This window comes from Anastrepha obliqua, chromosome 2, assembly GCF_027943255.1.
Source record: "Anastrepha obliqua isolate idAnaObli1 chromosome 2, idAnaObli1_1.0, whole genome shotgun sequence".
Taxonomy (NCBI): Eukaryota; Metazoa; Arthropoda; class Insecta; order Diptera; family Tephritidae; genus Anastrepha; species Anastrepha obliqua.
In genome coordinates this window covers 29,393,795-29,537,973 of record NC_072893.1, presented here as the reverse complement: position 1 = coordinate 29,537,973, position 144,179 = coordinate 29,393,795, and the positions used below count along the sequence as shown (strand labels likewise).

Below are 144,179 nucleotides of genomic sequence, written 5' to 3'. Positions count from 1 at the left end.
TAGGTCGTCTTTGGCCGCAAACCAATCATCGAGCCATTTTTTGGCTTTTTCGTGAGAGATGAAGCGCTGCTCGGAAAGTGCGTGGCCCATCGATGCAAACAATTGATAATCAGAAGGCGCCAAGTCTGGTGAGTAAGCCGCATGCACCAGCGGTTCCCAATCGTACGTCTCCACCAATTCCCGGGTCGCTCTTGTTCGATGTGGCGGTGCATTGTCACATTGTCAGTTCATGCGCCAACCATCTTTCGACCTTTAAAATCATGCCCATGTCTTTCAAACGTTTGGAAATGGTTTTTTGGGTTACTCCCAACTGCACTGCCATCATTTCTTGAATTTGACCATCATCTTCATCCAACAATGCTTGCAATTCGGCATCCTCAAACTTTTTCGGCGGCCGGCCACGGTCCTCGTTCTCCACGCTAAAATCACCACTTCAGAATTTTTCAAACCACCTGAAGCACTATGCTCTACTTTGAGCATATCCACCATAAGCTTCTATAAGCGTTTGAAGAGTTTGAGAAGCGATTTTCTTCAATTGATAACAGAAAATCAACGATGTCCGCAAATCGTAGTTTCAAGGCACAAAATTCGACATTTTTAAGAGCGCCAAAAATCATTGTTGTATGAAACGTAACAAACAATGAATATTGTTGACAGATAACAGACGAAAAAAACAAGACATTTGGGAAGGTTTAAAAATACTTCTAGCGACATCTATGGACTGAAAGCTGAAAGTCTCATTTCATAGGTATATACCTGGTATTCTTTCGCTTCGTTTACCTATAACATCCAAGTTTCAAGCTTTGTCGAAAATAAACAAAAATTCAGCAAATTTTTAATAAAATTTCACACTTTTTAATCAGAATTTTAACGATTATGCAGACCGCCATCAAAACGAAAATTTGGCAAAAACCAAAGCGAATTTTGAGCCGCTTGGAACTTGCACCACAGAATTATACGCATATTTGATTCTTTTATTCCTTTATGGAACATAGGCCCTCAACAAATTTTTTCCATTGATCCCGATTTTGCGCCATTAATTTAATTTTGTTCCATGTTTTATTCGTCTTCTCCATTTTCATCTCTATCATCCGTCTTCATGTGTTTGACGGTCTTCCTCTACGGTGGCTGCCGTGCGGGTTCCTCTCAACTGCATTTCCGGTGATGTCGTTGTTTGATTCAGCACTCAGACTCGGGTGCGGTAGGCCAATAACCTGGCCACTTTAAACTCAACATTATTGCAACCTCAACAAATAAAAACCACAGAATTCGATGGGCTATGAAAACTGCATACTCGAAAGTTTTCTAAAAATTATGATTAAAACGTGTGAAAATTTAGTGTTTTTTTTTTTTGTAATTTGTACAGATATTTCACACGCTCATAGCAGAAAAATTTGGTCACGACGTCACTTCCCTCAAAGGTGGCTCACAAGTGGACTTTATACGGAAAATGCGCAATGCCTCAACTTGCCTTGTTCCGCGATGATGGCAGTGGCATCGTTAATCTAAGCCCATAAATATACCTGGCCATTTAAAAGGCTGCATATTTGTACTCAGTACTCATGAATAATCATTTTACCGAGTCTTCTTATTGCATGCATTGCGAATGGTTTGTAGTCGCATATTCAGTACACTTTTCATAGTGAACCGTTGGCCTCAAGGTTGTGCAAATATTAAAATAGCACCAGGAACGCAGCTATGCACATACACCATTCTTCCATCTAATACTGTTTGTTTGCTTAAGCATTGAAAGAGGTCAGCTCAATGGGTATTAAGTTACGTGAAAAATAAATAAAACTTTGGCATCAAATTTTTGTGGTTACGCTCACAATTGACTTTTACAGTGAAGCAGCAAAAAATAAAAAAATAAAATAATAAAAATTACCAAGATTGCACACAAAGTTATTCAGTGGCACATTCTTTTGCAAGCTACCAACATTTGGTGCGTTGTCACTGGCCGCATTTGCGGTGCACCGTCATCATCAGCATAGTTGTGAACTGTGCGCTTCAATCGTATCGAAATGAACTAACCAGTTCACTGACTACAAACAACTTGCCACTCAAGCTGACACTCCTCTTCCATTGCACGCCGAACACTACCACAAGCGATCTATATGGGCGGAGTGATGAAAAGTACGAAGATTTGCACTTTTGAAATTATAACTTTTCAAGTACTAAAAGTGAAATAAATTCGGATAAGTTTTTGAAATCGTTTTAGCTCAGTTGATCACTCAAGTATCCTAAGAAACTTTGGGTTCATCCACCTGTCGACGGATCAATGTACGCCCTCGCTTAGTCCAAGCGGAAAATTCTCCACTCACATTCCATCAAGGGAGTAGTGGACTGGCGTTTACACTTGAAGACAGGGTCTGGTGAACCTGTTCACGGATGCATCGAAGTTGAAAGGAAAACTTTCGCGGTGGAGTATTCTGTGATGCTACCCGTGAAACTCTACTTCAGGTTACCGAACGACTGCAGTGTGTTCCAGGCAGAGGTAGGCGCAATTAAAGTTACAAGCGCGTATTCACTGTCAAGAAAGTGTTTTTTTTTCTTTTGTTGGGACAGCCTAGCAAGTGCAGCACTCAGACATAATTAAATCCCTTTTTAATTTTCTTTAAATCTACTCGACCTCCGAAGAAATCTGAGTAGATCTTTTGGTGCCAAGGAGCCAAGGTGATCGCTTCTTAACACATCAGTGCCAAAGATCTCAAGCCTGATTCGAGCCAAGGCTGGGCAGACGCACAGAAAGTGGTCCACCGTCTCATCCTCCTCTCCACATGCCAGGCAAAGTGCACTGTCTGAGATGCCCACCTTTTCCATGTGCTTTGCCCATGGAAAGTGGCCCGTCATCAGTCCAACAAGCCTCCTACAGTCCCCTTGTGCTTTGCCCATGGAAAGTGGCCCGTCATCAGTCCAACAAGCCTCCTACAGTCCTCTTGGCTTAGTGACAGGAGGAACTGCGACAGTCGGTTGGACATGACAGGTAATATCAGCTTTGTCCATTTGCAGCCTCTTAAGAAAGTAAATATTATATATACTCCGATAGCCAAGCGACAATTAGGACCCTCGGGTCAATGATGTTGCATCCGAAAGGGGTCAGGGCATGCTTGGCTTCAAATTTTCTCTTGAAACCAAAAAAGTTATTTACACAAACTCAGAGGTGAGGCGGAAATGGATTGCCTTTTTATAAAATTCATTTAAGTATTATAGGGCATAGTGCCGCCATAGCCATAGCCGAGTGGATTGATGCGTGGCTACCATTTGGAAGTGCACCGGTTCGTAATAGCGCGCACGGAACACCAAATGATAGAAACAGTTTTTTCTTTTAGCGTTCGCTACTCGACAAACAATGGGAAATCTCCGAGTGTATTTATGCCATGAAAAAAGTTCCTCGTAAAAAAAACCATCCGCCACTCGGGGTCGGTGTGAAACTGCTGGTCCCTCCTTTTTTGGGGACACATGAACTCTCACACCACAAATCGGAGAAGGAGCTCGGCCAAACACCCAAAAAGGGTGTGAGCGGCAATTATTTATATATTTTAATGCAATTACACAGCAATGAAAGATTTTAGAATTCATTAAGATTTCATATATACTTTCATAATTTAAAAATCTTGGATTTCCACCAGACTTCAGCAAAATCTTCACTTAAAATTTAAAATTTTCAACACATCACTCACCCTCGATTTGAAGTTTCATACCTTTAATTTTGGTAATTTAGGTATCTCTACTGGGGACATCATAGATGTAGTTTTAGCTTTGAAGCTTTTAGCTTAGACTGATGTGGACGGTCTTTCGGTATTTCTCTTTAAGTACCAATTCCACTAAAAATTATCTTTAATAAATCTTTTATTTTCTTTTTATTTTGTCGGGGCAGACTAGCAAGTACAGCACTCAGACACAATTAAGTCCATTGTACTGCACTCGGATTCCCTTTTTAATTTTCTTGAAATCTACTCGACCTCTGAAAAAATCTGAGTAGATCTTGTGGTGCCAATGAGCCAAGGTCGTCGTTTCTTAACACATCAGTGCCAAAGACCTCAAGTCTGATTCATGCGAAGGCGGGGTGGATGCACAGAAAGTGGTCCGCCGTCTCATTCTCCTTTCTACATGCTGGGAAGAGTACACAGTCTCAGATGCCCACTTTTTCCCATTTGCTTTGCTCATAGAAAGTGGCCCATCAACAGTCCAACCAGCCGCCTACTGTCCTTTCTGCTTAGTGACAGGAGTAACTATGAGAGTCGGTCGGAAATGAAAGCTAACATGAGTTTTGTCCATCTGCATCCTCTCTCAGCCTGCCAAGCTCGCTTGCGGGTTAGAGTAACTCGTTTACTAATCGTGGCTTTGATGGCTGCAGAAGGGAGTGGCAGAATGGGCTCCGGGCCCAAAAAATTTATACGCTTCGAGGACAAATACAAAATTTTATTTTTTTTAAGTTGATACTTAAATTCAAATACGTTGTATATACGGCAAATATTGTAATTTAGTGTTCACATGAAATATAACCGAATTTAGAAAAGTAAAAAGACACATAAATTTCATTTACGTTTCGAGTCAAGAAACAGTGGAAACAGCAAAATGGGTTTTCGAGGCTTCGATGTTGAAATTCGGAATTTCATTGCAGGCGAAATGCATTATTAATGGCAGGATAAAAATTTCGCATATTGTCTGCCTGGATATTAGAGCAACTTTGACAGTAGGATGCCTTCTCGATCTTAAAGGAGGAGGAACTCAATTGCAAATACTTAAACTGAATATAATTGCGTACAACACATCTTTGGCCAGAGCAACTGCAGAACGACGAGAGAGACGATAGATCTAAACACCAAAAAAACGTTATTTCCAGTGTTGAAGAAAATTATTTATATTTTGGTTTTGTCGTCATTTCGTCTCAAGCAACAGTTTGGTTTCCTTACTGCAGGATTTTGGTTTCTCTGGTCAACATTTATGCACCCCCCACTACCTAAGTTTTGTGCTGCCTGTGAAAATAATTCTTGGTTCAACATTTTGGTATATTTTTTATGATATATTCTCATATCCAGTACTTAGGACAATATCAAGAAAAAAGATGCATACTTTTTGAACTCCCCACCTCTGTTAACTCAACTGAGCGCTGCTGCTATTGCGGTTTATTCATACAATGACGCTACTCGTAGCTGCTGAGGGGCTTATTCGTCAAATGCTTATTGTACCAAGTTTTCTGTTGCTTCTGTTCGATGCGGTTCAATGCAATTCATTGTAGTTGGTTGCCGAAATGATTGTTGCCGAAATGGGATATGAAAATGCAAATCTTTAGAGAGATTCAAATGTGGAATGCAAAGTAGTGTGGTAATAATTTACAACAAATTGTTTGAAAATGGTGTTGGCGGTTCACAAATTGCAGTTGTAAATGTAGCAGTGCATATGTGTGTAATACCGTTGCTTAGGTAAGATTGCCGAGGAAAGTTTTAGGTTATTTAGAATGGCAAACAAATTGCAATAAACTCTCGAAACTAAGTGCGCGGATGCATTCCGAATGTTGACTGTGCCATACGGAGAAGCTACTTTGGACCAAAGCAACGTTTATTGGTGGTACAAAATGTTCTCAGAAGGCCGAGAAGATGTGAACGACGACCGACGGGCGTGACGGGCGCCCGAGCACTTCAACAACAGACAAAAAAATTGATGAAGTGAAGAAAATGGTATTGGCCAATTGTCAAATCACCGTTAGAGAAGGAGGAGGACTTAGACATATCGATTGGCTCATCCCATTCGATTTTCGATTTTTTTCAATGATTTGGGCATGAGACGGGTCGCCGCAAAATTCGAACCAAAACTGCTCAATTTCGACCATAAGCAGCATCGCATGAACATTGCTAATGAGATGTTGGACTCTGTCCGCGGCTATGCGTTACATGATTCATTCTATCAGTCCAATTTTTAACTCCTTTTTCTAATAAATTTGGCCGTATGGCGTCCTGCTAAAACCAAAGATCTCTCAGGTCATATTCATGCACATTTGGGACATAAAATCATTGAGCATCGATGTTTTGCTTTCGAAGAAGTATGGCCTCTGACTCATATTGAATTTTTCAAGGTGCAACAGTGGTTGATGACTCACCTGTGGATAAATAGTGCACCAAATGCAGTAATTTTGTCCTATTTAAAAAGTCATTTCGCTAGAAAGGAAGATAGATTATCAAAAACTGAACACTGAAGACGCTTTCTGCACACATTTTTCGCTTCTGAATACAAACTTATGGTGCTCACACTCACCAACGTAAACGTACGCTCGTACGCCCGTATCAGCTCACACGATGAAAGAACGATCTAAGATACTATGGAACGGAACGGTGGTAAGAATTGATTTACATGGGGTTCTCAATAGTTTCATCCTGTCAGCTGATACGGGTGCTCGTTTACGTTGATGAGTGTGAGCACCATTAGCAATTTAAGGCTATAGGGAGATAGGCACATGGAAAAAATTCGTTTAAAATTTATGCTAATTTATTTATTTGTACCCTAAGTGCGATAACTTACAAATCTCCCTCTGTTTTAGCATAACATTGTATTGAGCGGGAAAGCAGGAAGCAGCGTGAAAAACGGGAGCAGAAGCAACAATCATACAACAGTTTGAACCAAATATTGCAAAACAATCTAAAAAACACGCCTTCTTATGCATGTATGTATGTGTGTGTATGTAGTCGCCGACTAAAATTATGGCATTACGATCCTAATTTCGCAATTTGTGGAACAACAGGTTTCTTGTGCGCCCCAACAAATTTCTGGTTTCTTATGCCAAGGGAGTTACATACTTACATATCTACACACACGCACCTCATGCCACATGCCAGTGCCATAAATATACTGCACAGTAGATACGAATTTACTTGCATACACATACACATGCATAATACAGGTGGATATGTGTGTGTGTACCTTTATTTATGGCGAGTAATATATCATTTCATCAAATTACTTTTCCCCCATTGTTCTCATTTCCACGACGTCATTTGTGAAATCGGGTCGCAACTATTACAAAAGGTGCTTGCGTATGTGTGTATGTACATATGTGTTTCTGTCTATTATACAAATACATGTTACTGCGTTGTGAGAAGTTAATTTTTTTGTTTGTTTGTATGTAGTCCTCCTATTCCTGTTTTTCGCTGCGTTATGTAAGGATATTTGTTGACGTCGTTTATATCGCAAAACAAACTAAAAACAAAATTTTCCGCATTTTCGTTCAGTCACTTAGCATTTCATTACACATACATACGTATGTATATACACCTAGATGCACAGTTGTGGGCACAATAATAGGAGACCTCAACATAAAACAAAAAGTTGTATTTATGAAAAAAAAATACCTTATTTAGAAATGTTTCTTTATTTTATTTAGAAATTTTTTTTAAATTTTATTTTGAATTTTTTTTTATTTTATTTGGAATTTTGTTTTTATTTTATTTAGAATTTTTTTTTATGTTTTATTTAGAATTTTTTTTTATTTTATTCAGAAATTTTTTTATTTTGTTTAGAATTTTTTTTTATTTTATTTAGAATTTTTTTTTATTTTATTTAAAAATTTTTTTATTTTATTTAGACATTTTTTTTATTTTATTTAGACATTTTTTTTATTTTATTTAGATTTTTTTTATTTTATTTAGATTTTTTTTATTTTATTCAGAATTTTTTTTTTAATTTTATTTAGAGGTTTTTTTTATTTTATTAAAATTTTTTTTATTTTATTTAGAATTTTTCTTTTATTTCATTTAGAAATTTTGTTTTATTTTATTTCGATTTTTTTTATTTAATTTAGAATTTTTTTTATTTTATTTAGAATTTTTTTTTTTATTTTATTCAGAAATTTTTTTCATTTAATTTAGAAATTCAGCCGAAAGCCTCCGATGCTAGTGCTGCATTACTTTTTGTTTAGTATAATAATTTTATTGTTATGTAAACCTTTATAAAAAAAAAAATTAGAAATTTTTTGTTTATTTTATTTAGAATTTTTTTTTATTTTATTTAGAAATTTCTTTTATTTTATTTAGAAATTTTTTTTAATTTCATTTAGAATTCTTTTTTTAACACAAATCGTTCATGTCATACAGTCTCTCCATACATTTAATTTTTTTTTATTAATATTAAGCAATATAAGGAAAACAAATATTTGAATAAAATCTACTCTTCAAAATAATACGAATGTACAAGACTCGATAAATCAAATAATAAAACAAATATTTATTTTTATATTCTTCTTTACTCCATTCGAGAGCATAGGACCTCGACAAGACTCTTCCATCGTACACGGTTCTGTGCTGTTGTTTCCCATGTGATGTCGGCATCTGCTAGCTCGTGTAACGTCGACCTTCGCGAAGTTATCATTGGCCGACCTCTGCTCGCTTGCGGTTTCCAGTACTGGAATATCCATTTTTGTGCTGCTATATGGTAGTTTTCTAAGCGTGTGACTCATCTATCGCCACATTCTGCATTTAATTAGCCAAAGGATGGGCTCCTGGTTTGTTGATCTCCATAGCGGGTCGTTGCTGATGGCGTTCGGCCAGAATATGCTATAGACGATGCGGAGGCATTTGTTGACGAAAGATTGTAGCCTCCTTGTGATAGTGTTGAATATCAGTCATGACTTCACACATGAACTGAATATTTGCAGTTTAGTGCTCTTGGAGATTTGCGAACTCCCCCATACTGTAAGCATTCACTTGAACGCCGCTCTTGGTTTGTTTAGCCTGCAGTTGAAATCTTCATCTGCTCCGCCGTGTGTCGTGATAGTGCTGAGATAGCAGAAGCTTTCGACACCCGTTAGCCATTATATGTCTTCGTTTGTTGTGGTTGACTCTCATAGGCTTTGTCTTGGCGAGCTTGACTTCCAGTCCGACAGTGCGTGCCAGCATGACCAGTCTGTCCGCCTTCGTTTTCATGTCAGTGAGTTTGTGAGAGAGGAGGCAGATGTCATCGGCGAAGTGCAGGTCCTCGACATGCCAGGTGACACTCCATACGATGCCTCTTTTGTGCAGAGTCAATTGGCTCAAAACGTCGTCTCGGGCGATGGGCAAGAGAATGGGCGACAGGGGACAACCTTGGCTTACACCTGCGTTGGTTGTGAATGAAAAATAATATTTAACTAATTATTATTACTTATTTGCGTCTGTTTTCCTAATATTTAGTTGAATAAACACAATTTTTTTATTATTGCGGCGCATTTGCGATGACGGCATCGATGAGATCACGGCAGCTTTTGAGTCGGATTTGCTTCCATGCCTTTGGACTCTGTTGCATAGGTCTGTGGAGTTTGATGGTCTACGATTGCCCATACTCGTTTTATATCTATGGCGTGACCTACTCAGTCGTCTGACCTCAACTCCCTTGATCCGAAACCACTCCTTGGCAATATTTACTTGTGTGTTTTGGGTCGTTCTTGTTGGAACAACCATATCAATGGCACATTTCATTCAGCATTCGATTTTCTAAAACTCCCACATGCACCTGCTGATCCATTGTTTCTTTTATCAAGTGGATTGGTCCCACTACACTCTAAGAAATATTTCCCCGTATCATCACTTTTGCACCATCATGTTTGACTGCCTTAGCCGTGTATTCAACATTTCGTGAACGACTGACGTACTGCCTTGACCCAGTTCCTCCACCTTAGTTTCATTCGTCCATGTCCATTTGCGCTCCAACAATCGTCTAGGAACTGCTACGTCACTTACATTAAGATCTAATTGTTTTTATTTCTGCAGATGATGTATTTTCTTTTTTAGAGAGTTGAAGTGGATGTCGATCGTCTTCTCTGGTTGCTTTGCGTTTGCGACCACGTTTTTCGGGTGTATCTTTACACGACAAGGCGTTCGATATCATTTGATCAGAACACACAAGTATTTCTTTTACTTCTCTAATGTTTTACCTTTTTTCGCAGATTTTTAATGATTTTACGTTTTTTTCGCTGCAAGATTCGTTTGCTTCATTTATTACTTGGGGAATCTCATTAGAAACACCGCTAGAAGAGTGCATTGTGTACGTGTTTAAAAACTGTGATTGAATATAGTTGGCATGGGCACTCCTATTATATTGCACACAGCTGTATGTATGCATGCCCATTTTTACATCGCTGGTAAATTTTATGTTTATTTACCTGCTACTTTTGCCTGCTTTTAACCTCGTTAGCAATGGTTGTTGAACCGTTGCCGCTATAATTTCTTGCGTTTTCGCACTAATTCATTTTTGTGCACTTACACTTTCCGTTCGGCGGCACTGTCAGAACTTATTTAACATGATTAGCGTACAGATTATTAAATGCTATTGTAAAGCGGTAAACAGTTCAAATTGAACGGTGGCTGTTAATTTGTATTATTTTTTTTGTTGGTGCAATTTTACTTATGCCACAGGTGTTTCTAAGCCGGTCGCCGTTGCTGTGTGAATTCGTATGCGTGGTAAATCAATTAATGCTTGGAATGGGACCAGAGATCAGTCAGATATAAGGTGGCGCAAAATTAATGACACTCTTGAAAGATTTATAAATTTTGTAAATGAATTGACGTTCCAATCATATTTCACACTTGTGAACTAGACAGCTGCAGTATAGAAATAGACCACCAATAGAGCGCGTAAAGATCTAAATAAGGGGTTATTAAAAAAAAATGAGATGATTAATTTTGCGCCTCCTTGTATGTATGTATGTATATCGCGTATAGGGTTGCTAGACGTATTGATTTTCCAACTGTTGTATTGGTTTTTTTTCATTCTGTAAATCTTTTATTGTAAAAGAAATGGCCTTATTTATATTGAATTAAAAAAAATTTCGCAAAAGCAGGAATACTGTGCGTACAATCCATTCGGCCACGGCGGCCGCCGAATCTTCTTATAGGGTGACTAATTTTGCGCCACCTTGTATATGAAAGTGCAGAATCCTCAAGAATCGATGACGTTTCTTCAAACAATTTAGCAAGGAAATTAATTACAGCGCATTGCTCCAAATTGTGAGATTTCCAATTTCCGTTGACATTGACTACGCTTTTGTCTCTACCGGACAAGCAAATAAAAAATGACTTTTACTAACAGTGATTCACACAATTAATATTATCAGTAACGAGACGATGAGTCACCGCTAAATATGATACAATACCTTAGGCCGGCAGTAGTATCAGCCGTCTGTCATAGCTGCAGTCCTCTAATCCGAGTGCCATTCATATTTCTAATAACTGGAGCCATTGAATTCCACTTCGCACACTTAAATGCACTCAGCTTCAGGCGCCTCCCATCTTAGGTAGAGCAAAAAAAAGATATTTTTCTTTTCACTAAGAAGCCCTTACAATAATTTTCAACCCCCTTCAAAATGCTTGCAATTATTCACTCAACCATATCAGTGCAAAGGTAAAAGGTGACAGGTTGTTAGACTCCTCAATGCCAATCAATGAAGACAACCGTCGTGTTTACAATGTGGATGAATGTGTGTGTGTGCAGTAGTGTGTACAAATGTGTTTGCAATTTTAGAATGTCTCAGACATGTATTAAGATAGCCCGTCATACTTAGGCGTTTGCCGATGTTATTTGGCAAAAATATGCAGTGAATAATGAGAACTGAAAGGCCACTTGAAGGGTTTCAGTGCAAGAAAAAAAAAAAAACGAGAGAGGGTTTGTTTGAGAAAAATAAAAGAATTGCAAAGACATGCCTTTTAAGATATTACCTAAGTTGGTTATGAATAATGTAAATTGAAACTTAGAGGAATATTAATTCGACACGGGGAACATTTTTGAGACTCTGGCTGACATAAGGCGCCTAAGAGTAATGCATGCAAATTTGTACTTCCTTCAATATGCTAAGCAAATTCGTTTGTAAAATTCATGCAAGGGTTGCTATTTATATTTCTGCTTTAACAATGGGAAAATTAGCATTGCTGGTTTTATTGCTTTCAAAATATTCCCCATGATCATTACGCTTTTACATTCATTTGAACCCAATTTCGAAGCACTCAGTCCAGTCGCGTATTCAGTGCATTTTGTACATTTTATGGAATAAACCTTTTAAGGTGTGTGTGTCACATCTTCATCTATGTTTTTATTTTCGCTCAGGCTCGATCCTAGGTACTTGAAACTTGTTGTTACTGTTAATGGCTGCCGTTTAATTAAGACTATATCGTCCGCGCAAAGGATATTCCATGGCGGTTTGTCTTGACCTATGGCTGTCAGGTGATTCATAACAATGTTCAAAATTAACGGGCCGAGTGCTGAACCTTGATGTGAATCAGTAATCACGGAAATCTTCATCGAAATTGTTTGTAAATTTATCAAAAATTAACCGAAAACATCGATGAAATTCATGGAATCGAAGTTGAATATCTCCGAAAGATCGATTTATCGCATATTAGCTGATCATTTAGGCTTACGAAAGGTCTGTGCACGTTTCATTCTGCACAAGTTAACTGAGGACCAAACATTGCTCAGAATTTAACATTCGATAGACCTCATTAAAGAGGCGAGAAAAGGCGAGAGCTTCTTTTACAACATTGTAACTGGTGATGATACGAGTACGTGAGCCTGAAACTAAGCGTCAAAGTGCCGAATGGAAGGCCTCAGACGAGGCACCCACCAAAAACATCGCGTTTGGAGAAGTCAAAAATCAAGTCGATGCTCATTTGTGTTTCTGATTCCAGGGAAATTGTCCACAAGGAATTCGCCTTCAATACCGCGAAGCAGGAAGCTGGCGCTTATTGCATTTCATCGATCCACTCTTCTGACTGATTTTTTGACTAGAAACCACAGTTTAACCATCACTCACTCACCGTATTTGCCTAATATGGCTCTCTGTGATTTCTACCTATTCGGAAATTTGCATTTGGCTATGAAAGGAAAAGGTTTTGCAACCGTAAAGGCCAACCAAAAGGTTTGTTTGGACATTTCGAAGGGCAGTCCGGTCAATGACCTGAAACACTCTTTCGAAAAGCTTTCAGATCGCGCAAAACAGTGTACCGAGGCCACAGGGGACTATTTTGAATAAATAAACTCAAAGTTATCAGACAAAGCTCCTCTCGTTTACATTTTAACTCAGTCTTGTTTATTTTGGACTTCACCTTGTATTGTTCTGCTATTCCTTTGGCTCTTAAGGACAGCCCAGGTACCCTACCGAAGACCTTCACGAGGTCTACAAAAATTATATGCAGCCTTTCCTTCCTAATACTTTTTGGTATTTCTCCGATAGTACTCCTACTGCCTGTATCACATCTGTTGTTAAGTTTCCGGCTAGGATTCCACATTGGTTTGGTCTTATTTTTTCCATGTTTTCAATGCGATATTTTTCAACCCCTTCCCACATCTTAAGGGCAGATGATGTAAGTTTGACCCATCTATAGTTTTCACATTTTTGTACATCTGATTTGCCTTTATATTGGGTATGGGAATAAGTTTCCGCCCTCGTAAAAGAGGTGTCACTGTGATACTACCTATTTTGTGTTCGCTCTAGTAATATACTAGTGATTTGAAGGTGAGGTTTCGATCGCAGTGGTTGACATTCGTTTGAAGAGTAAATATCCTTTTTTATCTGACATCAAAAATGTCTATGTTCGTCCCGAAAAAACAACATTTGCGGGAAGTCATGCTTCATTATTACCTTTTAAAGAAAAGTGCAGCTGAAACGTGTCGTATATTGATCGATATTTACGGCAATCACGCTCCATCAAATACAACTTGTAAAGAGTGGTTTCGACGCCTCCAAAGTGGCAATTTCGGCGTGAGTGATAAAGATCGCGAAGGGGCGCCGAAAAAATTCGAAGATACTCAACTTCAACAATTATTGCACGAAGACGCATGTCGAACCCTTGATGATATGTCTAAAGAGTTGGATGTTGACGGAGCAGCCGTCGGTAAACGTTTGTACGAGATGGGAATGGTCCAGAAAGCAGGCAACTGGAGGAGAAGGATATCGAGAGACGTCTGGTGACGTGTGAGATGCTTCTTGAACGGCAGAAAAGAAAAGGTTTTCTGCAACACATCGTCACTGGCGATGAAAAATGGATCTATTATGATAACCCTAGGCGTCGAAAATGTTGGAGCCTGCCGGGTGAACCAGGTGCGAAAAAATTATCATGCTTTAAAGGCTATGTTGTGCATTTGGTGGGATCAAAAGGGTGTCATCAATTAAGGAGTTCAAACCATCTGAAACCATCACTGGCGATCGTTACCGACTGCAGCTAATGCGTTTGAATGAGCTCTTAAGGGGGTAGTATGGTATTTTTTTTTTTCATTTTTTTTTTTTTTTTTTAAATTATTCTATAACATCTTAAGATTATTGTGTGAAAGTTTGAAGTGCATTAGAGTAAAATTGACAAAGACACAAAGGATTAAGTATCTACCTCTCCAACCGGATTTCACGCTGCCGAAAATCTTTAAACGCGTTTTTCTCACACTTGCCTTTTTTACGGTCGGTGTCCACTGTAGATTCATATCTACTGCACCGATTCTTTTCAAATTTGGTTTTTTTGTTTCTTTACTTTATTCACGAGGTAATGACGTCGAGTTTTTTTTTTTAATTTTGTCATATTTTAAAACAACAAAGATTTCAAGTTTTTTTTATGAAAAATCGGTGTTTTGACTTCAAAGCGCTTTAAAAAATTAAAAAAAAAAAAAAAAAAAAATCGACGTTGTTACCTGCGAAACTTTATTAGCTGATGAAATCAATTTGGTTTTTTGATTTTAGTTGATCCAGTAATGAGTTCTGAGGGACACCGCAATAAAACTTTTTTATGAGACGTCCGCGAAGATTCGCTGCCACCAACTCATTTCTTCATAAAAATCAATGAAAATTTCACACAATATTCTTTAAATATGACTTTATAATGAAGTAATTTTAAAATTTTGAATAAATCAACTGTGTCGACAAAAAAAAATTCGAAAAATATGCTTGTTTTACACCGAATTAACCATACTACCCCCTTAAAGAAAAGCGGCCGAAATGAGACGGTAGACATGACAAACTGATTTTGATGCATGACAACGATAAATCGGTTCAGAAATATTTAGAAGGACTGAATTGGGAAATCTTGTCCCACTCGCCGTATTCCCCTGACATTGCACCTATGGATTACCATCTGTTCCGATTAATGCAGTCAGGCCTTATTGGAGAGCGGTTCACTTCTTACGAGGGCATCGCAAACAGGCTCAACGAATGGATTAAGTCAAAAGAACTCGAATTGTTCGTCAAAGGATTCCGTATGCTGCCTAAAAGATGGAGTAAAGTTGTAGCTGCCAATGTCACACAATATCATGTATTATTTAATTGTTTAAATGTTAACTGTTAAATGTTTGGCTAAGAAAGGACGGAGACTTATTCCTATACCCATTATCATCATTCATAGCATCACAGCTCGTTGTGAGCCTTAGCTTCCTCCACAAATCTTCTCCATGCTTTTCGGTCCATAGCCAGACTACGTTAGTTGGTCACTCCTATGCTTCTGAGGTCGTCCTCAACGTCGTCTAACCACCGTTTCCGCGGCCGTCCTCTTCCCTTTTCGCCAAGCATGCGCGCCTCTAGAATTTTGCGAGGTATTCTTTCATCTTCAATTCCGCCAACGTACCCTAGCCATCGGATGTGCACAACCGCACAACGTTTTCGCCTTGTTGGAATTTCAAATCTCGCTGTTATATCTGATGCTATATACCCCATGCTCTTCTCGTACTGGACCCAGTATTCTCCTCAGAATTCTTCTGTACTGTTTATTTAATTGCTTAACTGTATTAGCTTTCAATGCCCACGTTTCCCATCCATACTTGCCACTGGTAGAATCAGGGGTATTCCCATACCCAATTCTTATATAATTGGATCATATTGTGACTATTTCTTCATGTATTCGGAGTATGCCCATTTTCGTATACTTTGGTAAACAGATCCTTTGTCCATTTACTCCTTTCATATTACATTGCTACCGCATTTGTACGGTAACTGGAGGGGTCCCCAGCTTCCACTTCTACTTTTTCAAATTCCTCGATTGACCCTAAGAAAATAAATTAATAAAATAACTGACTGTGGTAAATTTTGAGATCGCTTGCCACGCAAATTTAACCATTAAAAAGTGTTAACATTAAATTAGCAGAAATTGAACAATTTTTTATAAAATTTATAAATTTATGTTATTAGACTTTTGTTGATTAAATTTTTACTGCGTCTTTCTGCCCATAAATCCGTTCACTCTATATACACAGCGACAGTTTTTTTTTGCTTTTTACAACTCAAGTGAACTCAATTTTTAATACATTCCAAATCTTTTATTTTATACAGTTGCCGCCAGTCTTCTAATAAACGCGATGAATATTTATTTTTCGCTATTTGTTTTTTAATTTGTGAGTAAAAAAATATTTATTCCAGTACTTTGAGCTCAATGCCTATTAATTTTTATGAGTACCCCGGAAATATTTAAATCAAAATACTTCAACTAGATAGTATCGTAAAAAAAGTAATTATAATTACGATATGTTTTTGTATTTAGTCATATAATTATTTCATCATTATGCAATTATTTTATTATTACAATCAATGGAGTTTAATGTCTGGCGATTAAGAAATATCTATGAAAATTATGAAGACAAAAAGATTTAAAATACTCATGCAAATGTAGAATATAGCTACTGTGTGTATTAATTGTATATACAGACACAGCCAATTGTATGTTGACGCAAGCGTTTATGAAAATATTAGATAAGCGTAATTAAACATTAATAGTATCAAGCGGAAATTTTCAAATAACATTTTCTTCTAACTAAGAAAAAAATTAGTAGTTTCGTTATGTGTGAGCTTTTGTGATAGTTGTAGCTAATTGGAAATTAATGTCTGGTTTGCCATGCTCACTCAATGCTGTCTTAAATAATTCTGCGCTAAATAGTCGAGTCTAATACGTGGTTCTGAAGTACCTTCCTTTTCTCTAAAAAAGTGCTGAAAACTCTGTATATTATTGACACTTGGTGCTGTGCGAATGAGCTTTCGGCAAATCCCACCAAGACTGACATACTCCTCTTCACCAGAAGGAGGAAGCTTGATGAACTTATTCTGCCTAAGCTAAAATGAGTCCCTATCCAGCTATCTAAAGAAATTAAATATCTTGTAGTAATCCTTGATAGTAAACTCCTCTCGAAATCACACGTTGAAACAAAGACATCCAAAGCACTGACAGCCTTCTGGCGGTGAAAGAGTGTTTTTGGGAAAACATGGGGTCTCCTAGCAAGGTTCTATGGATCTACATGGCTATGATAAGACCTATTATCACCTATGCATCAGTGGTCTGGATGAGTAGACTTCCTCTCGTGGGAGTCCGGAGGACCTTATTGAGACTATAATGCACTATGGCCATCTGTTGCGTCGGAGCTTTTCTGATTGCTTCAGGTCCAGCATTATATACTCTGATTAGTCCACCACCACTTGATGTGTTCATCTAAGGAGAGACCTTGAAGGCCATCTGCAGGATGAATCACAATGGGAATTGGTACGGCCCTTGTCCGGTATTGGACAATAGAGTAGGCCTGGACTTCGATCCAATAATCCTCGCCATTCACCTTGACTCCATGCCATCCAGAGTCGTGCTTGACAAGAGATACAATGTGGTGCTGTCGTTCTGCCACTCCCTTCTGCACCATCAAAGCCACGGTTAGCAAACGGGTTATTCACATGCGAGCTTGGCAGGCTGAGAGAGGCTGCAGGTATTCAAAACTGATGTTACCTGTCACGTCCGACCGACTGTCGCAGTTCCTCCTGTCACTAAGTAGAAGGGACTGTAGGCGGCTGGTTGGACTGATGACGGACCACTTTCTATGGGCGAAGCACATGGAAAAGGTGGGCATCTCAGACAGTGCACTCTGCCCAGCCTGTAGAGAGGAGGATGAGACGGCGGACCACTTTCTGTGCGTCTGCCCGGCTTTCGTTCGAATCGGGCTTCAGGTCTTCGGCACTGATGTGTTAAGAAACGAGCATCTTTGCTTCTTGGCACCGCAGGATCTACTCAGATTTCTTTGGAGGCCGAGTAGATTTAAAGAAAATTAAAAAGGGAACGAAAGTGAACTTAATTTTGTCTGAGTGCCGTACTTGGTAGTCTGTCCCGACCAAAAAAAAAGGAAAAAAAACCTTTCTCACACACCGCTTCAGAGCTCAGAGTTAATTGCATGGCGCTATGGAAGACGCGGCGGTTCGACCAGGCTTCTATACTACATCCTAAAAGTATCTATAATCAAGAAATCGACTATTGTTTCCTAAACCCACCTTCAACAGGCGCTTCGAGACTAACTCAACATAAAATAAGTAAAATTCATCAAAATTGAAAAAAATTATAATTTTTTTGAAGTGATATTTAGGGTTAAATTTCATTTGTTTAGGGTTGTAGCTTCCGAGTTAACAACTAAAATTATACTCCGACTGCAGTAGGCTTTCTCACACTTTACTCTAATTGGCGTTATTTCCATTTTCTCCCTAATCTCGGTGTAACTAGTAATTACGCGCGATGACGTCTGAAATTATTTACTCAATCGCATTAGGAATAAATTCAGCTCTTTTACTGATTGATTTTATTACTTGGCTAATTTCGTTGATAGACAACACTTATTAAAATAATTATGATATCTAACGTTATTATCTATTTACTACTTTTACCATTCCATTACCTAACTAATTCACAACAACAATTTTTGTTTCCTTTCAGGTAAGCGTTGTGTTTGATTGACGTCATATTTTTGGTGTTTTTGCAAAAAAAAAAAATATTTTACCGTAAGTAAAAAATATTTATCCTAAATACAAAAAATATTCAGATTTCACATGACTCAGATATTGAATTTGATTTCAGTTTGCCCATATTAATGGAAGAAAGTGGTGTGGTACGGAGAGAGAATAGGTGGGTTGGTATTTCTACGCCCACTTTTAGTTACGCATTAAAATTGCGACCTGAAAGAGCTTTTGTGCCCCCTTCATTGATTCAGAATATTTCTCTGAGTTGATGTGAGCATTGGCTGGGGTTTTATATCTCAAAACCAGAGCCATTGAATCTCTTCAGAGTGAATCTCTTTTCTGCGTTTGCTTGAGAAATAATTTGTGCAGTTCCCCTTTAACAACTGCCAGGGGGATGCCGATGACCGGGTAGGTCTCTGAGGTCAATTCAGTCCCCTTCTTGGCAAGCTCATGAGCAATTTCATTTCCCTCTATGTTCCTATGTCCTGGAACCCAGATTAGAGAGATTTTACCTGCACACTCAAGAGATTTGATCTTCTCCTTACAGGAGTTTACTAATTTCGTTCTGCATCATGGCGTCGTTAGAGCCTTGATCGCGGTTTGACTATCGGGGGAAATGTTGATATCTCCGTCGCTCCCGCATTCCTTAAGCATTTTGCATGCCTGAAGGATCGCAAAGACTTCTGCTTGAAAAACACTAGTAGTGCTGATTTAGAGAAAACGCCTGCTCCAACTTCGGATTCGATCTTGAAACCGTCAGTGAAGACAGAGGCGCAAGCTTCGATGCAGAATTTCCCCTCGATCCAATCCTGCCTATTTGGAATGATTGCCCTAGCACAGGAAACCAATAAAATTATTCACGCATGGGCGGAAGTTGTACGAGTGTTTTAGAAGGGCTGCATTCTCTTATAAATATGAATATGAGTCGAAAATTTAGTCCTATACACAAATTTTTTCTGCCAGCCAGCCAATCTAGACTTTGGGTTCCTGTACAGACATATCCTTAATAAGTTGGAAGACCTCAAGATTGTAGAATCCAGGGATCTTCTCAAGTTTTTCATCAATTCAAATGGGCTTTAAAAGAAATGAAGGAATGTTCGTATGCGGCATCGCAACCGGCAATGAACCCGAGTGTGTCCCATAATAGACAACCTCTACCACCTAATCTAACGTAGAATCGTTAAGGGTCCCTCAATCCTTTGCCAGTTGCTCTTAGATACGTAAACTTCGAGTCAACTCAGTGATCAATGAGCATTTAGCAATAAATGCCCGTACCGTTCCTTGTACCTTACTTTTAGTTTTTAAGTTCTTGGGAAAATGAGTAAGCGAAATCATCAATCTCTCTGGCTTTGTGAGATTGAGAGTTCTAAGTATCGTTTCCTATTTCATTGACGCCCCTTAAAAGCAGACAAATTAAACGTAACCAATAAATAACACTCTCGATGGGTAAGACTACTTTATGGAATACTAACTGTAATCCAACCTGATACCTGTTTACAATGCCTGGCACATCTTGTTCAGATGAATTCTAAGTTTTGTCAGGTCATCCAAACTAAGTTAAAGAATAGCTTTTAATTTTATTTTAATCTGCAAAAGGATTTAGTAGTTTTTTTTTTAAGTGGTTGGCACGAATTCGGCTCTAGATAAAATTTCCGATGTTGGATTCGAAGAATTGTAAGCATTTTGAATGGGGTTAGTATGTGGGGAAATGCCAAGAAACAAAGCTTTTTGGCTCCAAGACTTAAAATCGTACTAGAACTGAATGACATTTGTACGGTGACTTCAGGAGTTTGCTGACAATGGTCTTTCAATCGGAAGCCTTTGTAAAACTTAAAGCAACAAACTGGATAGTTGGCAAAAGGTGTGGAGAGCTTCAAATCAGGGTATGCAGTGATAGTCAAACTGCTCTAAAGGCCTTAAAGACCGCGCGCACCTTTTCAAAAATAGTACAGGAATGTAAGTTGAGGTTAAAATCCGGTGTAAGTTGATATGAGCTTGAACTAAACTCAAGTGGGTATCACTCTGCGGAGACTCTGGTGTTCAAGGCAAGGGACTGACTGATGAATTAACGAACTACGGTTCTTTGCAGCGGGGGTCAAGTGTAGTAAGAAGAGTCTGTCACATCAGAGTCTGCATTAATAAAGTCCATGAAAATAGTCGGTGCACTACTGAAGCCTGTAAAACAAGGGAGTGTGTCTTGAAAAGGCCTGACAGAGTGACCTTTGTACAGTGGCCTCATGAGTACAATGCATGATCAGCAAAGGTGTCATCGCCGATCCACTGTGTACCTCTTGTTTAGAGCATAATGATAGTACTGAGAAATTTCTCTGTCGCCTTCCGGGTTTCGCCAGACATAGATACTACATTTTAGGGTCGAATGTATTGGGAAATGATGAGCTAGATTTACTTTGCCTCAATAAACTGTTAAGATTCAAAATTTTGTTTGGGAAGTTTGCTGAGTTGCAATGAATTCCTACCCCAACTATCTCTGCCTTACAGTTAAATCCTCTCTCTATGCCTTAAGTATAATGGGTTTAGGTCCTTTCTAAAACTTCCGACCATCCACAACTCCATTACACTACATTCTTGCTATTTGATCTGAAAACATACACATATACAAGCACATAGTCGTGTGCTGCTTGTCATTTTTGGTGCTATAAAGGCGGAAGATGCTGTTCAAATTATTTAACTCCTATTGCCTATCCACAGCAATTAATTAATTCAACCCATTAAAGTCTAGTCAAACTTTCTACATATGAATTTGGACATAAATTCGGACAAAAGAAGATAAATAAAACAGAGCAAAGCTTGAAGCTGTTTAAGTAATCGGAGCTCAGATTTTGAGACGAATTTTGAAATTGTGTTAATTTTATGGCCTTCAAATTGCTGACCAAAATCATTATAAATACGATTTTTAAACACACGCATATATTTGAATATTAATAACTGTGTGCTGTATGCTGAAACTTGAAATAGGAAGAGGAACAACAATAAAAACATTGCCACAAAGCGTGTGATAACAAAACAACTTTGGTGACCGCAATAAAATTGAAGCGCGTATTTCGTTCGCGCCACCAACAATGCCACCAAATATTGTATACAAATACTCAAAAGCAATAATAAAAATACCTTGGCAACTAAAAATGTTTGTTTGTATGCATTTATGTCTAGTCTCGGCACAAACCGGTAAACGTTTGTAGATCCATCACAGAAACAGAAGATATGAGGTTGTCTATACGTAGACTCGACATGCGAGCGAAATTGGGTACATCTTTGGGAAAAGTTCATGCCCTGCAGCTTTGTTAAGCTGCTACTAAAACATACCAGTCTAAGGCAAGCCGCATTAAATATTTAATCAAGGAGATTATTAATACACAGGCCCTCAAATATGATGTGTGTTTGTGCTGTGTGTTTTCACAAGCCGCAGCGAAATAGATTAAGTTGGTAAATTTCGCAGTCTTGGCGGACTTTTCGTTTTGTGATTTCGTTTGATTGATCACTTCTACTAAGTAAAATAAAACGTAATTAATTCTGAATGATTTAATGAAATGTGTGAACGATTCGCTTTGCTTTCATGTGAATTTCTTCTTTCTCTACGGGCTCCGATCATAATTTCTATAAATGAAAATAAATTTTGTTCATTTTGATGGCAGCTCGCATAATGGGTTGGGCTATTTCGCCTTATTTTTGACATTCAAAGTTATTAGTTTTCATTCTTATTCAAAGGTGATTTTAGATAAGTATTGGATTTTATGTGACTCTAAGCACAGTTTTGTAGAATTACACAAAAGCATATTTATGAGCGGACGTTGGCCTCCAGCTTACAAGGCTTGTGATAGAAGGGAGGTAAGGCGCTGTAAACGAGATTGATTCAAATAATGCTGAAAAAGTATTGAAATTAGTGTTCTTAGTTGGCTTAATGAGGTAGAATTTGTTCCAGTTGGATACTTGGGTATGTAAAAAAAAAAAATATATATATAAAGGGTGGTTAAATTTCAAGGGCCGATGTTAAATGTGAACGACACCTAAACGTGAACGACCCCGTTGGACTTCTTTCTTTGAGGTTATTTGAAAGAAAAGGGGTACGTCGATAAGCCAGCAACAATTCAATTCAATTATGCCTCAGCGTCATCGAAAATTTGGACCATCGGATGGAGATGGCCGATATTTTGTTCCATACGTAATTGAGCCATACCAATATTATCTTAATAAAGAGAAATGGCAATAATTTCCTAAAAAAATTGAATTCTATTCAAAGTCAACACCGGCCCTTGAAACTTAACCACCTTTTATATACACTAGTGTACAAAATAATGGGAGCGCGAATTACCAAGTTTTAACAATTTCTTTTATATTATACCTAATTTAATGTTTTTATGAAAGTGTAGTACATTCTACAAAAACAAAAAACAAAAATTATACAACTCAAAGCTCCGAACTTTGCACAAAACTCACAAAAAATTAACGATTTCCAAAAAAACAAAACAAAAATTAAAAAATTACCAGAATTTAAAAAAACTGGCAATACATTTTTATGGCGCATTAAATTTTAGTGAGGATTTTCTTTAACTCAAACCTCTAATCTTTGTAAAAAATACACAAAAAAAAACAAAAAATTCAGAACTTTCTAAAGATAAGTCTGGGCTGACAGGTTTATTGTCCAATAAATTTTAGTCAGGATTTTTTTTAACTCAAAGCTCCAAACTTTGTACAGAATTCACAAAAATTTTAAAAGTAAAAAATTCTCGAATTTTCTAAAGAAACATCGGAATTTGCCGTTTTACAGTCCATTCAGTGTTAGTGAAGATTTTTTGTAACTCAAAGCTTCAAATTTTGTACGAAATTCACAAAAATTGAACGAATTAAAAAAAAACAGTCCAAACAGTTTTCAAAAAAGCAAATGGGGATATACTGTTTTATGGCCCACTAAGTTTTAGGGAGGATTTTGTTAACTTAAAGCTCCAAACCTTGTATAAAATTCACAAAAACTTATTACATTTCAAAAAACAAAAAAAAAATACATACAAATTTCCAAAATTTTCAAAAAAGAAAAATCTGGCTATACACTTTTATGGCCCATTAAAGTTTAAAGACGATTTTGTTTAACTCAAAGCTTCAAACTTTGCACGAAATTCACAAAAATTTAAGAAATTGAAAATAAAAAAAATACCTAAAAATTTCCAGATTTTTCTAAAGATAAATCGGAGTTTGCAGTTTTATAGTTCAATAAATTTTATTCAGGATTTTGTTTAACTCAAAGCTCCAAACTTTGTACGAAATTCACTAAAATTTAACAAATTTATCAAACAAAAAAAAAAAAAAAAACAAACACAATTCAGAATTTTCTAAAGAAAAATCTGGACTGACAGTTTTATAGCCCATTAAATTATTGTAAGGCTTTTGTGCACTTTCTTCTTTACAGCGTGGGATGCGTTAGAGGTTCCTTCACAATGCTCCTCCAAAGCAATTGGTCTTGCGATTTGCTTCGTAGTTACGTATTCCCAAATCTTTGAGATCCTCTTCCCCCGCTTCTATCCATTTGTTCCTCGGTCTGACTTTGGCCTTTACGCCCATTCGCTTCCCTGTCAAGGCCTTCTTCACGGCACAGTCAGCAGGCATACGAGTAATATGACCTAGCCATCTTATGCGCTGCGCTTTAACAAAAAGCACAGTTGTCTCGTTCGGAATAAGATCGTTTAGTTCGGAGTTGTACCGGATTCTATAGGTACCACCATCTATTCTTATTGGGCCAAATATCTTTCTTAAAATATGTCTTTCCATGCTGGCCAGCAGAGCGCAGTCAGCACCTTTAAGAGTCCATACCTCACAACCATACGTCAAGATTGGGCGGATGAGGTTCTTGTACATAATTGGCTTTGTAGTTTTAGACAAGAGCCCGGACTTGAACAGTTTAAGGTGGGCATAATACGTTTTATTGCTGGCGTTGATGCGATCCCTGAATGCAGAAGTTGAATCACCACTACATGTGAATATATAACTCCCAAATACTTAAAATGCTGCACTGCTTCAAAAGCATATGCCTTCGGACTTATCTTTTATTTATTATATTAAAATTTGATGGGCTATAAACTGGAGTTCTGAGTTATTTGGTTTCTGTTGAAGAAAGAAAGCAATATGTATATTTTCATATATAATAAAAAAATATAAAAACAAAAAATTAAGTAGAACAAATTGTTAAAACTGGCTTCTTCGTGGCGTTCCTGTTATTTGAAACCCGGGTGCACATATTGTAGGGGTATACAAGGGAGTGTTGGTAATCTAGTTTTCATTTAGACTGCCCCATCGCAGCTGTTTACTCAATCAGAACTCTTGACGAAGGATTGCTTTTGGTTTCATTCTCAGAGGAGTACTCGGAGTTACGTAAGAAATAGGAGAGTTTTTTCACTTTTTCCCTCTTCACAGCAAAAAGAAATCCTCGTATTCCAAATATCACTTTTGCGTTGCCAGTTTTATTACTTCAATGCCAAAAATTAATGCTGCTTTAGGGACTTTAAAAAGCACTCACTTCCTAGCCTTCTAAGAGTACCTTCTGCTTTGCCTAAGAAGCCACTGATAACCACAGTACGCCCAGAGACCAATATTTTTTGCATTGAAAAAAAAAAAAAAAAAAAAAATGAATGTCGTTCCCATACAGTCGGTTCAACCGTTACAGGAACGGCCCTGGTTCGAATATCGGTGAAATACCAAATTGAAGAACAAAGTTTTTCTAATAGCGGTCGCCCCTCGACAGTCAATGACAAACCTGCGGGTGTATTTCTGCCATGAAAAAGCTGTAGGTCCCTCCGTTTGTGGAACAACATCAAAACGCACGCCACAAACAGAAGGAAAAGGTCAGCCAAACACCCAAAAAAAAGGGTGTACGCGCCAATTGTATGTAAGGAGATATTTCTTTTTGCTTTCTTACTTCTTAATCTTCTTGATTGACGCGATAACCGCTCAGTCCCATATTAACCGACGCCAGGTGGACGGGCTAAGTAAAGCCAAGTCCTTCTCCATCTGTTCTTTCTAACGCAAAGAAAGCCTCCATCTTCCTCTGTTACCACCAGCTGCTTTTGCATCGAATACTTTTAGAGCTGCAGTATTTGTATGCATTCGGACGACATGACCCAGCCAACGAAGCCGATGGATCTTTATTCGCTGCACTATGTGACGTGGGGGCTGATATGCGAGTGCGTCGACTGTTTGTTTGACGACAGGAGGTACTTCGTCTCGTTAGAGCAAAGGCTGACATCACCACCATTCGGGCTTTTACTGTGAACTGACAAATAACAATTTCTTAAACTCGAGACCACAATTGAACTCTACGGCTAAATAGGTAGTCCAAGAAGCGCGTAGTCTTAATAGCGTGATTAGTGTTCTCATCAGAGTTCATAAGAAAGTTGCTTGGATGGAATTTTGTCTATGGTTGAACTCATGATCCGGTCTTGGATAGGTTAGCCTCGACTTAGCTCATCGCTGGACAAGAACACTGACACTCAAAGGCGTGAGGTTCGCTTGTGTCCACTCTGTGTTGAGACTTATAGTAGTTGGCCTGCTTAAGCGAAGTTAAGTTTCCGCCACTTGAACTCTCACTTTTAACAAAGTCTTAATAGCTGTAAGGCCTAGATAATAATAGGACTATGAATAAGTTGCGGTTTTACAACAGATGGCGTAACTTGATTATTATTCCATCGATCCACATTTCCAAACATTCATTGGAGAGCTACTGTCGTAAGGCACAAACGTCAGTATAAGTTTTTTATTTGAAGCGTAAACAACAATATTTTTACCACACTTGAAAATGTCGAATTTCGTGCCAAATAATGTGTTTTTGCGGGGAATTCTTCTTCATTATTTTAATATGAAGAAAAAAGCAGCCGAAAGTCATCGTATCTTGGTGGAAGTTTATGGTGAGCATGCTCTAGCTGAGCGAACGTGCCAGAAGTGGTTTGCACGCTTTAAAAGTGGTGATTTTGGCTTGGAAGACGAAGAACGCGAGGGTGCGCCGCCAAAGTTCATGGATACCGAATTGGAGGAATTGCTCGATCAAGATCCGGCTCAAACGCAAGAAGAGGTTGCAAAAACTTTGGGAGTTGATCAATCAACCATTTCCAAACGTTTAAAAGCCATGGGAATGATCCGAAAGGTAGGCCATTGGGTGCCGTATGAATTGAAGCCAAGAGACGTTGAACGCCGTTTTATGGCATGCGAACAACTGCTTCAACGGCACAAAAGAAAGGGTTTTTTGCATCGAATTGTGACTGGCGATGAAAAGTGGGTCCATTACGACAATCCAAAACGTCGGGCAACGTATGGATACCCTGGCCATGCTTCAACATCGACGTCGGCGCAGAATATTCATGGCCTGAAGGTTATGCTGTGTATCTGGTGGGACCAGCTGGGTGTTGTGTATTATGAGCTACTGAAACCGAATGAAACGATTACGGGGGATGTCTACCGACGACAATTGATGCGTTTGAGCCGAGCACTGCGAGAAAAACGGCCGCAATACGCCGATAGACACGACAAAGTTATTTTGCAACATGACAATGCTCGGCCACATGTTGCACAAGTGGTCAAAACATACTTAGAAACGCTCAAATGGGATGTCCTACCCCACCCGCCGTATAGTCCAGACCTTGCGCCATCCGATTACTATCTCTTCCGATCGATGCAACATGGCCTGGCTGACCAGCACTTCCGTAATTACGATGAAGTCAAAAAATGGATCGATTCGTGGATTGCGGCAAAGCCGACCGAATTTTTCACAAAGGGAATCCGTGAATTGCCAGAAAGATGGGAAAAAGTAGTAGCAAGCGATGGACAATACTTTGAATATTAAATTTGTAACCATTTTACGTCAATAAAGTTTCAAATTTCGAAAAAGAACCGCACGAACTTATTCATAGTCCATTAAGTGATTGCGAAATTTTCTCAATAGCACGCAGTGCTTTTTCATCTGTAAATTAAGGACCCACGTCTTTAAAATATAGCTTTTGCTCACTTTCTTTCACTCCCTGCCAACTATCTAATCCACCCTAAGAAGAAAGGAAGCGCGGGGAATTATACTCTTATTTTTTCTTATTAAACTACCACTTCTTTTCACCTGCCTGCCCGGTTCGTGGTCCACACAACTTCCTTACAGCAAATTAATTAATTTTTAGATTGCAGCCCAGAGTTTAAACGACACTTGGGTAAGCCACATTTGCACTTATTTTTTTAATATTTTGAATATTTTCGATATTTTTATATTTTTTTTTTTTAGATTTTTGGAATGCGAGCATAAAACTAAGTAAATTTTCTAAAAGTATTTGTAAGTAGAGCTAAATCTAATTTGGTTAAAAAATTGTGTCTATTTTCCCATAACGGTTCATATCTCGGTCAAATTGTCACTAGCGCAAATGGTCAAGCCTATGCCTTAGTATCCGCTTCCTTAGGTTTCTCCTCACCATTGCCGTTGGCCCTCTCCGCTAAGTAGGCTAAGCGGTAGCTGCCTTGCGGATCGTAAATCTGCTCCAAGCGCGCCCAATCCTCTGGACGTTTGTCGATCAAGAAGTGCGTCACCTTCGCTGAGCCAGACCTCTGCTTCTCCGAGCACTTGGCGCAATCGGTTGATATAGCGTCGGGGAGTATCTCTGAAATTGGTGAAACCTCAAGGTATATGCACATTTATTAAACCACAAAAAACTCAATGCGAAGCTCAGTGCACAGCGCACAGCAATGCTCGTACACATACTTGTACATACCCTTCAACATTTTGGAATCCGGTGTACAAGGACCTGTATTCTCCAAGCATTTGATGTAGTTGCGCAAAAGACGCTCCTGACTCAATACCTCATCCAGATCGATGTTATCGAATTTGGTGTCGTAGGATGGCTGATTAGCGACCAGCGGCGCAGCGGTTGTGGTCGGTGGATGTGGTGCAGCGCAAATGGTAGCCACATGGTAAATAATGTAGAGAAGCGCCGATGTGGCGATGAAGCGCAACATTTTAATTCTAAATGTACTTTTTCTGGGCAACAGGGAATCGTTTGATTTGTCACTGGTTTACTTATTTGGTTGGTACTGTATGGCAGGCGAATTGGGGCTGAAGTTTTTATATCCAAAATGTTGTAAGCTGAATGCTTTTACATCCAATTGCGTGTTGGGCTGGTAATTTTCGCAAATTGAACATAATTGAGGGCGGATATTGTAAAGCGTTTAATTTAAGCTGCTTGGCAAATTCATGCAATTGTTTCTAACGCAAGCTTCATTAGTTGTACAATTTGGGTGACTACTGCCTAATAGAGATGGTGGCATAGTTGATTTCAGCACGAAATGCTAGCGGAACTTTAATGATGATTACGTTCAAATTGCCAATTTTTGCCAATCATTAAATTGGATGCCTAGTAAATGATGCGAAATCGACATTGGGAAAGTTTTTCCGCGCTTAGATTGGATCAGTGATCCTTCAGAAATGATGAGCTTTCTTACACTTAGTAAAATTCATAGTTTATGCCAAATTAGCCAATACTCTACATAATTCCATGATTCTATGTATAGAACTTCATATGTCCATGGGAAAAGTTTTGACGACCTTGTTAATGGTAATGGTTGTACGGGTTAGGCTAAGGCATTTATGCACTGTGATCAGATTGATCTATTTTGTGCCGCTAATAACTTAATTATAATTATTTAGTATACCGAGGAATCGTACCAGCTCCTTAGGAGGAAGCAATTGTAGGTCTTCCCCCCTCTAGTAGGTACGAGCCCATGATTCTGAGTCTCCTGTGGCCTAATGCCTCACAGTTCATGATTAAGTGTTCCATAGACTCCTCTTCATCACAGCAGAACCTGCATGATCTTGTGCTAGATAACCCTATTCTGTTAAAGTGTGAACTCGTCGGCATGAGTGAGAGATATAAAAAAATCGAAATTCGAAAATACATAACCTGCGAAAATTCAAAATTCGCGATACTTTTTGAACACACCTTGTATGTCAAATTCTCTTTTAAACTGGTACACGTCCATATGTATATATAAGTATATAGAAAAATAAAATAAAATTGCAAAAAACATCCTCGTGTGCGGTGAATCAAAAGTTTTTTACTCGCAGTTACAACGCACGAAATCTCATTAAGAAATATTTATGTCAAGTAATAAATTTTATTCACTCTTAGGCAGTTTTGCGTGATATTTCAAGCCGTTTTTAATATGTCAAATTTGCTAGCTGAACAAAAAAAAAAAACCAAAAAAACTCTTGTAAGAAAAATGCATTGAAATCATAAATACGCAATTAAAAAAGCTATAAAACTTGTTGTCCAAATAAATAAAAAACTCAAATATGCGAAACATTCAACAAAGCAATAAAAAAATAATAAATATTTGTAGACGCGAAAAAGAAAATAAGAAAATTTTAAGTACTTACGCATATGAGAAATTGAAAGGCTTCAAACTGGAATACACAGCCAAGCAAGTAGTCAAATCAGATGTTACTTATATGTATGTATGTATGTATGTGTGTGTATGTGCATGTGTGATTTGCTCGCATTCGCACTAGTTCACTAATATCACGCATGCGTTTTTGCGTGAATTTATGTACGTAGCACAACGTGGCCAACATAAATTCACACAAGCGAATGCGTATTAGGCATCTGATAATTTGCAGCATTTAGGCCATACGCAGGCCGGTACCCTCGCACACCCAATCAGTTAGATAAGTTGGTGCACAGTGTGATGAAAGAGGGGCACAAGTGCGTAAACAAGATGGTTCACCCCCAATTATTAAATTATTGAAAATAAAAAATGCCGAGAATAAGCATTTTTTTTAATGTACAACTTTTTGTAATTTTTTTAAGGTTTGCTGTTTTTGTAATTTTTTTAACTAGTAAAAACAATCTACCGGTTCGTTAGAGATTTTATGCGGATAAGTGTAATATTCACTAAGTTTAGGGTAAAACACATTTTTCTTCTTTAAAATGTTTGAATTTGCCAGCATAATTTTTGAAGATTTTTGAAATGCAACAAAAGCTTTATCCGGCTTACAAAGCTTAGCTTCTTTCGTATTTATACTCTTCCATGCTTCTACAATTTAATCAAATATTTAGCAAAAACAACAGTCCTGAATTGTGTACCATGGCAGAGTCTTGTCAAGTCCCTAAGTTCCCGAGCTGATTGAAGGAAGGAAAAATCAAAAAAGAGAAAAAATGAATTTAGGATTTTTTATACTTATAGTTTCTACGAATTTTAAGCAAATTTTAAAAATTTTTCGAAAATTATTCAATTTTTTTTGAGAAATATCAAATAAACTTTCGCTCTTCCATGCTTTCTCTTCTAAAAATTTTAGCAACTTTTGCAAAAACAAATTTTGGAAAGTTACAATTTTTTTTTATTTTTATTTTTAAGAAATATCAAACGAGCTTAAACTTTGCCATGCTTTCTCTTCTAAACATTTTGAGTAACTTTTAATACGAAAGTTTCGAGAATATTAAAAAAAAATTTATTTTTTTATTTTTACAAATATCAAATGACTTTGCAAAATTTATAAAATGGTTTTGTTTGGTTAGGCTTTTCTTTTGTAAAGAAAATTTTGGAAAGTGAAAAAATTGGTTATTTTGAGAAATATCAAATGAATTTACACTTTTCTATACTTGATATAGAATATACTTTAAATAAATTATAAGCAACTTTTGAAATCAAAATTTTTCAAAAATTATAATTTTGTTATTCTGAAATGTACTTCTAGAAATTTTGAAAAACGAAAATATTTTTTTTTTAATATTAAACGAACTTAAGCTTCTTCATACTTGTTTCCTCTAAGAATTTGAGGCAACTTTTGAGATAAATATTTTTTCCAAAAATTATAAGTGTTATGTTTTGAGAAATATGAAACGAGCTTAGGTTTTTCCATGCTTGTCTCTTCTAAGAATTTTAAACAACTTTTAAACTCAAAACTTTTGAATTTAGGCTCTTCTATACTTTAAAAATTTTAAGCAACTTTTGAAATGAACATTTTTTGGGAAAGATATTAATATTTTTTGAAGAACATTAAACGATCTTAGGTTTTTCTTCACTTTTAGAATTCTGAGTAACTTTTGAAAACACATTAGAGTTGAACAATACGCTTACCAGTCAGGCAAGTCAACTGAAACTGCCATACATAGCCTTACGAGAAAGATCGAAAAGGCGTTGGCTGATAAGGAAATTGCCGTCTGTACATCGGTTGACATTACAGGGACATTCGATAATGCTTCTTTCAGTTCTATTGAGGAAGGTATAGTTAGAAAGGAAATAGATAGATTAATCTTAAGGTGGGTTCTCAATATGCTGAGTAATAGAACAACAATCTATGAATCTGGGTCAATAAGATTATGTGTCAAGTCAACCAAAGGATGCCCCCAAGGAGGCGCTTTATCACCGTTTCTTTGGGCTATTGATCATTGACGAGCTTCTACAGACTCTCAAAGATCTCCGATACGAAGTTTAGGGCTTTGCTGACGATAAAGTCATCATGGTGAGAGGCAAATTTGACTCGAATATAACTGATCGCATCTAAGGTCTATGAATAAGTTCGTGCGGTTTTTTTTCGAAATTTGAATTTCGGATCATTCCCATGGCTTTTAAACGTTTGGAAATGGTTGATTGATCAACTCCTAAAGTTTTTGCAACCTCTTCTTGCGTTTGAACCGGATCTTGATCGAGCAATTCCTCCAATTCGGTATCCATGAACTTTGGCGGCGCGGCCAAAATCACCACTTTTAAAGCGTGCAAACCACTTCTGGCACGTTCGCTCAGCTAGAGCATGCTCACCATAAACTTCCACCAAGATACGATGACTTTCGGCTGCTTTTTTCTTCATATTAAAGAATTCCCCGCAAAAACACATTATTTGGCACGAAATTCGACATTTTCAAGTGTGGTAAAAATATTGTTGTTTACGCTTCAAATAAAAAACTTATACTGACGTTTGTGCCTTACGACAGTAGCTCTCCAATGAATGTTTGGAAATGTGGATCGATGGAATAATAATCAAGTTACGCCATCTGTTGTAAAACCGCACGAACTTATCCATAGACCTATTAGCTCTCGCCATTATGCAAAATTGGTGTCAGGAGAAAGGACTTACGATAAATCCGAAACAAACGAAGCAGCAAATTAAGTTTAGGGACTTTTAAACTAGGGTACGCCAACTTAACTATATCTGGGGATGTGAAATATCTGGGAGTAATCCTTGATAAAACCTTGACCTAAAAAAATCACTTATCGTACATCACAAATAAAACCTTTAGAGCAATATGCATATGCCAAAGGCTTTACATGGGGTTGCGGCCAAATATGAGGGCATGGCCTTATAATACAATAATAGTGCCAATGATCACCTATACCTCTCTGCTATGGTGGCCAAAAGCAGACCAAACTAAAGCAGAGATAACACTTAACAAGGTATACAGAAAAGACTGTCTGAGCGTAACGGGAGCAATGCTAATCTGTCCCACAGCGGCTTTAGGAATGATTACTGGACTCATTCCACTCTATCTTGTAGCCAAAGGGTCGGAACTCAGTGCAGCCATAAAGCATCCTAATCTATTCCATCTCAAAGAAGGCAATCTTACAGGACATGTAAGAATTCTGGGTTCAATCCTGACCTCTCAATGCCTAACAGTCTATGACAAGATGGGAACAATGACAATTCAAGGAAACTAGAATTCTTCAAGAATTTCAAAGTGGTCATTAGTGACCGTTCAGTGTGGAGAAACAATGGAATATCCCTAAAAGAGGGCGCACAGGTGGGGTTTACTGATTGGTCCAAACTGGAAGACGGTAGTGCAGGGTTGAGAGTTGTCGGACCACATTTCAAAAAAGCAATTGCAATGGGAAAAATCATTTCCATTTTCCAAGCGGAGGTCCATGTCTCAGAGAGGCACGCGCGGAGCCAATATTAACGTCCTCTCTGACAGTTAAGCAGCTCTAAAGTCGCTGGATAGCTTCTCATTCCAATCAAGGTTGGTCTGGGAATGTTTAAAATCCTCAACACCCTAGCATCAGGAAACTTTGTTACCTTGATGTGGGTTCCGGAACATGAGGGGCACGAAGGGAATGAAATTGCGGACATTTTAACGAAAAAGGGGGCAAACACTCCCTTCATAGGTCCTGAACCTTTCTGTGGAGTAAATGATAGCTTCAAAAGTGCCTTTCTACGTGAGTAGGAATAACGAGGTCTAATCCAATACTGGAGAGCCCAATCGGGCATGCGGAAATCGAAAAGACTCATAGATCGAAAACGGAAGCAATCTTTGACCTAAGCAGCAAGGACATGAAACTTTACACTAAACTACATACAAACTTAGTTATCATATGAAAAAGATAGTTGCGATAGAAAACGATTCCTGTAGTAGACTCTGCAGCAGAACATATTCTGTGCGACTGCCCAGCAGTGGCACGACGCTGACTAAATTAACTGGGAAGCAGGGTTATAGATCCAAACTTCTTGGTAGCAATTAAGCCTAGAGCAGTTTTAGGATTTATCAACAGCCTAAAACTGTTTAACTAGGCTAAATGGCTGCACAATAGATATTTTCAGGTCGCAGTGCACAAACAGCCAATCATAGTAATAATAATAACTTTGGAATTAATTTTGTTTGAGAAATGTTACATGGAATAGAATTCTGAGTAACTTTTGCAATACAATTTTTTCGACAAATATAGAATTTGTTTTTGTTTTGAGAAACATAAAATGAATTAAACCTTTCTATGCCTGTTTCTTCCAAAAATTTTAAGTAACATTTTAAATGGAAATTTTTCGTAGAGTAGCATTATTTTTTTTAAACAAGTTTCAGAACTATTTAAGTCACAAAAATTTCCATATCATTTCATATTATTCATAATTATAAAAGGCTGGGTATAAATCCGTGTAAGTTATTTACCGCATTTTGTTGCTGTCTCACTACAAGGGAGCCGCCAACTTTGGTCGAAATTATCAGCCATTTTTATTTACTTTTTGTTTTAGACAGATACCTATAAAGATTAGAAGTCGTGCACTACTCAGAAATGCTTCGCCGGTTAAAAAAAGTATTGGAAAGTATAGTCCCCATTTGAAGGTGGCACGATAGACACTGACGATGGAATATAAATATTTTTCAAGAAAAAAAGTCGTCCTTTTTTGCACTGTGATCTGTGATTTTCCGCTTTTCTCTTTCTCCATGTCCACTGTGCCTCAACGCAACAACAAAACAAGAAACATGTGGCTTTGTATAAACTCTCGACACTTCACGCAGTTATGTTTTCTTCCACTTCTCCTTTCAAAGCAACTGCAAACGATAAGCGGCGATTCGTGATTGCGGATCACTAACAGTGCTTTAATTGTTGGGCGTGTGTTGTTGTTGTAGTCGCATATGTGTGCATGTACATATTTACAATGTGTGCTTGTTTACGATGCGTTAATTTGGCGCTTAAACTGAGTTTGAGTTGTAATTTTTCACATTTCTCTGTGACCGTCACTTTTGCTGCTGCTGCTGCTGGCTGAGGCACTCGCGCGGCACCCTTCCAAAGTGTAGTTTTGTTAGTTAGATTTTCTATAAAACTTATGTGAATACGTGTGCTTAATTACCAAACGGCAAAAAAAAAAAAAAACAAAAAACCAAATTTATTTATGCTCTGATTACATTACACTTGTACTGTTAACTATGATTTTAAAACTGATTTTTGTTTGCGGTGTTTTCGGCATTTTTGACTTCGGCTATTCAAGGTGCAAATTCACTGCATGCGGTCGTATTTTAAAGTCATGCCATGTTTTGGTGCCTTTTGGTGCCTCTTTGTGGATTTAGTGCGAAGTGAGTTTGATCTTTTGTTTGCGCTTTTTATTTTACTCAGATTTCCATTTGTTTAGGTTTTTGTTTTGTTTGGTTTGTTTTGTTTGACTAACTGGGTGTGTTGTAATAACCCTGGTGAGGAGGGATGCGCTTGTGGAACTGAAAATTTCATTAAAACTATAATTTGCATATACAAAACAGGAAATTAGAAATGCATTTTGCTTTGAAGTATAATATTACGTTAGGCTACGATGGGTGTGTTCACTTTAGTTGCTCTCACTTTACAAAATCAATTTAAATAATAATACCAAATATTTAGCTACGGAGACTGGCAAAACTTTATGGTGCAGGTGTAGGCATAGTTGAAATCACCAGGTTGCATAAAAAGTTGATCAAAATGCAATTTAATATGAGTCTAAAACTTATACTAGTTTACAGCCAAAGTAGACCCAAGAGACAGACCATCCAATACCTTTGTAAAATCGGACGCTGAGTCTGAAAATTCAAAATATGTAATTTTTTTCAATTAAAAATCGGTGATTTATTTTGCTTTTGTTTAAATAATTCGTCCTTTCTGCGTGTTTGACCGAGCTCCTCCTCTTCTTGTGCGTGTTTCTTGATGTTGTTCCACAAATTGAGGGACAACATGGGATGATTAATTTTGCGCCACCTTGTATTTTCAAATAATAAAATTTGAATTAAATTTAATAGTAGCTTATTACCAATTTCATGAAATGCTACCGTTATAACCAATACTTAAGGGGGTATTCTGGTCTAGATATTTGAAAAAAACGTTTTTTTTTGCATATTTTCAAAGTTTAGACCTTCAAAAATATGCCCTTCAACGGATTTTTCAAAATTCGAATTATTTTCCGCGCAATGAGCGGCAGATGTTACCGGACGACTAGAGGACTCGTTTTTTCCAGAAAATCTTTTTTATTCCACACAACCTTTATTTATTCTATACATATTAGGGCGGGTCGATTTAAAAATCACTCATTGCTCTGTGAAATTCGTTTTAGAGGTATGATTCCTTCGGCAAAGTTTCTTATTTTGATCCCTAGAATATGATTTTCACAAAGCAATGGGGGATTTTTTTGCCTCTCCACAAATTGACCCGGCCTAATACATATATATATGTACTTTATACTTCTATAATATATACCTGGAAATATAGCGCCGATTAATCCAGAGTGAGTAGTAAATATTATGATCTAAGTTATTCTATTGGAATTGTTGCTCAAACTTCGAACGCGATTTTCTCAAAACTCCTTTTTTTGAGATGGTCGTCATGATATCTCAAGTTCTACTTGACCAATCGGTTTGAAGTTTGATAAGAATTTTTTATTATACCTCTGTATATCGCGCCTGCCTCGGATTTTGAAAAATTTAAGTTTGAAGTATTTTTAAAAAATTTGAAAAGGTAAAAAAAAGAGGGTAAAAACATTTTTTTTTTTCAAGTTGACGGCATTTGAATTTGAATTTTTTTTTCTCTTTGATTTGGCGTAATCCGATAGCGACATCCTAAATACTGAAGAATTTTTTTAATTTGTTCGTTTTATATCACTACAAGGGTTGGAATCATGTCAACTATAGAGCACGGTTTTTTATGTAGCCCCACTCCGCTGGCCTGTAATTCTACGATTTTTTTATTTTTTTTATATTGTACATTTTTTTTTTATATTGTACTTTTCCAATATTTATAAAAACCATAAAAAATTGGATAGTAAAAATGTTTTTAATTTTTTTATTTTAGTTTTAAAAATACCTAAAATTAAGACGTCTAGACCAGAATACCCCCTTAAAGCAACCATTTTTGAGTTTCGTTGTACTCAAGAAATAAACTCCTAAACTCCTTCAATGAACTTAAAAGTAACACAAAGTTCTTAGTTTTAACCTATCTAAGTTTGTTAAATTACTATGCACATCTCCCATTGAATAATATTATATTTACATATGTACATAAGTACATAAGTACAATTGTATATTCCTGCTCATGCACAGGAGGCTGCATCAGATCTGCTCACTTTGAGATTTGTTCCACTTGATTGCCGCTTTTAATTTGTTTTCTTTCAGCGCCTTGCTAAGAATTTGTATCGCAACAAGTTTAGAAACATAAATAACTGCCATGATTTATTTGGACAAAAACGCTGCTAATGAACGTAAAAGGCAACAATCGATAACCACCTACAGCGCCATTAAACCAAAGACTTAAGTAGCGAACTCGAAATGTAAAATCAAAAATAAAAGACTAGGACAAAGAAAAAAATAAAAATGAATAAATGAACTTAAACACTGAACCAGATATGTGAAATATAAATAAAGAGTAATAAAATAGAAGTTTGAGATAAACATAATCGCATTATATGTAAATTTGTGGAGAAACTTAAAAGCAGTTCTTATGTAAATATTTAAATGGAAAACAAAAGAATGCAACGCAATGACAGGGAATCGTAACTAAAATTCATGTTCACTGTTTGAAATCTTTACTATCTACCAGGCTGATTTATTAGCTTTTAAAACCTAAGGCAATTTTTGCATCTATACAAATAGTCGATCTGTCATCTATGCCTTATGAAATTTTATCAAAATTTTTTTGATTGTTTATATACGATATTTATTCATTAAATAACAAGTCAACATTAAATTGATATGGATACTAGTTACTGTAGTATTGGCGACACTAACCTCACCCACAAATGTTGTAAAGTTGCTCATATGCTACCAATTTTGTATTTAGATGCTCTTGAAAAGGCTGACTTAAGGCATCTCATTAATCTGCATCAATGCACCTAACTAGTAAACCTGAAAATTAGAATGACTACATCCATCTCCATGCAACTATTAATTCTACCAAAGTTAAGCCTCTATTTCTCAGCGCATCCAAATGTCCAGATCTAAGGATTTTTACAAGATTTCTTTTTGGTTTTACATGGATCTTTCACGGTTACCTACTTAATTCTTGTTGGCCATCTTGCTGCTTTTGTAAGTTTTCGAGTACACCTCTTAGACAATTGCCACAAACTTACCTATGCAAGGGGGATATACTTTTTGGCGCATCAGTTGCATCGAAGAGTTTAGCTGACACAACCTTTTGAGATAAATATAAGTGCTTTAGCCAACTTTATAGAAATAACAATAAAAACAATTTTAATGCATTTTAGGACTAAGAATCAGCAGAAGCTGTGTCTATTTTAATTTATTTTAACGACCAACTGATGGTCTCTAGCTAGTACTAGTTAGTTATTTTTTGTGTATTTTACACGTAGACTAAAAATAAAACGTCTTCTTCTAAAAAAGTGTGTGGATATGTCCTATAACAGGATAAGTACTAAAAAAACTCCCAAAAGAAGAACTCATTTTCCTTATGTACATATATTCTATTACATTATCTGGTTTTCTTCCGCCTCAATAGAAGGTAACTCAAGTAAAAATTATCCTTATCGGCCCATCAGCCTATTGCCTATTGTCTCTAAAATAATGGAATCCTGTTTCCTTAAAAGAATGATGCCTATAATTCAAGACTGAAATATAATTACAAACCACCAATTCGGTTTCAGAAAAAAACACAGTACCATCGAACAAGTTCATAGGCTCATAAACTGCATACATAAAGCATTTGAACAAAAAAATATTACACAGCGGCTTTTCTTGATATATTTCAAGCCTTTGACCGCGTTTAGCATGCTGGTTTACTCTATAAAATAAAAAACACTCTTTCAATAAATTATTAATATTTATTAAGTCCTACCTCGAAAACCGATATTTCTTTGTCAAAGAAGGTGAAGAACAGTCTAAACTATGTGAAAGTTTAGCTTTTGCACCCCAAGACAGTATTATGGACCACATCCTATACCTGATATATACTTACGATCTACCAGTTAGTGAGGAAACTATCAGGTGACACCGCTTTACTCGCAATTGACTCAGGAGTAAAAAGAGGAATAAAACTCAGAATCCTATATTGGTTACGATATCGAAATTTTCATGTTTCTGTCGAAAGTAAGCTCTCACACTTTACTCAGCTATCTTGAAACCGATATGAGCATATGGTATTCATTCAACTTTGGGGCACGGCAGCTAATTCCAACATCGAAATAGTTCAAAGGTACCAGTCGAAAACCCTCAGCATGATCTCAAACGCACCTTATTATATCACAAATGCACAAATTCATCGTGATCTCAAAGTGCCCATAATAATTGAAAAAATAAGAAAACGCCACATCACACAAGACTCGACTTCAATCGCACTCAAACTCTCGTATCACAGAAATAATTGCAAATCTCATAACCTTCACCAGACTCAAGAGAAAGTCTACAAAAGATCCCATATGATGATAAATTAGTTGCTGTTATTTTTCATAAAATTTAGTGCACCATTAAGTGCATTCCAGAAATGTCTCTTAAATAAATGTTTGTCTTTAAGTGTGAAAAATATTTAATTTTTCAATATAAATCCCATCAAATGAACAATACGAAAATAGTCCATAAGTTCGTGCGTATTTTACCCATAGATTCACTTTAAATATCTTTTTTATTAATTTTAAAACCACCTTTAAAAAACGCACGAACTTATGAACTGACCTGATATTTGAGGTGGTTTTCTTGAATCATGCAATGACTTGTTTAATTTTTTTAAATAAAACTTAAAATTCAGTGAACAACAGATATAATCGAACAGCAAGGGTTTATCTTAGATAGAATTAAAATTTATTTTTGTTTTTGTGTGTGTTTATCTTTAATTTTTTTCTTTCCGTGAGAAGAAAGAATGCTCCTAGAATGTTTGCTACTCATTTTATTAAATATTATTATTAGGCTACTACGCCCTGCAACCAAATAAGATCTGTTGTATAAAGCTTGCTGAGGTACCTAATATTTTAGAGCTTTTTAAAGATTTTAGCCCATTCTGGGACTTATCGTTTCATGGCTTATATGGAGGCACGGCAGTGCCACCAATGTGATGTAGCCATTTTCTACCTAGTCCAGGACATTTACAAAGAATGTGTTCTGAATTTTCAATGTCCATTTCACAGAATCGGCAGAGAGGGTAATTTTGTTTAAGCGATATCTCAGCCTACAGTGGGCTGTAAATAACCAGTTAAAAGTCTTAGATCGACTCTGCCGAATGAAAGTAGCTTATCAGAAATTCCTCTGTACGGCCTAGGAATTATTTCGCTTGTCGCGGATAGCTAAAATTTCGTCAGTGCTCAAAGAATTCATTATCCTCCCATTTTCTTAGAAATTTGTTCATGTGACCTTTTTTGTCCACTTATTGCAAATTCAAATACATTTTTAGAACTGTAAAAATCGAAAAACAAGTGCAGAGGTAGATTTTCTCATGATGGCCTAACTTTTACAAATGTCAAACAATGGCAGAAATGGTTTTAGTAGAAATGTCAATCACGAATGTGGCTACCTAGCAAAACAAACAAAAAAAAAAAAACAATGCAAATGAATTAACTTAGAGCGTCATTTGGCAGTTATTCCGGGAACTTTAGGATCTAGGTGGTAATTTATCATTATTTTAATTATTATTTATTTTATAGGATAATTTTTTTAATGTTAGTTCCCAACTGAAACTGACTAAGGTTCTTTAAAAAAATCTGATGGTATCGTGAAAGGCTTAAAACACAGATGTATTCGCTTTTTTTTTGTGGGTGAGGTAGGATTCAAAGTGCTCAAAATGCCTTCGCACTTACCGCTGTAAGTCTACCGTCGTCTACCGTGTTGAGTGGCGTAGCCACTAAAAAATCCCTCCTCTTCTTTTGGAGAGGTAGCCTACCTGGAACAACTATCTACATTACTTCGGTAGGGGCCCAGAACGGCATCCATAAAGGATCAATTCTATTCAACCACGTCTGGGTCCACCGTATTTGTAACCAGCTTTCATGCTAGAGGCTCGTCGTCTTGTGTGTGAGGATACGCTTTGTTGCACTGTGTCGAGGTTTATCTTTTTTCCGAAGTCCTCGATGTATCTCTTTACCGCGTTGCAGCTGTCCTCGCGTTCGAGCATTTTGCTAATTATGTTGCTCGGCGCGATGTCGCCAAAAAATGGAATTTACAATTGATAAAAATAAGCTCTAGTAGCTAATGGAACAGTTTAAGACTAGTTGTTGACTGTATTTCCAGTTAATTGATTTCCTCAGCATGACCATAACATTTTCAAGTTCTTAGCATTATTGGTGGTGAGATGAAGAACAATAAAAGTGGGGATAAAAGTGCAACAAATGCCGTCATGATGTTGCAATCCTACCGCCTATCATTTACCAAGGTATCACTAGACCTGCTTGTATAGCTTTATTGCACTGGATTATTTTTTATTAGTTTATTTACTTTTTATTTTTTATTTGTTGTTTTTTGTTTCCTAAATGCTTGGCTTTTGTAATCAGGCTTTCGTGTTGCAATGCTGCGCCGTTTGACCATAGAAGCAGCCAACAGCAAACAGCCAGCAGCGAACAGCGTTAATGCAATGTCATCACTAACGCGCCAACACGCCAGCACGCCTCAACAAATATGCCACTTATAGTAGAATACCAACAAACAAACACGCACACATGCACACACATACAAAGTGGCTATGATAGCAATAAAAATAAAACATAAAATAACTGCCGGCATCATTTTTGCTTGCCTGCCTGTACTTCAGCTAAGAACCGGAAAAAGAACGCAACGGTGCGACTGACTGACTAACTGACTGGTGGGGGCATTACATGAGTGTGGCTGCAATAAAGCAACAACATCAGCAATAGCAGCAGCAAATAAAACACACAAAAGTAACAAACGCCACGCGCCTGCGCCGCATCATGATGTAAGCCTAAACGCTGGGAAAGTAAGCAACTAAATGCCTCAAATGGCATTTGGCCGATGGTGGTTTCCACCGCCATCGCTACTCAAAGATAATTACTTCTTTAGCGCCGACGATTTTCGAGTGCTGGCTTGCACGCAGGCGCGCTGTTGCTCGCTTAGTAGTACTGTTGTTGTTGTTGTTGTTGCGGTATTTGTTGTTGTCGTTTCTGATTGCCGCTCTTGGCATTGATTTGGTTAGTGGCTAAGCTTTTTGTTTGTGCACGATTTATGTTTACATTAGAACTAACAAGCAAACGAAAAAGAAGAAGGAGGAGAAGAAGTAGCAAACGAAGAAGCTGAAATTGAAGTAATATAAAATGAGTAGCATAACAAACGGCGCATAGATAAATGAAGCACCAAATACTAAAAATTAATAAGCAAGAAAAAGAAAGGAGATGAACAAACGGTCCATTGATGATGACTTTCTTCTTCTGTTCTCAGCGCCAACAATACCAATACTAAAGCACGCATTTATATACATACTAATGTATGTACGTATGTATCTATTATCTATCCATGCATTCCCATTCGTTCCCAACTCAATGCAGGTGATTAATGTGTGAGCGTTGCCTCTTCACTGCCAAGTTAGCCGATCGCTTAGTCGCACTCACTCCGCCAAGAATGATTCTCAATTCGACTTTTGAGCCGCCTGGACGTAACATTTGTGTTGTGCGCATCACATTTTGCATCTCCTCAACTCAGATTTGTTTTGTCTAGTGTAATTTAATATAAAAAAATAAATTTAAATATTTCAACCAAAGCTCAGTCACATCAGCCAGGAGGCCAATCAAGTTGATGCGTGTGTGTAATTTAAGTAATACAATAATTTATATGCCGTGATTATTTTAATTTCGTATTTTTGCGATTTGCATTTGCAAGATTAACTGCATTTATGCAGCTGTAATAGTGCAGTTCAATTGACAGTAAATACGGTAAGTGAGCAGCAGGCAGTGACCGCAGTTCGAAGTCTGTATGCAGCGGAAACAATGGCGGCAATGAAGTCAGTTACATTGTTGCATATCGCCGTGAATACACTTCAATACCATACAATCTAAAAGTAGCATTTATGCTGTGTGTTAGTACAATATATTAACGGTTTTGTCACAGCGGATATCGTGGAAAAAGTGTTGTGTGAAGTAAAGTTCGTTTCTTAAGTCTTTTGTTGGCAGTGATGTGACAAGTGGGAAAATTTACTCAATAATGAGTGCTCAGTAATAGTTTACGCGTTCCATTACAACACAGTGATAGTTAAATTATTGTGCATAAAGTGACTTGTTTTCATTGCATTTGGCAGCGATAGTAATTTAGAAATGGATATGGATTACATACTCAAATTGGAGCAAATGGTAAGCAACAATTTATGGCTTGGCTCTTAAGAAATTAAATCATTTATAACTATTTAAGCGCAAATTTAAGCGCATAAGGTGAAAAAACTAGCTGCACAGAATAAGCTGGTGTTAAATTAATCGCGCTATCAGAGAATGTCTAATGTTTACGTCAATCATATTTGGTGCTTGTGGACCAGATAGTGGCAGCATACAAACAGACAGGCCATGGAGTGCGTATAGATGATTCCCATGGGCCTCTATCCAAGCTGAAATACATGCCATATAGATGTGTGTGAGGGAGTGTATCCGTAGGCAAAATGAGAGGAACTCACATTTACATACCTTCAGATAGTCAGGCGGTTTTAAAAGCCCTTCCATCAACTACAATCACCTCAAAAATGGTATAGTCATGTGCCTGAATCTTCTTAACATGCTAGCGAACTTTAACACATTATTATTGGGTTGGGTTCCTGGACACAAAGAACACAAGGGAAATGAAATAGCGGGCCAACTAGTTAAAAATGGTGCAAACATGCCGCCAATTGCTCTTGAACCTTTCTGTGTCCTTACAAAAGGCCACATACGCGAACTTCTTAGGAGGTGGGAAGTGAAGAAGTTCGTTGAACACTGGCGAACCTCTATCGCTGAGTAACAAGCGAAACAACTTCTAATGCCGCACAGAGGAATTTCTGATAAGCTACTTTTTCTTTAGCAAAGTAGATATAAGACTTTTAACTGGCTTATTTACAGGCCGCTGCAGCCTGTTATATCGCTTAAACAAAATTGGCCTCTCTGAGACCATCGTCTGCCGATTCTGTGAGATCAACACTGGAAATTTAGAACACATTCTTTGTAAATGTCCTTCACTAGGCAGGAAAGGGTTATAGCACCTTAATGGTACTGCCATACCTCCATATAAGCCATGGAACAATAAACCCCAGAATGTGCTTAAGTTTTTAAAAGACCTTAAAATATCGGGTACCTCAGCAGGCTTTGCACAGTAGATCTATTGTGGTCGTAGGGCGCAGGAGCCTAAAAATAATAAATAAAATAGCGATTTCGATCTTTTTCTTCTTCACATCACTCAAACTAATTGGGTATCTTGTGTTTTATTTAGTACAAAAGTTGTTAAAAAAATGAAATGGATGATTAATTTTGCGCCACCTTGTACAAGATAAGTCTGCCTTTTGGACATCTGATTTGACTTCCCTCGAATTGTTTTTTCCTTGTTCACTCCCCTCGGGAGCATAGAGCCTCGACAAGACTCAGTCTTGCGTTGGTTTCGTTAATCTATTTGCTTTCTGACAGGGTAGGTGATTAGCCTACCGCTACCAGTGTCCACTTGTCATTGCTTAGTGGGCCTTCTTACTGCTTGAAGCGCCATCTGTGTGTCACATTTTTCTGTCAGAAGGATCACACGGATGGTTGAGGGCTTCGCTAAATTTGGTGTGTCTGCGCTATACCCGCGATTGCCCGCTTCCTCTTGCTGGCGCCACTGATGCAATGTGTAATTGTGTATTTTTTCTTTGTTTTTTTGCTTGTTTTAGCAGCCACAATGCAAGTAATCCGCTGACTTTTGTGCGAGGATAAGGTTGTTGGGATTAAGGAATGATTTTTTTGTTTTTTTTTTGTAATAGAAACTAGTAAAGTAGGAAAGTTTGGAAAATTGCGAGGACCCCAAAACCTCTGGGATGGCAGGCTAGTGCACTTACGCTAGACTTCCCTTGAATACATTTGATAAAATTTCGGGCTTCTAAATAGGGATCTATGATTTTGGTTTTCAAGATTAAATTTGCCAGAAAATTTCTTTCCTACCTAATTCATAATTTAATGGATTTAAGATTTTAAAATTTTGGAAACAAACCGTTTAAGGTTTATATATTTTCAAAAATTTTTTGCGTTGGAGGACTTTTTTCCGATAGCTCTCTCGTTACTCTCCCATCATCACCAAATTTGCAGGACAATCAAGGGAAAAAATGATCAAAAATCAACTAGAATTTTAAACCACATCAAACTTGTATTTTAATATACTAAAATTTAATGGACCAATAAAATGCGTGCCCAAATTGTTTTTTTTTTAATCTGATTTAAATTTGTTACTTGTGAATTAGGCAGTTGCAGTGTGCAAACAGACAAGTAATGGAGTGCGTAAAGGTTAAAATAAAGATTATCAGGTAGAAATTATTCTACCACGTGAGATGATCGTATAAAAAAATATATTCTAAAAACTATTTTTATTTATAAGTTACACGATTTGTGGAGGCATTTGAACATCAGTGCAGCTCACGTAAATCTTTATATTTCCATTGGCATTTGCTGTCTTTTGTTTTTTAATGATGAACTCAAATTTGCTTTCAGAAAAACAATTAAATTAGCTACATTATTTAGTTAATTTCTGAGTTCCATTCTTCTCCTGTCACACCATTGTCGTGAAGCTTGCAAAAAATTATTTATCTACGTATTGTGACAAACACAAAAATCTATAAATTCTACTTACCAAGTAATTTACAAAAATTACTGTGACCTCGTTTACGAAAATGGTTGGAAATCATTTAAGTTTGTGTCTGCTACGTAGCTGACATTTAAATAAAAACTCTCCGCAAAAAACGAAACAAATATTCAACAAAAAAATTACAACCCTCAATAGCTATTTTTGCTCTGCAGTAGAAAATCACTTTGAAAATTCTTGAAATCGCCAATTATCCACGCTGTTAAAGCAACTAACAATAGGCCATTAGATACAGCAGCCAATTGTCGAAACATCAAGAAAAGAACTCAAATATATGTTGGGTGTTTTTTTATACAAATATGCGTAGCCCACAAAGTTAATGAATGGCAAGTGCATATGCACATACATACATACGCGCATGGGGGCACAGCACAATTTTAGAAGTGACAGTGGCTGAAAGTACTACGCAATTCTGCACATGCGCACAGGTGTATTCTCCCACCACTTGCGACATGCCATACTTATACTCATACCTGCGTGTGTGTGTGTGTGTGTGGGAAGTGGGTCTTTTGTTTTCACTCTTATGCACGCAAAATAAAAATCTTTTATTGAAATTCTTGGCAATATTAAAGTTCTTAAATATTTGCGTTGGCGTTATTGGTTCTAATTGTTAACAAGTCTTAATTGTGCGATTCACTGATTCAGAAGCAGCGAATTTAATGGTCACAGAGGCTGTCATACCCATACAAATAAATATGAACTTCCAAAAATTAACAATTGCTTTGAAAACTGCAAATTCACTGTAAACAAATTGGAATTTCATTATGAAATATAACATATTTTGGATGCAAAAATATCTGAGCAAGCAAGCTGGTTATGGGAAATTGTTAGAAAAAACCAAATTATGTGTTCGAAGTTTTCGTGGACGTTGATCAATTGTAAGACGCCGTGGCATTCAAGATCGGTATTCAGTGATGCAATTTTGTTCCTCCGCAAAAAGCTAGGTAATATTTTAAAGGTAAATTCTAAGCTCTCATTCGAGAGTAGTATAACGCAAAATTACTGTTCGAAAAAAATTCTAAAATTTAGAAAATTCAAATATTTTGAAAAAAAAAAATCAAAAATGTTTCAATCAAAAAAAAAAAACATAGAATCAAAATTTTTAAGAATTACAAAAATTTCGAAAAAAATAACAAAAGATAAAAAATTTCGTAATTTGAAAATGGAACAAAAGGTTGAGAAATTAAAAAAAAGAAACAAAAATACAAAAAAATCAAAAATTCTAAAACTTAAAAAAAAAAACAAATATTTCGAAACGGGAAACTAATAAGTAAAAAAATATAAAATTTCAAATTTGAAAAAAAAATTAAAGAAACCAAAAACTTTGAAATTGAAAATGAACTACGAAAAAATTAAAAGTTTTGAAGCTTAAGATAAGTTCCATGAAAATAGAGATTTTTATATTTCAAATGTATAAAAAAAAATCAACAATTGCGCAATTTGAAAATAAAATGTAAAAAAAACAAAAATTTCGAATTTTTCAAAACAATAATGAAACATTTCAAAATTTGAAAAAATATCAAAAAATAAAAAAGTTTGAAATTAAAAAAAATCCAATAAACTAAAATTTTGAAATTTGAAAAAAAAAATTAGAAAACCCTTAATTTAAAAAAATATTAAAAAATCAAAAATTTCGAAATTTAAAACTAATTACAAAATTTCAAAAAAAATTATAAATAACCAAAAATTTCGAAAGTTAAAACAAATTACTAAAAGAACAAGAATTTCAAAATTAAAAAAAATACAAAAAATCAAAAGTTCTGAAGTTTTAGATAAGTTACGAAAAAATAGAAGTTTCGAAATTTAAAAATATTAAAACAAATTCAAAACTTTCGAAATTTGAAAAAAATTTCAAACAAAATTCAAAACTTTTGAAATTTGAAAAATATTACGAATTATTTAAAATTTTCGATACATGAAAAATGTTACGAAAAATTAAAAAATTTCGAAATTTCACAAAATTAAAAAACAAAAATTTCGATATTTAAAAAATAACAAACTTTGAAATTTGGCAGAAATAATAAAAAAAATTAAAAATATGAAAACTAAAAAAAATATCCAAAAGTTTTGAAATTGGAAAAAATTAAAAATTCCGAAATCTGAAAAAAAACTATAAATATTCATAAATGTCGAAATTTAAAACAAATTACAAAAAAACATAAATTTGAAATTCGAAAATTTTACAAAAAAAGTTTTAAATTTCAAAATTTTAAACAAATATCAAAAAAAAATTTCGAAATTTCGAAAAATTTACAAAACAATCCAAAATTTCGAAATTCCAAATAATTAAAAAAAATATTGTACTGAAAAAATTTGAAACTTAAAAAAAAAAATTGCAATTATTGATAACAGCCTTGGATTATATACATAGATATATATATATGTGTATATAATTGGCGCGTACACTCTTTTTTGGTGTTTGGCCGAGCTCCTCCTCCCATTTGTGGTCTTGATGTTGTTCCATAAATGGAGGGACCTACAATTTTAAGCCGACTCCGAATGGCAGATATTTTTATGAGGAGCTTTTTCATAGCAGAAATACACTCGCCTGCCGACAATAGAATTGTTAAATAAGCAAAAATATTTAATTTCTAATAAAATTTGTCTTTTGTTTCTTATAAGACAAAATTCTCTAAGCTGATGCTGTTTATCTGCTCAATGAGCACATACATCGTACAGTAGAGCCGCTTTTCATTTTTTAATCTTATGATTGATTCAATTTCACAATTTTAATCAAAGCTCCTCATCGACCTTTGTTGTTTTGTCTTTTTTCAACATTGAAAAATTATCAAATATTTCCATATATCCATTTTTCTTAAGTAGCTTCTTCGGTAGTAAGAATAGTTCTTTTGTAAAAAGAGTTAAAAAATATTACCGTAACTGCACCCGATTCTTAACAAAATGTGTTTACTGTTATATACAGCAAAATGGCAGTAGCATCTTTTTCTTAATTGAATATTCATTTCCTCTCCTAAAAGAAAATTAATGACAGATATTTTCTTTTATTTATTGTTTTGGTTTTTAAGAATTCCTTATCAACACGCTTCAACGTTTCACTTCATATACAATGCTTTAGGATTGTCTCTATTGCAATCGAGACAATCGAGTTCGTTGCTTAAGTCTTTCAATTGCTCACACCCTTTCATTCATTGGTTGCGTAGTCAATAATCAAACTACATAAATACATATATTTTTTTCTTTCGCAATATCCACGGATATTTGAATAATTCCACCCGAATAGTTTACCGTTGCGCCACCACAACAATAAATTCCTCAACATTCGAGGCGTAAAGGCGCGATCACATACAAGCCCGTGATATGCAGCATTCGCCAGTAAGGCGCATATGATGGAAATGTTGTTGTTGTTATTGTCGTTGAGGCAGCATGTCGTGCGCATGCAACACTGTAGCTATCATTCTTATTGCCGTTGCGCCTGTTTAGCTGTACATGTCAGCTGTGGCGCAAACGCAATTGCTACTTATACATACTTAGATAGGTGTACATACATATATTTATAAATTATCACATACATACGTACATACATATTTATACATGAGCATTCTAATGCCTGTCGGTGTATATTTGCGCTGTGTGCCAGCATTCTGCCGCTATGTGCTCATTTGGATTTCCAGCTGTGTGCTTGCAACTCTGAGTTTACATACCGATTCCACAGCCACTGCAATGGGGGCTTTTGCTGATAAAATAGCGCGACAGCAACAGCAATGGCAGCAACTACCACAACTATTAGCTGTCAGCCACTTGCAAGTGGCATCCAAGTGACCTACATAATTTTCTAAACTTAATGCTAGCAATGAAATTCGCTAAATAAATACTTTACGACAAGATAGGCACACAGACATGGGCGTATGTGTGTGTGTGTGCATGTATGCATTTGAAAATTTGTTAAGATCTTTGTGAGCTTGTGGCAAAGTGGAGGAAACCCATGCAATTGTGTGTGTCTACGGTAAGCAAATGACAATTGCATGAAATTGTCCGAAGCGGAATTTTTCTTATAAAAAATTTCTAGTTGCTTTGCAGCAATAATATTTTAGCGCTGCAAATTTTTTATAAACTTTTGTTGTATGTAGCAACGAAGCCACACTTCAAATTTCGAGTACAAAAGAGTGTTTTTGCTTCTGCTTTTTCTGAGAAAATTTAAAAAAATTAAAAAAAAAATTTGGAAACTTGAAAAAAATTCAAAAGATTGAAATTTGAAACTTCTTAAAGAAAATAATAAATTTGGAAAAAAATTAGGAAACAAATCTAAAATTTTTAAACCTTAAATAAAATAAAAAATTTCCAAATTTGAAAAAAGTTTCAAAATTTGGGAAAACTACACATGAAAAGCCAAATTTTCGAAATGTGATAAAAGTCAAAGATTTAAAAACTTGAGAATAATTAAGAAAAATCGAAAAGAATAAAGCTTTCGAAAATTGAAAAAAGCGCAAAAGTTTAAAAAAATAAAAAAATACATAAAAAATTTTAAATGTTGAAACTTGACAAAAAAAAAATAAAAAATTTCGAAGATTTAAAAACTTGAGAATAATTGAGAAAAATCGAAAAAAAAAATAAAAAATTTCGAAAAATGAAGAAGGCAAAAGTTAAAAAAAAAAAAATTTAAATGTTGAAACTTGAAACAAAAAATAAAAAATTTCGAAATCTGAAAAAAGTTTCAAAATTTCAAAAAATTACAAAAGAAAAACCTAAATTTCGAAATTAAAACAAAACTACAAAAATAACAAAAAATTTTGAAATTCGGCAATACTCAAAAGTTTAAAAAAAAAATTACAATGAAAATCAAAAATTTTCAAACTTAAAAAAAAAAAAATAAAAAATTCCGAAATTTGAAAAAAGGTACAAAATTTGGGATATGCACAAATGAAAACCTGAAACTTCGAAATTTGAAAAAAGTTAATAGTTTAAAAATTTGAGAAAATTCCAACAAAAAAAAAGAAACAAAAAATTTTGAAATTAAAAAAAAAACTAGAAAAATAACAAAAAAACTTGAAACTCGATAAAAGTCAAAAGGTTAAAAAAACATACAAAAAAGTCCAAAATTTTTAAACTAAAAAAAAAATAAAAAATTTCATTACAACTACTAATAGAAAAAAGTTAAAAGTTTCAAATTTGAGAAAATTACTAAAAAAAACAAATATTTCGAGATTTTTTAAATTTTACCAGAAACAAGTTAAAAAATTGGAAAAAAGAAATATCACTGATCTGGTTTTCAGTACATAGGAACATTGCTGATGAGCTTGCCAGGAAGAAGTCGACAGAATTGATCTCAGACGTCTCCAACACGATCATCATCATTCCTCTGACTGTTGTTAAAGGGAAACCGCACAACTTATTTCTCAGGAAAGCACAGATCAGAGGGAGTTATGGGGACTACACGCTATTCAAGTTCCAAACTTTTAGCTGTGCTTACCGGTCAGTGGACGTAAAAGCTGGGTTAACCATTTAATCCCCATTGCAGAAGCTGTGGCGACCTTTCAGAGATGGAGACTGTTGAGCATTTTCTCTGTAAATGTTCTGGTTAGGCAGCTAGACGATTAAGGTGACTGGATACTCCTTTCTTCGACAGCCTGGGGCAGTTCTGCAACCTAAATCCTAACAACCTTCTCATTTACATCAACAGCTCTGGTTGACTGTAGATATCTGCGTGTTGGAGGCCTCGTAATGGTATCAAAACGGCGATTTATTGCTACTTGGGGGGTGCCGGAGTGGTACTTGAACCATTTCTCCTCAACTTTTTCACTTCAACCACGTACCTGCCATACAATAGTTATACATAGTTTTTATTATACTGGTCAGTATAGTTTTTATTATACTGATCAGTATAGTTTTTATTATACTATTTAGTAGTCGTAACATACACCATAAATTTTGCCAAATTTTATCAAAATATTTGAAAATTTTATTTTTCCCTAATTTTTATTCCATATGTTAAGTGTACATTGTTATCAAAAGTCACATACAAAATGTATATATCAATGTACATATATAATTAATAGTAAATAGCTAACATATTTCGCTAACAGCGCTGCTGCTTTACTTATCGCATAACAGCAACCAACATACTTTTCCTGCTTCGTCTAAAAGACCGGTTGCTGTTAGAGCCTCTGTTGCCAACAGTAGCATCTGTTGATCCCATGCTGTTGCGAATATTTACATGTGGCTAAGTATTTGTAACGTAAAGCAGTGATGCAGCAGTTTTTTCCTGAGCTCGTGACTAGGTATTTGAAAAATGTTGTATATAATATTTGTTTTTGTTTTTATATATTTCAACTAACATACAAGTGTGCAACTGCAACTATTTATTTACTTGTAGATTTTCATACGAGTATATGTAGCAACAAAGCGGCATCAACAATTTCACTGTTTTTCGTACATCAAGGAATTTAAGAAAAAAATTTGTTACAGTATTCAAACGTATATCAACACGACTTACCCTTTAGGGAAATCCACTGGTGTTAGTCAAATTAAAACCTTGACCACTTCCCGTACTATACTTGAAATTGTGGATCTACCAGAATGATAGTTCTAAACTAGTACCTTACTAGTTACAACATTACTAGTTTTTTTACGTAACAGTAGTAGTGCTGAAATCTTACTACTTCTGTTTTCCTGTAGGTTATGCATATATCTCTCAGTATTTGCATGTGTATGTGTGCTTTATCTTCCTTGTTTTTATTCTCATAGCGCCATCAAGTTTTCTAGTTTCCTCAACGCTAAACAACATAACGTTTATTCTTGATTCTTGAAGTGGGTCACTCAGTCACTATGGCAATGATGTGACTAAATATTTTAACAAATCTATGTATGTATGTACATGTGTTCGCACATTGCTTGTTCAGTATTTGTGTTGTGTCGGCACCAGTGGCACTTTTACAGTTGCACAAACACACGAGATTTTATACATACATAGTTAGTAGGTATGTAAAAACTTACAGCTGCGAACTTTATGCAAGCAAATACGGAAATTCTGGATTTCGGTATTTTGATTTATATACGAAAAGCATCCCCGTAAATTTTGTCTACAAAAAAAGTTGTTAGTTTACAACTGCGGTCGGCTGTAGAAGTTGAACGACAAGTTTTGGCGCATTAAGAATTTTAGTAGAATGTTCGTAAATTTGTAAGTTGTAAAGCAACTTTACTGCAGCAAATTTTGTAGCAAAATGTGATTTTTTTGTGGGAGGTTAAATGTTAGTCGCTATGAAGTAGAATTGCATAAATATGTATGTATATGCTTGGTGCATATCAGTATATTCTAGGTAGTAGTAGTTGCGTAATAAAGTGACTTGTTTTTGGTCATTAATAAGTTTGTACGTATGCTACATAAAATTAGGAGCTTAACACCGCGCTAATGCTTGTTTGTCTATATTAGAGCAAAATGTTGCATGTATAAGTGGCTTTCAATAATAACCAGTACCCCAAGGCTGCAAAAATTTTCATTGGTGTCTTAATGGTTCAGAAAATCAACACCAGTTATTTGAAGGCATTTAAAATGCGAACTAATGAAATTTTATGAATCTTGACAGGATATGCTTTTACGAGTTATTTCATCACGATTAGTTTGGTTCGTACTGTTTTTCTTCTTCCAACTAAAGGGTTTTCCAATAAGAGGTGTTATTTTGATATTCAAAGAAAAATGTTATTTTTTAATATAAATGATCGGATGTTCATTTCATTATAAAGAGGAAGGTATGCCGTTAATAGTGGAAAATAACATCAGGCAAATGACCACCACGACCACGCTTACAGGTCAATATCCTTTTCATGAAATTTTCCATAACTGAATTGCAAAGTGGCTGTCCTATGTCCTCGACAGCCTCATGAATTCCATATTTGAGGTCTTGAATCGACCCTGGACTGGACTGTTGGCGTAGATCTTTTCTTTCACGTGGCACCAAAGAGAAAAGTCACAAGGCTTTTAATCACAAGATCTCGGTGGCCAATTCTGATCACCTCTTCGAGAGATAACACGATCCGGAATTTTTTCCCGTAAAATATCAATGGTTTCTTTGTTTGTGTGGCACGTAGCGCCGTCTTGTTGAAAATAAACGTTGTCCAGATCAATAGTATCCCATTCCGGCCATAAAAAATCGTTAATCATCTCTCCTGTTTAACACCTAACACCTCTTATTGAAAAACCCTTGAAATCAGTTTTTTTCTACTGAATTCAACGTAGTTTACCCGTCTCATTTTCTTCCTTTCTTTCTCATGCCAGCTCATATGATTTAATAATTCCACACTTAGTTTTTTCAACTTTTAATAGGCCGTTCAATGAAAAAAAAAAACACTGTCCTACCATTACCATCACTACCACCGTTTACCATTTGCATATTTTTTTCTATTCAAAGAATATGGCCCAGCTCATCTTAAATCGGTAAACTAAATCCAAGTCTATGTAAAGCTTAGGTTCAATAAAAGAAGAAAGATCTATAAATATTTTGGAAAATATTCAAAGCAAGTGTATGCTTCTTACTTCTTCAGGTACTTCTTCTTACTTAGACCTGCCATAAGTTCTGTTACAAGTTAAGTCCGTTGTAGATATGAAATTATAAACTTTTTCTAATGAAATTAGTTTTATTTAAGGGGTTAGGGGTAGTTAGAGGTCCGAAAAAATGATGATTTTCAATAATTTTTTTTTTTTTGCTAGTCAATTGCTTTATTTTACAAAAATAAAAACATAGCATTAATACGTCATGTTTCGACTTGACTTTAGCAAAATTAAAAAAAAATAATAATATTAATTGTAAAAGTTGCCGCTGTTTGTGTGGAGCCCGTTTCTCCAGAAGTCCCTTGCGGTGATCATCACAAGTCCTTGGAGATTCATCTAAACTCAATCGGACGAGAGAAATTAGTTTTATTAATAGATAATCTTGTGCCTGATCAAAGCTTTGCTTTTTTTCAAAATAAACAATATGGCGACCTTAGGAAATATTTTTCAGTTTTTCGAGAAAAAAACCGATAAAAAAATCGAAATTTTTGAACAAAAAATCTTTCGCTCGTGCCTGATTTTTTATGTTATTCAACAGCAGTATAAATTTTATTGAAATCTACCAAGTGGTTTTTAAGTTACAGCGATCACCAGTTCAAAAAACATAGTTTTGAGAAAAATGCATTTAAAGTTTTGCTATCGATTTATGTAGAGCCCGAGCACCCTTTGTTAATTCTTGAATAACTCGAAAAGTATTTGTCGGATTCACTTCAATTTTTTTTTAATTATACTGTAAGAATATGCAAAAAAATCCAATTTTTTGAAAACATTTGAATTTTTACTCGAAATTATCACCATTTGCATTTACGCAAGTCTTCAAACGATTAAGCCACTCAGCTATTGCAGCACGCACGGTTTCTATGGGCATTGACGTCGCTGCTCGAACCACAGATTGTTTGAGATAAATTTCTGTGAGGTCTTCGATATGCCATGTTTGCAAATTCTGACCACAAACTGTAGTCCAATGCATTCAGATCTTGACTTCTAGACGGCCAATCTTTTGCGACTATGAACCCATGAATAATATTTTTTAGCCATTGCTGGGTGGTTTTTGCCTTATCGGCTGGAGTGGAATCTTACAGGCATTGAAGTTGGATGGACGTTGTCAAAAGATGATCAGTTCAGCGACGGAGGGCTTTCATGTGGAGATCATCTCTAATTAGTTTAGATATGGATCTGGTCATACATTCATTTCCCTGGACATGATTTTCTGCTTTCTAAGGGGATGTCTGGGAATTGTTTCTCGAGCGGCTTTTATGGCTGTACTGGTTTGAACCATGCGAGGACGACTACTTCTTTTTTTGTCTGTCACTTCAGACATTTGGGAAAAACGAATGATCGTGCGGTAAACAAACATTCACGAAATATTAAGTTTTTTCAGCAATTCGTAAATCCCACTTCCACTTTTACCATACTTCGTAAGGCAATCACTGCAATGCGATTTTCCTTAGTTTTCCACTCCATTGTTAACAAACGAAATTTGCCACTAAACTGAGTATAACTGATAAGTAGACAATGCATAAGAACGAAAGCAGAAATAACGGAACTTTTTTCTGCGAACTTGTTCTCGTCGTATGCATTATAAATTTTATCATAGAATTTTTGGCAAGACTAAGTATATAGTAAGAAGGATCTATCATTAGATTGATTCTTAAAAAATGTCCAAATAAATTTCCTCTCTAGCTAAGATTGCTGAATATCGATAGTAAATGAAGAAAATTCTATTGCCATCTACACCGATGCTTCTCTTCCCAAAAACCAATGGCGTAAGGACAAGACTTTTCTCTGAAGTACTAGATGCCCTCCTTTTGTTTAGACTGCTTAACTTTGGTAGCGTCTTCATTCAGGTTCATATAGCCAAAGCATACACTTATCGGTAGCATTAACAATAATAAATTATTGAATAATCGGGTATTGAGCTCGACGGTCGACTTAATATATATCTCACTCATCTGGGTTCCACATTATAAAAGCCTGCAGGATAAGAAGATCATGCTGCTTAACTGCTATCGTGCCGATCATTGGGTGCATTATTATTAGAAGGCCATTACGCACTGCGACCAGAGTTGATCTATTGGGTGCATACTGCTAGAACAAATTATTGCTAATGGTTTCGGGTTTCAGCTTTTGCCCTAACCTGTGACCATGTCAAGTTATTGTTATCGTTGCTAATTCTGGTTCCTAGATAAACGAAGTCTCTTACAACATCGAAATTATAACTGTCAAGAGTGATGTGTTCTAAACTGAAGCTTATTTAAGAAATTTCAGACGCGCATTTCGCTGATGGTGGGCTGGAATGTAGACCAATATTCCCCATACTTTAGACTAATGCTGTTGAAGGTAAAAAAGATATGTATCATACATCGAATTGTATCTATAAATTATCGGATAACTTTTAGCTTTTCCACGCACAAGGGCAGGAGGCATGGTAGTTGGCCAGTCTAGACAATTTCTCATATTTCTTATATTTTAAGTGCAAATAGATCATCTACAAAATTTCATCAGAAATAGACCACAATTACTTTTGTCTGTGCGGCATGTGCACAGTACATATATGTAAAAGAAGCTTTTTCATTGCGAAAATGCACAAGCAGGTTTGTAACAGCCTTCCGAGTGCTAACCCTCCTAAAGCAGAACTTTTCCTATCATTTTATGTTTTATGCTCTTAGTGACCAACAAACCAGGGATCAATCGAAATATAGTCACTGGCGTCACTCAATCGGCAACGATGACCGCCATTGCTTAATTTATATATATTAAGAATATCAACATGTGTGTGTATGTGTATACGCATTGCTCACCTCATTCTGCACCTCAGCATTCCTGTAAACGAGCGAATTCTAAAATATTTATAATTGGCTTAATTAAAAATTAAAAATTTGACATAGTCCCACTGCTGTACGTTTTGAATAATTAAAAGGCGAAATAATACCAATTTTCAATATCCAATACAGGTCACCGCAAGCATTGACATAGTTGACACACTTTTGTTGCCTAGGTTTCTTTCACAGTTGTTTTTTCTACAGAGCGCAAAATGCTTAAGCAATAGGTCAACTCAATTCTTTGTTTCAAATTTCATCGTTCAAAATGATGCTAATGACTTTTACGGCTATTTGTTCGCTATAAAAATTCGAAAGGTTTTGTCTGTCGCTGATGTTAATACTTTTATGCCTCAACTATGCATATGTGTGCGTATATTTTGCGCATGAGCAATTCTACACATCACTTTCTACTTTTTTTTTATCAGTTAGCAGAATTTTACATAGGGGATAACATATTTATGTAGTGGGTCCAATAACAAAACATCCATTAACGGTCGTTGACTTTAAATGAGAGAGCACAACAACGATAAAGGCAAAGCTGAAAATATAAATGTAATTCACTTAGGAAAGACCACAAAATAAACTCATTGATGCTGGAAATATGCAAAACAATTAGGAAGGCTTTTAAAAATTACTTTCACCTATTTTAAATTCGCATTTTTAAATACCCACCTACTTGCCCATCTATGAATTTGTGCAGGAATTGGGGTTAGGGCTGCCAGTAAAAGCAATAAGTGGAAATTAATTGACATTCATTTGCTTGAATATTTTTTGTTTATTTCTTTTGTGGTTATGAATATAATTAAAAAATATAAATGGATATTTTTCAGCTTTGCACAAACGAAGAAGTTCGTTGAGTGACATTGAGGTTCCATTTTATTCTCATTACATTCTGAAAGCGGCCATGCATTGTATTTTCAAAAAAAAAAAAAATAATAATAATAATAATTTCCATTTGTATGCTAACCTAAATTTGTAATGCAAGTATGACTAGATATGTCTAAATATATGTATATGTATGTACATACATACTTAAACATACAAATATATACACATTATTCAGTTAGTCACCGTGAACTAAAAAAAACATCAATAAAATTTCATAAAAATTTCAAACTTTTCAATCAGAATTTTTAGAAAATGTGCCAATGAAATAAAAAGAATTAAAGCTGCAAGTTTGAAGTGGCTCAAAAAACGTTGATTCTTGAAGATTTTTTTTCTTAACTTATCAATAAGCCTAGCACTATATCGGTACGCTCAGAAATAAAATATTTCTTACCATAAAATAAAAACACGAGAAAAAAAACCACTCCCAATCATCCTGCTTACTCATTTTCCTACAAATTTTAATCACAAGCGCAGTTGCAGTCAGCTCATATGTACATACATACATACATACATACAAATGTATGTAGAAGCACACGAGTCGTTTATTTATTTGACTTCGTCATGCACTTGCCTCTTTGGCAAACCAACCTACAAATACAATTTCTGCATACAGCCACATACTGACTTCTCCCACCAACACTTCACAGTATACTATCTACTTCTATCTACTTATTTAATACTATCTAACTTCTCTTTAGTATCATCTGCTATTATTTAATGTAAAACTGTTATTATTTATTATTTAATATAAAATTGGATTACTATAATGTTAAAAATAATTTTAATTTGCAATAAAGCACAAATGAATTAAGTTGATTTGTATAACTCCGTCGTTTCTGTTCGTTCAATTCACTGTTGCCGAACGAGCAGCTACTGCTACAGGGCATCTACTGTTACTGCTACGAGCACATTCGCTGCTAATAAAAACAACAAATACATAAATTTATCCCTTGCAAACGTTTCATACGTGCTCAAGAAGTAATCACTCTAAAAAACTTATATATAACTGCCCTCAAATATGAGGATAAATAAAATAAAAAAATTGTTTCACGAAATGCAGCTTTTTACTAACGAACTTTTTGATTCAAGTCAGTACTGAAGAATTTTGTGTCGAAATTTCAAGCAAATTTTTAGTATTTTATTATTTTTCGGCTTTATGTATTTCCTTAAAAAAAAATAAAAAAAGTACCTTTGTACTAAGTATTAATAATTAAAAGAACAAAACGTTTTTCTTTTATTTGATTTAGTAGATTTTTTATTCACTGAAGAATTTTTTCTCTTTAGGCGCACCTCATCTGCTGGTTATTATTATGAGGGGACTTAGTCCTGCGACCTGAAACATCCATTGTGTGCCCTTTATGGATTCAGAGTATTTCTTTGCGGCCAACTTCTGCAATCAATTTTTGTATTGTATTTGTTTGATTTTATTGAGTTTTATTTCTTTCTATGGTGAAATATGTATATTTACCGATGGCCTTATTTCGTTTTACATCAGTGCTGGACACAATACCAGCGAATGTTTGGCGGTTTTTGATGATCTCTTTGCTATAGGATACATCAATCCTTTATCCTTCTTTGGCATTTAAAGATTTTCTGAAGATTGTATGGAATGTATTTTGAATTTATTAGTGTTTTCTATTGCTTAGGTAGGTAGGGTGGTTGTCATAAGACACACTTAGACCTTTCGCAGGTCCATTGTGATATTTTCTATTGCTTATAAAATAATAATTTTGTCTATAAATAATAACAAAACATAATTAATTTTTATAGCCAAAATAACATTAGCTTTATTTATATGAACTTCATGCACAGCGCTTATTCCTGCAGCAAAACACTTTGCACCTACGAAAGGTTTTCCTTTTTCACGAACTTTTTACGACAAAAAAAAAAAAAAGAATTTGACTTTACACTCTCCCATTCTTTCAATAACCTGAGCTACGTATTAAAGATTTATTTTAAGGTCAACCAGTTGAAAGTTTTTGCATAGCAAACATTTATCTTAGAGCTACTCTTGCCTACCTGAGTTGACTAACATTAATTTTTGCTGTCTTCAGAAAAATCAAATTATAAAATTATATCTTTTATTAGCGTTTTTTTCGCTTCAGCATCACTCTCGACACTTGAATCATAAAATTTAATCCTGCCAAGAGTATTTCTTACAGAGGATTTTTACTATTCTTTTCTTTTTGTTCCTTTCTAATTCTTAATCACCCATTCTTCCACTTTCTTTTTCGTATCGCTTGGGTACGCATTGAATGCCTAATTTTTCCCCCATTTTATTATATTGGCTTATGAACACTCTAAAAATATATTGACTGGAATAGTCGCGCCTTCGCTGCCAACTAATGTGATTTTAATGACTTATGGAGGTATCCATGAATGCTTTCCACTCATTTCTTTCGCAGTAGAATGGTTGTTGATGATAATTGCAGTCAAGCTTTTTTCTATATACAGCTTTTTTATGTCTCGTTAATAGAAATTTCTAATATTTTTTAGCAGAATAGGTAAGTAATGTACGAAGCAGCCATTAAAGTGCGAATAATGAAAGAAAATTTTATTTACAATAGTTGAAAAATGTTTGCGAAATTAATAAAAATATATTGACGATGTGGGAGAAATCTTGTAAAGCAGAACTTTATTAATCATGCACTTAAAAACTAAGCATAACATAAACTAGGTTTTGTTATTGCAGAGAATTCAATTAACAGATGAATGTAATTATATGAGTAGTAAACAACACTAACAAACGCATGAGTAAAGTGAGAGTCTACCAAATATATTGTAGTTAACAGAATTTAATAGAATGAGTTAACATAATGTTAGCCTGTGAGTGAATAGGACTGTAGTTAACATAAATATGTATAAGCATATGAAACCTAGTAGGATTATAATGATACTACATATTAAATATAACATGTAAGCGCAAGGAAACTATGACGTTTTTGACTAAATATAGTTTACATAGGTAAGATTTTTTAGAAGTAAAGGGTGATCAGTTTAGTGGTATCGGATTTTATATTGAACTCAAACAACGCAAATTCAAATTGGTTGGGCAAGCTTTATTATTTTTATGTTGAACATTCATAACATTTATGTTTTAAAGCTAATCCCTTTCAAATGTTGGCCGCAACTGCGCCGTAATTCGGCCATATCCGTAAACACCAATTTCTCTCGTATAATTTGCTGGAGGGTTTCGGTCGGTATCGCGTGAATAATTTTAGTAACCAGTAATCGAAGCTGGTTTATCCACAAAGTATTGGACTTTACATACCCGAGACGGGAGATAAATTGATCACCAAAATGAAGACGCTGTAAATCCATTGTTTCTATATGGCATGGGCTGTATGGCAAGTGGCGCCGTCTTGTTGGAACCACAGGCGCGTTGTGGAGATCACGGGCTTCAATTCCCGTTTATTCAGTCCAAAATTAGGAATTTTGCTTATTGACGTAGCCACAAAGCCAAAAATGGGCCTCATCGCTGCTCGCCATAAGTTGGCCTGAGCGGGCGATAGATACTTTTCACTTTTCAGAGCGTCGATTTTCGTAATACAATTGAACGATTTGTAAATGGTGTTGATGCGTAAGTCTTGCCATGCTGAAATGTCAATGAATAGTGAAAAAAAATTGTGTATTTAATTTGATAGTAGTCCCGCGTGATATATCAAAAAGACCCTATTGGAAAATGTACCTACAATCTGATTAAGGTCAGTGAAATGGCGGCCGCTATAGCCGAGTGTGTTGGTGCGTCATTTTCTTCCTATGGTTTTCCGAATTCAATGCCCACTATGAATATAAAACGTTAAATAATACATAGAAGATTTTAAACCAAATTCAACAAGACCAGTTGTCCTTCGTCAGATTTCCAAGTCCTTTTCTGCCATGAAATACCTATCTCATACAAACTATTTGCCACCTGTTAAGGAATGAAGCAATAGAACGATTAATTTTTAGAACAACATCAAAACATGCTGCCAATGCTGGCAAGTCATTATTAGCATCGAGCATTGCTGGTGACAGTCATCTTTTGCGTCCTCAGTGATTTTAATTTATGTCGCTTTGGTCGTTGGACCCCACTTAGAAACTCAGTTGCTTTTGTGGCTTCTGTCGTAAATTCTTCAGCCGAAATTCATGTCGTTGATAGTTTTTTAGGCATTGATTTATTACAAATTAATGGGTTTTCAAATAGCCTTAATAGATTCCAGATTTAGTATTTATTTCCAATAATATCAACCACACTTTGTCGGAAGGTAACTGTTAAAGATCTCTTTAACTGATAAAAATCTTGTTCCGCTTTCTCTTGAGTTGGAACTTTATAAATTTTCTGAGGTGTCGGATAAGTCTAACATAAAATTCAACTACAACTAGATTTTTCAAGTTTTAACAAAATCCTATTAAGTATTGATTAGGAACCCTTACCTGTAGATGTTACCTAAAAATGTTAACTCTTGTTTTCATTTCCTCCAGACCAAGGTCTTTGAGCTGTGCTTGAAGCACATTTCTGTTTAAATATTATAGTAGAAAGTATATAAGACACTTTAGCATACCAAATGGCGAAGATATCTAAAGCATCTGAAAAATTAATTTTGCAAACTGTAGAACAGATCGGTGGCCCAGTGCATTTTTCTAAATTTCAGTGTCATAAAGGAAATTTAACTGTTTGAACAAGTTCCTATACAGATTTAAATCTTGAATTTTGAAATGAAAATTATTTTGGCATCAATATTATTTCGAACTCGAAGGCCTTTTGGCATTTCATCAAGTCAAAAAAGTCTTGTTCGACACACCAAATTGGCGGTATAGCTCAGCGTCAAATTTTATAAAGGGTGGTTAAGTTTCAAGGGCTGATGTTGATTTTGAATAAAATACAATTTTTTTAGGAAATTATTCTCACTTCTCCTTATTATGATAATATTGGTATGACTCAATTACGTATGGAACAAAATATCGGTCAAATGACCGCCACGGCCTCGGTGGCACACCTCCATCCGATGGTCCAAATTTTCGATGACGCTGAGGCATAATTGAGGTTCTATGCCGTTAATGTGCCGAATTATCTCATCTTTTAGCTCTTGAATTGTTGCTGACTTATCGACGTACACCTTTTCTTTCAAATAACCTCAAAGAAAGAATGCCAACGGTGTCGTTGACGTTTAGGTGTGATTCACATTCAACATCGGCCCTTGAAATTTAACCCCCCTTTAGTTGTATATGTATTATATTGTACAATATATATACACATTTTTACATACACATATATACATTTGTATTAAATAAATAAATTTATATTTAATAAATATTTTTTTTTATTTTTTGTTACTCCACCACAATCACCAAAATTTGCGGTGACTGAACCCTTGCATTGCGAAATAGTAACAATTGTAAAAATTCAAATGAAATGTTACCTGTTTGCATGCATTTGCAATTTCTGTCTAAAATCACTAAAATCCGCTTATAACTGTATTGCAATGATTTTCTTTCCCAAAGCATAATGACTGATGCCTGGCAAAGTCACAGCAAATAGGGCAATTTTTAGTGCTCCATTGGCGATGGAATATGAAAAAGTTTTGCTTAGGTTTCCAAAGCGGATTTGGAAACCCGCCAAACGCTTTCTTTTATGCGCCAGTCCCTTTAAGTATTTTCGCTTCTTTATAAAACTTATTGCATTGTACGAGAAAGAAACAAAAAAAAAATGCAAATAATAAATCGCTTTGCCAAAGGGACCGACAGCTATGCAAGTGGTTGAAAAGCCGCTATGATCGCCACTACAGTAGCTGCTACGATGAATATTTGTAAGTACGATTATTGCTGTGTGTGCTGCAGCAGTTAAAGCCCTGCAGTCAAATCTACTAGTTTTGAATTAGTTTGCTGCCAGTTTACTTTGTAGCTCGTCTAGTTTGCCAGCTGTCTATTTTCAATGAAATGTTAGATGTTTGCTTCATAGTTAATGAACTACATAGTAAGCTCATGCTTTACTGTTAAACCAGTTAGTGATGAAGTGCTAGTGGTAGAAAAAACATTATAGTTCACGCAATTTGGTATGGAAAATGTTAAGAAATCAGAAGATAGAAGTGAGGGAAACAATAAAAATGCATCCAATACAAAGTAATAAATGGGAATCATATTTTAAAGAATTATACAATACAAAAATGGCACCACAATATTAGCGAGCACTCGATTCCATGATTGTGAATCTTGAGATGTAAATATAACTACTAAGGAAGTTGAGCTTGCAATAAAAATGCACAAGAATAGAAAAGCTACTGGTCCTGACCGTATTTCAAATGAAATGCGTAAATACGGTGGAGAGTGGCTTCATCAAGAGATTGCACTTTCACTTCAACTTTTCATTGAGAAATGAAAAAATACCATCTGAGTGGATATCAAGCGTTACGATACCAATTTTTAAAAAAGGCAAGAAAGACGATCCATACAATTTTTGCGGTATGACCCGGCTAAGCTCAGTTCAAAAGCTTTTCACTAAGACTTTGTTGTCGCACCTCCGTCTTTACTTACAAGAATAAGAGGAGCAGCAAGGCTTTCGTCAAAACACAATTGATTGTATATTCATTTAACAACAAATTATGGAAAAGTCAATCGAGTGTGATGATCCTGGTTTTATGTGTTTTGTTGTTTTTGTTGTTTTGTCAAAAAATATTTATTTATTCATTAATATCTATCTTGTCCCCTTCAAAGTAATCCCTATGAGATATTATGCACTTATGCCAACGTTTTTTCCAATCTTCGAAGCACTTCAAAATATCATTTTTTTATCTTGTTCTGCTCCTCCTTCGATGCCGTCTTTATCTCGTCAATCGTAGCGTAGTGTCGTCCTTTCATGAGCCTCTTCAGTTTCGGGAACAGGAAAAAGTCACAGGAGCCCAGATCTGGGGAATACGGTGGCTGTGGCATCATTAGTGTGTTGTTTTTGGCCAAAAATTCGCGCACAAGCAACGATGTGTGAGCAGGGGCGTTATCGTGATGCAAGAGCCAATTTTTGTTCTTCCACAAATCCGGGCGTCTCTCGTTTCTGGCGGATTGCTTCGCGCAAAATTGTGCAGGTAATATTCCTTATTGACCGTTTTTCCCTGTGGCAAGAACTCATGATGCACAACGCCCCTGCAATCGAAGAAAACGGTAAGCAAAACTTTTACATTCGACCGAACTTGGCGCGCTTTTTTCGGTCTTGGTTCGTGCGGCAGCTTCCATTAAGATGATTAAGCTTTGGTTTCCACGTCATAACCATAAAACCACGATTCGTCACCAGTTTTGATCCTCTGGAGTAAATTTGGGTCGCCGCGGACATAGTCCAACATCTTATTAGCAATGTTCATGCGATGTTGCTTTTGGTCGAAATTGATCAGTTTTGGTTCGAATTTTGCGTTGACCCGCCTCGTGCCCAAATCACTGAAGAAAAATCGAATGGCACGAGCCAATCGATATGTCTAGGTTCTCAGCAACTTCTCTAACGGTGATTTGACTATTGGCCAATACCATTTTCTTCACTTCATCAATTTTTTCGTCTGTTGTTGAAGGGCTCGGGCGTCCGGCACGTCCGTCGTTCGTCGTTCACATCTTCTCGGCCTTCTGAGAACATTTTTACCACCGATACCCGTTGCTTTGTTCCAAAGAAGCTTCTCCGTATGACATAGTCCACATTCGAAATGCATCCGCGCACTTAATTTCGGTACAAGTTCTTTGATCCATCTTTTTGAATAGGTACAAATCGAAGACGAGCTGAAACTCATGCAAGCAAAGCAGCTGTCAACAATTAACTGAACATTAAAAATGGCCGAACTCGTCGGCATGAGTGAGAGACATGAGTACCAACATATCGCCGCAAAAAAATCGAAATTCGAATATACATAACCTGCGAAAATTCAAAATTTGCGATACTTTTTGAACACACCTCGTATTAAAAGAAAGAAAGGCGCCTCGACAAACCCTACAAGTTATCAGCGATCTCAATACCACGAGTTCAACCAAAATGTGTGTATCTCTTGCGAGACGAAGACATTCACACCTAAGTGGTGTGACTCTAAATTCATTGGTAATGTGGAACAAAAAGCCTGAGAAATTGTTCAAATTTATTAGAAGCATAAAAGATTAGCAGTTCACTAAGGCTCAATACTAATAACTGGTCTAATTCTAGTCACTGTGAAACTAGTACTACCTCCATTAAATGCCAGTTCATGAACTAAAATGCCTGTTTTGTGGCTGTTTGACTGTTTTGACTTTTCTCTGCAGCGTAAAATTAAAATCAAAGCACACTCACACGAGCACATGCAGGCCTTATTTGACAATATTAACACTTCATGGCCAATCAGCAATGAGATAAACGTCGACAAATTGCAGCAATACTTGCAACGGCAACAATTACACGGCAGTTCACGCTTTGAAATTGAAATTTTTTGCTTTTTGCGGTTGAAAAATGGTCTATGCAAATCGTTTGCAAACTACTTGAATATTTTAGTTAAATAATCAACCATGTAGGTTAATGTCTTGTGCATTTTAAAGAGCTACTCCTGATCAACAGCACAACGAATTTTTGGCAATTTCTTTTGCGAATTATCAATAAGCATGAAGTCCGCGGCGAATGATAGTACAGCCATACTTTTACTGGTTTTAACTGTTTCTTTGGTTGTTTAATGTTTATTATTTTCTTTTATAAAAGTATTATTCGATGTCTAACAAAACTGTATAAATTGAGGTTTCAAACTTTATACAAAAATTTGAAATATTCCATATATTTCTCAGCACAATTCCATGGCTTTTAGTTATAATTTCTGGGCACATTTTTCGTATGCAGTTTTATAGCTAATAAGTTTTGGAGTTATAAATGAAAGTTTAAATTTACTAAAAAGTACCGTTAATACTACCAAAATGGCGCTTTAATGCTACTTGGGGAGTGCCTGCATGGCACTTCAATCATTTCCACTACTTTATATTTGGAAAAATTTCCATATTCCCATGAATTAAAAAAAAGGTTATAAGGGTTAGACGGGGTATTCTACTTTCTAAAAGTGAAAACCTCACCGGTCGCGGGGTTATAGTTTTTAAGTTATTTGATTTCGAAGTTTTCCCCCTATCAGTGTTGCACACTTCTCCCTATAGAAATTTTTTTATTTATATGAAGATAATCTGCGTCATCGTCAAGGAAAACGATTATAAAAAATTAATGAACGTTTTTAGTAATTTCAAATTTGTACTTCTGCACTGAAATTTATTGAGCTATAAAACTGTGTAGGAAAAATCTGCTTAGAAATTCTAGATAAAACCATGGAATTGGGATAAAAACTATCTGAAATTTTGTAAAAGTAGAAAATTGGATTTATAAAAACCGAAAAAAATAGTCAAAACTGTTCAAAATGTTGATGTGTTATCGAATACTTCGATGTCAGGTTCATTTGGGTTCCCGATCACAGCGGCATAGACTGATAGTTGGCTACACAGGGAACTTTGAAGATGATTTCGACGCAAAATGAGAGGATTGGGATTCGCTTAAGAACCTGTGGTCTGCTCCTGGAAAGATGGACCTCCAGTCAACTCAGCGAGCGCTGGGGTAGTGCGCAAACGTGCAAGGTCGCGAGATCCTTCTAGTCACAGATATATCGGGGACGCTCGAGGGAATTCCTAAGGCTAACAAAGCCCCAGCTCTCGAATTTGGGGGGTATCCTTATCGGACATTGAAGGAAACTGCTGGGCTGATGAGCTGGCTGGACAGGGAACCTTGCAGACGGTTTCGACCCAAAATTAAAAGATTGGGGTTCTCTTAAGAATCTGTCGTCTGCTCCTGAAAAGATGAGCCTCGAGCGCAGTTAGCGAGCGCTGGGGTAGTGCGCAACCGTGCAAGGTTGCGAGATCTTTCTGGCCATGGGTAGATCGGGGACGCTCGAGGGAACTCCTAAGGCTAACAAAACCGCAGCTCTTTCGATATCTGGACTCTCATTTCTTCGTTATGCCTGCGGATATAGCGGGTTTAAATATCATACATCTGGTGAAGTACATCAGTAGCTTGATGCGGCTAATTACCAATGTAAATCAACCCCTAATCCCAAAAGGCATCACAACGGACAAATTTCGAATATTTGTCCAAGTGGGCCCCAAGCAAGGGCAGCCATTTAACCTCACCTAAACTATCGTTTTATCGAGGGTTTTTTTTCGTTTTTTTTTCTGGGATGATATGAAGAGGAAACTCATAAGAGTACTGCTAATAGTACCCACGATTTATAACCTCTCAACTACACCTACGTACTAAACACCTCTTCACAATCTAGCACTCTCCCCGCGGAACTACCAAAAAGGTATAACTTCACGGGGCTAGTTAGCTAAAAGGCTCATAATTGTTGTTGATGCCCACAAAACTCCACGCGTCTTATATCATTATAAAAATGTGTTACGCGCACGCAGATTATCTTCCAGTTATTAGCTGATTTCAATGTACATAAAATCTACATTATTTTCTCCAGTTAAAATTGTAAGGTTTTTATCATGGCGCGATAGTGTTGGCCATTCACTGTTAATTTGTCACTAGCCTCGTCTTTGAAGAAATATGGGCCGATGATTCCTCTAGCCCATAGGCCTCACCTAACGGCGCATAACGTGGACATTGGAAAAAGACGTGATCAACATCTTTTTCCTTGTCCGTGAAGATTGGGTAGTTTGATGCGCTGTCTTGAGCAAATCGAAGGAGGTATTTTCTAAATAATCTGTGCCCGGAAAAGAATTGAGTTTGGTAGTAATTTGCTGCCACCATCGATCTTTTCCAATCACGTCGTAGGGGTGGGCATTAACTCATGCACATCTCATTAACATCTACCTTTAGCTGATCTGTTCGATCGAACGATGCCTCTCTTCTGCTGGAATTTCTTTGCGCCTTGCTCTACCGTCAAGTTCGAATAGCCTGAGATGTATACACTGTCTTCATTGCTTTTGCCAAAATGTCAACCGGAATTAGGCCTGCAGTGACGAGGGAAGCGTCATCAGAAATTGTGCGGAAGCCACAGATAGTCCACAAAGCGCTTGGCCGATAGATGGATATTAGTTTTCTTGAATATCTGCTTATGTTCAATGCGTCAGTCCAGATTGGTCCCGCGTATAAGAGGATTGAGCTGACAACGCTATTATATAGTAACCTTTATCTATGGCTAGGGCCAACGATGTTTGACATTATTCGTAACAGACAGTCCTGCACATGCGATGCCTTCTTTACAGCATATTTTAGGTGAGTTGTATAGTTTAAACGACTATCTATCAACAACCGTAGGTATTTAATTAGCGGGCTTTGAATTGATAGTTACAGTTCCAGCATTTACATTCGTATTTTCTACTGCCTCCCTGCTGCTTATTAGGACTACATCGGCACTGTGCTAAGCTAATTCCAGCTTCATAGACTTCAAACAAGCATTGATTCTGTTTACAGATGCGTAGGCGATCTTCTCAGTATCTTGGATGTATTTAGCTACTATTACCACCGCGCGATATCATCCGCGAATCCGATGATTTTGGTTCTTGGAGACATATCCAATCTTAGGGCACCGTCATACATTAGGTTCAATAGTAGTGAGCCTGAAGCTGATCCTGGGGGGATGCCTGCTGTTACATTGTACTGCTCAATACTTTTTCCCGTTCTAAACCTCAGTTTACGATCCGAAAACTAGATCCCAATTATTCCCAAGGCACCACCACGCATTTGATAGCATCTACTGTTGAGCGGGATTTCCTGGAACCGAACTGATATGAGGATAAACTACCTTCATCTACTTAGATATTTCGTTTGCAGGGGTTGTGCAGGAAGTTCTCATCCGAGACTTTGTACATCTTTTCATAGGGGGGTTTTTTTAGTGCCGGGTTCCAAACCCAGCGCACAACCAGCAATCCTGGGATGCTTCGTCTTCTCACGTTGGCTCACTCCTGAACGGCTGTCCGGAAGCTACCCAGAGGGTACTTGGGCTAATCTCGGAAGTTGTGAGCTGCTTGTACCATATGTAGAAGAATCGTCCTGGCCACTCCCAAGTGAATGGCGATCAGTAACTTTCCCCACTACATATGTAGGAGGACAAAACGAAGTACCTCCTGTCATCAAACACACGCGCATCGGCATCCACGTCACTGTTGACACTTATGATTTCGAGGTTGTAAAAGACTTCGTCTATTTAGGAACCAGCATTAACACCGATAACAATGTCAACCTGGAAATCCAACGTAGAATCCCTCCTGCCAACAAGTGCTACTTTGGACCAAGTAGGCAATTGAGTAGTAGGCAGTAGTAGACGAAGAAAACTAACCCTTTATAAGGTTCTGGTTATGCCCGTCCTAACGTGTGGCACAAAAGCTTGGACGATGACAACATCCGATGAAGCGTCGCTTGGAGTGTTTGGGAGAAAGATTCTGCGTAAGATTTTTGGACCTTTGCACGTTGGCAGCGGCGAATATCGTAGGCGATGGAACGACTGGCTGTATGAGCTTTACACCGACATGGACATCCAGCGGCTACGTTGGCTGGGTAATGTCGTCCGAATGGATACAAACGCTCCGGCTCTGAAAGTATTCGATACGGTACCAGCTGGTGGTAGGGGAGGAGGAGGAAGGCCTCCTCTACGTGGGAAAGATCAGGTGGAGAATGACTTAGCTTCCTTTAGTGTTCCCAATTGGCGCCGGTTAGCACGAGAAAGAAACGTCTGGAGTGCTTTATTAAACTCGGCCAAAATCGCATAAGCGGTTATCGCGCCAAATAAGAAGAAGAAGAAAAATTTCTTCGCGTAAGCCACATAAAATTGTTTAACAATTTTTGCTATATTTGATAATTTAAATTCATCTATGTCGCTTGACGAGAAAACCATCAACATTTCGGCTAAGAGTTTTCAATACTGCGCGCCAACTTAAAATTAGTTTTGCGGTAATTGTTTAATTTGGCCGCAATAGCTGCAGCGAAAGATAAGTCATTGCCTACTCCACTAGCCACAGTGGCAGTGGTCAATGCTCCTTCCTGTTTTTTGTTTTTAATTTAAATTTCTTCAAATTTCTTTATCAATATTTTCCAGTACATTTGCAAGTTTTCTGTTTATTCCATTTATTTTTGTCACGCTCAATGACGAGTTATTATTCGTTTTTTTTGGTTAGGTTGAACTGCATAATTTCAACGCTCGTTCGTGCGTTCATTTGCCCACTGCGGCCTTTGTAGGTGTAACGCTGCTGCAAGATGTGAAATGCTGCAAGTGTTTGCCAGAAAAGGTCCATTTCACAAGCAAACGAGCCATAAATATTCAGATTTTGCATTTCGTGTTAAAATTTTTTTACGTTTTTCTTTTCTTTTTTTTTGCTCTATGCAAATATGCATTTTCTATTTTCGTTAACTAATTGGCAGTGTTGAAAAATCGAGACTCGTGACGGCAAAAGTGTGGAAGAAAGTGCACTAAATTATTAAGTACAAATATGTGGCTGACTATACTTTTAAGTGCGCGGCTAAGTGGCTGTGGGCCAAGTGCAGTTGTCTTGCATTTATTGCCAATTTTTCTCCTAGTAATGTGGCGTTAGCGCCGCCGCCTTTGTAAAACGAAAGCTGCTAGACGTCGTTGGACTCTTGCATATAATTTTCTCTGCTTCATTTAGAAAGATTATAAGAAATTAATTTAGTGTAACAAATGATTTATTGCAGCTATGACTAGTTGAAATATGAGTGCAACTATAGAGGTATGCAGCGACGCTTATACGATTTGATATAACGAATTTTAATTACCATTTGCATTGATGTTATCGTGAGCAGCAAGGAGAGCAGTGTAACAAAAACTGGTCAAGCTGAAGTGATCTAAGCCTGCTCTTAGTCTTGTGATCTTCACGTGGGCAGGTGCCGGTGTGTATTAGCCGCTTCGTACTACTTATGAAATTCATCCGGTTTTCAATATTAATACCTGCTATATGGGCAGGCGTAGCAAAGAGATGAGAACCAAGGTACTTAAATCTTAGCCCTGCAAAAGCAGAGCAGTTAAGGAGAAAGTGCTGTGCATTCTCCATACAACTGACGCAAAAAGAACGCGAAGTAATGCTAAGTCTCACAGCAAGTATGTACACCTCGCAGCCAATGTGTTGTAAGGGCATTCACGAAATTCGAGAGCTGTGATTTTGTTAACCTCAGGAGATCGTCTAGAGCGCCTCCGATCCACTCGTGGCCAGAAAAATATCGCGGCCTTGCAAGTTTGTGTGTACTTGACCAGCGTTCGCTGAGTTGACGCATATCCGACCTCTCCAGGAGCAAACCGCAGATAGTCAACGGGATTCCAATTCTCCCGTTTCGCGGGGTAATAACCTCACAGGTCCCCTGTCTAGCCAGCTCATCTCATTCGCAGTTTCCCGCAATGTAGCTATGACCAGGTACCGCGAGCCAGATACCCTCGAAGAATTCGGATGCAATCGAAAGGGAAGTCAGGCATTCCCTAACCAGTTTCGAGTGCACCATCAAGCACAGGGGTCTGGTTGCCGCTTGGCTGTCGGAGGGGATATTAACATCCGTGGCAGTTATTACACAAGTGAGAAGCCAATTACATCTTCCACTGCTTGAACATTAGTTTGGTGGGGAGCTCCTTGCAGAATATTCTTTCGCCAACCTTTCCATCCGTTGAAAAATGTGAGTGGACAATGTTCCGACTAAGCATGGATGCGCATTGATCAGACACCAAACGGATGAACCCAAAGTTCCTAAGGATACTTAAGTGTCCGTAATTGAAATCAAGCTTGTAGCCTGAGCTTCTCAGTCTGATTGCTTCAGCAAGGGAAGCCAAGTTCTTCTCCACCTGATCTTTCCAACGCAGAGAAGGCCTTTCTCTTCCTCTGCTATCACCGGCTGGTACCGCATCGAATACATTCAGAGCCGGAACGTTTGTATCCATTCGGACGGCGTGACTCAGCCAACGTAACCGCTGGATCTTTATTCGCTGCGCTATGTCTATGCCGTTGTAAAGCTCATACAGCTCATTGTTTCATCGCTTGGGATATTCGCCGTCGCCAACATGCAAAGGGCCAAAAATCTTCAACAGATTTTTTCTCTCAAACACTCTAAGTTACGTCTCAGCGAATATTGCGATCGTCCAAGTTTCTGCGCTATACGTTAGGACGGCCATGATGAGAGCCTTGTAGGATGATATTTTTTTTCGTCAAGGGAGGACTTTACTACTCAATTGCCTACTTAGTCCAAAGTAGCAAGAGAGGTAATCCGTTGGATTTCAAGGCTGACAATGTAGGTTAAAAAATTAAGTAGTTATTATTTTTGCACGCACTTTTCAAACGACTATCGTATATCGGCAATCAAACTGTAATCAATTCTAACTCTACTCGCGATTCATACTCAAGCACACAGCCGGCAAAAACCCAAAGGAAACCTACACGCATAGGACCTGCAGCTTCGAAATAATTGTAGAGAAAAATGAAAAGTTAGATCTACGCCCCCGAAGCTTTTCTAGTACCATTACCCCATTTGTTACGCTTAGCCTTCAGCCAGAGCAAAATTATCTAACTTCGGAAGAGAAAGCAAAATTTTATCGAAAGTATTGAGACATCAATGAAAGTGCGCTTGACATATTTTTCCCTGCCGCAGAGGTCATTGCAGCTTACCAATTACCTTCACTGTAGCATATAATTTTCGTTTGTGGCAAGCCAATCATTAATTTAGCTTACACCTATTTTACTTTTTTTAATGCTTATTTTTTCTACTTTTTGTGTTTCGCTTTTTATTTATATATTTTAGTTGCTTTTCATTTTTGTTGGTATTTGTGATAATTTCTGACGGCCAGCCAGCCTCAAACTTTATGCCATCGAATCAATATTGCACACACCAACAACGGGCGGTGACTTGCATTATAATTTTAGACAATTTGTCGCTTATCTGTCGAACTTCGGTACAAAGTCAAAGCGAAAATGCAGCACGTGTTGTGTGTGCAGATGTGGCTATTTATGAAAGTGAGTACTATATATGTATGTACATAGTAATGTGATACGAGGGTGCTTACTATGTACTTAATTACGTTACGCCATCGATTAACTTTAGTGTCAACTTATCGAATCTGATGTCATATCTTAGATGCCACATTATTTGACAATCGTTGAGTCGTATAGATTGGAATCATTGAAGAGAACATTGACAGAAAAGCGACTGGAATATGAATCTATGCGCGTGTACATGGTTTTTCATGAAGACATTGCACGACCTCATTTTGCCCTGACGGCAAATCTTAGTGTCCAATTGTGGTTCTTTAAATCTAGCGCCCTCTGATTTTCACGTGTTTCTATCAATCCCCTCCATTACTCTTTCACCAATGCAATTAACTTGAACTAAAGGTATCAAAAATTGACTTAAATCTGCTTTGAGCTCAAAAGATGAGCTATTACAGCTAAGTAAAAAAAAGAGGTTGTCTGTAAAGTCGGTTTACTGACGATAGTTTAACGTGATAACGTCATAAGAAAATACTGATTGAATGGTTGCATTTTTCAAAAGAAAATTTTAATTTTATTTGTTTGATAGATATTTTGTATGGATATAGAGAATGAGTTAACATTAACATAACATAATATACTTTAACATAACATAACATAACATAACATAACATAACATAACATAACATAACATAACATAACATAACATAACATAACATAACATAACATAACATAACATAACATAACATAACATAACATAACATAACATAACATAACATAACATAACATAACATAACATAACATAACATAACATAACATAACATAACATAACATAACATAACATAACATAACATAACATAACATAACATAACATAACATAACATAACATAACATAACATAACATAACATAACATAACATAACATAATATAACATAACATAACATAACATAACATAACATAACATAACATAACATAACATAACATAACATAACATAACATAACATAACATAACATAACATAACATAACATAACATAACATAACATAACATAACATAACATAACATAACATAACATAACATAACATAACATAACATAACATAACATAACATGCTGTTCAAGCAAGGTAACGACGCATGAGCAAGGTAACGACGCATTTTTTGGTGCGTGAAGCGGGCTACATAGAATTATAAGACGTTATCACGTCAAAAAATAATAATAACATTAAAACAACAGGTATTATTAACAAACTTAGTTTTATTTCAAATTCTTCAAGTAAATCAAATTAATAATAATCAATAAGAAGGCATATGCAAATACAAATACGTGAATTTATATATGTACATATGCGCATATACATACACATATATGCTCACTTAAGTAGGAGAGAGCAAGATGTCGAACGTTGCCGTTCGTTTGCTTTGTTTGCTTTGTCGTTCGTTCCGCGCTTTCGCTTGCAGTTCATTCAAGGTAACGGCAATGAGCAAGGTAACGACAAATGAGCAAGGTAACGGCAATGAGCAAGGTAACGATAAATGAGCAAGGTAACACCAATGAGCAAGGTAACGACACATTTCTTCGTGCGTGCAGCCTGTTAAATCGAATTATAAGATGTTATCACGTCAAAAGTTATTAATTTCGATGGTATATACTTTAAATAATTCACTCATTACTGTGCAATAGAAATAAGGTCACAATTTTTGCAAGAAAATACCTTAAGCACCCTCGTATTGCACAACTAAATATCGCTCTTTGCTTTTTAGGCACTGATTGGCTTGGCCACCACACTCGGCCGTACTTTCAGTAATTTCAATTAGTTTTGCTTGCGCTATTACATACAACTAAATACACAACTCATTCGCCATGCTACACTTTTTTATTCAAATTTATGTCATTTTCTCTGAGTTGAATGCCAAAAAAAAAAAAAAACAACAAGAAAATAGCCTAATAAGCGCCCATTACATTCAGCCATTTGTAGCTGGCAATTCACTGGCCGGCCATTGGGGGCAACAGAAGCGTCTTCAGTAATCAGTTTCGATTTCAATGGAATTTTTTGAATGCTGAGACATGCCTACATACTGATCACGTTTAGTACGGAATGCTAAGTAGCTGATTTACTGATATTTCATAACTCCATGAACGATTTAAGTAGATATGTATTATAGGTATTTTTATTTTGCAATTCTGCTATCGGAATTTGTAAGCATCTAAGTATTTGGGGTTTTTCCTTCGAATTTCAAAGTTTTATGAGTAACAACATTTTTTCCAACAATCAAATAGTAAAGATGTATGTATGTAGTTGCCGCTTTTAAGTGGTGCCCAAATTTTACAATTTCAGCATTCTAACCCCTTACAGAATGAAAAAAATAGCTTTCCTCCGGCCCCGCGGCCACCAATTCAACTCAAAGCAGCTTTTAATATATTTACGACTTTGATTAATCTCAGCCATTAGTGTACTTGCTTCATCTTCATTGCTTTTGTGCCAGTCGCGCCATCAGCATTTTAAAAATATGTAAAGTCAGCTCTGAATTGTTTCTAATAATTTAAGCGGCATCCAAATTTATTTTGTAATTAAATACGTTTTATTGTTTTGAAAGTTTATTCCCATGGCTATTATTTATTTATTTGAATATTCATTGCGATTGCTGTACATTTACAATTAACATTTTTCTTTTTATTGAACAACATTTCAAAAGCGCAATTGTATTTTATTCTTTTCTAATTAACATTTAATGTTTTCATATGGAATTCAAATATATTTCTTAGCATTAATTCTGTGTATAAATACCGGCTGTAGTGGCTAGTTCCTGCTTGTCAGCCACTGCGAATCACTTAAACATCGTATCTGAAAATATGTACATACATAATTATTTAACAATTGTAATAAAAATAAATATTTAGTCATTTTGCAATTAAGATGATTTTTTCCCTTGCCAAGGCACAGTGGTGTAATTTTTATAGCATGCGATAAATTATGTGGTATTTATAATAGGTACGCTAAGAATGGACACATTCCACTATTCATGACACATTCCAGCTAGTCTCAACACTTTGTGAATTTACAACAACAAATAAGAGAAAAAGTTTTTTCTAATAGCGGTAGCCCTTCGGCAGGCAATGGTACACCTCCAAGTGTTTTTCTACCATGAAAAAACTTCTCATAAAAACTATCTGCCGTTCGGAGTCGGCCTACCTTGAAACTGCAGGTCCCTTCATTTGTGGACCAACATCAAGACGCACGCCACAAATAGGAGAAGGAGCTCGGCCAAATACGCAGAAAAGGTGTAAGCGTCAATTGTAAATACAAAGTGAAGTCCAAAATAAAAAAGACTAGCATCATAAAAATTGTTTGCTGGCGCCATATTTTTAATGAGTTAGTGCGTTGGAAGTTATATGCCTAGTTGACTTCCAGTGAAAGTCTGGTGACATTCGATTCAGTGGAAACGAAGTTATTGCGTCTAAGTTGTCAGTATGTTTGTGTCATCGGTACAAAAATGAATTTCGAAAAAGAGCTAATATCAAATTTTGTTTTAAAATCGGTAAAACATTTACCGCAACATTTGAATTGACGAAGAAAGTTTATGGCGATGAATGTCTATCTCATGCCAGAGTTCATGAGTGTTTCACACGTTTCAGAGGTGGTTGTGAGGACATAAATGACAATGAACATACGGGCCGCCCAAAATCAGTAATCACCGAAAACTCCATCCAAATTGTGCGTAAATTTAACAAAAATGAAACCCAATCATCATTGGAATTCATGGAATTGGAGTTGAATGTCTCAAAAACATCGATTTATCGCATTTTATTTATTTATATGTAAGAGTAATAGTTATATGGCATTTTAACTGATCATTTGGGCTTACGAAAGGTCTGTGCACGTTTCAGTCTGCGCCAGTTAACTGAGGACCAAAAATTGCTCAGAATTCAACATTCCAAATACCTCATTAAAAAGGCGAGAAAAGTCGAGAACTTCCTTTACGACATTGTAACTGATAATGAACTGGTGGTGTTTCCAACATGAACCTGAAACTAAGCGCCAAAGTGCCGAATGGATGGCCGCAGACGAGTCGCCAACCAAAAAATCGCGTTTGGAGAAGTCAAAAATCAAGTCGATGCTCATTTGTTTTTAAGATTCCAAGGGAATAGTCGACAAGGAGTTCGTGAGGACGGGCCAAACCGTCAATGCATTTTCTATCTTGGCGTTTTTAAGCGTTTGTTGCATCGCATTCGTTGAATTCGCCCCAAATACCATGAAGGAGGAAGCTGGCGCTTATTGCATGAGAATGCACCATCTCCTCGATCCACTCTTATGACTGATTTTTTGACTTGGAATCGCATTTTAACCAACAATCTCTCACCATATTCGCCTGATATGGCTCCCTGTGACTGCTACCTATTTCGAAAATTGAAAATTGAAATTATTCAAAAATTGTAAATCTTGATGATTAATTTTGTGCCACCTTGTGTAATCATACGAAAGAAACCCTCAAGTTTCGTGAATTCTCACCAACTCATTGCTTCTTTTGCTACTATAATACAATTTTCTTACAAAGTCCGGTGGAGCCTTCTTCATCTCTGACATCGGTGTATTTTACGTAGTACTGCCGCCACATTTCGAGGAGTTGGCTGTTTTTACTTCCATCTCCTGGAATTTTTTGTATATCCCGCAGCTTGTGGCATCTAGAGTTAAAATTGCACTGGGTGTTGCTTGTGCTAATAGCTCGGCGCACTGGAGGTGTGTAAGAAATCTTTCTCATGTTTCGTAAATCGAGTTCCGCATTCCAATAAACAATTTGCGTCTTAGCCATTTTTCATGTTTCTGCAGCATTTTTGGATTGATTTTTTATTTTGTTTTATAAAACCAGACTCCGTATTCTGGTAAACAGCTGTCACTTACAAAATAGGAAGGGCACTTCTATACCACTTTTACTTAGCTGGATGTAGTTAAGCTGGGCTTAGGCTTATTCGAATTTTCCACAAAGAAGTGTTGGCGAGGTGAAAACACATTAGTAGTACCTATGTACATGACAATGAACTTCATGGGGCCAGTATGGAAAAGGGGTTTTTAAGGATTTTTTTTTTTGAGCAATACATTTAGTGTTAGTTCACTCAGTCAGTGTTCATTTAATGGAGCATCATTTAATCAATATTTTCTTCAATTTTTATTGTAAAATATTACAAATTGAGTGAGTGACGTCGCGTTTCCGGAAGCGCATTGAGAAAAAGTGAGCGGTGTACATCATAGTTCGCAACAGAATCATTTGAAGCAAAATGCATTTATTAAAGGAAATTTAGCTTGAAGTACTCCTGCAAGGACTTATTTTTCGATTTTTAAATATTTGGTATAATTTGGTTTTTTATTTATTATTTTATTTTGGTTTTTGGCTTCCATTTGTCGTTAAAACAAAAAATTGACCATTTTGGTATTGTAAGTTTAATTATTGTATTGTAATTAAAAAGAATGATCTCAGGCATACATACATGCATAAATTTCCTGCAACAAATGCATTTTGATTCGAAAAGGTGCTTTGGTGAATTATAAGGAAAAGTACCGCCAAAAAAAACAAAGATAGTTTTAATTAAAAATAGTATAATAATTTTGAAATTAAATTTTTTTTTGCATATAAAAAAAATTTAAAAAAATAATGTTAGTAACAAAATACATAATAAAAAACACAAAAAATAAAAAATAGTTTGCAGCAAACTCACAAAACAAAAAAATTTAAATATAGCATGCATTTAATACTACATATATACATTCTTTTAATACTACCCAAAAAAACAAATAACAATAACATAGTAATCATCCCTTAAATTTATTTTTCAATTTTTTTTAATGACTACTACTAGCTTATTTTTTTTAATTCTTTACATGCTATTAAGTTTTTTTAATTTTTTTTAATGGGTATGCATCCAATATTTTTTTTATTTCTTTGCATACTATTTTTTCAATTTTTTTATTTATTTTAATATAATTTACTAAAAACAATTCGTTAAATTTGTTTTTAACTTCTTAAATTTTTGTTAGATGATTGCATACTATCCTAATTTTTTTTTTAATTTCAATTTTAATTTTTCAACGCAAAAAAAGCTTATGAACTACTCATGCCCCCATGAATCAAACCCCTTCATCATCGGACTTATAAATTGAAGCAATCGGCTTTAGACCAAAACAATTGAAAATTACCCATAGTACGTCCACTTGTATAACTATTAAATTAATATATACGTATGTATGTATGTACACATCTAAATACTTACCAAACAAGCCTAAAAGCTCATCACTTCAATGTTTAATTATGTAAACTTGTGTTTGAGCATTTCTGTGTATTTCTTCTCTATGGCACTGACACATTCCACGCGCACGTGTACGCCGGCCTTTAGTTGTGTAGGTGTGCCCAGTCAGTTGTTTGTTATATTGATTGTGTATATTTATTTATTTTGTGTTGCCTGTACAATATACACACACACATAAATATAAACTATACGTCCATTCTGTGTGCTTGGTTACCTTGTCTTTGGTTTTATCAAACCTTAACTCCTTGCTGCTATCCGATAGTTTTGCTATTTTTAGCATCACAACGCGAAACATTTTTCGTTTTTTTTTGTTTTGGTTTATTTGGTTTATTTTTTCTTGACATACAGAATTGTTTCTTGTTTTTATATAACTTGTATTTATGTTGCGTTTTTAATTATGCGGCTGTAGTCAGGCTGTTGGCAGAAGTGTTCGTACGTGAGTATGCACCTGCGTTTGGGGCAAATAAAAATATTTGAAAATAAATTTTAATTCTTGAGACACTTGCGATTTGCATATATTTATCCACATTCGCAATCTGTGTATAAACCGTAGTTCTTTTCATTCTTTAGAATCTATTGAAATAAAATAACCTCTTTTAAAATACTTCTGCTATCAAGAACAGGAATTTCTAAATCGATTTTTATGTTGTATATGTCACTAAAAATCTGAATTATGGATTTGATCATTTATATCTAATTTATAACTTAGCACATTTTAGATAGAAATGTTGATATTACGAGGGTTGCTATTTATATTTCTGGCCTTGGACACTTCTAATGTTGTAAGGCGCCATCTGACGTTTCCATTCGCAAGTTTGACATAATTTACTATAGTTCTACCGAAACTACGCTATATCAGCTATGTACGGAGATCCAGAGTTCCTTTGACTGTGAGGAAACAGTTCTTTGTGCCTTTCCTCGATATTGAGGGAGCTTTCAACAACGCCTCTCACTCAGCGGTATGTCGCGCACTAAAGAAAAGAAACGTGCAGAGACCCGTCTGCAGATGGATAGAGTCTCTGCTACAGACAAGCATAGCTGGAACCGCAGAAACGGACAGTACTATCCAGCTACAACAAATAAGGGATGTCTGCAGAGGGGTTTTATCACCCCTCCTGTAGAGCCTTGTAGTTGATAACCTGCTTCGCTTCCTGACAAACAATGGAATCCGATGTCAAGGATACGCGGATGACGTTGTAATTATAGCGATAAGCAAGTTTGAAAACACTCTTTGCGACGTATTGCAATGAGCTTTAATCCTGACGAAAAGTTGGTGCGTTGGGGTGGGTATGGTTAAAACCCGTCCAAAACAGCCATCATTCCTTTCACCAGGAAAAGAGTCTTACCAAGAATGAGGGAGATCCAGGGCCCTGGATGCATTCCAAATAACATCAAGGAGAGTCTTACGTTGTCGCCAATCTCTTAATGAGATGGCCAAACAATATTGTATAATCTCATGCTAGGTTCCAGGCCACAGAGATATACCAGGGAACAGTAGGGCAGACCAACTTGCAAGAGAAGTTACCTGTATGCCAAACATAAGTCATTTTATAGGGGTACCTCTCGCAACTTGTAAGCTTCTCATTAAGGACTCACCAATTAGTTCTGCAAATCAAAGATGGATTAGCGTTAATACCTGTGAAATTGCTAGGCAAACATGGCCACGGCTAAATCTACGTCTGTCCAAAAGTATTACAAAATTAAGTAGACCTTAAATCAGGACCTTAGTACGGGCCCCCTCAGGACATTGTCTCATAGGAAATCATGCAAGGAGATTTGTCTTTAACATGCATGATTTCTGCCATAGCTGCGGAAATTAGGAGGAGTTGGAAACAATTTAACACCTTTTGCCCGGCTCTATCCAGAAGCAGGAACTGATTTTTGAAACCCTACTTCTTAACGAATATAGATAATCTATACACCTTAGGTATCAACAACCTTTTACACTTTGTCAAAAGCTCAGGTTGGTTTAATATGGAGAGGGAAATGTAGCCCGGCCGCCACGGCTCACAACGGACCCATTTCGTGGTCTAAGTGCCTCTTTGTGCGATGCGGCTGCCAAACCTAACCTAACCTAACCTAATTTTATTGGGAGTCACCGAATATGAAAAACTCATACGTAAGAAAGCTTAGTTCAAGCTAATGTTTACAAATTTGGCATAGATACTTTTCGAATGTAAGCATTAGGGCAGATCGATTTGTATGGAACGCAATTTTTAGACCTTCTTTACCTCACAGGGCGAATTAAGAATGAACTCGGAGTAATTTTACTAAATAAATGAACTTAGGAAAGTAGCAGTATTTGTTGGTTTGAGCGAGTAATTTTTTTGGGGTTTCGTCAAATGCTAGAATACACCTGTTCTGCGCTTCATAATGTGAAATAACGGATGCTATGTTAAGAGTCATACCATCAGTTTATGGGTGGTAATGAGTTTTCGTGAACTTAAACTCCTCAGAAGCTATCTATTTTGTACAATGAAGCAATGAACTAAAAAACTTTCCTCCTAATTTTCGCAACAGGTTAGCTCTAGCATATAAGCGAGAGTTTTTATTTGTGTGTGTCTGCTGCTCTATACATGCACGTACGCGCTCTATAGGCGGTCTCATCATTTTCACGTCTTAAAAATAAATTGAAGGAGAATAAGAGTGCCAGAGTGTTGCCAGTAACAATAAAATACTTCATGCATATTAAGTCAACGTGATTATGCGGCCAAAGGAAAATGCCAGCATCGACTCACATAGGCGCGCACGCATCCACACATACCCGCGCATTAAGACGTATAACAACATCAATACAAACTTACAAGTTAAAGATAAAAAAATGAGCACATATCCACAGCTACATACGAGTACTACATATGCATACACACATACATATATTTATAAGTGTTAACTCAGCGGTGGGTACCCGTACCGTACTTTTCTTGCTTAGCTTTCTTTTTATTGCACTTCTACGCTAGCGCAGTTCTCTTGCATGTTGAGTGGGTATGTCAATCCAATGATGCTGCTAGACTTCCGATAAAGAGTAATTGCGGACCACCGGGTGCAGTGTGAAGCAAAGTGACGCATTGAGGCAAATAGCAGCATTAGCACCCATGGTGAGATAAACGAAGAGAACATCAGCCATTAAATACCCTAAACAGGTGTTTTAAACTTTCTGAAAGGTCAGAAGTTAATTTATGTAAAGTAGTGTTACGGGATGAATAGAAGAAAATTATAGAAATCCCAAAAAATTTACCTACCTTTCCTGTTTCCAAAAACAAAAATAGTCACAATAGTCAGCGCATTATTTGCGCAGACACACTAAATTTAGCCAAGTCCCCAACCATCTGTGCGATCTTTTACACAGAAAAATGTGAAACACAGATGGCGCTCCAAGCAGTAAGAAGGCGTTGTTCCTAAACAACGACAGGTGGTACTGTCTATTTAGGACTGGTAGCGGCAGGCTAATCACCTACCCTGTCAGAAAGATAAAAAGATTATCGAAACCAACGCAAGGCGAGAGTCTTGTCGAGGCCCTATGCTGCCGAGAGGAGTGAACAAGAAAAAAAATGTAAGTAAAGCTGCACTGTATAAGGCTTTCGCCAAGCCCATCATACTTCGAGGATAGGTCAAAAAGTTCGTGGTAGGAGAAGTAGGTGTTGGATGTTTTTCACTTAACAACATTTAGCGAGTCAATACAACACTAAATACTAAATTTCAATCAAGTTGCTTTTCTAAGCTTTGATATAGCGTCGAATAAGCAAACCAAACCGGAAGAAAACTTTCACTCTAGAGAAAATTTTGTCTCATCTGAAACTAAGTTTCTTGTACAATTAGCAAAGTAGAAACATCACAGACATTTTTGGAAAGTAAGTCATTGCTTTATGGTACCTTTTTCCCAGAGAAAAATTGCTTTATAGGTGCCTTTGTGTTATTCAAGCCAGTAAAGAAATCAATTGAAAACGATCAGTGTCCAGTTTGGCTCAGTCGAATAGCTTTTTCTGAAAAATGTCCTTTAAGGAAAATTAATAAATTTCTTAAATGGTTAAAGTATCCGCTGAAACCATTTGGAACATCCTCCATATTCATCGCATCATCATCATTATTAGCATTGTTCGAGTATTCCAAGTAGCAAAACGTAAATCACAATCCCTAATTCGTCGGCAATCCTTGGGTCGGTATGTTTTAATGGTAGCTGTTATACGAGGCTGTTTTTGTGGATTCGCGACAATGAATACTGGTATAAGATTGTCAGCCTTAGGACCAGCCACGTCTAGGAGAACCTGATCACCCACTTCTTTTGCTCACTTTCCTTCCTCGTCTGGTTGAGGTTAACCTTTTCATCTCAGTATGTCTAATATTATCGTTAGAATGGGTACAGGGAATACACACACCACTTCAGAATCAAAGGCACGTCGAGTGTTTACGGAAGATAATGAATATGGGTAGTGAAAACAAGACTGCGTTTTTATACCGAATTGTTCCTGAATATGAAACTTGGGTTCACGGAAACCTACATCGAAGCAAGCGTCAATGCAGAGTTACTAAAAAAAAAGTTTAGCACCATTGATTTCTGTTGATTTCCGGAATAAACGCGACCACTTCCATATTCAGGTTGCATTCCTCCGCCTTGGTTTTATTGTCTCCTTCACTTTTTGATACATGCCTTTCGAGCTGCTTTCAAACAAAAATGCACCCGTTTACGAGTACAAGAGATGTTTCGATAGCTGCCTGCTACCCATCAGATTTAAAACCTTAAAATTTTATTCTAAAAGTCGTAAAAGAGGTTTGACGAGAAAAAAATTACTGATTAAGTGAATTCGGCTATTTCTGTCTATTTCCAAATTCGGGGGAAACCCTTGTGTTTGATAATATAAATAGACTTGAAAATCTGAAAATTCTTAAAAAACAAGTGATTTCACACTTCTTCTTCTTTATTTCACTAGTTTTCTAACCACCCCTCCCGTACATGACACTCAAATAGCCTCTCAGTGAATAACTGTGCTTCAGATTTAGTTTTCTTCTTCATACGAATGCCTTTACTCCAAATATGAGCTTGATCTCGAAGGTAGAGTTTGAACAGACTTAAACTAATAAGCGAGAGTGAGAGTTAAGAGGAACGCGGTGGCCGGCATTGCGTCGGAAAGACCAAATGTAGAAAAACACGGCTCCACGTAAAGTTTCATACTAGCCACTGGTGGTGAATCTTATTAAGTTTGACCAAAGTTTTTATGACGATTAAAGCGCTAATCAAAAATATTCCTTTCGGATCTTAATTACCAATTTTAAAAAGAAACACCTTGAAGGCAAACTGACCCTTTATGAACCTGAGTGAAAGAATATTTTTCTTCTTTGCAAAGGCTGGTAGTTTTTGGTTCTACTTTGTTAATGGCGACAAGGTGGCTCTACCTTATAACTCATATTTTGCACGTGGGAGTTGGGATTATTTCTTAACTTCTTTTGATTTGGCAAAAGACTGGCAGATGCTCAGATGACTTGAGAAAATTAGAACCAAGAACTATCCCACTTCTCCAACGAAGGTAGATTTAAAGATCATTGCACTTTTACTACTATGTCCAATATTAAGTTTTTTCACTACTAATCTAATGGGACTCGCATTGCAGATAGAGAATTTCTATCTCTTCATTATGTGGTAAAGTTTCTTCTGCCCAGCAGGTAGTGCATACTAGTAAAATTTTTCGGATATAAAATATTTTCGAGATTAGAAAATTTTTTGGGATTTTGAAATTTTTTGGGATTTTGAAATTTTTCGGGATTTTGAAATTTTCACATTTTTAGGTGCTGCAGACTACCATGTTTTGGGCCCCGGCGAAGTCAATCGCCTCTGTCCGTTACCGTATGTTTCATTGTGCAGGCTGAATGTTCCGACTGTGGGACCAAAAATTCCCTCCTTTCCCACCCTGGCGTTGAAGTCGCCAAGCACGATTTTATGTCGTAGCGAGGGCAGCGTTCATAGGAACGTTCCAAGCGCTCATAGAAGGAATCTTTGGTCGCATCGTTCTTCTTTTCCGTCGGGGCGTGGGCGCAAATTAGCGAGATATTAAAATAATCGCACTTTGATGCATATTATTGCAAGACGCTCGCCCACATGTGAAGGACAGTACTCGGCGACGAAGTCTGTCTCCCACAACAAACCCGACACCGAATTTGCGCTCATTTACATGGCAGCTGTAGTAGATGTCGCAAGGTCCTATACTTTTCTTGCCTTGTCCCGTCCATCGCATCTCTTGAATGGCAGTGATGTCAGCCTTAACTCTCACGAGGACTTCAACCAGTCGGGCAGAGACGCCTTCCCCCTTAAGGGACCGAACATTCCAGGTGCACGCCCTCAAATCGTAGCCCTTACTTCGTTTGCAGGGGTCGTCATCAGTATAGGAAGTTCTCTTCCGCGGCTTTGTACATGTCTTCATTGGGAGGATTTTTAAGTGGCGGCTTCCAAACGCAGCGCACAACCAGCTATACTGTGATGCTTTGCCTTCGCACGTTGGAGCACTCCAAAACAAGTGTTTGGAAGCTACCCACAGAATACTTGGGCTAATCCCGGAAGTTGTGAGCTGCTTGAACCATATGCAGAAAAATCGTCCTGGCCACTCCCAAGTGAATGGCGATCAGTAACCTCCCCACTTGCGTGCGCTTCTACATATGGAACCATTCCCCATACCTATACAGTGTAGGCCGGGTCGATTCGTGGGGAGGCAAAAAAATCGCACATTGCTCTGTGAAAATTATATTCTAGGGATCAAAATAAGAAACTCTGCCGAAGGACTATACCTCTAAAATGAATTCTGATGTCCCCCAATTTGGGGTCGAACTTTTTAGATTCTTTTCTCATGTAAAAGCCAAAAATGGTGATATTTTGAAATGATTGTATTGGAAACCCCCCAGGGGAGCTCCAGGGGGTGTGCCACTGGGATGGGTGGATCGGCCGTCCAAAGTTAGTGGGGGTCGGTCATACATTTGGACTCGATTGGAGCACTCTAAATGGGTCAAAGTGGCATTTTTCGTTCGACCCAAATTGGGTTTTAGAGGTATCCCTAGAATACGATTTTCACAGAGCAATGAGCGATTTTTAAATCGACCCGCCCTACTATACACATATCATAAATACAACGTTCGGAAAGCGTTACCAGCACTACCTTACCATCAAGCTCTGCACCAAGCCATACAAAAAGCATCTAACTTTTTTCCCCTTTGTTTTCTTTACTTTCAAAGTGTTTTCTTTACTTTCAAATCGGTACAGGACAGCAAACAAATGCCACACGCACGGGAAATATTAATTTTGTATGACAAGCGCCCAATCAGTGCGTTTGCCACCGAATACACCATGCGCCAACTGGTGCGTATGCAACTCGCCTCCTAAACAACGCAGCTTTGCTGCATCATTTCCACGCCCTGCTACATACATCAGCGAGCGCTACAAACAAACGATTTCAGCGCCAACAGATGGAGTGAATAGGGAAATGTTGAAAACTTTGCATCAAATTTAATTATTTCTCAGTACAAAGGGGAGCAGAAGCACGGAAGCAAGCGAGCCCTATTCAGCAATTTTGTATTAACGAATAATATGAGTATAGACTAACTAGTAGCACATTGTTATACATACATACATACATACATAGACACATGTATACTCGTATATATATTTACTTATATTGTTTGCGACTGCTACCATGTTTTAGCTTAGAATGCCAGCATAATCACGTGCCTGTGTGAATTATTTCCGCTTCGGCAGCATTGCACGGGCAGATGTCGGACAGCAGCACCCAGCAGACAATATTTGTAACGCTGCAATGCGTTTTTGTCGGCTTATGTGTTCTTAGCTTATCGCACAGTTTGTACTGATTGTAGCTTTTTTGTTTACCTGTGTATGCCACTGCCGCTGATGTTGCTGTTGCTGCTGGTGGAAATGAAGCAATAGCCGTTTACCGCATCATGCGGTATCGCGATCGCATTTCGCTCAAAGCTCTGGCGATAAATTGAGTATTTGCAGTAGTTAAAGAGATTAAGATACGCCTATCAACGTATTTCGCAATATTGTGAATCTTTTCTTATTTGTTTTGTAAATATTTTTAAAGCAGTTTAATATACCTACAAGAAATTATGGAATTCAAGCATTCAGTAGCCCTATATTGAGTGGCCCACTTGTACTTCCTCATCACGTTGAAAGCCAGAGTATAATCTTGGAAATATGTAAGGCTATGTAAAGTTGTATTGGCATAGACAGATGTTGCATTTCGCTTGTTTTGTAGTGTTAAAGATTGGCATTGGAAAGCGATTGATGCTCTGCAAGAAAATAACGCGTGGTATCTACAAGGCCGCTGTAGACAAATGGGTTGGTGCGTGACTACCCATCGGGAGTGCGTAGGTTCGAATCGCTGTGCATGAGCATCAAATAATAGAAAAACAATCTTTCTAATAGCGGCCACTCTTTGGCAGGCAATGATAAACTTCAAAATGTATTTCTGCCATGAAAAGGCTCCTCATAAAAATATCTGCCGTTCGGAGTCGGCTTGAAACTGTAGGCCCCTCCATTTGTGGAACAACATCAAGACGCACACAACAATTAGGAGAAGGAGCGCGGCCAAACTCTTAATAGAATTGTAGGCGATAATTATTAGGTACGCAACTAAGTTCTCGTTCTCTTCTTTTGATGAAAATACAACTTTATTCTAAAAAAATGGTTACAAATAAGTCATTAAAAGTACTGCCCACTGCTGGATACTACTTTTTTCCATCTTTCTGGTAGATCTCGTATACCGTCACGGTAAAACTGTTCATCTTTTGAGGCTATCCACGGATCAAGCCATTTCTTGATGTCTTCATATGAATGTAACTGCTGGCCAGTTAGACAATGTGCCATCGATCGGAACAGGTGATAATCGGACGGCTCAATATGTGGAGAATATGGCGGGTGGGGTAGGATTTCCCATGTCAGTGTTTCCAGTTAGGTTTTAACGGGTTTGGCAACGTGGGGCCGAGCGTTGCCATGCTGTAGAATAACTTTTTCATGCCTCTCCGCATATTACGGCCGCTTCTCGCGCAGTTCTCGGCTCAATCGCATCAATTTAAATCGATACCGATTCCCAGTGATGGTTCGGGTTGGTTTTAACAGTTCATAATAATTAACATCAACTTGGTCCCACCAAATACATAGCATAACATTCGCAGCGTGAATATTCGGCCGAGGCGACGACGTAGAATCATGACCGGCCAGTCTTCCTTCCTTCCTTTTTTTGGATTGATGAAAAATGGATTTATTACACCATTTATCATCACCCGTCACTATGCGACTTCCCTTCCTTCCCCTTCCTTTTTTGCCTTATTAGTTCATGAGTTATTGTGCTAAGAGTGACGCTACTTTTGTTATTTTCAAAACAATGGATCAAAAATAATGTCAGGTTTTTATTTGACACTGCTTCTCGATGAGGGAAAAATATCGTTCGAGCGAAGCAAAGGCTTAAAAAGTGTTATGGGGACTCCGCTCCATAAGAAACAACTATAAAATGATGGTTTTTTACTTCAAACTTTGTCGTAGAGACACCAAAAAACATCAAAAAAATCCAAATAATAGTTTTGAATGATGGTAAAAGTGAAGTTGCGTGAGTTAGCTAACATCTTAAAGATTTTAAAAGAACGATTTGGCTTTATATTGCATGAGCATTTGACTATGAGAAAGCTCTGTTCTAAGTGGGTCACTGTTCTGTTTCATCAAGACAACGCAACGTGTCCCAAGTCAATCAAAATAATAGCAAAACTACATGAATCGAATTTCTCCCAGATCCACCGCACTCGCTTGGCTCCCAGCGACTACTGGTTGCCCGCAGACCCAAAAAAAAAAAATACTCGCCGGTAAAAAATTTCGCTCGAACAATGAGGTTATCGCTGAAACTGAGGCCTATTTTGAGGCAAAAGATAAATCATTCAACAAAAGTGGCATTAAAACGTTATAGCGGCGCTAGAATGATTGCATTGTTCTTAAGGGGACAGATACCTGTAAACGGCCATATTTTCCCTGATTTTCATTAAAATTATTTAAAATGAAGAAGTCAATATATTTTTTTCAAAATTAGCATACGGTTTATTTATATATTAATATAATATAAAATTTTTTTTTTTTAATCATTTAAAATGGCGGATGTACACTCAATTCTTCCAGGAAGGTCGCAGCGGGGCTTCTCAATCGGCGGGCATTGTAGCATCGGCGTCAGTGACCTGAATACCAAAAACCAAAAATTTTTTTGTTTATTAATGTCATAATTTCTATATGAATTTAAAACAATGGAAAAAACAAAATTCGCGGAATAAAATGTTTAAAAAAATGAATTTTGGGGCGAATTTTCCTTCCATTTTTGCTTTGAAATATAATTTTTTCGAAAAATTTTCGAAAACTTGTAAATTCACATAGAAAGTAATAACATAAAAAAGTTGTGTGCAAATTTCAGGGAGATCGGTCAATAACTTTTCGAGTTATCGTGTACGCCAATTCGAAAAATATAATGGTCTATGGATAAGTTCGTGCGGTTTTACAACAGATGGCGTAACTTGATTATTATTCCATCGATCCACATTTCCAAACATTCATTGGAGAGCTACTGTCGTAAGGCACAAACGTCAGTATAAGTTTTTTATTTGAAGCGTAAACAACAATATTTTTACCACACTTGAAAATGTCGAATTTCGTGCCAAATAATGTGTTTTTGCGGGGAATTCTTTAATATGAAGAAAAAAGCAGCCGAAAGTCATCGTATCTTGGTGGAAGTTTATGGTGAGCATGCTCTAGCTGAGCGAACGTGCCAGAAGTGGTTTGCACGCTTTAAAAGTGGTGATTTTGGCTTGGAAGACGAAGAACGCGAGGGTGCGCCGCCAAAGTTCATGGATACCGAATTGGAGGAATTGCTCGATCAAGATCCGGCTCAAAAGCATGAAGAGGTTGCAAAAACTTTGGGAGTTGATCAATCAACCATTTCCAAACGTTTAAAAGCCATGGGAATGATCCGAAATTCAAATTTCGAAAAAAAACCGCACGAACTTATTCATAGACCTATAGTTTTGAGAAAAACGCATCTAAAGTTTGTATACATGAAAATTCAACCTCTCCCAGCGCTCAAACACAAAGAATAGAGTCGTCATGGTTGACGATCTATAATATAGGAAATACTTAAATTTACGTTCTAAACATTTTTTGAGATATTCTTAAAGGATTATTAATATTTTATGAAAAAAAAAAATTTTTTTTCGAAATTTTACAGGTATCTGTCCCCTTAATTGAATTTACGTTGATGAATAAAGCTAATTTTGAACAAAGAAAAAGTTGTTTTCTTTGTTATGCCTGGGACTTTTCAGTCTATGTGTTACTTGGCGTTCCCGCATTCGCCTTGCCTGCTCGCTGTACCGGAGTTGCTGCATTTTTTCGGCAGCAATGTGCTGTAATTTGTACTTATGCACTTGTATATATGTATATGAGTATATATATAGGTATGCAGTGGAGTTCCTTGTCATACTTTCTTACTATCGATACTTGTTTAAAGATTCTTATCAAGTTTCATTTGAATTGCCGATCAGTTTTTAATTAAGAAGCTTATCTATCGCGGCTATCTAGACCTACTAACACATTTTAGGCAAATAAAAATTCTACTCTATATTTCTTTGTATTAAGTATAATAAATCATACCAATACTACTACTGTAGTCTTTTGTTCGTATGGATGTTATAGTTCGTTATCGTTGAATTTCTTATCATGAAAAAATGGTCACTCTCGAAAATTTGTGCATAAAAGTGCATTTATTGCTAATAATTCGAGTTTAAATAACAAGCGTTGATAAGTGGTGCCTAATTAAATAAAATTGTACTTACATTTTTTATCACGACAACAATTGCCTATTAAATCCCTGCAGAGGAATCTACTGATTCCAAACTGGTACAAATCTAGTGAATTTCGGACCATGAAGAGTGCGAGTTCTTTCACTTATCCATATAAGCAGGTGGTGGCTAGAAATTTAAGCAAATCATAATTCAGTCATTTTATTCTGCGAGAAATGTGTTGAAGGTTTTAGAAGTTGTAGTTGAAGTTGGGGTGATACAAAAGACAAAAAGCCTACTAGGAAGCTAAAAAAATTTGAAAAATCATGGAGTCATTACTACGTGTGTACTCGCACCAAATGCAAAACGAAAGACCTGTACAATTAGAGTGGTTCAAGTAATAACTTCATTTAATGCAACGGAAGTTGTTCAAAATCAAATAAAACGGATGCCGTACAATCGCAGCTGAACTAAAATGTTGCACTTTGTTTTGCACATGCGAAGAACTGCTTAAAGGGCAAGCAGCGTTGGAGGCCAAAAATGTATTTTTCTCTGCCCTATCGAACAGTCGCTTGATTCTCTCTTCAAGCGAGCATCACCTGCGCTGCTAATATCTGGAATATACGCCTGTATTTCCATATTCAGAGTGCATTTCTCCGGCTTGATTTTATTATCTTCATCACTTCAACGATCTGCATCAACTTTTAGTAGACTAACTTCTCGAAAACGTAGGCTATGATTTTTTTCGTTTCAAAGAGAAGTCCTAAATGCTCTAAATTAAACAGAATCAGTACTTGGTGATAGTCGCCTTCGAACTTTTGAATCTTGGTCTCTTTCGAATTGTGCTTTGCAGGATTCGAATTGCAGTAGGAGAGCACTTCCATCATATCCTTCGGAGCGGAGGGCTCAAAGAAGAGTTAGATTGGAAGTGGCAAAGTTAGATCCATAGCCTCCAGCTGTGCTGCCTTCCAAATGTTCTGTATCAGGACAGCTATATATTAGTTTAGGGAAAAATAAATCCATTATTTTTGAGTAAAATTTTTGCGGCAATACACCAAACTGTTTTATGGTCGATCTTTAGCTCCTCGGCGATACTACGACTACCAGCATGCCATTCAACCTCGAATATTTCTGTGATTTTATCGACATTATCGACTTTTTCTTTAACTTCAAAAATGCCTGAACGGAATCGACGAAACCAAAATTGCACGTAATTAAATAGCTGTTGCAGCATCGGCACCATAAACACCATTCACAATTTCAGGGGCATGGCTTGCATTTCCACCCTTATAGAGAGATATCGATAACTACAGCCATCTTCTGAGAAAATAATGAAAAAAAAAATGAAAAATTTGAAAATGCTGCAAGGAACATAAACGCTACGCTAAACAGTCTATCCTCGATAGGACCCCATTTGTTCTACTGTTGTCACATTCTATGAATGTTGATGTTAGACCATTTAGGGCCATCGTTGTACGACTTTGGTCCACCACCACTTAAATTGGGCCCTTCTTCCTAATCTCGCTAATACGACTTTCGCTTTTTGGACAGTGCATCCGGCCGGGCCGCGCTCATATTCACTCGCTTCCTTTTGTTACGTCGCTTGGTATTTAACATTTAACATTTCTTCTCAACCTCTCGAGTATATTTCTCAGAGAGGCTTCCTATGAAAATGTTATGGTTTTCTAACGAAGTTTAGTAGCCACAATTTTGCTGCTTAGGCTTAGCCTACCCATCTGATCTGATCTGGCTGACACTCAGTCCCTAAGGTCATCAGTACCATTTAAGAACGATGAGCCAAAGTATCTAAATCTAGTGGCATGCCACACGGGAGAGTGACAGAGAAAATGTCTGGCAGACTACTCCTCCTCCTCATTCTTACAGCTTCTGCAACAGTCAAAATGAGCTTGGAGCATGTCGACCTAGGAGACATTGGCCTCTGATCAAAGCAACTAACATAGAGACGTTTTTCCTCGATTGATTAAGTAGCGCCTTTGAGCGCCTGACGTGCCATTTTAGCCTTTTCTTTTTGTAGTATGACATATCAGTCTATCAACTCATCTCGTGTTGGCTGAAGTGACAATACTACTTGCACCACACAGTCTGTAGTCTGAGAGGGGTATACCCACAATCTCCATACCAAGAGTGAGGCAAGTCATAGTGCCCTCTCTCGCTAATTTGTCTACCTTACAACTCCCTGGTATGTCACTATGCTCTGGCACCCATATCAAATGGATGCGGAAGTATTCAGTCATCTCGTTAAGAGACGCCCGGCATTTGCCAGCAATGCTGGAATTAGTTACAACCCCACCGAGAGATTTAATCGCTGCTTGGCTATCGATGTAAAAATAGGTTTCTCTAAAGGTAGTTAGGTTTTTGCTTAACCCGACAACTACCTCATGGCGAGGATTTCAGCCTGAAATACGCTACAGTGAAAAGGAAGGCGAGCTGAAACGCTTACTTTTAGCTTCTTACAATAGACACCAAAGCCAATTTGGTTGTCAAGCTTTGGGCCATCAGTGAAGAACCGTAGACAGTTTTTCCGACCAGGTACATTGTTCAATCACTCATATCTAGCTGAAATTCTAGTACTAAATAACCTTTATTAAAGTAGGGTTCATCCAAACATTCGGCAGAAGGATTTATCGGACCCGGACCGAGTGCTAAATGGGGTCATTGATTAGTTGCGGCAAGCCGAGCAGCAGTGTTACCTGCATTCTGTTTATTAACCAAGTCTAGGGAAGATTAGAATAAAAGAGTATTCAGAGCATCAGAGAGTGTAGTTCTAAAAGCGCCGCTGACACATATATATAAGCGCCATACGTTGAACTCTCTGAAGCCTGTGTCTAATGATAGTCTTATCGATTAGACCCCTAGTCTAAATTTTAGAAAAATTTAACCCACATCACTACATAATTTCGGTATACTAAGCGTAATATCCTTTTAAAATTTTTTGTTTAATCATTTTGTTTTAAAGCCATTTCTACAATGACTGACTAAAAGGGGAAATATGAAGTGTTAAACTGCATAAAATTTATCTATGAGTCACTTTTACGTTTGAAGACGTCTCGAACCCTCTCTTCCCTGCCTGCTTACGTGCACACAACATAAACGGTTCTTAATTCTTTAAAATATTCTAAGCTACGCGCTCACGCTTGGAACAGGAAAGAGGAAAATTGTGTTCACACCAAACATTAATTAAATCTAACTATTTCCGCAATTAAATTCAACTGACAATGTTATAAAATTGGAAAACCTTATCGTGAGCTCATGCATTTAAAAACAAACTCCCAAGCGCTACCACATTTATGCATACCGAAGTGAGCCAGCAAAGCTGTGTGCGTGCATGTGTATGTATGTATATACAGTTACATCACGATGTTGGGGGCGCAGTCCAAGTTACGCGCTCCTACCTAACGCTCCCGTTCTAAACCAACAAAAGAAAGAAACAAACTGAATGAAGTGTTCCCTCCACTACGATCGCATGGGTCGTTGCAATAAGTCGTTTGTATGTAAGCCATGAACTTTTTTCATATGCCTGTGTGTGTGTGTGTTGGTGTGTATAATAAATAAATGTAGCTTAAATGGTGCACAAAAGCATAGAGTTTGCAACAAAAGTGGCCATCACCAGTGATCAACACAATAGATGACCGACTTACCGCCGACCCTCCATCCATCCGCCCAATCAACCAACGAGCGACCGACCAGCTTATTGGGTTCTTGGCCACCACAATCCATTGTGCGCGACATGGTGAGTTGAGTGCAATGAAGGCTAAGGCTGCAACGAGTGAGGAGGGGGTCGGTGTTGGTGATGATGGCACTGTTGACGTTGGCGGCAACAATGTCTTGCAACAATAACGACTCGGTTCTGGGTACGTGACATTTGCGGCAAGCACGTAATAGTTGGCAGCGTTGAGACGTCGACGACGAGCGCTGTCGCCGACTTCATGCGAGACAGTGACACTACTGCAATTGGCTGCAATTGTGGCAACGACTGGCCTCGCTTTCTGTCTTCATTCTGCTCGTTGTTCTATTTTCTTTTTCTTTGGCTTTTCGTTTCACATTTTCCATTTCGCACTCACTGCCACAATTGTCATTGTGTTTTAGTTTTAGTGAAGTTTTTGGCGCTCCTAGGTCAATATCTAGGTTTTGTGAAAATATAAGTTTATGTATGTACAAACTGTGTGTATTTTTTTTTATTAAAGGTCTTTATTTAAGGTCTTCTTCATGTCACAACAATCGAGGTTACGGCTCGTTTTACATTCGAAAATTATCAGTTTAATTTTTTATAATAACTTATAACTTTTAAACATTTCACTAAGCTGTATAATAGAGGGTGGTTAAGTTTCAAGGGCCGGTGTTGATTTTGAATAAAATACAATTTTTTTAGGAAATTACTATAATTTCTCTTTATTATGATAGTAGCGAAATGGCTCAATTACGTATGGAATAAAATATCGGCCAATTGACCGCCGCGTCCTCGGCGGCACACCTCCATCCGATGGTCCAAATTTTCGATGACGCTGAGGCATAGTTGAGGTTCTATGACGTTAATGTGCCGAATTATCTCATCTTTTAGCTCTTGAATTGTTGCTGGCTTATCGACGTGCACATTTTCTTTCAAATAACCCCAAAGAAAGAAGTCCAATGATGTCGTTGACGTTTAGGTGTGGTTCACATTCAACATCGGCCCTTGAAATTTAACCACCCTTTATATGCAAGGTGGGAACAAATTAATCCTACAATTTTGCTTTTGGATAACTTTTTTACTACATACATTTCTTAAATTTTTATAAACAAAAATGATTTTGCGTGATGGAAATTGGAATTTTTTTTTACCTTTACGCGTTAGCTTTGCTAATCAGTTTGTATAGTGCAGCTGTCTATTTCAAAAGTGTCAATAGTAGTGAGTGACGCACGACGCCATTTGCAGAAATTATAAATCATCCAATAGGGTGATTAATTTTGCGCCACCTTGTATGTAGATGTATAGCGATTCCAGGTTAGATGATCGGTATATCGATTCTTCCAATACTTGGTTTAATTGTTGGCTTGAGTATAAGAAGAATTGAACTGAATATAATTTGGAAAAAAAAATTTTAATTTTGTGATTTTTTCACTGTTGAAAAGTTTTGTATAGAGTCAAGTTTTCTCAAGTGGATCACCCAAAGTTGACTTTTCGAGTTTTTTGACACCTTCAACTTGTTCCTCTGTTCCACTCACAAAATCAACCGCTTTCAGCACATTTCGCGCATTATCGATGGTAATGGAATCATTTTTTTTTTATTAATTTCCATACTATTCAACACTGTTTCGATTTCTTTTTTTCAATTTTTCATTTATTACCCTATATGTACTTATATTGATTGTGCGCAAATTTTTCGGTAGTGGCCAACCTTTTCCTCTGGCTAAACAGCTTGTTTACTTTTGTCATATCTTTTGTTGTTGTACTTAGGTACATGACTCTGATTTGACCAACATATCGTCGTTCCTTTGAGCACAGAAAAATATGTTACCTAGACTTTGTGCATGCACACCTACATATACATATACCTGTAGGTACTTATGAATAAACATATTTATGTGTATAATCAATGCTTTCGCATACATACATACGCACGTACAAACTTTGCTGTAACAATATTTGTTTAATGTCAACAACCTTTTTTGTGTTCTGCACTGAGGTTTTTGGGGTCTTGTTGTAAGCTTTTACCAGCTGTGCCACCAATAACACAGACAAGTACATAACATACACGAAAGTGCAGACTCTTTTCGAAAAAAAAACCAAACTTTTTATAAATACACATGACCAGTGCATGTTTTGAGATAAATGCCTTTTATTAATTAAAATATTTGCCTGCTACTTCATTGCAAAATTTCGCAACATTTTCCTTATTTATAAAGAAATTGGTTTATGAACGACTTTCGGGAGTAGATAATAATCGAGTGTGGGGTGCCGCGTCAGGAAAAGTGCAAAGAAATAATTAAAATTATTGCTACAAATTTACTCTCAACTCAACTCTTGTCAGTAGGCAAACTTGTTCAGTATGGAACATGGGACGCTCTAAGAGTTTACTTAAGGGGTTATATACACTTGTAAGGCTGAAAAATCACGTTTTTTTGAGAATTTTTTTACAAAGAATGATTTTATTGATGCTTTCCATTTCAATTCAACCGGGCTACTCGGGTCATGTTCTTCGATTTCGATGTAACTTAAATATGTTGCTCTCTGGTCAAAATAATGAGACACGTACTTTTTTGTTCGCCCGAAAAAATTTTTTTTCAAGAGTTATCGGCAATTTTGTTTTTCGGCTCAAAATCGATTTTTTTTAATTATATAAGAAAAAAATTTTTTGAAATGCCCATAACTTAGTCAAAAATGAACCGATTTTAATAATTCTGGGTTCAAAATGATCGTAATTACTTACACAAGCGACTTCATGTAGAAACAATTGCAAAAAAGTAGTTGAAAATTTTTTATTTAGTAAAAAAGAAAAAAAATTTAAATTTTTTCAAAATTCAATATTTCAAAAAGTGCATTTTTTTTTTTTTATAACTTTTTCCAAATCAAAAAAACATCTCAAACTTTAATTGAGCTGCATGCCTAGTAGCTAAAATGCGTTGTTTTTGAGTAATGAATTTTTGAGTAAACACCCTGTTTCGCACTTTTTGTTTTTTGCAAAATAAAAAATTTTCAACTACTTTTTTGCAATTGTTTCTACATGAAGTCGCTTGTGTAAGTAATTACGATCATTTTGAACCCAGAATTATTAAAATCGGTTCATTTTTGACTAAGTTATGGGCATTTCAAAAAATTTTTTTCTTATATAATTAAAAAAAATCGATTTTGAGCCGAAAAACAAAATTGCCGATAACTCTTGAAAAAAATTTTTTTCGGGCGAACAAAAAAATACGTGTCTCATTATTTTGACCAGAGAGCAACATATTTAAGTTACATCGAAATCGAAGAACATGACCCGAGTAGCCCGGTTGAATTGAAATGGAAAGCATCTATTAAACAAATACAATTTTTAATTATTCAAATAATGTCTACTTTAAAGTCAATTATAGCGCATAAAGTTAGTGAAAATATTGAAGTGCACTGCTCCTGCAGATGATCTCCCAAGCGTCCTATAAAAAAAGCGTTCGGCGGTGGGCAAAATATCTCCGGTTTGGAAATCGAAAAATCAATTAGATTCTTTACGTGGATAGATAAAGCTAGGTATTAATCGAAGGAATAGTCAAAATTTTAATTTTTGATAAAATGGCGAGTATAGGAAAAAAATCGAATTTTCTACAAAAATTTTCGCGAAAAATATCCTAAAAAAATATAAAAAATCACCAGAATGCTTATTCCTTCGACCAATACCTGGAGATTATATCTGAGACGGTTGTATTAAAATTTCAAGACGATCGGTTCAGCGGTTTTTGAAAAATCGTGTCCACCGACTTCGAAAATACGGTTTTGAAAAAAAACGCGTTTAAAGTTTGAAAAACACTTTACATAGAGTAAAAATTCTCTGAAACGCCTTTTCAAATTTGCGTGTAACTTCGAAAATATTCACCGGAACTATATTAAATTTTCTGTGTGCATTCTTAAATATATATATATATTAAGAAAAAAAAATCAATGTTTTGATAATTCTAACTATAACCCCTTAAATTAAATAGGAGGGGTGTAAGAGTTGTAGAAGGTGTCCTATTTGGGCACTGTCAGTAGGTTAGGGGCACCATCCAATGACTATTGTAGAAGCTGTCAGTATATAGAAGAGGAAGAGACAGTGTAGACAGGAACTTACTACATTGTAGATACAAGTCCATGGCAGCTCTTTGTTCGAAGCTCCTCTTTTGCCCACATCACAATGGTCGCTTGCATTTGTTGAATAAATTCTGTAGATCGCGCAGTGTCAGAACGTTCCTCGTGTTTTTTGAGTTTTGCCACAGATTCTGCATCGCCACCTGATGCTTCCAATTCATAGCCAACCTTATGAAGGAATGAGCGGGCGCACTTAAGAAAATAAGGGATTTCTAAATCGGTGTGATTTTCGCATAAAGTGACGATAACTGCAGGTCTCTTCATTTCTTGATTTAAGTTGTAGTTCTCTATGTCTTTCCTGAAAAAGAACAAAATGCAAAATAATGTTTTGGGGAAGTTATAGTCAAATACCGTATGCACCCTGTATACAGGGTTGGCCATATTAAACTGACCCATTGAGTAACCCTATAACTTTTTACTGTAATTTGAAATCTAAGGTTTACGTCAACAAGCCAAAGACACTAGGCGCACTTAAGGCCAATATCCGACGGGAAATAGCCGCCATATCGGCCGAGACGCTGGCCAAAACTATGGAAAACGCCGAAAAACGGGCACATTACGCTATACGAGCTAAGGGCGACCACTTGCGCGATATCATATTCAAAAAGTGATGTAAACGAATCTCCTTGAACTAAATTAAATGTTTTTCACAATGAAACACAAAAAAATGTTTCTTTTTCCATATTTTTTTAATAATCACATGGGTCAGTTTAATATGGCCAACCCTGTATATGTACATATTTATAAAAAATCCAAAGTAAAATACAACCATTTCTATGAAAAAACACTAGGCCAGATATACCTAACCTAACCTATAATAAAATATTACAAATTTTGTTTTTCGCTCCTTTGCTACCCCGCTCTCGCGGGACTAAGATTTAAGCAACTTGGTTCTCACTTCTTTTCTGCACCTGATATAGCAGGTCTTGATATCAAAAATCTGATGAGCTTCATCAGCAGCATAAAACGGCTAATACAACCGCAAATTAGTCACTGTTCATAGTCCACAAATACTCAACCCTTTCTCTTTTTCGTCCTACCGTTTTTTCCTTCCCTCTTTTCCCCTCCTGAAATGGCATCACAAGGGATGAACCAAACTTCTTTCGTCCAAGTGGGCTCACTCTCTGGGCAACCATTACAACCTAACCTAACCTAAAAAAATCATTGAAACTTCATTTTCAAAAAAACAGAGCTATAAGGTGGCGCAAAATTAATCCCTTCTAGGTTTATAATATTTGCGAGTGGGGTCGTATATCAATCACATTTGACACTTGTGAGCTAGGCAGCTGCAGTATACAAACAGGCAAGCCCCTTGCTTGAATAAAGATCAAAATAAATATTTGCCTCATTTTTTATTTAGTAAAAAAGTTCATCAAAAACACAATGGATGATTCATTTTGTGCCACCTTAGCACAAATATTATTCAAGCGCCCTCATTAATGAGCACTAGTGTCCAACACTTCAAAAGCCTGATAGTTACGAAAAAAAAAAACTCCAAAAAAGCTCAAAAATTAATTTATTTTCGGATGCTTATTTCAGAACTCTCTCTCTGTTTTTTGGTTAGCCAAGATGATAATGCTGGTTTAGTACAACGATTTCAAAAAATTTCCAAAGATGGCAGCTTAAGTTGTTCTTATTTATAAAAAAAAGTTTGGTTTTTTCTGGAATAGAGGGTATACCCGTATGCATATATGTAAATGGGAGTAGCTATATACGTAATACTCTGCTTGACTTTGCCATTTAACTCTTGTTGTTATTGTTGTTCCCGTATTTACATTACCTACTACCGATCGGTTTTGTGATTTTCATAGTTTGCTCTGTACGATTGGCGGTTATTGCTTGTTGACTTGCACTTCGTTCCAATGTTGGCGTTGTTCGTACGTTGCGACGCGTTCGTTTGCTTTCAGTGTCGCCACTGTCGTTGATTGCCATTTGCATGCCATCGATGACATTCGTCAGTCAGTGGCTCCCACTCTGTTCTTTTGTTATTTTGCTGGTTTTGCTTGTTTTATGTGGCTTATTGTAGTTTTGTTGTTTTGTTATACAACCGCCGTTATTTTTGTTTTTGCTTGTTTCAATTGCACTGAGGCTTTTCGAGTCGTTATATTAATATGCTTTTACTAACTAAGCGTTTGTTCCTATTTTTTATCGGCAATTGGTGTCCGTCATGTTTGGCAGTTGACATTTGTGGGTATCCAGCGGTAGAAAGAAATATACAAACATATGTATTTATATATATATTGTGTATCCGCTCATATACATATGTACTATGTGTATGGGCATGCCATTCAACTTTGTAATGTGGGCCATAAGTTTATATTCGGCCGCCACAATTCTAGACTTAAATCAACTCTGCACTAACTGAGCTCTGCTGCTCCTTAACATTGTAAAGCTTTCTTCAGGATTATATTTGTGCATGTTATTTAATTATTGTATATTCGGCATATTTCCCTAAACATGTGTTCTAAAATAAGTTAAGTACAAAGCAGGGTGGTTCATCTAGCATTTGGAGTTTCAAGTATCAATTTTTTTACTTTGACAGATAAAATAACGCCCGTTTCCAAAATTTAGTTAAAAATTTACAAGAATTTACTTGAACAAATTTTTCTGGGTCAGCACAGTGAGCTGAAAGAAATAGAAGCTAAAGTTACTCAGCTTTTTATAAACTTTTTACATGTCATACTTTTTACCAAATGTGATATCAAATACAACAATTTATAGTGGCTCATGTGCAAAAGGCCCAAGTTATCAATATTTAAAAAAAATCTGCTGTGCAAGCAAATAATTCTGAAACCTTTATGGACAAATGGAATACAACTTTAGGGTTGCTTAAAGTTCCAGCATTATTATGCAGATTCAAAGATTTTAGAATAAAGTATTAAGATGCGCCATAAAAGCTCAGGGGCCCTCACTGCTCAAAAATAAATCAGAGTACTCAGTCCCCGGTCTTAACTTCAAGAAAGACTTTATGGTACGTTTATCAGCGAGAGCCGAATGGAGGAAAGGAAAAGTGACTGGTACATTCGACATTGAAATCTACACTGATGGTTCTAATATGAACTGTGGTGTTGGGGCTGGCCTCTATTCGGGGCCGCTCAACATATCCAAATCAATCCGACTTCCTGACTATGCGAGCGTGTCCAAGCAAAACTACTAGCAATCAGAGAAGCAGGCAAATCACTAAAATACCACAAAAAAGTTGGTGCAAGTGTAGCTATCTTTTCAGATAGTCCAGCAGCTATTAAGGTCTTAGATTCCAATTCCTTTTCATCCAAGCTACTTTTACAGTGCAGAAAGGAACTAGAGCTGCTTGGTCAATGGGTTCAAATTACACTGATATGGGTTCCCGGTCATATGAACATAGAGGGTAATGAGATGGCAGATGAGCTAACAAGAAAAAGTTCGCCACCTGACATAACAGAAGCGGTGGTGGTCGCTACCCCTTTTGACACAATAAAAACATTTATTGCTTCGCACTACTATGCTTTAGATGAAAGAAGATGGAAGCAAATAAATACGTATAGTACTACAAAAAACACATTGCCGTCGTACAACATTCAGACGAATTACCTTTTAGGATGCTCTCGGCCAAACAGTTCACGTATAAATACAACCCTTACAGGTCCCTGGAAAATAGGCATTACGCAGCCCATCTGCAGAAGCTGTGAAGTGGAAGAGATGAAAGAAAGTCTCTTCCACTATTTATGCGAATGTTGAAAACTTACCAGAGCAAGACTTCGCCACTTCGGCAAGCCCGTCTTACAGCATATCTCAGGCATAGCGATAAAAAGTTTGCTGTCATACCTAGATCTAACAAAATGGATCTAACTTAAACAAAAAAGAAAAGACATCTCACGAGAACAGTGGTAGTAAACGGCTAGTCGCTAATTAAGAGTATTTCAGCAGGAATACTCAACAACTACAACAACAACACACACGGAAAGATTTCAACAGCATATCAACAGCGAAGCTTCGGTACTGTCTGACCTAAGCAATTGGAAGACAAGGCTTAAACGGAAAAAGCTCAGAAAAAAGACAAAACGAACTACCTCCTGTCATCAAACAAACACACACTCGCTTATCGGCACCCACGTCACTGTTGGCAGTTATGATTTCGAGCTTATAAGAAACTACGTTTATCTAGAAACCAGCAGAGAATCTCTTTTGGCAACAAGTACTACTTTGAACTAAGCAGCAATTCTCTCTCGACGATCAAAACTAGCTCTTTATAAGGCTCTGGTTATGCCCGTCCTAGCGTGTGGCGCAAGAGCTTGGGCGATGACAACATCCGACGAGGCGTCACTTGGAGTGTTTCAGAGAACGATTCTGTGGAAGATTTTTGGACATTTCCCCGTTGGCGACGACAAGTATACCAAGCGGTGGAACAATAAGCTGTATGAGCAAGCGGCTTCCTTGGCTGGGTCATGTCGTCCGAATGGATACAAACGCTCCGGCTCTGAAAGTATTTGATGCGGTACCAGCTGGCGGTAGGAAATGAAGTGGAAGGCTTGTTCTGCGATGGAAAGATCAGGTTGAGAAGAACTTGAATTCCCTTGGTGTGTCTAACTGGTGCCGGTTAGCACGAAGAAGAAACGACCAATAAAGAAGAAGAAGAATGTATAGAACGAAAAGTAGAAGTATGCAGGATTGTTTGAAAATCGCCTTTGCGCCTTTTAAAAGATTAAAATAAAAAATATCGTCCGAAAATAACGTATCGAGCTATACAAGCCCCCGCCCCCCCCCCCCAGAGTAAAAAATAAGAATATACTATATACTACTGTGGGCAAAAAGTAAGGTGAATTTGGGTGTAAAATGAAAAATCTTTATTTATTCTTGTAAATCAATTTCATTCCCTTCAAAATAATCCCCTCTCGATGAAATACACTTATGCCAACGATTTTTCCAATCCCCGAAACATGCCAAATAGTCCATTTCCGGTATAGCCAACAGCACCTTCTTCGATTCAGCTTTTATCTCCTCAATCGACTCGAAACGCGTTGCCCTGAGTGGTCTCTTGAGTTTTGGAAATAGCCAGAAGTCACACGGAGCCAAATGAGGCGAATACGGTGGTTGCGGAACGATATGCGTGGAATTTTTGGCGAAATGGTCACGAAGAACGAGTACAGTGTGAGACGGTGCATTATCGTGATGCAAAAACCAAGAGTTGTTGGCCCATAATTCTGGTCTTTTTAGACAAATTGCTTCACGTAAACGACGCATAACGCTCAAATAATATTCCTTATTAACAGTTTGGCCAGGTGGAAGGAATTCATAGTGCGCCACACCACGAAAATCGAAAAAAACTGTCATCATGACCTTTATTTTTGAACGACTTTGACGTGCTCTTTTCGGTCTGGCGTCGCCTTTAGCACGATATTCGCTTGATTGATCGGTTTCAGGGTCGTTAGCATAAATCGAAGTCTCATCTCCCGTAATGATGCATTTGAGATTGTCCTGATAGTCTGAAAGCATTGTTTCACACACATCAACGCGACGACTTTTTTCCAAGAAATTGAGAGTTTTCGGTACCAAACGAGATTTAACTTTTCGTAGGCCCAAATGGTCTTTCGAAATGGTTTTCACAGATCCTTCTGATATTCCGATCATATCAGTAAGGACTTTAACAGTCAACCGACGATTTTTGAGCACTAACTCCTTCACTTTATTGACGTGTTGGTCATCTGTTGACGTCGATGGTCGTCCGGGGCGCTCCAAGTCATCAACATTTTTCTGCGACATGGTCGAATCACCAAATGTCTTCTGCATGCTTAACGTTTCCGCAGCCGAAATTTCATTCCGCAAACAAAATTTGATGGCACTTCTCTGCTCAATCAAATCAGACATTGTAAAAATCGAAAAATGCACTCTTGGTCGTTTGGTAAACACAAGAGTAAATATATTACTGATAATGACATTCACATGAAAGTTGGCCCAGATGTTATTAACAGTGCTGCCAACTCATGAAAAAATAACTAGAGCGAAATTTTAATCCCGCGAACTATGTATGACAAATAAATTCACCTTACTTTTTGCCCACAGTAGTAGAATATACTATAGTATATTTTTCTAATCAGTCAATCAAGATTTGCATCGATTGCAGTTTCGAGAAAAATGCGTTTAAGTTTTTCGCTTCGGTGCGCACTTGACTGAAAGATTTCACACTCAAATAAAATAATTTTTATTAATTTTCCTGCCTTTATCCTTTGAATATGCCAATTTTAAAGTATTAGAGTACATTTTGGACGATCTAACGGCTTATGCTAAATACATTTTCTCATGTTTTTTTTTAATTTATTAACCTCGCCTCTGTCGTGTTGATCTAAAATATTATAAGACGTTTTTACAGTGGCCTTACCCCTTACACGAATATAGGCCCATCTTATCGCTCAGCATCACTAAATGAAAAAAAAATAGCAATAAATCTAAAGAAAGAAAAACGTTAAAACATAAAAAATATATAAAAAAATAATTCGCGCTTACACTTCAGTTAGGTGCTTGGCCGAGTTGCCCCTCCTATTCGTGGCGTGCGTCTTGATGTTGTTCCACATAGAAAACATAAACAGTCATAAAATATTTAAACTGAAATATCTCATCAATCTGCCTGAGTCGTGTGAAGTTAACATTTCGCGGCACATTCCATCAAAATTTGTCTGTAAAACTTCATGAGTCATTGACTTAGAATGCGTACCTAAGACAATAAATTCGCATACACTTCAAGTAGACAAAAAAAAATGTTCTTTTTATTCAGACGAAAAAAAAAACAACTGTGACTAATTTTTAATTTATTTGTTTTTTGTTCTCTATTTTCCAGGGCTCCGATCCACGTGCGGCCACATGCCGTGGCAAGCTACAGACTCGTCGCTGCAAATTGAATCAGGAAATCAATAAGGAACTGCGACTGCGCGCTGGTGCTGAAAACCTTTTTAAAGTGAGTGCTCACATGCATATACCAACACATATGCACTCAGCTACATATTTTTAACCCAAGCCAAATGCTTCCACTGCCATCTAAGACAATATCGCTAATCCTTTGCTTTGTTGTTCGTATGTTTTTTAGGCCACCACAAATCGCAAACTGCGCGACACAGTCGCTTTGGAATTGAGTTTCGTCAATTCGAATTTGCAGTTACTGAAAGAGCAATTGGCTGAATTGAATTCATCTGTGGAAATCTATCAGAACGATAGGTGAGTACTCGTAGAACTATGATTTCTATTTGTATGGAAGTATGTGAATACATGTGAGTGTGTGTGGATGTGTGTCATCTTACATAAATGTTTATGTGTCACGCAAAGCATTTTATTTCCATTGCACTGTATTGTTTTTGCAAATATTCTAGGAAATCAGTCGCAAAAAAGCAACAATTTATGGCTTCAAACATTTTTATCTCGTATAAATAAAATTTTATGTCCATTTCAATTCACGAAAAAGGCGACGCAGGGTCACAGCGCGACCAATAAATAGTCGAAGGCAAAACTTGGATTACTCCAACGCATGCAATTGCAAACGTGCCTATGTTTTTGTAATATAAAGCATTAAATTTGATATGTTATAAATTTAATTAATGCGCATCGCAAGCATCGATCGTGAATGGCGGAACTGAATGTAGCAAAATATGTTGGGTTTGCCAAAGTCAGTTGATTCACTTAAAATTCACTTGAATGAGTTAAGAAATTTTATGAATTTTCTTTTGAAGGGTATTTAGGCGCAAATAAAAATGCAGTTAAAGAAAAATATGCTATTGAAAATTCGTCAACATACGTGCAATCAGTGTTGCCAAGAAAAAATTAAAAAAAAAACCTATCAAAAGATTGTAAAATCCTCAAAAACAAAAATAAAATAAAATGAATAAAATAGAGAAGCTGCATATAATTTTTTTGCACTGCGAATATCGTCTTTGAGTGTGGCGCTATAGCGCACAGAAGGTTGAGGCATCTCAGCCAATTGCAGCCAGAAAATAGGCACATACGCTCAAACCAACTCAGCTTTACCTTAAGTTTAATAAGGGAACTGGGCTTGGATGAGGTACTGTGTTGAGTAGAGGGCACAAAAGGCCATGAGTTCGAATTGCAAATCCTCAAATTTATTATATTCTATTCTATTTTATACCTAGTTTCAACACTTACTGTCAATTTATACTGATTTTCACAACAACTACGCTGTCTTTGGTGGCAGGAATGTTTTTTACTTTCCCAATTAAGCGGCCGCCGTAGCCCAATCCGTTGGTGCGTGACTACCATTCGGAATTCACAGAGAGAACGTCGGTTCGAATCTCGGTGAAAGCACCAAAATTAAGAAAAACATTTTTCTAATAGCGGTCGCCCCTCGGCAGGCAATGGCAAACCTCCGAGTGTATTTCTGCCATGAAAAAGCTTCTCATAAAAATATCTGCCGTTCGGAGTCGGCTTATAACTGTAGGTCCCTCCATTTGTGGAACAACATTAAGACGCACGCCACAAAAAGGAGGAGGAGCTCGGCCAACCACCCAAAAAGGGTGTACGTGCCAATTATATATAATATATATAATTAAGCAAGCATATATTTTTAGAGTGGCAATTCTGAGTGGATATTCGCGGCATTGATAATATCTTACTAATGACTCTATTTCTTTTTTGCACTCATTTGCTTTTTATATCTCATACGATAAAGAGGAATTGAAAATGGCCCGAAAATTTGATAACTGCGGAAAATATCCCAGCGAGATTAAGTTCTACTTTATATCCTTTTTGAGATTTCTAAAAATGATTTCAAATGCATTTATGAACTGAGTGGATATTTTTAATATTTTACTATTGATTCTGTTTCCTTTTGGCACCGGTTTTTTTGTTATATTTCACTAACTAGAAGACAAAAAGGAATAGAAAATGACCAGAAAATTTGTTGGAAGCCGAAACTTTCCCGATGGATTTTAACTCAATTTCCTCTGAAAAATTTTAAAATTATATCAAATATTTATATTTTTGAACTGAGATGTGGTTATTGTGTTGGTAGCAGCAAAAAATACGCCATACATGTGTGGAGAACGCTGCTGGAGTGACAGTCCTTGGCCGGAAATAAATCCGAGTTGTAACGTAAAACCGACTGTCGTGGAAACGTTTCAATCGAGATCTTTCATACCGCTTTAAAACTCATTCATTCATTCACTCATTACAAAAGAAGAAACTCCAGTGCTTTTTCTTACCAATTTAATTACCCTTTAATAACAATTGACCGGCGCATATGTCCTTGAAAGGCCTTTAGGTCAAATTAACTTCAGGTGTCGCTTGAGTTACACGACTAATTGGTTCCGTACAACTAGACTCAGATTTAGTTTCTTATAAATATATTTCCACTTTTAAAAAGCAGGAGGCAAAAGGATTCTACAGATTTTTTTTCCTTGTTCAGTCCTCTCGGGAGCATAGGGCCTCGACAAGACTCAGTCTTGCGTTGGTTTCGTTAATCTATTTTTGATTTCTGACAGGGTAGGTGCTTATCCTGCCGCTACTAGTCCTAAATAGTGGGAATGGCCACCTGTCGTTGCTTAGGAACAACGCCTTCTTACTGCTTGGAGCGCCATCTGTGTTTCACATTTTCCTGCCACAGAAGGATCGCACAGATGGTTCAGGACTTCGCTAAATTTCGAGTGTCTGCGCTATTACCGCGGTCGCCCGCTTCCTCTTGCTGGCGCCACTGATGCAATGTGTAACTGTGTGTTTTTCTTTGCTTATTTTAGCTGCCACAATGCAGATAATGTGCAGACTATTGTGCGGGAGTAAGGATGGAAAGAATTAGTTTTTGGTGGTGAGGAATGGAATTGGAGGATGGTTTTGTTTTTTTTTTAGACAGGGAAAGTAGGTAAATTTGGAAAAGTGCGAGGACAGAGGTTTACGTGCGATTCAAACCCACAACCTCTGGGATGGCAGGCTAGTGCACTTACGCTATTCATAAATAGTCCTTTTTATGAAAATTGGTAAAAAACCTTGTAACTCTAATACGGTGTAACTTGAGGGCATGGCCCATTTTTTCCGTGCAACTTGAAAATAATGTATCTCGAGCGATACTTGAGGGCATGGCCCATTTTTTCCGTGTAACTCGAGAATAGTGTATCTCGAGCGATACCTGTACTTCTATAATTTGTGGCGCGCGTTTTGCGCCGCTCAATAGTTTTACAGTAGAAGCCTTTTCATAGCAGAAATTCACTCAGGGGTTTGCCATTGGCTGCTGAATAGTGACTCCACCTCTTGCGCTTGACGTGACTCTGTAGTTTCTACAAAATTAGTTGCGATAATCAGGTTTTATTTTTAGAAAATTTGTTTCCACAACAAGGATTTTTCAATTTAAGTATTAACAAGTAATTTGGGGGTTTTCTGCTCTAAACAGTCAAACGTGCTGGCATGCGATAATATTGCGGTTAAATCAGTTTATCACCCAGCTCAAGTCAGGTAGCAGCCGCAGTGTTGTGTACAGATTTTTTTCTTGCAACTATTGTATTTGTTTGTGTAACCATAACGCGTGCTAAATGAGAAAAGTTTTCAAGTATAGTAAATACTATAAAAGTGACTCATAAAATAATTCTCGGTATAGTTGCCTTTAAAATGTGGACACATGTTTTTTTTCGAAATGAATTTGTATATTGTAAAATACGATCAGCAGACATACATACATGCATACGCTACTTTTGCACACATACAAATACTTATTACGTTTTAAAAATAACAAAATCATAAGACAGCTGGGTTTGCAAACTATTTTTTTATGCTACGCTTAAGGTGAATTTACTTTAGTTTCATTAAATGTATTTTGCTTCAAACAGACGGCATTTTGTAATAAATTTTAATAACTTTTTTTTTAATTAGTGTTCGGAAAAAAAAACGTCCATTTGATCTACAAATTAGTTTTATAATTGCACTCGAAACTTGAACGATTTTTATTTTAATAACATTTCGATTTTTCTCAATCATTATTATTCAATCAATTCTAATTACTCTTTTCCTTGAATACTGAAAGTCTATAAAAATTAAAAAAAAATTACCTTAATTCAAAGTAGTACCTTTGCAGCTGTATTGTTGTAAATTCATGTACAATTCGTGTACACTAAACAATAAATCTGTTGGTTGGGAAATACGACAGTTTAATTTGGATCATTAATTAATTGTTTCGTAATTTGGATCGAACGTGTTAACTTCAGAGCAGCAACAATAAAACGAGAAATAATGAGTGAACTATACAACAACACGCATATACATGCAAACGCATATAGATATAAGTGTATACCCGCTATTGCGAAAAATCCCCAACCTGTTACATAGGGAAACCGATCAATGTATATTTTGGGACACAAATTTTCCTGATTACTCAATATTCTCGTATTCGCTTTTTACTTTGACGCACAAGTTTAGGTGCTTCCCCAAATGATTAAATTTATCATTTGCATCTCAGAATTTTTTTTACGACGGTGGTCAAGGCGATATTAATGGTTTCAATTGATTCTCCTAATTCACACGAAAAAATAACTTCGTTAAAAAACTATATTTCTTAATACTAATTTGGGGTCGCTGAACACAAAAGTGGGAATGAAAAAAATTAAAAAATTCATAAAAAGTTTGAAAATGTCCTAATTTTTTCAATTTGAACGCTGACCGCTCAAAAAGTACTTTTGCATTTGACAAAAAATATATATCAACGCAAAGGGGCGGAATGTGTTTTTCGCACGATATGCGTGAAAGTTTATTTTTATTTGCTTTTCTTGAACTTTTTTGGTGATAACTGCTAAAAACCCCAGAAAACAAAAAAATGCTTACCTATATCTCGGTTTAACGAGGTACCATTTTTTAAGAAAATATTTTTATGCAGATTTCTGTACTTATTACTTGTTTTCATCAGCAAATGCAGTTTCGGAAACAGGCAAAAGCTGCAGAATCCCAATCGACTGGAAAATCCTGTGAATATGACTTGAATGGTTCAACAAAATTGTCAGATATTCACTCACAACTCTTGACCAATGAAATGATGTATCATATTTTATCCACCAGTCAGCATGTGTGGCACAAATGGAATTGAATTTGCGAGGGTCTAACACCTCGATTAAAATACGACATGAACTGCTTTTTAAATGGAAAATAATGGATAGCAAATTTTGTGTTCATTACCTTTTTTTGTTTCTTTTTTTTTGCTCTTTGGAGTAGAATTTTCGCTTACGCCCCAAATTACGTATAAGTTATGGTATGTTAATACTAGACCAGTGTTTTTAATTTAAAAATCTCTCAACAAATGACGCCATAACCTCATTTTACTTATTAAAAACTAGTTTTTTGGAATAGAGTGTGTATATAGTGTCAGTAACTCATACGCACTGTTGATCAAACGATGATTTTTTCTAAAAAAATCTGAATAGAACAAATATAAATATTTTTAAAATTTCAATTGTGTCTTTTAAACATTTCAATCCATTTGAAACATTATAAAGGCCTTTGAGAAAGACATGGGGCATATTTGGTTTTAGATTTTTGTCAAACGGTGATCAGATTGAACAGATTTTTTGACAGATCACGCGGGGTTACTGTCATACTAAATACATAATTTTTTTCCGTATTCACTGACATTTCATCATGAAAATACTTTTGCCTCAACAACGTTTACAAATCGTAAAATTGTGTTATGCTCAGGCCAACTTATGGTGATCAGCGAGGGGGTCCATATTGGTTTAATGGCCACGTCCATAAGCAAAATGACCGTATTTGGGCTGAAGAGGCACCCAAAACTATTCGAGAACAGCCCTTATAACCCTTGAATACAACCGTTGGGTCGGCCTATAGGCTGAAGGAATCATCACCACATATTTCATCCAAGCCGAGGTTGGCGCCAAAGTAAAAGTGAATGGGGAACATTATCGCCATGACGAATGATGCCGATCCTTGATGCCGAAAATTGAAGCCTGTGATCTTCACAACATCTGATTCCAGTTCCAATAACACATCGCTACTTGCCATACAGGCCATGAAACAATGGATCTAGGGCGTCGTCGTTTCCGCTTACGGATGGCAGCATTACGGCGCAGTTGCGGCCAACATTTCAAAGGGATTATCTTTAAAAAATAAATGTCATGGATGGTTTTACACAAAAAAAAAATAAAGATTGCCCAATCAATTTGAATTCTCGAATTTGAATTTGAATTTTAATTCAATTTAAAATCCAATGCCTCTTAATTGATCACCCTTAATTTTAATATTTGAAACCACATTTAAACTATTTATGGCAGTTTAAGATCACAATTTTACTAAATTATTTTCTAGCAAATTGAGTCTCTGTCTATTTGATCGAGCGTTTGAATGGTGTTTTCTGAAACCAAATTGGCGAATGGAAATCAGAAGTTTATTTTCAATGAGTGACTGTAGACTTTTTAAAAGTATTTGTTCAAAAATTTCGACATTACTGGTAACAGCGATATGAACCTGTAAGAGAACAGTTCATTCTGTGAATTATCGGGCTTAGGTATCATGGGAACTTCGGCAAATTTCCAATATATGGGTACGTACCTTAAGCTGAGGCACTTCCTAAATAAACTGGTCAAATAGACAATGCAATTTTATGGCACATTAAGAAAGACTTCAGCCGTGATTAAATCAAGTCCAGGGAAACTTTTAATCTGCATTTTATTTATTTCATCGCCAAATTTTGGCGTAGCTAGAAAAATATATTCATCGTACTCAGGGCAGTTTCCAATAGGTTCTATTTCATCAGTGCCTTCATTGGGGCTAAAGTTTTTTCCAAGCGCTCAGGAAATAGATTCGCTTTTTGATCGGTTGTCTGAGCTTGTCAGTTTCTCTCGTCAATTTTAACTGGAGCGCTATGTTGAATTGGTATATTGGAGAACTTAGTCACTTTCTGAGAGGAATATTCTGTGTTTTTATTAGCTGCCAGCCCTGGCAGAGATCGAATTAATGCATCATTTTTAAATGTCTTGATCGATGTGTGTAGCTGCTCATTTTTTAAGTTCAATTTCGTTTTAATTTCTGGAGATTTGGTTTGCTGTCAGCGTTTTCTGCTACATCTAAAAGTCGAAAAGAATGCCTAATAGTACCACAAGACCCCATCCAATCATACTAAAAATATCCACTATTTGCATGTCACCAAAATATTCGAAGTGCGAAATTGAATTCTAGTCTTTACCAGTTACGCTATGCACAAATGCGTGCGTGTGTGTGAAATGGGTGTATCTACAAAAATATATTTTTGCACTGTCGCTGCCGGCCTGTGGAATTTCACTCATTTGCGTCGCAATTTCTGGTCAAGCGCGTTTTTGCGCAGCCAAGCGGAACTACAAAAACGCTGCCAACCGTCGCTATTGTATTTGATTGTTTTTTTTATGTTTTTTATTTTATGTTCTTTGCTTTTTATTATTTTTTTTTGCGGCTGTTAATAATATTTGTGTTGTCGTAGCTGATGTTATTTTAACAAGTGTTTTTTTCGGTACTGCCATTTTGTGCTCAAAGTAGAATTCAATTGTTTACAAGAAATTTTCACTTCTAGTCTTATGTTTGCCATCCACAAATATGTGCAAAGGTATGTGCGTATGTATAGTAGACACACAGTAACAAATATTCGATAGCTGTTAATTTCGCGTTTGGAGATTCTGAATTAAAGTTTTAATTTTATTTAATCCTATTATCACCATTACCAGTTTGGCTGAAAGTTAAAGTTCTACTACTACAACAATGGACTAATGAGCCCATTCCCACTTCATTCATAATCAATAATTAATTTCCATATTGAATAAATGTGAGAATACTCTTAAGGCTTAAGATATTAAAATATAGAAATAGAAAAAAAGTCAAAGAAAGAAATAAATCATCAGCATCAACGTGTTTGGCTGGGCAATCCAAAGCAGCTTTATTCGGGTGCTGAAACAGTAGCCGTCCGGGTTTTTCACCTCGCGTTTCTTTGAAATATTAATTATTTATATACTCGTATAGCAGAGAATATATGAGAATTTTTCTAAATTTGACAAAATTTTATTTATTTATTTATTATTTTTAATCAAACTCACAACCATAAGTTATTTTACAGTGTTTGAGTTTAATCCCTAAACGATTAAAAATAACATTAAAAATAGAGATGTTTTAGGCAAAACGATTTGACAAGGGGTTGATGATATAGTTGGCTTATCTTTTAGTAGATAACAATATTTGAGTTTCCTCATAGGTTTTGGAAGTTATGGTGATACACTTGACCGGATCATCTCTTCACTTATGGTTGCCTCGCTAACACAAAATTTATCATTTTTTGAGTCAAACCACGCATCGAACCTCTTTTCATATGCTTATGGTGTGGGGCACAAAAATGTTGGTGGAGGCTTAATATCCCCAGAAATGTAACCATCATACACAAAATCCCCAGCTTGGAAAATATACTCAAACAAATAATCCATAAAATTCAAATCATCACTCTGAAAATACGCAAATTTAAATCCTTAACATTTATGTAAAATCATATCGGTAATTTTTCTCCGTGTATTTTCTTTGAGTAAAATTATTTTCTTTTCGGTTTACCGATTACCGAACTCTGTTGGTGGCAAGTTTGATATTTTTTTGATTGTTGATCAACTGCAATCATCATAAAATGTGCCATTATCTACTTATATATTACGGTTAACTGTCTGCCTACTTTTATTTGTCCTCATTCTAACCGGCTCCAATTGGACACACCCAGTGAAGCCAAATTCTTCTCCACCTGATCTTTCCAACGCAGAGGAGGCCGCCCTCTTCCTCTGCTACTACCAGCTGGTATCGCATCTAACACTTTCGAGTCGAAGCGTTTGTTTCCATTCGGACGACATGGCCCAGCCAACGTAGCCGCAGGATCTTTATTTGCTGCGCTATGTCTTTGTCGTCGTTAAGCTCATCGTTCCATCGCCTGCAATATTCGCCGTCGCCAATGTACAAAGGTCCAAAAATCTTCCACAGAATCTTTCTCTCAAACACTCCAAGGGGCATCTCATCGGGTATTGTCATCGTCCAAATAAATATGAAAATCAGGCTATTTTTAGTATGGAGATCTGCATGCTGAAATGCTTCAAATTTGTTTGTCCTGAAGACGTTTGACTTTGGTTCAAAAAATTAATTGCCAACACTCAAGACAAAGCCTGGCATCGAAGGATCAAAGTTAATGTAGGAAAAAAACTGGAAAACTGGAAAGGAACTGGTTTTAATAAAAGCTAGCTTGCAAAAGTTACAATCGAGAACAGCCATGCCTACGAAGAAAGTAAATTTGAAGCGTCAACGAAATATAATTTAAGAAAATACGTTAAAAGTCGTTGTCATAAATGTCAATGAACATACGGACCGCCCAAAATGAGTAATCACCGAAAACTCCATCCTAAATGTATCAAAAATTAACTGAAATCTTCGTTGACATTCATGGAATCGGAGTTGAATATCTCTAAAACATCGATTTATCGCATTTTAACTGATCATTTGGGCTTACGAAAGGTCTGTGCACGTTTCATTCCGCACAAGTTAACTGAGGACCAAAGATTGCTCAGAATTCAACATTGGAAAGACTTCATTAAAGAGGCGAGAAAAGACGAGAACGTCCTTTACGACGTTGTATCTGATAATGAACTGGTGGTGTTTCCAACATGAACCTGAAACTAAGCGTCAAAGTGCCGAATGGAAGGCTTCAGAGGAGTCACCACCCAAAAAATCGCGTTTGGAAAAGTCAAAAATCAAGTCAATGCTCATTTTTTTTTACGATTCCAAGGTAATTGCCCAGAAGGAGTTCCTGCCAACGGACCAAACCGCCAATGCAATTTTCTATCTTTATCTTAGTGTTTTGAAGCGTTTGTTGCATCGCATTCGTCAAAATCGCTCTGAATACCGCGAAGGAGGAAGCTGGCGCTTATTGCATGATATTGCACCATGATTTTTTTATGAGAAATCGCATTTTAACCATCAATCACTCACCGTATCCGCCTAATATGGCTCCTTGTGACTTTCCCTTATTCGGAAAATTGCAATTGGACGTAAAAGGAAAACTTTTTGCGTCCGTAGAGGCCATCCAAAAGGCTTGTGCCGACATCCTGAAGAACATTCCGATCAATGACCTGAAATACTCTTTCGAAACGTTTTTAGATCGCGCAGTGTATCGAGGTCAGAGGGGACTATTTTGAATAAATAAACTTGAAGTTATCAGAACAAAGCTCCTACCGTTTCTATTTTAGCTCAGTCTTATTTATTTTGGACTTCCCCTTATATTCTAAATGAGCTGACTAGGCGATGCATTACCAATGTTGTCTGGGTCTCTGGTTACAAAGACATTTCTGGAAATTACAACACGGGTGAGTTGGCTAGGATATCATGTCTGTGATTTCACCACATTGGGAATCAGAGAGGGCAACTTGAGCTCAAACAAATGGTATCATCCTATAGTAGTCTTTTAGACGTAAGTGGGCCCTTCTACACCCCCATAGCCGTAAGTTAACCTAACTTCTGATCATTTCTTGACCGCATTCCAACTACATGAAGCCAGAGGGATTCTGCAGCCTCGCATGTTAGTATTCTCGCCATGCTTTCGCTGAGTTAATTCAAGACCAGCCCATACTTGCGACAGCCACGCGCAGCCAAAAGGGAACACTTACCCTCTCTTTGCACGGCGAGACTATTCCATCCCACGGGCTGCCAGTCTAGTCAGCTTTTTAGGCATTCAGTTTCCTTAACGTGTTACGTTTTCTACATAATTGAATTAACTTCATCTTAACGATCTAAATAATATGGAAGTAAATATTTTGAATTTTTTCTTTGGCAGCAACTGGAATTATTCATTTCTAATTTCGTTTTCTTAATTATTTTTATCTCAGCGCCTTTTTTTGTGTTGTAAGTTTTTGCAGTTTTCATTAATTTCTTTCGCTGCTGTTGTTTTTACATCGCAGCCCCAAAGTGCGCAGAGCTCGCGTGTTTCGTATTTTTGCCAACTTGTTGCAGTTTGTGTTTTTATGGCAAACCTACAAACAGATTTTCGTGTTTTTGGCTCGCATATAATTTTAACGGCTTAGGCGTTGCTGCTGTTGGTGTTGTTAAGCCTGTTATTGTTGCTATTCGAGTAGTTAGTAATTATTATTGTTGTTATTACATGCTTGACTTGCAATCCGCTTGACACGCGCTGATGTTATTTTATTTTTTTCTTCTATTTTGTGTGTTTTTTTCTCCAGCCTGTTTTTCTCGAATTTTATTTTTCATTTTAGTTTTCAAGTTTTCCTTTGCGATTTTTATCTAAAAACTATACATTTTTTTATTTTGTTGTATATCTCGTTGTTGTTGTTGTTGTTATTGTTACACTGTTGATGTGGTTGTTTGCATTTTTTGTTTGTATCTTTTTTAACATTTAGTAGTTTGGCGCTGCTATTATAATTATTTAACAGCAATTACAACCACAACTACAACTACAGCTCTTGTATATAACAACAAAAACGCATTTGCAATTGTAATTATAATTTATATATGAATATATTTTTCTGCTTGTAAAATATTTATTTGCACATTTTTCGAATTCATTTCTTAATGTTGTTTTCGTATTGCCATTGCGGTATTTTTCATTATTTATTGCATTGCTTTTGTTGTTTGGCCACTTTTTCGTTACACAACCAAATAGCAGGCAACAAATGATGCATTTGACAGGCAGTGAGTATTGGCAGCCATCCGGGCAACTCTATTAAATATTTTACTGCACTAGCAGGCAGCTTTGATTTTTGTTTTGTAATCATTTAAGTGTTGCTTTGATTGCATATAAATTTGCTTAAAAGCTGACAAAAACCAAATCTCTTTGAAGGGCATAGCAAAGATTTCGTCATAGGCGCATAAGCTACAATCAATGGGAAGTAAATGCGAAGGACTAAGTCACATTTTTTTTAAATATACTTTTTTTTAAAGGGAACTCATTACTATAGATGCGACTTGGGTCTATCACCATGATCTTGAATCAAAACAAGAGGCTAAAGAGTAGTCTGAACCCGGTTCTTCGGCTCGGGAACGAGTTCGTGTGCAGAAATCGGCCATGAAGGTGTTTGCTTTTCCCCTTGTAAAACAATAAATTCTGAATATTATTCTAACCTTTTAAATCATTTGAAGAAAAAAATTCGTGTAAAAGAACCACTTTATAAAAGAAAAAAATTTGTTTCATCAGAAAAATGCACTCGATCATTTTGGCTACGGCTAAAATCCCTGAATTAAAGTTCGAATTGTTGAAGCATCCACCGCATTCACCAGATTTGGACCCTAGCGACTTCCATCTGTTTCCAGACCTAAAAAACTGCATGCCTGGAAAGCGTTTTTCATCAAAGGTCATAACAACTGTGGAAGCGTATTTTGCAACCCTTCCAGACTCTCACTTTAGAAATGGAATTCATAAGTTGGAATCTCGGAATCCAGCGGGGAAAAACTGTACTTTGCTCTTGGAATGCATGCATCGGTGTTTCAAGCGGGGGTGTATGCTATTCAAGAAGAGATGAACTTTGTTTTGAAAAACAGATGGAGAGGCAGATCTATATGTGTCTGTAGCGACAGCAAAGCTGTGGTCATAGTCTTAGACAGCCCCCCAACCACTTCAAGGGTAGTTGAGTCCTGTACATTCAAGCTGAACTATGTCGGTGTAGACATAATATTTTGATGCTAACAAGAGTCACGAATCGCGTGGGTATCACGGTTAACAAGACTTTGACTCTTTAGCCAGGATGGGCTCTGAAGCCAACTTCTTTGGAACGGAGCCCATTCTGCCACTCCCTTCTGCCGCCATCAAAGCGACAGGTTACTACAACCCACAAGTGAGCCTGGCAGGCTGAGAGAGGCTGCAGATGGACTATACTGATGTTACCTGTCATGCCCGACCGACTGTCGCAGTACCTGCCAACGGGCCACTTTCTATGGCCGAAGCACATGGAAAAGGTGGGCATCTCAGACTCTGCCCAGCCTTCGCTCGAATCAGGCTTGAGATCTTTGGCACTGATGTGTTAAGAAGCGACCACCTTGGCTCCGTGGCACTACAAGATCTACTCAGATTTCTTCAGAGGTCGAGTAGATTTAAAGAAAATTAAAACGGGAATCCGAGTTCAGTACAATGGATTTAATTATGTCTGAGTGCTGCACTTGCTAGACTGTCCCGACAAAAAAAAAGAAGAAGTAAACTGAAAAAACTTTGAAAAAGATTTCATAATTTCAAGATTTTTCTAAATAAAATTTTATTTACATATCTTTTAAAGTGAAATATCTCCGGTTCTTTTTAATATTTTAATAATTTTTTGTTTTTAATTTTTTATGATAAAATACACATCTTAAGGAAACCTTTGGGAAAAATTATAAATTTGTTTTTGCTAAAAATTTGTGAGAAAAAGTATTTGCTTTGTTATTTAAAATAACCTGATAAAATTTTGTAATATCGAGATTTATGCAATGTTTAAAATTGTATTTATTTATTTTTAAAGTGAAATATATTCAATTTATCTTTTTAATATTTTTATTATTTATTTTTTTTTTTTCATTTTTAAAATAAAATATACATCTAAAAAATGCTTGGGAAAAATAATATATTTTTTGTTAAAAATTTTTGGGAGAAAATTTTTTTTCTGTCATTTTTGAAAAACACTCTTGCCTAAAATTTATTTATTACATTGAAATACTTACAGCGAAGCAGTGAAAAAGAAAAGGGTCTTTAAAAGTGACGCCTCAGTAGTGAATCATTCCTAGACGATACCGTTTTTTATGAAATAATCGTCTGAATGAGTCCACAATTCGAAAGTTGGCAAAACAAATATTGAAGAAACTGCTTCTGTCGACGTTAGAAAAAGGACTGGCAAAGCAAAAACTGGGCGTCATGTTGAGAATGTTGCTGCTGTAGCGCAAAGTGTTACTGAACAGCCTTCAACATCGATATTTTGACTTGCTCAATGATTCATAAATTGACTGTTTGACGGATTGTACCCGTCGACATGCTCATGGTGGACATGTAATTCTTAGGAATCTTATTTTGAGTGAAAATAGTGTTAGCTGAAAGAATCTAAATTTCACATGTTTTATTTTAAAATAACATTTGTATGCTGTATTGTACAATAGCAAACTCAAGTGATTACATGACTGTAAAATACAAAATAAAAAGAAAATAATAATATATGAAAAATGGGGAAAATATTATATAAAAAAAAAAGAAAAGTGAAATATATGAAAAAAGGAAAAAAGATAAGAAAAACAGAAAAAAATATAAGAAAAAAATTGATATAAGAAAAAAAGAAAAAATAAATAATATAAGAAAAGATCAAGTTATACACAAAGCACATTGAACAACAACAACAGTATGTAGTATCGATAGAACAGCTAATTTTTTTATATTTTTTCTAAATTTATGTCTTTATATTTTTTTAATTTTTTATCTTTCGAGCTAAAATTTTGTTATATTGCCTTTAAATATTGTTCAATCTTTAATCAAAACCACTGAACTTTCAAACTTTATACAAAATTTAGAAAAATTGAACAAATTTTCATTTAAGGCACCTTCTGGTCTAGAGACGTGAAAATTGAAGGCGTTGAAAATTGAAGAAAAACAATCGAAAATCGTTTTTATTCATTAGAATAATTCTTTATTTACAAAAAAAAAATGTTTTTATCAATGACAATAATAAAAAAAATTGCTTCTTCCGACGTAACACATGCCACTGGCGTAACTGATTGGGCTGCTCAAGTGCGTCGGTCGATTATTCATCAGGAGATATGGGTAGCAGATTTACAAGAAAAAAATCTGTTTACTTTATCTGTTTATTGGAAAAGCAACAAAAAAGGGATTTTTTCACGTTTTCGCTCTTAAAAAAACACAAAAATTGATTATAAAATTATAATTCTGCTACCCGCGAAAGTCACAAGTCTACTCAATAACATATTAAAAATTCAAATCAATCGGTTCAATACTTTTTGAGAAATTACCAACACCAACTCGAAAAAAATAGTTGCGGGAAAAACACGGTTAACGCGCTTATACCTGGGCGTCGTACTCCAAACCGGTCTCGTTTTAAAGGATTGTAACGTCTAAACTACAAAAAATTTAAATATAAAACTTGCAAGTATATTTTTGAAAGTATAAACTATCATAACTTAAAAAAAACCGATTTTTTCGAAATTCTAGACCTGAAAGGTGCCCTAAATTTTAAACGTTTTAATCGGAATTTTTAGAAAAATTTAGTTTTATAGCTCATAGAATTTTGGCCCTTTGCTCCCGCGCGAAGAAAATCAATTAAAATTGTAATAATATTTTTCCTGACGGCTTTTTACAATTTATTATATATAAAAATAAATTTCTTATGAAAGGAAATGCGCAAGACTGTTCGCAAAAAAGAAAAACAAAAATCATTAAATTAAAAATTAATTATTATATTAAATTAATTAAAAATTATATGAAAAATAGCCATCATCAAACTCTAAAAATTCAGTGTTATTAGAAACGTCTATATACATTTCCTCTTTTCCTTATACATACATATATACATTTTCAATTAAACTCACCTTCTTTTTTTTAATTGAACCCCCTCAAATTGATGCTTTGCTGTTTTAAGGTGTGCTATCTCGTCACCTTTTTATGCATAGCAGATGTCAGTTGTCACAGTCATTAATCACGTCTTCATCACTGGCACTGACTTAAACTCGAGTGCATACTTACAGAAAATATTCCAACAAAAAGGTGTGGCATCGCGTTGTAGGTGCGAAAGCACCATTTTGATTTGGCTTTGTGCCATCTCAGTCAGCTTAATTAAGTTTCTTCATACCGCAGGCAGAACAAATGAGCAGATTTGTGTCATCCGCAATATCATTCAAGTATTTTTGTCAATTTATCTTTTGTCACCTATGTGGCGCTGTTCGTATGTGGAGTAGTGGCACGGTCTCGCATTTCAGACAAACTAATTTCTTTATATATTTACGATAATTGTATTATCATTTTTATTGTTGATAAAAAGAAGCATGTCACGATACAACAACTGCGAGCAGCAGTATCGCACCGAAAACAGTATCAGGTATGCGATACTCACGAATTTTGCCGACATTTTCGCCGTCATGCTACATAGGGAGCTGAAAGAAAATGTGGCAGCTTAAAATCACATTCTTTTCTACCTTTTTCGCTACTTATTTGGGTGATGATTCTTTACTTCATTACGTTGCTGCTAATCTCACAGAACCTCTCAAGGTGAAATTGGTGAATTCTGTGCCGTTAGCCCAAATACCTGCGGGCGATTGAGGCCAAAGTGCCAAATGGTGCTTGATTGCCTTAAAATTAATAACAAAAGATGTTTATAAATTAGCAGAAAAGCTAATGTTTATTGTAAGTTACATTTATAGCGTTCTCTCATTTTGCTGTTGCTTACTTGCATGACTAAAAATTTTGTTTTGTTCGTTCTTTTTTTTATCTCATTTGCAGCCATGAAAGTGTGATGCCAATGATACCACTTGGCTTGAAGGAAACAAAAGAAATCAGTTTTATGGAACCCTTTTCAGATTTAATTTTGGAGCATTATAGTGAAGAACCGTCCTTATATTTGGACGCAATCGCCGATATCACAGACACCAGACAGGTAAGTGGCGAAAGATTTTACTCTCAAATGAAAGACTTAAGCAACGAACCTGACTTTATATACTCTTTATTTTTGATTTTATTTCTCAGGCATCCAGAACGCCGTCACGTGATGCTCAAGGCGTTGCACTGCTTTTCCGTTACTACAATTTGTTGTATTATGTGGAACGGAGGTTCTTCCCGCCAGATCGGAATTTGGGCGTTTACTTTGAGTGGTACGACTCGCTAACTGGTGAGTGACTGGTACTTAAGATATTTGGAAGGAATAAGCAAACGATTTGGGTTTTAAAGCAAATGGTGTAGATAAATACTCAGTGAATAATAATTTGTTTTGAATTTCAGATATCAGATGTTTGAAAATTGTTGCTTATTTAGGTGTACTATATAGTTGAAGCACCTGCTTATCGAGTGATTTTTCCTTGAGTTTAACAAGTATAATGCAATAGAGGTCGAATCAGTATCTATAAATGAAAAAAAAACATTTTCATTTCTATACTCATCTTTTTTATATATTATTATTATTATTATTATTATTGTATTATTGGCTATCGCGCCGGCGGAGTTACAAAGGGACGGAACAAATAAATTCCATTGGGGCTGATTTACAGCTTTTGACTTTATCTGCGGCCAAGTAACTGAGTCGTCAGTTGTCGTGAATTTGTCATACAGGTTTCGTCTTCATATTTCTTTCGGCCATTCTCTTTGGCGGGAGCCTAGCGCATGCCAGTTTAGGGACATTCTGCTGTCATTTTGCTATTAGTCGCAGGTTTACGGATCGTATGGCCTATTTGTTCGCTTCGAGTAAGGAGCTCGTTATTAGAAATCCAGCTATCTGGCCACCATATGCACAGTATAGCTCTTAAACAACGGTTTATAAAAGTTTGGAGCTTTTTTGTTGTTGAAACCGTTACGGACCACGTTTCGTAGCCATAAAGCTGCACATACTTCACATTCGAATTGAAAATCCTTAACTTTGTTCTGGCGTTTAGCTGCTTAGAGTATCATATGCTTTTAAGCATAGCGAATGATGATAAGGCTTTCGTTATTCTACCCACTATGGAACAGACGCTGCAGTGTTTGGGTGTGATGCTTATTTAAAAGCGGCATCTTCTCGCCTTGTCAATGCTTACTTTATCCTTGAAGTACTTAACTAGAAGAATAAAGTGCCCACTGTACACCTCAACTAGAGACTAGCACAGCATCCGCTGCTTGTCCGGAACTGCTTATTTGCTCTTTCAAACTTATTCATAGCTAATCTCTATATCTAGAGGCATTTCACTATCCCCAGCCCGTCCAGTAGTCTACAGCTTGACTTCTACAGGCATAAATTTCCATGATACCGGACTATAGAAGTTTTTATTTATAGTTTCGTAGAAAAAACCAAAATATAAAACATTTTCATTATTATTATTATTTTTTTTTGAAGTGAACTTTTTAGGCGTCAATGGACGAGCGAGAATGGACTCTCCTCTCCAATTTCAAGGCCATGCAACGTTTTAGGCACTTTCGTGCCGCGAGAGAGAAAAAAGATATAACGTAGAGGAAAAGGAGAGAGAGAGAGAGCTTTGCCTTATATATATCTTAGATACACTTTAGGCTATTTTTCCTGAGTTTTGCCTTGTGGTTGCTAATTTCTAGTGAGAAATAACACTGCCTACTTTTTGGCGCTTGTTTGTTGGTGCAAACTTATAGGAAATATATTTTTGGTGCCTACTGTTTGGGGCGTTTTTGGTCCCAATTTTTTTAAGATTTTTTTAGTGCCTACTTTTTGGCGCTTATTTTCGTTTCCTGGCTAGTGCTTGCGCGTCGGATTTATTGGCATTGCCTTGCATTCCGGCGTCGAATTTATTGGTATTGCCTTGCGGTAATTTGTGCCGTTGCTGTGGTCCTGGAATCGCTGCGTTTGTGCGGGTGATAAACGCTCGGAGTAGTGCGCGTTGTTGCCACGGTTTGTGTCTGGCGTTTACCTACACCAGTCGACCCTTCTCCGTTTTTTGTAAATTTTTTCTATTTATATTCTCTGCAAATGTTGTGAATTTATTTAGATTTACATTCTTTCTCTCTCTCTCTCTCATTCTCTCTCGGGTCTCTCCCTCTTTCTTTGTCTGCCCTGAAAGTTTCACTTCTGTTATGTGTACTACGCTACACGCACTTTTTTTTTGTTAGTTTATAGTTTATATTTTAACAAAAAATGGTATAAAAAACAATAGTCCAAAACTTATTAAAAATTTTATGAAAAATCGGCAAGTTTAATCAAATTTTTAGAATTTTTTCGAACATAATTTTATAGCCTATTTAATTTTAGTATAATTTGTGCAAGTCACTTCGTCACTTCGACGACTTTCAACTGTTTCGAAGTTATGAGACTTTTCCTTGAGGAATTCCCCATAGAACCCAAGACGCATTGAAAAGTTAGTAGCAGTAGAACAAAAACAACATTTTGATTTTGGTCTTTCAAATTTCAAAATTTATAAATAAAGATTGACAGTTTAGAGTAATTTAAACAAAATTTGACAATTAAATAAAAAAAAAAAAATAAACAAATAATTTGCGCGTCCACTTCTGTTAGGTGATTAGCCGAGCTTCACATCCTATTTTTAGGGGTTATATACAATTAGAAGGCTTTTCCAGAATATTTTCTAAAAAGACTTTTAAATTTATTGGTCTAAAAATTTGTACACATATTATGTTGTATTTTAATTGTATTTTAAGACTTAGTATTAGTAAAAATATTTATTTGGAAAGGACCTACTGCTGATCTCCGAGAGCTCCTCTCAAAAAAGACGTTTTGCGGTAACCACTATATCTCTAAACTGGATCCTGTAAAATTAAAGAAAAGAACCAAACAGATTTCGTTAAAGTAATGTTAAATCTAGTAATTAATCGAAAGAATAAGCAAAATAAAATTTCCAACCAAAATTTCGGCCTAAAATTGTTTATAAAAAAAAAATTATCGGTAAGAAAAAAGCTTAGGTTAATTACTAAAAAATATATTTAAGAAGTTCTTAAGAAGAGACTAATCGGTTTAGCCGTTTTCGAGTAATGTTGGTCACCGTTGATGTTGCTCACCATTTTGAGAAAGTTTAAAGTTTGAAAAACTCTTTTAAGCACTCTGAAACGCCTTTTCAAATTTGCGTGTAACTTCGAAAATATTCTCCGGAACGATATTAAATTTTCTGTGTGTATTCTTAAATAAAAAAAAAATAAAATAAAAAAAATCGATGTTTTGAAAATTCTAATTGTATATAACCCCTTAAGCCGCCCACGAACGGCAGATATTTTTTATGGCAGAAATAGACTCGTAGGATTGCCACTCCCTGCCGAGGGGCGTCTGCTATTAAAAAAACCTCTTTTCTATCATTTTGGTGTTTCATGCACGGGGATTCTAGCATACGTACTTGTGAATTTGAGAATTTAGATAGAAATAGATAAAATAAAAATAAATAGAAAATATCAAATAGCAGTCATTAGTCCTGATAGCTAGCGCTGTAACATAACTATTAAATTATATAATCTATTATAAATTTAATTTAATACATAAATATATAAGATAAATCAAATAAAAATATCAAACAGTAATTCGAAAACCGTAGCCAAGCGAGTTACCTTCACTTCTCTTTTCTCATTCGCTCTATTTTTTATTGTTACCACAGGTGTACCCTCCTGTCAGCGCACCATTGCTTTCGAAAAGGCCTGCACTCTCTTCAATTTGGGTGCCATCTACACACAAATCGGTGCACGCCACGATCGCACCACCGAAAAAGGTTTGGATGCAGCGGTGGATAGCTTCTTGCGAGCCGCCGGCATTTTTCGTCACATCTACGACACATTCACCAACGCCCCTTCGATGGATCTGAAACCGCAGGTGCTCGACGTGCTGGTCTCGCTGATGTTGTCACAAGCGCGTGAATGTCTCTTCGAAAAGTTGCAGCTGCAAATCGAAGCACTCGGTCTCACCGAGTCCAGTCATGTAAGTTGCAATGCTCCACCAAATATATCTGATTAAATGTTTTTGATTGTGCGATTTTCTTCGTTGTAGCTTTTCAAAGACTTAGCGGGCGAGGCAGCACAACTGACGCTCGAATACAATGAAATGCACAAAAACATACAAATGAACGACACACACACATACTTGCCGGAGTGTTGGGCCGGCCTGGTGCCGCTCAAAGCTGAATTCTATAAAGGTGAGTTATGGTGCACCGTTGCACTTGCCGCCATAATCGATGCAGCTGCAGCTGCAGCTTGAGAATGTCATAGTATGTTGAAGCGCGCATGGAATGCGACTGGATTGCCTTGTCCAATCGTTGCACACATTCACACACACACACACATACTCATGACCACACACACACACACTTGTTTATATGCGCGCGCACGTGCGTTCTGAGCGATGCATAATTCAATAACAATCTTAAGCTTTACAAATCGGTCAGCAACTTGTTTACATATTTACACTCTTCACCCTTTTCCGCTTCTCTCTACTTGCAGCACTTGCCCACCATTATGAAGCGTGCAGCGTTGATGTGGCCGCCGACAAGACATCGCTCAGCACAAAGAAGAGTCAAGCCAACTCGCATGGCGGCACCGCCAACGAGTCATTTATTGGAAATGCGCGGGAGGCCTTACGTGCTGCGGCCGCTGCATTTGACGAGAGCGAAGAGGACGCCGCCAGTGCGACTGCGCTGAAACGCGCCCAGCTGAAGGAGGCGATCGCTAGTCATGAAGAAACGCAACGCCTGCAGCGCATGTGCCGATTTTTGAAGGTGAGCTAAGACAATGCAGTGGCATACTCTGTTGTTGTAAATACCATAGATGTACATATTTATAGTTTTAGGTATGCGTGAATGTGTGAGTGCTATGGTGCTAATTGCAGCTGCGTCATACTTCCAATTCATAAATTAAAGTCATTCAACATTGTTGACATTTACTATTAGATAATCATAACGTGGCTGTTGATGGCACTCCACTAGACGCCCACTACTTAAAGCTTAAAGTGGTGTGGCTTACCATCTTTGAAGTAGCGCAAGCAGTTTGCTTATTAAATATGCGATTGTGGAGATTAATTCATAGTTGGCGTTGACTTATTGTTGACTTTTTAATGGATACAAATTACGCTATGCATATTTTTCAATATAATATTTATAAGTTGGTGATCGAAAGAGGGTCTCATAGACCAAGACCGAATGTGTCCAGAGAGATTATCGACCGTTGAGTCCTCTTTGCGCTGTTGGATCCAATTAAAAAAACACATTTTCCGGCTTTTTAATTTTTTACTCCATCAATGGACCGAAAGATAGTTGTACTTACTTGTATGCATAGAATTCTCTAAATTTCTGCGAGCATCAGTCGAATTCATTGGCATGCAGGTCCCTCCGAGCCAATTTTATACAGAGTAGTTATCGATGTAATAAAGAAAATTTAGTTTTTTTAGAAAGTGACGCATTTTACAAGATGGTCCATAGGTTTTCTTGTTTTTATGGCTAGACTAAGTGGTTAGTTTGTGAGTCACATTTCTTTCCCGCTGGATATCTTGACTGGAAATCTCCGCGAAATGAAATAAATCGCTTTACATTTGAACAACATTGAGAAATAATCCGTTTACCGGTATATACCTATGAAATTAGACCTTTTTTCAATTTCAAACGTTTATTAACAAAAAATGGTTACAAATTTATAATAGCCATCGCTAGCGACACATTTTTCCCATTTCTAAGGCCATTTGTGGATGCCGCGCCAAAAAAATTGGCCGTCTTTGGCCGCAAACCAATCATCGAGCCATTTTTTGGCTTCTTCGTGAGAACTGAAGCGCTGCTGGGAAAGTACGCGGCCCATCGATGCAAACAAATGATAATCGGAAGGCGCCAAGTCTGGTGAGTAAGCCGCATGCACCAGCGGTTCCCAATCGTACGTCTCCACCAATTCCCGGATCGCTCTTGTTCGATGTGGCGGTGCATTGTCACATTGTCAGTTCATGCGCCAACCATCTTTCGACCTTTAAAATCATGCCCATGTCTTTCAAACGTTTGGAAATGGTTTTTTGGGTTACTCCCAACTGCACTGCCATCATTTCTTGAATTTGACAATCATCTTCATCCAACAATGCTTGCAATTCGGCGTCCTCAAACTTTTTCGGTGGCCGGCCACGGTCCTCGTTCTCCACGCTAAAATCACCACTTCCGAATTTTTTAAACCACGTGAAGCACTGTGCTCTACTTAGAGCATATCCACCATAGGCTTCCTGTATAAGAATTTGATGAGCTTGAGAAGCGTTTTTCTTCAATTGATAACAGAAAATCAACGATGTCCGCAAATCGTAGTTTGAAGGCACGAAATTCGACATTTTGAAGAGCGACAAAAATGCATTGTTGAAAACGAATCCCATTACTTTCTCGGTAGATGGCTGTAGTGATCGATATCTCGTAAAGTACCGATCAAACAATTTGAAGTTTATGTTCGCTGTCAAGGTCGCATTTCACACTAAAAAAACTTCTTTTGCTGTTTTTTGCTTGTTTCATTCAGCTGTGAGACGAAAGTTCAAGTCGGGCCACTGAAATTGTGAATGGTGTTTATGGTGCCGATACTCGAACAGCTAATTACGTGCATTTTTTGTGTCGTCGATTCCGTTCATGCATTTTTGAAGTTAAAGCAAATGTCGATAATGTCGAAAAATCACAGCAATAATCGAATAATCGAATAATCTTTTAACGTAAGTCATTTTGTCGCACGCCGCCCTGCCCGTACTGGCGAACCATTATTGCTCTACCAACCGCCATTTATATCGAATGTGTGAGTTGAGAAGATACGCCCCAAGTCTTACAGAACATTTTTCTGCATGCGTGTTAGGCGTTAGAAGTTTTCTTCGCCCTTTCTTTCACATTAAATCTCCATGACAGTTTACTTTCTACAATAACTCTTAGGTATTTGATCGATATTTTAAGTGTTAATTCAACTCCCCCAAGCATCAGAGGTGACCAGTTGGGAATCTTGTACTTTAATGTCCATAATACTAAGTAAATATTAAGGTTAGCTTCTGCCACAAAAAAAGGGCTCGAGGTTCCCTGTGTGCGGTGGAAATATTATTCCCAGCATTTTTCTACCGCTTATAAGACTGGGAAGATTAGTAAGACTTAGACGATTATAGCATAGGGACTCTGCTATGAAAATATCTTAGGCAAAAAGTAAAAATGGTTTTTGAATGGATTCTAGATTGGGTATCCAGACTTACCAGAGTTATAAGAATCACTTAAGTAGCTGAAATCTTTTCACCATCACTTTATAAATACACCAACACCTTTGGCTTAACAAGACTTTGAGGAGAACTTCGGCACGTCACTTAGGAGATTCGGCAGCCGAATTCGGCACGATCATTTCACACATATTCACTCACTCGTCCAATCAGTAATTGTTCAGACGGCAACGGCGTGTCATTAGTTGATTTTTTAGTATGTATATCACTAACACAGTCTCAGTTCTTTTTATAAACGTATCGCAAGTGATGCCAGTCCATCAGCTGATTCTGTCAAATTCGCTCAGAGCCAAATAATTTTTCTCACCACTGGTGGCATTAATATGAAGATTAAAATTAAGTTAAAATAAAATTTCATTTTTCCATTTTTTTCTTTTGTTTTTGTTCTAGAACAAACTAAGTCTGACGCAGGTTCTCAAAGAGGCCTACTACAAAACACAAGACGAGTACGAGAAATTTCTTGAAGAGACACCAGCAAGCGATATACAAGATGACTTTCAAGTGATAGATGTCGTTGCAGAAGGTAAGAACTAATGAAGCTTTTCAGCTTTTTTAATTTCTCCGCAAAAGAGAGTGTTTCAAGTACTTACAACAAAAGCAATTGAAATCTTATAGCCATCACCATAAATTGTTAGTAGTACAAGAAACTTTGTATTTCTTGGTATGGGCTATTAAGAATTCTCAACGCTTGCATATTTATTGATGGAATTTTTTATACATATATTGGTTTTTCTTGTATCTCTCTTCCTTTCTTTATAGCCTGTTCAAAATTCACACTCTCGCTAACCGGCCCAGATTTTACATCGCACAAAGTAGAGGATCCGTTCAAACGTCTTGGACCCATTGCGATTTTTTCGGCACGTCGTCATTGGACCGCGCCGCGCTGCGTACGCCTGCAGAAGGGATCTTCCATTTATCACGAGGGCACATCCACACATTATCGTTGCCACTGTCCAACACCAAATGAAGGACACGAAGTTGGATGTAGTCAATACAAAGAGGAAGTGGAGAGTTTCGGTTTTCATGTGCGAGGCGATGCGCCGGTCATTATAGCGCACGTTGAAATCAATTCGTTGGCCGATGTAAGAATTGTAGTCAAAAATTATGATAAGAAAAATACTAATGTTTATACATCCATGCCAAAATAAATGTAACAAAGTTCTGCCATTTTCGCTCAAATTTTGCGCATGGACTAAATTCTTGCGTAAACTGTCGGAAATGGGCTGAAATCAAATTTTAAATTTTCTTTCCAAATGTTATGGCGGTAGCAAAAACCAAAAAAAAATATTTTATAAACGCTGCTGTGACATTACAATATATAAGTGAAAATTTTCGGATCCGATTTGCATAAATGGGGTATAGATCAGGCCGTATTTCAGTTTGATTATTTTCATAATTTTTTTACAAAATATTTTTTGCTTCGACTGAACTATAAGCAGTAAAAAGATAAAAAAAAATTCAAATAAAATATTTAATGAGATGGAGTCCTAAAAGGTTCAGAAGTTATGACAAAAGTACACTACAAATAAAAATCACAAAAACAATAAAAATTTCCAAATTTAAAGAAAACAATTGCCTCAGAAGATTAAACTCTTCCAAAATTTGATATGAGCATTTGGAAAGGACTTGCTTTCAAAAGTTTTAACCTAAACTCCAACCCATCCGCGCTTAAAAAAAGAAAATTCTTTAGTTATATTTTTTTCACCTAATTGTTTTTCAATAACTGCATTGGAATATTTTTTTTTGGGAAGCAGAAAAACCCAATAACAAAACTATATAAGGAAAAGTTATGAAGATAATCAAACTGAAATGTTTAATCTTTCTTCTTTTCTGATTCATAATCTTTTCAGTGATACTCCATTTGTGCAAATTAGGTCAGAAAATGTTGACTTATAAAACATAATTTCTGTAAAAATATTTCAAAATTTAAGTCCATTTCCGTCCACTTGTCCATGAATTTAGCTCATACGTAAAATTTTAGCTGCATTTAATAGGGAATGGCTGTATATATGTAAATATAAAATAAATTCAATATTTTCCAATTAAATTTTTTTAAATCAAATTCTTTAAAATAATTTTTTAAATCAAATATTTTTAAATTAAATTTTTTTTAATTAAAATTTTTTAATTAATTTTTTTTTAATTCAATTTTTGAAATTATATGTTTTTGAATCAAATCTTTTATATAACATTTTTTTAATTAATTTTTTGTCATTTTGTCATGAAATTTTTTTCAATAAAATTTTTTTAAAGTACATTTTCATTGAATATAATTATTTTAAATACAACTTTTTCTTAACACAATTTTTTTAAATTCAATTTTTTTAACTTAAGAATTTTTTAAAATTTTTATTGAATAAAACTAATTAAATTAAGCTTTCTTAAAATTAAATTTTTTAAATAAAATTTTTTTAAATTAAATGTTTTATATTACATTTTTTTGAATTAAATTGTTTTAAAGTAAATTTTTTGAAATGCATATTTTTAATTAAATTTTTTTAAATTAAACATTTTTAAATTCAGTTTTTTAATTTTTTTTTAGTAACATTTTTTTAATTAAATTTTTTTTTTAAATAAAGACTTTGAATGAAATTGTTTTTAAATTCAATTTGTTGACATTAAATTTTTTTAACTTAATTTTTTTTTTATATTTAAGTTTGCTAAATACAATTATTTGAAATTTATGTTTTTTTAAACTCAATATTTTTATTGAATAAAATACATATGTTTAAACAAAACTTTTTTTAATACATTTTCTTTTTTATTAAATTTGTTTAAATTAAATTAAAAAAAAAAACAATTTTTCATACAATTTTTTTAGATTCAATTTTTTTAACTTAAATTTTTTTAAATCAAATATCTTTGAATTAAATTTTTTTAAATAATTTGTTTTTTTAAATAAATTTTTTACATTACATTGTTTTGAATCAAGTTTTTCTATATGGTATAACATTTTTTTAAATTAATTTTTTGTGATTAAATTTTTTTAATAAAATTTTATTAAAGTAAATTTTGATTGAATATAATTATTTTAAATAAAACTTTTTCTTAGCACAATTTTTTTAAATTTGTTTAGCTTAAAAGTTTTTTTAAATTAAATTTTTATTGAATGAAGTTTCTTAAATTAAGCTTTCTTAAAATTAAATTTTGTTTAAATTAAATTTTTTAAACTAAATTTTTTTAAATAAAATATTTTGCACGTTTTACATTTTAAATGCATTTTTTTAATTAATGTTTTTTAAATTAAACCTTTTTAAATTCAGTTGGTTTAAATTCTTCTTTTTAGTAAATTTGTTTTTAATTAAAACTATTGAATTAAATTCTTTTTAAATTAAAATTCTTTCCTTCATTTCAATTTTTTTAACTCAAATTTTTTAACTTTTTTTAAATAGAACTTTTTGAAATTAAATAAATTTTTTGAAGTAAATTTTTTATATCAAATTTTTTTAAATCAAATATTTTTAAATAAAATTTTTTCAAATAAATTTTTTTTAAATCAATTTTTAAAATTATATTTTTTTGAATTAAATTTTTCTATATAACATTTTTTTGAACTAATTTCTCTTTAATTAATTTTTTGTGATTAATTTTTTTTAAATAAAATTTTATTAAAGTAAATTTTGTTTGAATAAAATTAGTTTAAATACAACTTTTTCTTAAAACAATTGTTTTAAATTAAATTTGTTTAAATTGATTATTTTTTTCAACAAATTTATTTTAAATTCAATTTTTTAACTTAAAAGATTTTTTAAATTAAATTTTTATTGAATGAAATTTCTTAAATTAAGCTTTCTTAAATTAAATTTTGTTTAAATTAAATTTTTTAAGATAATTTTTTTAAATGTAAATTTTTTAAATCAAATTTATTATACATTTTAAATGCATTTTTTAAATTAAATTTTTTAAATTAAACCTTTTTAAATTCAGTTGTTTTTTGTTTTGTAACATTTTTTTAAATTTAATTTTTTTTAATTAAAGCTTTTGAATTACATTTTTTTAAAGTATAATTCTTTCTTTTCAATGCAATTTTTTTAACTTAAATTTTAATTAAGTTCAGTTCAGTTTTAAATTGAATTTTTTTAAATGAAATACTTTTTTTGAAGTAAATTTTTTAAATTAAATTTTTTTAATCAAATAATTTAATGTTAAATTTTTTTAAACTAAATGTTTTTTTTTTGAGTTTTTATTAAGTTTTTTATTAAGTTTTTTAAAATAAGTTTTTTAATTAAATATTTTTAAATTTAAGTTGTTTTGAATTAAATTCTTTTTAATTTAAATTCTTTGAAATTATTTTTTTCTGAATTAAGTTTTTTAAATTAAATTTTCTTATTTAAATTAAATGGTTTTTAATTAAATTTGTTTACATACATTTTTTTTAATTTTTTTTTCTCATTGAATTCTTTTAAGACCAATTTTTTTAAATTAAATTTCTTTTAAATTTAATATTTTTAAATAAAATTTTGTTAAATGAAAGTTTTTTAAATGAAATATTTGTGAACTAAATTTTTTATAATTAAATATTTTCTAATTTTTATCTTTAATTAAAATTTGCTTAAATTGATTTCTTTAATTAAATATTTTCAATTAATTTTCTTTTAATTATATATTTTTAAGTTAAATATTTTTCAAATTAAATTTTCTTCAATAAAATTTTTTAAGTTACATTTTAATTTTTTCAATTTTTTTAAATACATATTTCATTTTCAAATTATTGTAAGTTTTTTCAAATTAAATTTTTTATTTTCCTTATTGCAGTTGGGCGGCATTAAGGAGGGAGACTTCATAGTAGAAATCGCTGGCATGGATGTAAAATGGTATTCACATCAGCAGGTGGTGCGCCTAATACAATCCTGTGGCAGCACATTAGAATTGAAAGTCATCACACCCATGGATAGGAATTATTTGAAGGTATGAGAAGACAGCAATCGAAAGCGAGTTGATTTTAATATCTACCAATTTTTTATTTCCCTCCATCAGCCGCTGTCCTCGAAAGGCTCCATTTCCACATTATCTGCGGCCAGCTCGTCAGGCGTTTCGTCAGGTTCGTCCAGCCCCACTGGCACCACCACAAAACCAAAGCCACGCTTCAAAACCACATCGCCGAAGAGTCGTCTTGGCAGTCTGTCATCATCATCTTGGAATCCCTTTCGACGTACGCCAAGTTTAGCGAAAATTTTCTAAATGCTCTTGCATGCAAATGACAACAAACAAAAATTCCACTGGTGGCCATTTTATGCGTTTGGCGAAAAAACCTTCCGCATCTTTCAATTCATTTAAATATAACTACTATGTATGTATGTATGTATTTTTGTATATGTTTATTTAATTATTTCTTTGTTTTTCTTTTATTGTAAAAAAAGAAACAAAAGAATTCTAAGTTTAATTGAAATTTTATTGAATTTTTTAATTAGGCGACTTTTTCTTTATATTTCGTTTTGTTTGCATGCTGCTATAATTTCGTTTATTTTCTGGGTTATGGAAAATATTTGTTAATTGTAAATTATATGCAAAAGTTATACAAATTTGAGGTTTCCAAATGTATTGAAAATTTTAAAATACTTTTGTTTTTGTATTTAGTATTTTTTGTACTTCTAATTGTAAGCTTATACAAGTTTTTCAAGCGAAAGAAAGTTAGTGTTAAGGCAAAGTGCTTCCAGGTCAACCTGCGGACGTTTTCAAAGCGAAAAAAAATATATAATATATAAAGGAAATGAAGGTGTTCGTAAATTAAAAATTGGATAATTAAAAAAATGTATGTATGTGTGGGCTTTTGGTAAACCAACTGACGTGACTTTGAAAGGTTTTGCTTTAAGTCAATAATTTTTTATCTATCATTGAAAAAATGTAGTATTTTACAAAAACGGGCTGCTCGAGCTTCACCTATGAGTAATTAATTGATTAGATATGTCGAAAAAGCAAGCAACTTAGTGCCTTACAGAAAAATGTGCTCAGTCGACTTAAGTTGTTTTATCAGAAGTGCACACATATGGGCATATGTTTCAATCAGAACGAATGAATGTTGTAGTGCAAAACCGTTACACACATTTGTATGTATTTACACCTTAATTGTTAGTACTTAATCAATAAGGTAATTTTTTTTATATATATATCAGTAAATATTTATGTACTTATAGCTTTTGAGAAGCTTACAAAATAATTATATTTAAACGCCATTAAGAAAAATACACAAAATATAAGGTGGCGAACATTTAAATTTGTATGTTATGCACAAAATATTTAGAGCCTGTAGTATATGTATGTATGTTTATATACGCATTTATTTTATCGTAAATATATTTTATTTTACTGTAAAAATAAAGATTATTATTCATTAAAAAAGAAGATAAACTGTTTCACTTTTGGGCGAAAACATAAAATATTGGCTATTGCATGAGCGAAGGCACACCAGTGGGCTCAGGAGATATTTTGTAATCTGATACAAACTTCCCAATGTCTCTAAGCTCTGCACTAAAAGGACTTACAGTCACCTTAACGAAGAATAAGAGGTATTTAATATCAGTCACAAAATCAGTAGTGGAATTCATTAATATATTTAAAGGATATTCGAAGTGTTATCTTTCCTTAACCACAATTGAAAAACATTCTGCTATGCGGCAAGCCGTTTCATAACAAAAATCCAAATCGAATAGAATACAGATGATGGATTAAGGGATTCTCACTAAACAACTTCGACACTACAGTCTATATATGTAGATGGCAGTAAAATGGATTGTGGTGTTGAAGCTGGCATATATTCTCATAGACTTGGAATTGAAAAATCGGTGCGTCACTCTAAAGCTTGCAGTGTCTTCCAGGCGGAAGTACTGCCAATTGGTGAAGCCTGTAGGCTACTAATCACAGATTTCTCTTTTAAGGGCAATATCGCTTTTCTTTCGGATAGCCAAGCTGCAATCCAGGCACTGGATTCAGCTACAACAACCTCTAAACTGGTGGAACAAAGTAGGACTGGTCTTACCACCTTGAGCAAAAACCATAAAGTTACCTTAATCTGGGTCCCGGGATATCGGAGAATTGAAGGTGATGAAAAAGCAAATGAACTGGCAAGAGGGGGATCTGCCATGAATAACGCTCTTGCAGAATCGGTATTCACACCATTAGGTGCAGTCAAGAATGCAATTCCCCTAAAATGCCTCCGAATCGCGGATTGTAGATGGAGAGACCAGATGAAATGCAAAATAGCAGAACGTTATGGCCCACCTACAACCTCAAGCAATCATCAACACCGATAAACATGAAACAACGGGATGCTTGGAAACTCACGGCAGTCATAACTGGCTTTTAATCTGTGGGAGAATAAGCAGCCAAAAGGGGCATACCTCACAACACATACTGTCCCAGTTGCAAACAACCGGAGAAAAAGGAAACAATCTTCCATTTCCTCTGCGAATGCCCTGTCCTATGGAAGGACAGAATGTTAACCCTGGGTAAACCACTGTTCGAGAGTCTTGAACAACTGACAGACTTAGATGTCAACAACCTAATAATGCGCCTGAAAAGCACAGACTGGATATCGTCATGCTGTGAATAATTGGTAAACAAGTTGGTAACGAGGATGTGGCAACAAAATGGTGCGGAAGCGCCAGTTGGATTCTGGACGAATCACCACTTAAACCAACCAACCAACCATAATACAGAATGCAAAATACAGAAAATCAGCTGTTTCGGTGAACAAGTCGATGGTCGTCAACAATTTGTTTCTGTTAACTCAAAAGAGAAAATAAGAATTAGTGGTTTTAATTAAAACGGTGAAATAATATTATCAAAAAATTATTAAATATTTGGCTTATGATGTACCGCGCGGAAAGGTGCTAGCTATGGTTCAAATTGTGGATTGACGTTTGCTCCGGCATGTGGACAATCCTTTCCATTTAATTGCAAAGGAGTTCCAAAAGCTATTTCGGTTAACTTCAGACTTCGCTGAAAACTTAACTTTTCAGCTTCACAGTCAACTTAGAGATTCTAGAATAACAGCGATTCAATTCTTAGGTTGCAGGCAGAATGGAAGCGAAGCCGAACAACTTAGTTAGGGCCAGCGAATGCCTTCTCGTAGTTAGCAACCTGACTAGCCAACCTAACCTAAGGTAGATATCCTTAAGGGAAATGTTTACTTAGTTGCTCACTGCTTTTGTGTTAGTTGGCGGAGGGAGAAGAGGTATAGCGCCTTAAGCCACGTAAAAGCACCATCCAAACTTGAAGAAAAGCAAGCCGTTCCTATGCGACCCCTGGGGATCCTTTTGAAAATAAGACAGAAACCCATTCGCAGTACTTTTCGTAATCCAAGACAGTTTCTGCACAGAAAGTTTCCCAAAAATAGCTGCATTCAATTTCTCTTCCACTAACGACGCTTGCGCAATGTCCTTATCTTCGTTTTCTTTTCTTTCATATGTTTACTACTGCACCGTTTTTCGTTTTCGGCTTCGTCTTCATCTTCGTCTTCGCTTTCACTCTCTCTGCATTTAAGTTCTGCTGTATTGCCATTTTGCGTAACTGAATATTATCTATAATCCGTAGGTGAATAATGGCAAATATCCATAACCCAGTGGTCCGTTAGCCGGTGTAGCAGATGCAATCAACCATCCCATTTTTAGCACAAAGGTGAGGTTTCCTATGACCTAAGTTGAGCAGCAGCCTGCACTTATAAAGTATGTATGTGGTGACAGCTCTTTTCTGAGCTGTCGATGTTATCCTGAAGCAATATACAAAATCTATTAAGTAAACATTAATTTAAAAAGTTATTTTATTTTACTTACTTTTTCACAAACACTAAGTTGTTCCATAAGTTTTGCGATACGATAAGAATAACACAATTTTATGGTTTGAAATACATTTCATTATTTATTTTATTATTATAATTCCATCCATGAAGTGAGAATCTGGACGGGGCTGCAAAATACGCTTCCCCAGTTGTTATGGCCTCACCATTTAATGAAAGACGCTTTCCAGACATACATTTTTTTAGGTCTGAAAATAGATGGAAGTTGCTAGGCTCGAAATCTGGTGAATACGGGGGATGCTCCAATAATTTGAACTTTAATTCATGGATTTTAGTCATTGTCAAAATGTTCGTGTGATTCGGTGCATTGTCTTGATGAAAATGAATTTTTTTTCTTTTGCAAACAGGTTCGCTTTTCACGATTTTTTTCCTTCAACTGGTTTAAATGGTTACAATAATGTTCAGAATTTATTGTTTTACCAGTTTGAAAGTCATCTACAAACAAAATTCCTTTCGCATCCCAAAAAACTGATGCTAACAAATTCTTGGGCGATTTATGGACACGAAATCGTTTCGGATCCGAAGAACCAGATTCCCACCTCCCTTTAGCCTCCTGCTTTGACTTAGGATCATGATGATAGACCAAAGTCTCATCCATAGTGATGAATCGATGCGCAAAATCTACTTTATCCTTTCGGAAACGCTCTAAATGTTGCTGAGAAAGTCGCATTCGAATGTGTTTTTGTTCCATTGTTGGGGAATGCGGAATGCGGCACCCATTGTGAACACAGCTTTCTGAAACAGAACCCCAACTTTAGTCAAAATATTGTTACACTGCCCAATGAGAAGCCTAGGGCTTCTACTAAATCTCGTTCAGTCACTCGACGATTTTCCAATAAGTTTTTCTGTATTTTTTCTACGATTTCTTACGATGTTATTGCTGTTTTTGGACGTCCTTGACGTGAATCGTCTTCAAGACTTTTACGACCACGTTTTAACTCAGCAATCAATTTTTCAACTGTACTTGTTGATGGCCTTATACACTTTCAACATTCTTTCATAAATTTCCGTTGCTTTTAAAGCTTCCAAAAACAAAAATTCAACCACTGGACAATACTTGATTTTTTCCATTGTAGAAAATACTGTGACAAGTCAATACCAAATGGCTCGTAAACAAAGAATGAATGGACAGATTGAAATGAAACTTCATATACGCCAATATAAAGAGTGTTCCAACATAACAAGAAAAAAACTAGTACTATAAGTGGCTTGAAAAACCTACGAGTAGTCGTAGAGAAGCCAATTCAACCTGATCATGTGACTCTTTGACATCGTTTTTGGAGTCAGCTATCTTCACCAATTTTTCAACGAGAAAGAGAGGTAAAAGGAAAGTTCAAATCAGCAAAGAGCGCTCTAAAGACATGCCAACCATTTTTGTTTTCGTTTTTAATTTTTTACTACTCATTGAAGAATTGGATGTTGGCGCGCTCTTATTTCAACTTATCCAACAATACATTTTTTGCTTACTGATCCCGGTAATTGTGTAGCCCGCCGTTTTGGTGATGCCAGTAGGAATCCAAAGAGGGTGACTTGACGCCATTAGACTAATTTTGTGTGGTGCCGTTAAAAGTCGATGTAACACCAACAATTAAAATACGATTAAAACTAATTTCTTTGAAAAATATTGAGTATTTTTATATTTAATGTGCCTAAGTGTATACTTACATAAACGATTATAAGAATCAAGACATGGCTCGACTCGCACGAACTTCGCTTGGATCCCAAAAAAAATAGAACTCAAGAAAAAACTTCAAATGAGCTGAAATATCTGAGCATAACTCGACAACAAGCTGACTTACTGGGCACAAATCCAATAGGCTGCTGAAAAATCTCAGCCCTATCAAGATTAATGGCTAACATCGGAGGCCCCATCGCAAGCAGGCAGAAGCTGCTCATGGACACCACGATGTCTACCTTACTATACGGATGTGAAGTATGGGCGGACACACTTTAAGCTGAGTGTTGCCGCAAGATTCTTGCCACCAAAGCCCAAAGAACTGCTGCCCTCCGTGTTATTTCAGCGGATCGCACAGTATCAAAAACAGCAGTACCCATCATTTGCGGTACGATACCTATAGCGAAAGAACGAAGAGAAAACGAAGAAGGAACGAAGAGCAAATTAGAGCACACACACTACAAATATGGCAAGAGCACTGGGAGTCGGAGACGAAAGACAGATGGACGGAAGGTGAACTTTTATACTCAGATACCAGCTGTACATGGGTAATTCGCAATTTACAGAGATGCTCCCATTGATAATGCATATCACACATTCTTCAAACATAAGAGATAGGAATTACATCGCAAAGCTGTCGAAGGTAGACTAGGTGCCTTAAGAGCAGACAACATCATCGAAAAAGTGGTTGAAAGCGCAGAAAATTGACAACTTATTGGCACATACATAGAGCGAGTCTTGTGCGCCAAAAAACTTGAGATAGGCAGAGATGATTAGCCGAATGCTAACCTACGTATCTATTAGAAAGATGAGCCGATAGTATGATGCTGGCTCTAAAACTGGTGATCCTGAACGCAGGGAGAGTAAAAGAGGTAGTCTATAACAGGTTGCCTACTTGGATCATTGCTGTGTTCGATGAAATGCCACAGTTGTTCTGGGGCGTAAGAATCATCCAGGAGAGGAAGAGAAGGCATAGTTTTAGTGGCACATCCCTCACTTAGAGACGACGTTCACTTTATGGTACGAAGACTTTTAAACCCTACCTAACCTCCCTAAAAAAAATAATCAAAAAAAGTCCATACAGTCGTGAAGACCTATTGCTAGTATTCTCTTTACAATACTTCAAACCTTTGTTCTCTTTCTTTTGTCCTACTGAACCAAGAAGACTTGATTTCTCTGGTGACTAAACGCAGAATCGACATGACTCACTCGACCATAACCCAAAGAATACAAAAACTATTCATCGAGTTACGGAATTCGACTCGTTTTGACTCATTGAAATTTCATATTAAAGATGTTGCGAAATGAAAGCTTAAAGGAAAATAACGAAGAATGATGAAGATTTTCATTCTTTTTTGTAAAATTTGAAAAACTGTTCCTAGAAAAAGTCCAAAAAAGGACTCATAACCATTGGTGTATGGAAATGTTCAAGAATTTCAGCCGCTGTGGTTCAAAGTGCATCTATGACATCGTAATCGATGACACATCTGGGACCTATACATATGAGTCGAAAACAAGCAACAGCAATCGACGTATAGATGTTTCAAAACGAGATTAATCCAACAAAAGTTGCTCGCGGAAGAAGCACCTCAAATTATTTGGTAGCCTGTTTTTTCGAAAAATCTGGTCATGCCGCAATTGTGCCACCTAAAACAGTCAATTCTGATTGGTACACAATCATTTGTTTGCCAGAAGTTTGCGAGGAATTAAGGAAAACCAACCGCCGAAGCCGAACCATTCTCCACCATCCTTCCAATTCGCCTAATGAATTCTTTTTGCTCCCAAACATGATAAATAAAATGCAAGCTCAACATTTTTCAACGGCGGAATGCACTATCTTTTTTTTTTTTTTTTTTTTTTGTGGGCGAGGTACGCTTCAAAATGCCTTTACATTTACAGCGACCGTCGTCTACTACGTTGAGTGATGTAGCCACTAAAACAATCCCTCCCAATCTTCCCGGAACTACTTTCTGCATTACTTCGGGAGGGCCCAGACCGCCATCCATAAAGGACCAATTCCATGTCTGGGTCTACCGTATTTCTAGCCAGCTTCATGCTATAGGCTCGTCATCGTGTGTCTCTGCCTGTGAGGCTTCGCTTTGTTGTACTGCGTCGAGGTCTATCTTTTTTTCGTAGAACGTCCTCGATTTATCTCTTTACCTCGCGTTCGAGCATTTTGCTGATTATGCTGCCCGGAGCGATGTCGCCGATCTGCTTCTTCAGAGCATCTCTTTCCGCAAGCCATCACAACTAGAAAATTTTAGTCCCAACTAAAAAACGTGTGTTCAGCGTCATCGCTCGGCGCTTCGCAGTATATGCACTTCGGATCGATTACCTTGCTCATGTGGTATAGATATCTCCGGAGGCCCGAGAGGAACTAAGTTAAGAAATTGTTCACTTCCAAAAAGTTCCTTTGGACCCACTTCTCTATTGATGGTATGAGTTTTGCCGTCCATCTGCCAATCGGTTCAGTGTCCCATCGACTTTGCCACCGCAGCATGGTTTGACATCTCCGTTCCGCGACGGAAGACGCTGGTGAAGCCTTTAAACACCTCGTTGTGCGTTGACTTCCAAAGGGAACATTTTGGAAAGCAATAAAGCCATTTTTATTAATATTTTATTGTGTTTTCATTATCAGGCGCAAAATATAAAAGGCAACTCTTATTGGAGCAGGTATCTCGT

General features: G+C 36.3%; 2 protein-coding genes across 3 annotated transcripts; one reads left to right on the top strand and one right to left on the bottom strand.

Annotated features, from left to right (window-relative positions):
* Positions 1 to 27,886: 27,886 nt before the first annotated feature.
* LOC129239720 (putative odorant-binding protein A10) lies at positions 27,887 to 28,748 on the bottom strand. Of its 2 annotated transcripts, none has more exons than XM_054875498.1 (2): positions 28,438 to 28,748; positions 27,887 to 28,342 (listed from the first exon to the last, which is right to left on the bottom strand). In XM_054875498.1, exons 1-2 carry the CDS (start codon positions 28,679 to 28,681, stop codon positions 28,137 to 28,139), a joined length of 450 nt encoding a protein of 149 aa, XP_054731473.1. In that variant the 5' UTR covers positions 28,682 to 28,748; the 3' UTR covers positions 27,887 to 28,136. The 2 variants fall into 2 exon arrangements, with proteins under 2 accessions (XP_054731473.1, XP_054731472.1); XM_054875497.1 differs by having other exon boundaries at positions 27,887 to 28,326.
* Positions 28,749 to 43,532: 14,784 nt separating this feature from the next.
* LOC129239719 (rhophilin-2-A) lies at positions 43,533 to 137,337 on the top strand. The gene is made up of 12 exons (XM_054875496.1): positions 43,533 to 43,670; positions 107,022 to 107,138; positions 107,268 to 107,395; positions 123,630 to 123,783; positions 123,873 to 124,014; positions 127,436 to 127,752; positions 127,822 to 127,966; positions 128,271 to 128,545; positions 131,419 to 131,551; positions 131,788 to 132,110; positions 135,784 to 135,936; positions 136,006 to 137,337. Exons 1-12 carry the CDS (start codon positions 43,635 to 43,637, stop codon positions 136,207 to 136,209), a joined length of 2,127 nt encoding a protein of 708 aa, XP_054731471.1. The 5' UTR covers positions 43,533 to 43,634; the 3' UTR covers positions 136,210 to 137,337.
* The last annotated feature ends 6,842 nt before the right edge of the window (positions 137,338 to 144,179 follow it).

What these genes read in the sequence shown, in the direction of transcription:
- LOC129239720 (XM_054875497.1), bottom strand. Translation starts at nt 28,681, where the DNA reads ATGTTGCGCTTCATCGCCACATCGGCGCTTCTCTACATTATTTACCAT. An exon ending in GGATTCCAAAATGTTGAAGG is followed by an intron (nt 28,327 to 28,437) that starts GTATGTACAAGT and finishes CACCAATTTCAG; the next exon opens with AGATACTCCCCGACGCTATA.
- LOC129239719 (XM_054875496.1), top strand. Translation starts at nt 43,635, where the DNA reads ATGGATATGGATTACATACTCAAATTGGAGCAAATG. An exon ending in GTCTCACCGAGTCCAGTCAT is followed by an intron (nt 127,753 to 127,821) that starts GTAAGTTGCAAT and finishes TCTTCGTTGTAG; the next exon opens with CTTTTCAAAGACTTAGCGGG. An exon ending in TGGATAGGAATTATTTGAAG is followed by an intron (nt 135,937 to 136,005) that starts GTATGAGAAGAC and finishes TCCCTCCATCAG; the next exon opens with CCGCTGTCCTCGAAAGGCTC.